Source organism: Hippopotamus amphibius, chromosome 16 (genome assembly GCF_030028045.1).
Source record: "Hippopotamus amphibius kiboko isolate mHipAmp2 chromosome 16, mHipAmp2.hap2, whole genome shotgun sequence".
In the NCBI taxonomy this organism is placed as follows: Eukaryota; Metazoa; Chordata; class Mammalia; order Artiodactyla; family Hippopotamidae; genus Hippopotamus; species Hippopotamus amphibius.
Genome location: NC_080201.1, coordinates 19,497,487 through 19,607,806, shown reverse-complemented (window position 1 = coordinate 19,607,806; position 110,320 = coordinate 19,497,487). Strand labels below are relative to the sequence as shown.

General features: G+C 44.3%; 3 protein-coding genes across 4 annotated transcripts in view; 1 reads left to right on the top strand and 2 right to left on the bottom strand.

The window, feature by feature from the left end:
* Window positions 1-11,776: 11,776 nt before the first annotated feature.
* CMTM3 (CKLF like MARVEL transmembrane domain containing 3) lies at window positions 11,777-20,139 on the top strand. The gene is made up of 5 exons (XM_057713216.1): window positions 11,777-12,100; window positions 15,107-15,262; window positions 16,310-16,405; window positions 16,801-16,921; window positions 18,980-20,139. The coding sequence occupies exons 1-5, from the start codon at window positions 11,831-11,833 to the stop codon at window positions 19,006-19,008; spliced, it is 672 nt and encodes a 223-aa protein (XP_057569199.1). The 5' UTR covers window positions 11,777-11,830; the 3' UTR covers window positions 19,009-20,139.
* A 515-nt stretch (window positions 20,140-20,654) lies between these two features.
* Window positions 20,655-88,871, bottom strand: CMTM4 (CKLF like MARVEL transmembrane domain containing 4). Of its 2 annotated transcripts, XM_057713218.1 has the most exons (5): window positions 88,532-88,871; window positions 38,325-38,501; window positions 29,463-29,561; window positions 28,269-28,429; window positions 20,656-23,326 (listed from the first exon to the last, which is right to left on the bottom strand). In XM_057713218.1, exons 1-5 carry the CDS (start codon window positions 88,715-88,717, stop codon window positions 23,242-23,244), a joined length of 708 nt encoding a protein of 235 aa, XP_057569201.1. In that variant the 5' UTR covers window positions 88,718-88,871; the 3' UTR covers window positions 20,656-23,241. The 2 variants fall into 2 exon arrangements, with proteins under 2 accessions (XP_057569200.1, XP_057569201.1); XM_057713217.1 differs by having other exon boundaries at window positions 20,655-28,429.
* A 15,896-nt stretch (window positions 88,872-104,767) lies between these two features.
* DYNC1LI2 (dynein cytoplasmic 1 light intermediate chain 2) overlaps window positions 104,768-110,320 on the bottom strand; it is a 24,560-nt gene continuing 19,007 nt past the window's right edge. Inside the window, exons 12-13 of the mRNA XM_057713213.1 lie at window positions 109,580-109,696; window positions 104,768-107,948 (exon numbers count right to left, since the gene is read on the bottom strand). Of these exons, the coding sequence (XP_057569196.1) occupies window positions 107,848-107,948; window positions 109,580-109,696 (218 nt within the window). The 3' untranslated portion in view covers window positions 104,768-107,847. The remainder of the gene's footprint in view (window positions 107,949-109,579; window positions 109,697-110,320) is intronic.

Sequence of the window (110,320 nt, the reverse complement as noted above, 5' to 3'; positions counted from 1 at the left end):
GTTAAAGAAAGAATTCTAAAGGCAGCAAGAGAAAAACAAAGAATCACACACAAGGGAACCCCCCATAAGGCTATCAGCTGATTTTTTTGTAGAAATTTTTCAGGCCAGAAGGGAAGTGGCATGATATATTTAAAGGTGCTGAAAGGGAAAAACTACAATCTAGGATACTCTACCCAGCAAGATCATCATTCAGAACTGAAATTAGAACATTTTCTCACACTATATATAAAAATAAACTCAAAATAGATTAAAGACCTAAACATAAGACTGGAAACCATAAAACTAGAAAAAAACATATGCAGAACACTCTGACATAATTGTAGCAATATTTTTTTTTTGATCTGTCTCCTAAGGCAAAGGAAACAAAAGCAAAAACAAATAACTAATTAAACTCAAAAGCTTTTGCACAGCAAAGAAACCATCAACAAAATGAAAAGACAACCTACTGAATGGGAGAAAATATTGGCAAATGATATGACCAATAAGGGGTTAATATCTAAAATATATAAACAGCTCATATAACTCAATATCAAAAAAACCATTAAAAGATGGGCAAAAGACCTAAATAAGACATTTATGTATACACACATACACACACATGCAATGGACTACTATTTAGCCATTAAAAAAAGAATGAAATTCTGCCATTTGCAACAACATGGTGGACCTGGAGGATATTGTGCTTAGTAAAATAAGTCAGAGAAAGACAAATACTGTATGTTATCACTTATCTGTGGAATCTAAAAAATAAAACGAATATTACAAAACAGAAACAGACTCACAATATAGAAAACAAACTAGTGGTTACCAGTGGGGTGTGGGAAGGGGCAAGGGTCAAGTTAGAGGTAGGGGATTTAAGCTTACAAAATAAGCTACAAGGATATATTTTACAGCACAGAGAATATAGCCAATATTTTACAATAACTTTAAGTGGAGTATAATCTATAAAAATATTGTCACTATATCATACACCTGAAATGAACATAATATTGTACGTCAACTATACTTCAAGAAAGAGAAAGAACAAGGAAAAATATATTAAAAGAAATGGAAACAGCAGTTGCCTCAGGAGGTGGAGAATGGGAATTGATTACAAAGAGGCAGGAAGGAGCTTTTGGGAGTATGAGAACATTTTATGTCTTAATTGGGGAAACTGGTTACACAAGTGTATACATCTGTCAAAACATCCAACTGTATACTTAAGATCTGTATGTTTCATCATAGGTAAATTTTATCGAAAAGCATAAGCTAAATATGACTGTGCTCAGAATCCAATGGTAAAGGTTGAATCTTGCTAAACTCCTTTGTGTAGCCACTCCTCTCAACCCCTGGGGCTGGCTCTCTGAAGCAGGAAGTTCCTCCACATCCAATCAGAGAAGGTGTGAGGTGCTGGTAGCCACTTGTCATGTTGAGAAAGGGACTCCAGGTCTGGGATGTGGTCACCAGAAACTGCAGGAAGATGCCCCTTCAGAGCAAAACTACACCAGGTGAGTATCTGCCAGGAACAGCCTTGGAGTGGGCATGTCACCTATGGATCTAGTAGAAATGTAGATTCTGAAAAAGCCTAACTAGTACATTCAGAATAAAGATGGATGCTGTGTCCTTAAAACAAAAGAGACTGTAAAAAGGGCAATAAACTAACAATAGGTTTTTTTGGGAGGTGGGGAGAACATGACAAAGATTTTAAAATTTAACAAGGGTTGAATACAATGGAAACTCAGTGCTCTGGAAAATAAAGTCCAGAAGATCTCCCAGAAAGTAAAGCAAAAAAGGCAAGGACATTATTTTAGAAGAACTTAAGAGAGACAGGGAGGATAAATCCAAGAAGTTCAACAACGATCTCAAAGGGATCCCAGAAAGCAAGAACAGAAAAAACAAAAACAAAAACAAAACAACAGAGGGTAAAAAACAACCAAAAAAACAATAGGAATACAGTCAGCTATAGAGAAGCTAAAGGCTTCTGATGTAAAGGGGCCACCTAGTGGTGAGCAAGTTTACTGGAAAAGGATCCTCACATCCACATTTCTTGGTGAAATATGGGAACTCTAAAGATAAAGAGAAAATCCTAAAAGTTTTCAGAGTGAAAGAAACAGTAAAATGATGTTACTGACAAGAGGACAATACCAAACATCAAAGGCCACCCTAGATATTAGAAAACAATGAAGCAGTAGGTTCAAAGTTCAGCGGGAACTAGCAATAAAGTGGAAAGGCAAATAAAAGACTTCCCCCCACCCCCCACCCCCAACACACAGGTAATGACTCCAAGATTACCACTGACAAACACTTGCTTAAAAAAAAAAAAAGAAAGAAAAACATAATACAACAGAAAAGTCTTTTTTTAATCCTAAGAGGAACTCCATTTGTCGAATCCTTTATTTGTCCATAAAAAACCCAAAAGAAGAAAATCAAAAAAGAACTGCACCTCAGCCTTAGACATATCAACTTGAAATTCAGGATAAAATACACGTAACATTTACCATTAGTGACATCTAGTACATTCATAATGCTCTGCAACCATCACCACCTAATTCCAGAACATGTTAATCACTCCAAGTCCTGTACCCATTAAGGAATCACTCCCCATTCCTTCCTCTCCCCAGCCCCTGGCAACCAGTAACTTCCTTTCTGTGTCTATGGATTTGACTATTTGGGGTATTTCATATAAATGGAGTCATACAATATGTGGCCTTTTGTGTCTGGCTTCTTTCACTTAGCATGTTTTCAACTTTTGTCAATGTTTAGTATGTATCAGTACTTTGTCACTTTTTAAAAAGGGGTATTTAAAATTTTTATTGAGGTAAAACTTACATAATATATAAATTAACCATTCTAAAGTGAACAATTCAGTGGCATTTGTTACATTCACATATTGATGTATGAAGAACCAGACAATGTCTCATGAAGGGAAAGACAATCAACAAACAATAATCCCAAGAATAACAAGAATAACACAAATGTTAGGAAGATTAGACAAAGATTTGAAGGAGAACATTATGACCATGCTCTAAGAATACATGAAATAAATGGAAAGATAGAAAGTCTTAGAGGAGAAATAGCAGTTTTTTTTAAAGAATCAAGTGGGAATTTTAAAATTGATAACAATAGCCAAAATACAAAACTCACTGGATGGGCTTAATAAGCAGAATGGAGATGACAGAAGAAAGAGTTAGTGAACTTGAAGAAAGATCAATAGAAATTATCCAGTCTCAACAAAAGGGAGTAAAAAGATAAAAAGAAATGAACAGAGTCTCTGGGACTTTAAAGATAATTCCAATAGGTCTAACATTTGTCTAAATAAATACTTGGAGAGAAGAAAGAGTGTGGGGGAAAAAATTGAAACAGTGATGGCTGACAACTTCCCCAAATTGGCAAAAGACATAAATTTACAGTTTCAAGTTCAGTAAATTTCAAATAGAATAAATTCAAAAAATCCATGCCCAGATACATCATAATCAAATTTCTAAAAACCAAAAATAAAGAAAAAACTCTTGAAAGCAGCCAGAGGAAAATGATGCATTACTTATAGGGAAACAACAATTTGAATGACTATTTCCCATCAGAGACCATGGAACCCAGAAGGAAGTGGCATCTTTTTCAAGTGCTGAAAGAAATTAACTGTCGATCCAGAATTCTATATCCAGTGAAACTGCCTTTCATCAAGGAAGGCAAAATAAAGACATTCTCAAAAACAGTAAAACTAAGAGAAAGCAATTCCAGCAGATCTACTCTGAAAGAAATGCCAAAGGAAGTTCTTCAGACAGAGGGGAAATGATACCAGGGGAAAATACAGAATTTCAAAGATGAAGGATGAGCACCAGAAATAGTAAATATCTGGGTAAACAGAATATCCTTCTCCTTGAGTTCTGTAAAATATGTTTGATATTTGAAAGCAAAAATCATCACATTATGTGATGGGATTTCCAATGTTTATAGATGTAATATGTATGACAAATATAGCATAAAGAGGGGAGGACAAAAGAACAGATATGGTGGAATATGGTGGTCAGGTTTCTACATTGTATTTGAAGTGGTAAAAAATTCTATGTGGACTGTGAAAAGTTAAACATGTATTTGCAATCCCAATAGAAAACACTAAAGAAATTGTACAAAGAGATAGATTTAAAAAAAAAAAACCTTAGTAGTAAGTTATAATGGAATACTAACAAATATTCAAATAATCCAAAATGAGGCAGAAGATGAGAAATGAGAACAAAAAGAAGGAACAAACAGACAAAAAATGGTAGATCTAAGTCCAAATATACAATGATTACATTAAATATAAATGATCTAAATACACCAGTCAAAATATATAAATTGCCAGATGGATTGAAAAAGAAAAAGACCCAACTATATGCCATCTGCAGGAACCCACCTTAAATTTAGTGCTATAGTTAGGTTAAAAATAAAATGTCAGAATGGCCATCATCAAAAAATCTAGAAACAATAAATGCTGGAGAAAGTGTGGAGAAAAGGGAACCCTCCTGCACTGCTGGTGGGAATGTAAATTGGTACAGCCACTATGGAAAACAGTATGGAGGTTCCTGAAAAAACTAAAATTGGAACTACCACATGACCCAGCAGTCCCACTACTGCATACCCAGAAAAAACCATAATCCAAAAAGAAACATGTACCACAATGTTCATTGTAGCACTATTTACAATAGCCAGGACTTGGAAGCAACATAAATGCCCATCAACAGATGAATGGATAAAGAAGATGTGGCACATATATACAATGGAATATTACTCAGCCATAAAAAGGAATGAAATTGAGTTATTTGTAGTGAGGTGGATAGACCTAGAGACTGTCATACAGAGCTAAGTAAGCCAGAAAGAGAAAAACAAATACTGTATGCTAACTCATATATATGGAATCTAAAAAAAAAATGGTCCTGATGAACCCAGTGACAGGGTAAGAATAAAGATGGAGATGTAGAGAATGGACTTGAAGACATGGGGTGGGCAGGGGCACAAAGGGGAAGCTGGGACGAAGTGAGAGAGTAGCATTGACATATATAGACTACCAAATGTAAAAGAGATAGCTAGTGGGAAGTTGCCTCATAACATAGGGAGATCAACTCGATGATGGATTAGGACTTAGAAGGCTGGGATGGGGAGGGGAGGAGGGAATCGTGGGAGGGAGGGCATATGGGGATATATGTATAAATACAGCTGATTCACTTTGGTATACAGAAAAAAACTGGCACAACAGTGTAAAGCAATTATATTCCAATAAAGAGCTTAAAAATAAAATAAAATAAAATGATGGGAAAAGGTATTCCATGCAAACACCAATCAAAAGAAAACTGGAATTGCAATATTAATATTGGACAAAGTATAAAGCAAAGAAAATCACCAAGGATAAAAGGGACACTACAGAATAATGAGGGTCAATTTGTGTTATGAAGAAGACATAACAATACTAAATGTTCCTAACAACAGAGCCTCAAAAGGTATAAAGTAAAAACTGATTGAACTGAAAAGAAGAATGGACAAATCCACAATTATTGTTGAAGATGTCAACTCTTCTCTCAATAATTGATAGAACAGGTATAGAGAAAATCATCAAGGATATAGAAGAACTAAACACCACCACCAATCAACTGGATCTAATTGACATTTATAGAACACTTCATTCACCAAATACACTTTCTTTTCCAGTGTACATAGAGAATTCACCAAGATGGACTATATCCTGAATCACAAAACAAATCTCAATACATTTAAAAGAAGTGAAATCATACAAAGCATGTTCTCTGACCATAATATAAACTGGAAATTAATAACATAAAGATAAGTAGAAAACCTCCAAATGTTTAGAAATTAAACAACAAACTGCCAAATAATCTGTGGGTCAAAGATAAAGCCTCAAGAGAAATTAGAAAATATTTTGAAGCAAAAATGAAAACACAACATATTAAAATTTGTGAGATGAAACTAAAGTAGTACTTCGAGATTTATTGCATCAAATACTTATATGAGAAAAGCATAAACAAGAATGCCAGGGACTTCCCTGGTGGTCCAGTGGCTAAGACTCCATGCTCCCAATGCAGGGGGCCCAAGTTCGATCTCTGGTCAGGGAACTAGATCCCACATACTGCAGCTAAGGGTTTGCATGCCACAACTAAAGATTCTACATTCTTCAACTAAAGATTCTGCATGCCGCAATGAAGATCCACCACACGGCAATGAAGATCCTTCGTGCTGCAACTAAGACCCAGTGCAGCCAAAAAAATAAATAAATATTAAAAACAAAACAAAACAAGGATGCCAGATAAATGCTAACAAAAAGCAAGTAGGGGTGGTGAACTTAATATTAAATAAAACAGAATTCACAGCTAAAGGCCTTCACTAGGAAAAAGAAAGATGTTTTATTAAGATAATATCTAATAAAAAATGACTATGCCAGACACTGTTCTAAGATACTTTTATACATTAACATATTTCATCCCTACAATAGGCATATGACTTAGGTAATATTATTATCCTCATTTTGCAGATGGAGAAACTGAGAACAGAGAAGTTAAGAAAGTTAAACCCAGGACTTACACTTTTAACTGCTACACTCCACTGATCGAATTATGTTAACATTTGTTCATCTAATATCATATCTTCAAAAAAAAAGCTCAAAAACTATCAGAAATGCAAGGACAGAGTAATAAATTTAACACCTTAGTGAGTAGCTTTAATATACCTGTTTTAATAAGTCAAATATATCAATTAAAAAAGGATAAGTACACAGAGGATTTAAATTACATACTTAATAAGATATATAACAGATACACAGATAAATTTTGTACCCAACAAATAAGAAAAAATATTCAGTCTTTTTAAACACACATGGAATGTTTAGAAAAACTGACTAGTTATCAGGACACAAATCTTAACAAATTCCAAAAAGCAGAACATACAGAACTATTCTCTGAATAAATAAAATTAGAAACTAACCACAGCTGTACAGTCCAAAATTTATCTAATTAAAAATGTGGTGGCGCAGTGGTTAAAAATCCACCTGCCAATGCAGGGGACCCAGGTTCAAGCCCTGGCCCAGGAAGATCCCACATAATGCAGAGCAACTAAGCCCGTGCAACTCAACTACTGAGGCCACGCACCACAACTACTGAAGCCCAAGCGCCTAGAGCCCATGCTCCACTACAAGAGAAGCCACCGCAATGAGAAGACCGTGCACTGCAATGAAGAGCAGCCCCCACTCTCCACAACTACGGAAAGCCCCCACACAACAACAAAGACCAAATGCAGCCAATTTAAAAAAAAAAGTAAAAATGCCTTTTTATAATTATTCTTGGATTAAAGAGGAATTTAAAATGGAAGCAACCAGCTAATTAGAAATGGATACAAACTAGAGCAATATTTTGGGGATGTGTCTGAAATGATCCTCAAAGAAAAATTTATACCTTTAAATGCCTTCATTAGGAAACAATAGAGGATAACACAAAAAATGAAATGAAATAAAAACTAGAGGTCAATTCTATTTATGAAAATCAAGGCCAAAATCCCAAATAAAATACTAAGAAAATGAATCCACAGGTTTATCAAAACACCAAAAATACCATGACCAAGAAAGGCACATCCTACAGATGTAAGGATGGTGAGCATCAGGGACCCTGCTACTGTCATTCACTACATTTATATTTTCAAGGAGAAAAACAGCAGGTTCTAAAAGAAAAAAATCTATATGGTGAAAAGCAAAGTAAAAGACAAATGACAAAGCAGAAACAAATATTCATAACTCACATTTCAAGATTAATTTCCTGAATATATGTATTCTTAGATAACAATTTTTAAAAACCAACAATTAATGGAAAATATGTGAAGGATGTGAAAAGTCAGTTCTCAAAAAAGGAAATGCAAATGGATCTCACACATGCAAAAAATCCAAGTTTGATCTACTCATAACTAGAGAAATGCAAAGTACAACTTCCCCAAGAGATCTTGGTTGCTAAACACCATTCTCCAGTAAAAAGCACTGGAGCTTCTTGGAAGAAGAGCTGATCCTCAGACTGGGATGGGGAGAATATAAAATGAAACTGAAGCATCTTACAGTGTCAGGAAATAAGGAACTGGATGGGAATTCCCTGGCAGTCCAGTGGTTAGGACTTCACACTTCCACTGCAGAGGGCAAGGGTTAGATCCCTAGTCAGGAAACTAAGATCCACAGGCTGCACAGCCAAGAAAAAAAGGGGGGGGGGGGGAATAAAAATAAAAAGGGAAAGATGGGGCATGTTAGGTACAGAGGCATCTACCTGAAGGAGGTCCTAATGGCCAAAGATGAAACTACTTCACCAACAAAATTAAGCACGACAGTATTTAATTATAGCCCAAAGAATAAGATAAATAAGTAGAGGAGAACAGAAAATATTCCTTACACAAAGAATGTAAAAGGAAAAGGGCCACCTCCCTTCATTTCACAGCAGACATTTCTTGATGCCATCATGTGTGATGGGTTCTGGGATGGGGCGGGCTATGATAACAGGCCCCCAGGGAGCTCAGAGCCTGCCGGGGGAGGCACAGTGGTCATGGGTATCCAGTCACCTCACGCAAGGGTACCCACCCATCTCTGCTTGCCCTCTCCTGGGCCCTCTCAGCCACTCTAGTCAATCACTGTATTTTCTTTTTTCTCAGAACTCTTTCAGTAGAAGAGATATAAATTACATGAACTACTATGCACCCATTTTAAGTGTACAGTTTAATGTGTTTTGACAAATGTATGTCCCTTTAAAACCATCACCCCAGTCAAAATAAAGAATATTTCCAGCACCCCAGAGAGCTTCCTCCTGCCCCCAGACAACCACTGATCTGACTTCTGTCACCATAGCTTAGTTTCACCTATACTAGAATTCCACAAAAATGGACTCATACAGTATCATCCCTTCGAGTCTTTCTTCATTCAACATTATATTTGCAAAATGCATCCATGTTGCTGCGTTTGTCAATGATTTACTTCTTTTCATTGCTGAGAAGTACTCCACTGTATAAATGTCCCACAGTTAGTTTATCCCTTTACCAGTTGATGGACCATGGGTGGTTTCCAGTGGAGCTATTAAAAATAGGGCTGTTATACCTAAATGTCCATCAACAGATGAATGGATAAAAAAGATGTGGTACATATACACAATGGAATATTACTCAGCTGTAAAAAGCAATGAAACTGGGACATTTGTAGAGACATGGATGGACCTAGAGACTGTCATACAGAGTGAAGTGAGTCAGAAAGAGAAAAACAAATAGCGTATATTAACACATATATGTGGACTATAGAAAAATGGTACAAATCAACCGGTTTGCAAGGCAGAAATAGAGACACAGCTGTAAAGAACAAACATATGGACACCAAGTGGGGAGAGCAGGGAGGGTTGGGGGGGAATGAACTGGGAGACTGGGATACCAAATAGTACACACTAAATATATGCAGTTTATTGTATGTTAACTGTATCTCAATAAAAGTTCTAAAAAAAAAAAAACCTAAAAAATTTAAAAATATATAAATAAATAAAATAAAAAGCCCTGAAACAGTGCAAATCAACTGGTTTGCAAGGCAGAAATAGAGACACAGATGTAGGGAACAAACATATGGACACCAAGCAGGGAAAGGAGGGGAGGGGTTGGGGTGGGATGAATTGGGAGATTGGGATTGCCATATATACATTACTAATAAGAAAAAATCAAATTGTGCACTTTAAATCTATGCAGTTTATTGTATGCCTATTATATCTCAATAAAAATTCTTAAAAAAAAAAATAGGGCTGCTATCAACATCCACCTACGAGCCTTTGTAGAGACATGTGCTTTCATTTCTTTTGGGTAAATATCTAGGAGTAAAATAGCTGGGTCATATGGTAGGTCTCTGTTTAAGTTTTTCAGAAACTACCAAACTATCTTCCAAAGTGGTGGTCACAATTTCCACCCCTATGAGTAGTATCTGAGAGTTCCAGTTGCTCCACATCCTCACCAGCACTTAAACAGCAGCATCCCCTTTTATGAACCCATTTTGATAGGTATATAGTACAATATGATCTCATTGTGGCTTTAATTCACATTCCTAGATGTCTAATGATATTGAACATCTTGTCACACGCTTCTGGGATATTCATATATCTTTGTTGAATTATCTTTTCAAATCTTTGGCTCATTCTTTAAATTGGCTTGTTTTCTTATCATTGAGTTACAGTTTTGAGCCATGTTTTAATTAACACAGATGAGAACAAGTCATCCTCTGGTCTAATCTTTACCTGCCTCCTCCCAGGGAATTTGGAGTAAAATTCAAACACCAGGGCCTGGTCCTCCACAATCTGGCTCTACCCCTTGCCTGATTCATCTTCTCCCCCAGCCCTTAGCTCAGTCCTTTCATCCATACAGGCTTCCTGGCTGCATTCAGAACCAGACACACATCTATTACCAGAAATCATCTTATTCAGGATTTTCTGGACACGTTTAGTGTTTATCCACCCACCCTCCCCCGGAGCAAAGCTGGGGTTTCCCTGAATCTTGGGCTTCTAACACTGCTGTGGAATGAATAAATAAATGAATGAATGAATGCCTCTTACCAAGCTGGAAAGGTTGGGGAAGTCTCCTCTGAGAAAGTGACAATGCAGTATGATCACAGAAGTATAAAGAGGAGTTAATTAGATAACAAGGTGGAAGGGTCAGCATGTACAAAGACCCTGTGGCAGGAGGGCGCATGGAGGAGATAAGAAGCTCTATAGGTGGGAGAGACAGAGGAATGGGTAGCAAGGGGCTGTTTTTACTCTCTGTACCAAGACCCTGAGCAAGACGCGAAGCTCCTAAGATTTTTGCAGGTGAGGAGAATGCAGATGACTGTGATTGATGATTTCAGCATCCCTCTGGCTGCCAAGGGAGGAAGCAGAGAGGCCTCCTAAAGACACCTTCAGAGCACTCCAGGAAGGAGACAGGTGTGGTCTGAGATCTAAAGGAGGCTGTGGTGGTGAGACATAGACAGAGATCCAAGAAAGTTTTAGGAGGCGAAGAAGTGCAGGCCTTAGTGAGGGATGAGGGAGACAGAGGCCGATCCCCAGGTCTCTGGCTCTTGGGGGTGTAAGGGCAGATGGCAGTGCCCTTGGCAGAGGCTTAACCGTACTGAGAATGTCATGGGCTGGGTCTTGGTCACAATGAACTCCAGGCACCCTGGAGACATGTGTGTGCTGTGTAGGGACTGGGGCTCTGAGGTCTATGTCTGGGAGTCCTCCTCTCCGGGATGAAGAAGGGGGTGGGGGATGGGTGCCGAGTCCAGGAGGCTGAGCTGGCCAAGGATGGGAGGGGTGGCCAGGGGAGAAAGAGAGAGGGAGTGGGGCAGGGAGCTGACAGTGGGTTCAAGGCCGCAGCAAGACAAGAGAGAGGTCTCGCTGTTTGAAGGCCTAGGTTTCCTGGGTGCCCGGCGCGCGCATGGGCAGGAAGCTAGACGGGAGACAGCGAATGCAGACAATTTTCTGGGCAAGGAGAGATGGGTGAGAGCTCCGACGGGGGTGTTCGGGGGCGGCAATAAGAAGGGCTCCAGCCACCAGGACAGGGGTGAGGGGAGAAGGAGGGGAACGCAGCCCCAGGCCAGCACCGCTGCCCGTCGGGCCAGCGCGCGCCTAAGCAGCCCCGGCAGCCGAGGTCCGAGGGGGAGGAGGAGAAAAGGGGAGGAGGAGAAAAGGGGAGAAGGAGAAAAGGGGAGGAGGAAGGCGGGCGGAAGAGACGGAGAGGAGAGGAGGGGGCAAGAGGGAGGAGGAGGGGAGGAGGGAAGGAGGCGAAGAGGGGAGGAGAGGGCAGGAAGGGAGGAGGGGCGGAGCGGGGGCGGGGCGGCGGGGGGATGCGCCCCCGCGCCCGACGAGTCTGGCCGCGTCCTCCTTCCGCACAGTCGGGGTTTCCGCTTCCCTCGCGAGCGCCGGGTGAGAGGCAGCCAGGCCGAGCGTTGGCCCCGGCCGCCGCCGCCATGTGGCCCCCAGACCCAGAGCCCGACGCGGACCCCCAGCCCGCCGGCCGCTCCCAGCCCGGCGCGGCCCTCCCCGGGCTCCGCGCTCTCCTGCCGGCGCGCGCCTTCCTCTGCTCGCTCAAAGGCCGCCTCCTGCTGGCCGAGACGGTGAGTGCGGGGCCGCCGGCCGCCGCTCCCGCCTGCAGCCCTCGGGCGTGGGGCTGGGGGCGCCGCCGTCTGCAGGCCCGGGCCCCGGCGCCCCGCCCGGCCGGCTCCCCTTGCAGCCCCGCGAAGTTGGGCTGAGTTGTGCAAACTGCCCCGGATTGGGACGGGCTCGCTGAAGCGCAGCCGCGCGTCGGAGGCGAGGCGGGGGCCGCTGGGAAGCCCCCGGGAGGCTCGGCCCGGTGCGGTGTGACCTCCGGCGCCTCCGCCCTCCCTGGGCCCCTTGAGACGGGCTACGTCCCCGCATCTTCTGGCCTCCGTCGCGGGCACCCGGTTCCGCAAAGCCTTCCGCCACGCCCCGGCCAGGCCCGGGAGGAATCAGCCCTTCGCGACCCCCAGGTCGGGGGCGGGGGTCGTCTGTTCCCTGGCCTGCTTTCTTGGGCGCAGGGAGGACCGGTCGGGCCTCGAGCTGCAGAGCGGAAGCCAGAGTGGAGTCCCGCTAGCTGGGAGGGGGGACCCCCGGGATTGGGCGAGGCCCGGGCCACACGGTGGGGGGCACTCAGGGAGCCTTCCCCCACCCAGACGGCAGAGGGGCGGCCCAGCGGGGTGACTTCATCCCCCTTCTCCCCTCCCTCGCTAGGATCCAGCCGTCCCGCCCGCGCTGAGCTCCTTCCTCCTTTTCACACCCCCCTACCCGGGCCGTCAGGCCTTTGTTTTCGGGACACTTCGAAAACTCCCCCGCACTGTCGGCCTGTGGGGTTGGGGGGTGGTGCTGGGCCTCCGTGGAGGGAAGGGGAGGAAGAGGCCAAGCAGAGGGCAGGAGGCGGGATAAGAGTGGAGCACTTGTTACTTAGATCTCCAGCAATTTGATAATCCCTGTCATTATTACCACTTTGCAGACAAGAAAGCTGAGGCCCGAGCGTCTAGGGTATATTGCACATGGGTCAGGTGAGGTCCAGGTGACAGCATGGGTGGGGACAGCAGGGATCAGAGGGAGGATTCTGCCCCAGCCTCTCCTTTGTACCACCCAGGGCAGATGGCAGGAGGCTGTCCTACCACCTCCTCTGCTTCTGGGGTCAGCCTAGAGGTCACCAGCCCGACTCCCAGATGAGGCATCTTGGTCCAGGACTCACACAGCTCACCCTCCAGGGAGTCAGCTCCTGGTTGGCCACGCAGCCCCACTTTGGAGATTGATGGGAGCCACTTTTTCAGAGAAAGCTTGAATCCACCGTCCACTGAGGGGACCCCCAACCACACTCCACTCAGGCCCACCTCATGGGTGGCCGGGGTGCTGGCCTGAGCATAGAGGAGGCCCTTGGCAAAGCTGGGCACCAAGGATCTAGGTCTAGGAGGCTGAGGAGGGAGGAAAGACGGATGAGGGGTGGGCACTGAAGATGCCAGGAGAGCCACTTTAGGTCACTCCTGCCTCCCTCAGTTCACCTCTGGCTGCCCCCGGGCCCAAGCAGGTGGGGAGGCTGACATGAGCAGGAAGCAGGGGGAAGTTACCACCAGGAAGCAGGGAATGAGGAAACAGAATCAAGAGGGTGATCCCCAGAATCAGGCTTTGGGGTTAGAGGACAGTAAAAGGAGGGACTCAGAACAGCCTTTGGCAGAGGAAGTAGAGGAGAGGGCCGGGCCAGAGTCCCATGGCCTTGCCTTCCTGGGAGGCCCCGGCTGCCTCTCAGCCCATCTCTATGCCTTAGTTTCTCATCCGTTCAAGTTGGGCTCAGCGACCTCCACTGTCATGTTCAGGGCAGATGTGGGTGCTCTGCAGCTCGTTTGTCTGAAGCCACCACAGTCCCTCCTGTGGGGCAGCTGGGTGTCATCCCTATGGAGCCTCCTGGCCCCACTCTGAACTACTCAGCCATGGACATGCTCACACCCAGCCAGAGTGACCAAGACCAGGACAGATAAAGGCCAGCAACCACACAGCAGGATTGCTTAAGAACTCCAGATGTGGAGTCAGCCAGACCTGAGTTCAGATTCTGATGCCCTTTTATTAGCTGTGTGACACTGAGCAAACCACCTCATCTCTCCGAACCTCGCTCTTCTCATCCACAAACTGGGCTGTGAGTGGCACCTGGTGCATGGGTGGTGAGGAGCTGAGGAGGTCCCACAAGCCTCAGGGGGCACTGGCCCAGTGAACAGCCCCATCATCCCCGTCTGTGCTTCAGAGCACACGGTCTGCAGAACTAACCACGGGCCCCGGCATCCTCCAGCATCAGTTGCCACCCACAGTGTGTAGACAGGGCTGCAGAAAACAGTTTTATTCTTAATCACTTCCTCATTACACCTCGCCCCACCTCTCATGAAGGCTGGAGGAATGCTGCAGCGGACATGAAGTGTCAGTGTCCCCACTCCCTCTCCTGGGTGTGTTTTCCTTATGAAAATTTGCAGATATACCCCAAGAAACCCCATATACCCACCACCTAGATTATACAATTGTTAACACATTGCTATATTTGCTGTTTCCTTTATCACACATCTGTCCATCAATCTGTTTTATTATTTGATGCATTCAAAGTAAACTGCAGACATCAGTACATTTCAACTCTGAATACTTCAGCATGCGTATCATTAACTAAAATGCCAGATTTGTGTACTGTTTCTCAAGGTAAATTGTTCATTCAAGCACACATCTTGGGTGTAATCTTCTGAAACTGCCTTTGAGACAGCTTAGGTTTGATTTTCCCGTTGGGCATTGAGTTGGGTGGATGCTGCCACAGAGCCTCTGGAGTGGGGGTGGGGCAGCCCCAGGAAGAGCTTCCTGGGGGGCTGAAAACACGAGAGGCTGGGGCTTCCTGACTGGGTCCTGGCAGGGAGCTGGTCTGAGGTCAAGATGCAGGGCCATGCCCAGAGGCACTGGGGGCAGCACAGGTGTGGGTCTGATGGAGTTCTAATCCTGCAGCTGCAGGACTGGGCAAGTCACTTCACCTGCTGGAGCCGCCTCTGTTCCTGCCTGCAGGGACAGACTGTGCACCAGCTCTGACTTCTCCCTCCCCCACCTCCCAGGGTCTCTCCTTCATCACCTTCGTCTGCTATGTGGCGTCCCTGGCATCTGCCTTCCTCACGGCACCTCTGCTGGAGTTCCTGCTGGCCCTCTGCTTCCTCTTTGCTGATGCCATGCAGCTGAATGACAAGTGGCAGGGCTTGTGCTGGCCCATGATGGTGAGGGCGGGCCCTGGAAGGAAGCGGTTGACTGGCCATCACAGAGAGTCGTGCATTTCAGCCCCCACGCTTTCTTCAGTGCGCTGGAGGGGCCATCTGCAGTTGGCTGGAGCCTGGTGGGTAGGCCTGGCCTGGGATGATCCAGGCCCCACCACGCAGCAGCCACATGACCCAGAGCAGGTTGCCCTGCCTCCAGTGTCCCTCTGGGAGGCTGCGAGCCCCTGACGGGTCCTTCCCCGGTCGCCATCAGGTGGCACTGGTGCTCCCAACTGGGCCTGTGGGAATGCCTCTCAGCCGCAGGAATTCTAGCCATTTCCACGTGGGGCAGAGCAGGTTAACTGAGGACTTGCAGGGCTTACCCAGATCTCAACCATCTGACAACTCATTTTATCACCTGGGAGGGCCCAGAACCCCATCCTGGACTTCACTGCATGACGTGGGTCAGAGAGAAGGGACAGCAAAGGCTGCACTTGAACTCCGGTCTCTTGACTTCATCTCCATCGTTCTTCCTGAATGGGCAGCACCCCGTCCCCACTTTAGGGACCGGTAGGCAGAAACCATGATACATAAATGACCTGCCACAGGTACGTGGCACAGCAAGGCCCGGGGCCAGACCTCCCTGTGGGAGAGCCAGAGAAAGCAGTGACAAGGTTCCCAACTTCTCCCTCCCCACCCAACGGGGAAATCTGCATCCGGGCCAAGCCACAGGGCTAGCTGCAGCCAGGTTCGCGCCCTGTTGTCCACCTGGCAGAGGACAGAAGCCCGCAGGAGGCACCTGGGCAGGGGCAGGGTGGAGGTCAGAGGAGGACCAGGGGGTGCAGGCAGGGCCAGGAAGGGGGGGAGTGCCACGGATGCTGGACCTGGGGGCCCGGTGTGTGTCCAGGCTGCCAGGCCCATCCTCCTGACAGTGGGATTCTGGCCCTGTTCTTGGCACACAGTGCCCTTCTGAGCCCCTCTCCCCTGACTCGGCTCCCAGTGGCCCCCTTCCCACGCTGTGCCCTGCTCCAGGGAGCTCAGGGCTGTGTAACCAGGCCCCTCTCTCCGCAGGACTTCCTACGCTGTGTCACAGCGGCCCTCATCTACTTCGCCATCTCCATCACAGCTGTGGCCAAATACTCAGACGGGGCTTCCAAAGCAGCCGGGGTGAGTAGCCACCGTACCCCTTGGAGGGGGGTGCCCAGTGATGCCTTGCTCAGGTTCCCCCCACTCCTAAGCGGGCGCCCCCTTGGCTTCTTGGGCACATTCTGCCTCTGCTTCGGCACCGTGGACTTTCACGTGGATCTCAGCGACTCCACAGTCCTCTTAACTGGAGATTTACTCTGCCCAGAGTTCAGAAAGGCTGTTTGCCAAACCAGGTTAACATCTCATTTTCCTGTCAATGGGAGGGGTCTGTGCCCACCAATCCGAGCTGCTTATCCAAGTAGATTAAAAACAAGCTATGAGGGTGGGGCGGCAGGTGCTCCTGCTGGCCCTTCCCATTCCCAGGCTCCCAGCTCCTGATGACGTGTCCCATTCACCCTGTCCCCTGTATCCCACAGGTGTTTGGCTTCTTTGCCACCATCGTGTTTGCAATTGACTTCTACCTGATCTTTAACGATGTGGCCAAATTCCTCAAACAAGGGAACTCCGCAGATGAGACCGCAGCTGACAAAGCAGAAGGTGGGTGGCCACCCTGTGGGTCCCACCAGGGAACCCAGCTCATCACCTGGGACGGTTGCTGCAGGGGCCCTGCTCTCCCTTGGGGACATTTGGTTAGCTTGAGGCTGGAGTAAGAGCATTTCCTCCCTCCCCACAGGCAGGAAGTGTTTTTCACAGCCTGGTTCTCATATCCCTTCATGCGGCACTGATCATAAAGCCAGTCCCCTCTGGGGAGCACAGGATTCCCCGGGGCCTCAGCCTTTCCAGGAAGGGCAAGCTGAGGGCACGCCCATCACCTCCTCCTCATGAAACCTTCCCTGACAAGCCCCCAGGGTGGCCAGTCACTTCCCTTCAACTCCCTGAACGCCGTCCACTGGGCCGCAGAGTGGCCACCTGTTCCAGAGCAGTGCCCCCTGCTCCCCAGGTCTCGCCTGCCCCTGGCTTACGGGCCAGTGAACCAAGCTCTCATCCTTATCTGCAGTAGCCAGGCAAGCACGGGCAAGCTCAGGCTTGTTTCACTTTTTATATCCAAGGGAAGTGCCACAGACTTTCTAGCCCCTAAAGCCATCCTTCAGCTCAGAATGGCTGTCGTGCCATTACTTAAAAAATTTAAAAGAAAAACAACACAAAAGAACCCTGCAAGTTGGATGGCTGGTTTTCCCATCTGTGACAGCAGCCATATCAATGTGTCACATCCTTGGGATACATGTGCCCAGCACAGGGCAGGGCCTGTGCTGGCGGCCCTATTGGGGTGCGTCCAGAGGGACCAAAGCTAGTTTGGAGCTTGTGATCTCCCGCAGGCCTTCCTCAGCCACAGCCCAGGGCTCTCCTGCCCAGGAAGGCCACCAGAGGAGGTGGAGTTCCCTGCCCAGAGGGGTAGGAGTTGCAGAGGCGGCAGTGGAGGCTCCAACACAGAAATGCCAGGAAGCCCAGGAGCTGACCTGGGACACAGGGCCCAGGCCTCTATCTGCCCCTCCCTCTCCACGCCCCTAGGCAGGCTTTAAATGGAGAGGCAGATGTCAGCTCCCTGCAGTTGAGTAAATCGCATGCTTGGCTCAGCACCAAACTCCCCCTAGCCTGGTGTCCCCTGATCCCTCCCAGCCCTTCCTTGAGCATCTGTTGCCCCAAACACCTACTCAGGCTGCCACGTGCTGGGTCCTAGGGATGTGCAGACGGGCAAGGCCAACTACCTGCCCTTGGGGACGTCAGCCCAGACAGGAATCAGACCCAGAGACAGAGTGGTGATGTACACACATGGCACGAACGGGGGCAGGTGGAGCCCGGAGTAGATGTCAACTGTAAGAGCACAAGAGCTCACAAAGGTAGGGATGAGGAAGCTGAGGGAGCGCCCACCCTGCGTGCCAGCTAGGAGGCGCTGGAGGCGACCCTGGAGCTGGATTTTGATGGATGTGTAGGAGTGTGCAGGCGAAGAAATGGGGGAGGTGGAGAGAGGACAACAGAGCATAAAGGGCAGGTGCTCCTGTCCAGGCGAGGTATTTTTCTGGAACAGGAGGTCGTGCCCTGTGAGTATTGGCAGTGACGTGTGGCTGGACAGAAAGACAAGGGGAGGGGGGGCTTTCAAGGGGCCTGCAGGCCCTGCCTTGGAGTTGGCATCTCTCCATTGAGTGCCTGCTGTCCCCAGGCAGGTGACATTGAAACTCCTGGGGCAGGGGAGATTGAAACTGTGAAATGGCTAGAAAGAAGCTTCCTGATTTTCCAGTATGTTTTAGTTTATTGGACAATACTTAGCCCCACCTTGGCCTGCTGAACGGCAGGTTGGGGGTACAGATATACAACCCTGACACCTCCAAGTGAGAATGGCCCAGGCAGACTTGGGAGGGCCTGGAACCCCAGAGAAAGGGGCATCTGGGCCCCCCACCTCCATTCGGCCGTACGCTGGAGGCTCCCAGGCACTTGGTGGTCCTCACGCCAAACAGACACCACGACACCAGCAGCAGCGTCAGCTGCAGGAGCGGCCTGAGCCCCGGGGCTCCTGCCGACGGCGCCTCCCCAGAGACGGCTCCCAGGCACCGCTGGGCCTGAAACTCCTGCCAAGCATCCTCTTTGCTTTCCTTTCAGAAGAGAATTCCGACTCTGACTCTGACTGAAGACCTGTCCTGCCCTGGCAGCCTGAGCCACGCTGACCTCTGCTCCTGCACCTCTGACCAGGCCAGCTGGAGCGTGGCCAGGGGACCGTGCGTGTTGGGAGGGAGGCTGTAACTTCTCGAGCAGCAGCAGGAGTTACTGACGGAGCGGGCCTCCTCACAGCCCCAAGGGGACGTTCCTGAGCCCAGCTACGCGACGGCACCCCTTGGCTTAGCACTGTCCAGCCTCTCTGCTCGTGAGGGCATTGTGAATATTCTGCCACTTCTCATTTCCGTCCCACAGACCTTCAGCCCTTTAACCTCTGCCAAAAATAAGCACAAAGGGACAAAGCAGATAGCGCCTTCTTACCCTATCACAGGAGGCACTTCATGCTGCGGTGGGTGTTGGGAGGGATAAGACAGAAACGTCCAAAGGGCCAACTCCCTGGGCCCCAGTGGTTTCTGTCTGCATCTGGTGCCCCTGCTCATGCCAGGCACTTTGTTGCGAATGATCCTTCCAAGGGTCTTTAGTTCAAGGAGCGACAGTTCCCTCTCATTCTTGAAACAGGGAGAAAACTGGCCTTTGCCCTATGACCTAGGAGACAGTGGGTCCCGGTGCCCGTCAGTGACACCTTACACCCTTGGAGACCATGTCTTCTTTGGATGATATGCCTATTCTGGGTCTAAGACTTTCAAAGAAAAGCTCGTAGACTAGCTTACCAGGTCCAAAAGATGGGGGGCTCTAAACCACGAGGTGGCAGTGACAGCGCCTGGGGCAGCTGGGCAGGCCCAGCCAAGCCCTCTCTTTCCCTGGGGCTGCCAGCAGGTGAGAGGCTCTCGGGCCCTCAGGACAACGTGCTTCTGGACACCTGACCCTCACGAGGGTCGAGACATGCCCTCTGTGTTCACCTAAGGACCTTATGCTGTGCATATATCTTCAGTGGGATTTTGTGTAACTTTATATATAACTTTTTTTTTTTTTTTAACACAAAAGCAGCTTCTCATATGGTATTTCCTGTGACCCAAGAGGCCTTGTGAATGAGCCAGAGTTCTGGACCCATGTTTTGGGCATTTGTAATCTTTGTTCTTCTCTCGCATGTAAATCTCCTACCCTGAAAAAAAGCCACGGTGGATTAAATCAGACTGACTTCCTGCTTGGAGCGTGTGGTGTTTGCAAAAAACCTTACACACCCAGAGCCACGCTGTTGGATGTCGTGCATCAGCACAGATTGGTCCCACACGCTGTGTGGGTCCTGGCAGCTCCAGGGTACAGCAGCAACGCATGCTCACTTGCTTCTCGCCAGGCCCCCCGCTGGGCACGTGCATGTGTGCTCTTTGCTCCTCGCACAATCTCGTTCACAGTTCAGGAAACTGATAGAAGGTTCAGTGACGTGCTCAGGTCCTCACAAGAGGCCCAGGGTCTCATCCACGTACCAGGCTAACGTCCCATGGCGGTAAGTCAGCATTTTGGCCCCGGCAATGGGAAGGATCGAGGCATCCTGCCGCAACTTTCACACACAACATGTGAAAACACATATGAAAGCGGGCCGTGCAGAAGCTGACAGGGCCTGTGGGGGTGGCTCCACCTTGCCGACCGTGGCCATGCCACCTGTCAACAGCGACACCGTGGAGGCCTTACCCCTGACTGTAGCCTGTTTCAGGTTCCGGGCCACAGCCTTTGAAGGGGCGGGAGGCAAGGCAGAGCTAAGAAAGAGATGGTACTGTTTTTACACATCCGTTTATTAAGCAAGAACTCCTTCATGACAATTTAATACAATATTTATTAGCGATTAGTGCTGAGAAAATTATTTCCCTCTACATACAAAAATACAGATTTGAACACTATGAAAACAATCAGGACAAGTACTGTGAAACATTGGTCCTTCAAAAGAAATAAAGGGGGAAGACTGAGGGCAGCACGAGGCGTTGTCTGCTGTCAGGGACAGACCAACAGGAGCAAAGTCTCTGGGGCCCCCAAACCACCCCAAACGGAGACAGTCACACCCGAGAGCCGGTAGGAGCCAGGTGGTGCCCACCCCAGGGCATCTGCAAAGGCGTCAGAAGCCAGGATGGGAGCTCTGACCCACCAACAGCATGAACCAAAGTTTGCCTCACAGGCATCACCTCAGATGGCCCCACAGCTGTGTCTACTCTGTTAAAGCAAATAGACTTTTAAGAAGCAAAGTGTAGTAGTTGTTAAATTAACATTGCCCCTCCCCCAAGTACCAGTGGGCCACGCAATGAGTAATCACATGGGAATTAGCCATCTGACTGGACTTCCTTTGTTAGAAAATAATGACACATTTTAACCCTTCAAAAGGAGGGGCCAAGCGGGGGAGTGCTACAGTCTTGTTTCAATAAATCCATTCCTTCATTTTAAATGGGCTCAGCTAATTTACTCAAGACTTTTCTTGACCAGACATAATGCAGTCCTGCAGGGGTGAGAAAGCAGAAGGAGCTGCCAGCATGTCCTCTGTGTCTTAATTTCATCAAGCTCATCACAGCAGGGAATCTATTATGTTTGGGCTGAAAACCAGAAAGGGCCACTGAACCTACCCAGGGAATCCATGAACCACGAACCAATCTGAGATCCCAGTGGAAGGTGAGCCTGGGACCAGCAGAGATCCCACCCCCACCCAAAGCAGGTCTCACGCAGGCGGAGGGAGGCGGAGGACAAACAGCCTGAGCTGACCTGGAAGACAGACACCAGCCAGAGAAAGGGCTTTTCACTGTTTTAGACCCAAAGAAGGGGAAGTCAGAGCACCGAGAATGTTCTGTTCTTTTTTCATGGAACCACTTTCCTCTCACTGTTTCAGGTGAGCAGTGGCTGTTCAAACTGAACAAGTGGTTAAAAAATGCCAAATGCAGTTATACTGATTAATCACTATTTCACAGAAATATACTCTTACTCTCAGACTGTGTAAGCAGAAACGAGATGTTGGGGAGAAAGCAGCAGAGAAGAAACAGGAGAAGCTGGGGGTTTGGGTTTTTTTGTTTTCTTTTTTAAAATATATAATGAAGTTTAAAGGGAAAATGACCAAACCTCAAAGCCAGCATTGCTGAAAGCAATATTAAAAGGACACAATCTAAAATCATGCTACAAAAATAGTGTTATCTTGTTTAACTAAATGTACATCTTTTTTTTTTTTTTTCAATTCCATGATTGACAAGAGTGTTTCTGTGACTGACACACGGAAGGCACCAAAGGTGAAGTGACTATTATTTGTCTTAAAATATACAAAGACATAATTACTTTGGGAAAAGAAAAAATACAGTTATACCTGTAATAAATAGTTAAGTGTTTTTGCCACGGGTTCCTGAACCCCTGCAAATTTCAACATATACAAATAGTTTCAACCCCTAGCATTCTCTTAGAGGGAACCACATCAGAATCAAGTTATGAAAAGCACTGGTTTTATCCACATATTTTCAGTTTCATCATGAGGCAGGATTTGAAAACTTGTTTTTCAACAGGTTACAGAGTGACAGTTGGACGCAGGCGAGGCCTCAGGGGCCTGGGCTCGTCCCAGGGTGGGGCAGCATAGGCACCCCACCCATGCGCTCCCGCAGGAACCCTTGGACCAGCCAGTTCTCCCTCCAAGCCCTGAGTATCTGTCTTCCTCACACTGCAGAGAGAACAGAGTCTTGAAACTTGCAAAATCTGTTCTGGAAAAAGCAGGAAAGCAAAATGGCCCACGGAGGGAAGCAGCTAGAGCCGGCCCTGCCTGCATGGGCACCTGGCCCCCATGCTGTCCTGTTTCCTGGCCGTCCCTTCAGGTGGCTTTCCTGATGAGAGGAGTGCTTCCTACTGGGTTTCAGCAGTGTCCTCCAAAGATGACTCAGATTGGATAGTTTCAGGCTATTGATAGTATCGGATAGTATTCAGGCTACTGAATCCCATAAAAACCACTGTCAGATCAGTTGTGTCCCGCGTTCTCTCCTCTGAGGCACAGTTGTGGAAAGAAACTTTGGGCCTCTCCCTAATCCCACCAACAAAGCTGATTAAGATCTTCTGAAACAAGTTCCTACTCTAAATTAGAACCATGAAAGTTCTGATGTAGCTCACCAGAGTCCAGGCTATTAACCCCTTAATGAAGGCTCTTGGCCTTGTGTAGAATGCATCCCAAAGAAAACACCATGCTCCAGGGTGTCTCGATAGTAAGTCACCCAAATAAAAGTCTTGGCATAAAAACTAGACAACAAACTAACCCTTTTAAAAAGATATGCAATTCAAGGACCCATAAACTAAACTTTATTCTAGGCAAGCTGCCACTGATTTAGACTCAGCACGCTTGTGGGTAATCTTTTTTTCTTTATTTTTATGTTTATAGAATAATAAAAACTAGAAAGGAAATAAATCCCCAAGGTTGAGAAATTATATCCAAATGGAATAAGAATATAATCTAGGCCAAAGAAGGGAAAATATATCAGAACCCACCCCTCTGTTTCAAGCCTAAAAGTATGTAAATGCCATTTACTGGTGTGAAGAAAAGTTAAACAAACATTCAACTTTGAGAAGAAAATTCTTCTAGATCTAACAGATATTGAGGGTATTTTCTTTCAGAGACGGTTTCTAAATAAAAGAAATGTAAAGAGCCAAATATTTCAAATTACCTTCTCAACCAGACAGTTATGACTGTAGTGATATCTGCTGAGAAGAGAAGACACAGGAGATTTTATGAAGAGCCAGGAACATTTACAAAGCTCAAAGCAGACAGTGTTAGGTCTGCGTCCTCTCTGAGGGGGGCACCCAAATTGGAATCCGAGTCACCTGCCCAGACCTGTGAGTTCCCAAACTCACACTAAGAGGTCAGCACCACAGCACGCTGGTCTCCACATTCGGCTCCTGTCTCACGTGGATTCCGGAACACAAGACCTCACTTTCCCAAAGAGGTCAGGAAGGTAGTTAACCGGGTACAGCCTGGGTGAGTAACCATGTCCAGTGCTCTCGACAGGCCCAAGACAGACAGTCTGGGCCTCCTCCTCCCTCCTCTCCCCTCCCAGACCTGCCCCTGCTCCCACCTCACCAGCTGTCACCTAGCTGGTCCTGGGAGTGGGTGCTGATGAAGTAAGAGAGAGCCCCTGGGTGCTGCAAACTTCACTAGGAGCTAGAAAACTGTCTGAGACCTCACACACTAATGGCAGTCGCTGGAGCCAGAAGCAACTTTTTATTTTGCTTGAGACAATCAATCGGCAGCAGCCCTCAGCCTAGAAGGCGTTTTCCCCTTTTGCTACTTGTTCAATGTCATGTTTTCCTGTAAATCAGATGTGGAGAAGACGACAATCAGGCAGTGGCACCAAGACTTCATGGTGGCTTTCTTTTGAACATGGATGGCACAATGGGACCCATTTAAATCGCCACTGCCTCCCAGAATCACTAACGTGGCCACATGTTGTCTCCAGACTTTATTCATCTGTTAGGACAGATTCTAAGAACAGCTCACAGAAAATCTTGCACAGTCTTAGATTAGGAACTTGGTCTGCCTCCTAAACACATGGAGAGGTGAGGGGTTTCTTCCCAAATATCACATGCGGGTCTACAAGAAAAGGTGAGCTCGAGCCACACGCATGACACATGGAGGGGTTATTCAAGGGTCACTCGCTGCAAGCAAGAATTCACATACATGTGCAGACAGAAGGGCTAGTGCTTCATCTCCTCAGAGGCCACATGTGGCTTAACCCAAGACTGAATCACTAAGAAAGCTTCAAAGAAAGGCAGATGAAACTACAAACTTTAAAAGAGTAGGAATGTTTTCAACTGAGTCACAAAGCTCTCTCCGGAAGCATCCAACACAGGGTGGGGTCAGAAACACCCCATGCCTGCCCGTGGGCATGAGCCTTTAGCCAAGGGCAGTGATGGTGCCCAGAGGGCGCAGGGTGACACCCACCTTCCAGAGCTGAGCCCTCAGAACCAGGCTGTGTCCTTGGCTTCCCTGCAGCCAGGCTGGGCTTTGTCCATGCTGGCACTTTGGTTCAAGTTGCCAAGGAAGACATGGCTTTTGGAACTGGGCAGGCTGCTACATTCTTGCCTCTCTGTGGGCAAAGGTAATCTCTCTTGGACGACAACTGCTGCAGAGTGGCAGAGTGAAAATCTGTTTACTTTAAATCGAACTTCTGTTATGAGATTTTAATCTGTAACTGCCTTTGTCCTTCCCCGGCTTTACATGGAATCTCTCTGTATGAAAGGGAAAAGGTACTCCCTCCCCTCCCCCCAGTGCCTTCAGCAGTGTGAAGGGAGGATACAGGAGAATCAGAGAAAAGAAAAAATACCGCATCAACCAAATCGATGCCAGGATAAACTTTCTCTGAAGACGTCAGTGTTTGCATCCATCTAAAACCACCAGAGGTTCCACCAAATGCTTGAGGGTTTCAACCATCCAGTCTCCAGGAACAAATTCAAACGTACACAAGTCTGGCACCAACTATGAAAGCCAATATCATCCCACCAGAAAATTGAGAAACACTAAGATTGCCTCAGCCTTAAAAATGCCCCAAGCCAAACTGACATTGGTCCGTATTGGAACTATTAAATGCAAAAATAAGCTTCCTTCGATTTGCAAAAAAGAAAAAGTCCTTTTAAGCCCCCCAAAACTAGATTGTCTTGTTTGTACACAGAGACAGCATAAGGAAACTGCAGGTGTCTTTCCATTCACACAAACCATATACCTTCCTTACCTCTCACCACATTGCCATACGCGACAGGACTTAGGACTCCGCATCACACCAGTCTGCGTACCTAGCCACTTGTGGTTGTAGTGGGAGCTAATTAAATATAGAGAAATATATTTACAAAAACCATGGGAGAGTCTCATGGCACAAAGGACATTAAATAGTTACCGGGACATAAATAATTCCAAGATTCTAACACTAAGATGCAAATTATTCAATAATCCCTAAGTGGCCTACTGCACGAGGTGTCACCACTTTTTACCATCTATCAGCGTTTACAACTTCGATGGGCTTCAGAACCATTCCTTGCAGCTGACAACACACCCTCAGGGGGCCAACAGGCTCCTTTCAACCAGATGATAAACTGATTTTATTGAAGTGACTTGGGAAAACTTGGGCAACAACCCTGCCTGAATAGACTTTTTTCAATCTCACTTCAAAGGCGGCTTTTTATTGAGGCCAAGTAACATGAGTCCCAGCAGGAGATTTCTGATAAAGTTCAGGGTGGTCCTTCCAAGTGGGCCCCATTTAATGCAAGGCTGAGTCTTTGTGACCCTGTTTTTAAATGGAACTCTCAAAGCGAGATAAGCCCCATTTTGACTAAGCATATACACTCAACAAATGCAAAATAAATATATAAAATGAACAGATAAAATCCAGATGCCATAATCTCCTCAAAAACCACTACACATAATAGGTACAAAGTTCGTGAAGCTTGGTTTGTACAGCTTCACAACATCCATGGGAAGAGGGCTCTGTCAGACCCGCTGTGACCAGGCCTGGCTGCCTTTTGCAGGAACAGAGGGAGGTGAGTCACCGTCAGACGAGCTGGGTCTGCGCCAACACCCCACGGCCCCTGAGCAGACCAGGGGCTTGAGCAGGTGACCTGGGTCACGGCCCCAGACAGGAACGGCAGCAGAACTCGGACTGTATGGGATGTTCAGTCAGGGAGCCCTAAGCCCGACCCTTCAGAGACAGCACAGTGCCATTTCGTATGGATCCCCAGCCAAGCAGTGCTACCTGATCAACCCACCCGCCGCTCTGCTATGCAGAATGCTAAGCCGCCTGCGCACAGCTGGGCATTTCTCACACCGGTTCTGCTCCCCCCACCCCCAGACCCAGACCCTCTCTCTCGTTACACTGCTTGCTGCTGCAGCTGTAAACACTCGCTAGGACAAGATCCTGGTGAGTCTCCCCATAAATGCAAAAGCTTCCCACCAGCAGTGAGTGTTTTTTTCCTTGGTGAGGGCGAAACACAGAACATTAGAGCTAGAGTGAAGTTTGTAAACATTGGAAACAGTTCAAAGAGTGAAAACGGGACACGTTAAAACAATTTTTCCATAAAAGATACAATTAGTCTCCAACAGAAAAAAATAAAACAAAAAACTACAGTATCATAGGGGCTCATTTAACTCAGTCACCATAATAATTGTCACTTTATCGAGAATCAGTTCAAAACCTTATGTAACTGGAATTTTCCCCGACAGATCCCAAGATTGACGTTCATGGTTACGACTCTGAGGCACAGGGACGTCCGTACCTCTGAAACATCAGTGAAAGGGTGTGTCGTGGTACAGCTTCAAGTATTTCCAAACCCTAGACAGATCTACTCAGAATCACTCGAGAACTCTTCTCAGGCATTTGAAAATCAGTGCACACCCCTAAAATAGAGGTGCGTCCCCACCTGTGGTCCATGATGCCAGCAAATGGGCAAGGGTTCTGGCTGGTGGAATGGACTGTATTTCTTTTGTGGCTTTTACCTGAGAAGGTAAAATGTCAGAAAATCTGCAGTCCAGCCTCAAAGTATTCAGGGAAGGTAGGACACTGGAAAACAAGATGGTCCCCACATTCCTGGAGGAGAATCTAAGATTCAGGGAGGTGATTCATTTGACGAAGCATCAAAGGATTTCTCGTCAGGGTAGGAAACAAATGGTGACCCTCTCACAGGTCAGCAGTGCCGTGACGCCATGCTAAGAGGACGCCAGCTCTTCCCACCCCCGTAAACCGCAGACCCAGCAACGCGCTCTGCCAGCACACCCACCACCAAGGCCTTCGGTGTCACACGTGGCTTTCCAGGCTTGTGCTGGTGTCTCAGTGCCCGGGGCATGGAAAACAATGGAGAGAGGGAGGTCCTGGCAGCGAGACTAAAGCTGACCTGGGGCAGCCCAGGAATCACTGCTGACCGATTGTTCCAACCGTGTACCTTCATTCCTTGATTTCTTCCCCCTCCATGCAGCCCCCATTTAATCCAAAGTCCTGACTTGTCACAAGTACATATGACAGGGTGGCTCAGAGTCAGACATGAAGCCTGTGCTCAGGGACAGTGAAGTGGACACGGCAGCCCATGAGGCCAGCAGCTCCCACGGCCACCAAACCGGAGGATCTGGGGGCCTCTCCCACCCACCTCTGCCTGAACAGCTGGGCACGAGGCTCCCTACCTCATGTACCCACCACCAGGGCCACTGTGAAAACCCTTTCCCCAAATGATCTTTTTAACTGAGGAGGACAAAATTCAATTTAGTCACATGAAAATCTGATGTGATGAGGCAAAGAAAAACTTGATTGAAAAGACGGGCACGAGGACCAGAGGGAAGAGGACAGTGGCATGTCCTCACGTGTCCAGGCGCTGGATCTCAGGCCGGCTGTCCACATCTCTGGACTCTGTGCGGGCACGGATGTAGTCGTTGGCGCTCTGCTGGCGGAGGCTGACTCTCCACTTCTGCACGGCCAGGAACGTGTTCACCGCGTAGGCCGCGGTTGCCAAGAAGCCGAATATCTACAAGATACAAACCCGGTTAGTGCGTGGGCACATCAGCGGTCATCGGGGTCTCTGGGCAGCTTACGGTGAGCTGAGCTGCGGCAGCCTCTCCCAGCTGTAACCCCAACACCCAGCCCTGGTGAATGTTCAGCTGTCAGACTGTGGCCAAGTTCACAGTCATGTGACCCACAAAAAGGCAGCCTGAGGTCTCTTTCTAAGTATTTTGGATCTAACAAGGAAAAGGATCACAGAAGTGTCTCTTTTACAGACCTTCATGACACTGGTTCTCGGGAGAAAATACAATGTAGACAAAACACCATGCAGATGAAAAATCAGGGTCTCACTGTGTGAGCCCCAAATCAAACCAGCTGGGCAGCTCTGGGTGGGCAGCTCCAGGGTAAGACGCAATAGAGTTTTAATTATAAGATAATGACTGATGAACCTACTGAGTGATACCTCGGAGAGCTAATAGTTTAGTATTTTTAATAAGCCTTTTAACCATCCTCCCAATTACGAACGTGCTACACATCCTTTGTAAATACAGAACAATAAAGAAATGCAGAGCCCAGAAAGAGAAAGTCTTACATTATCTGGTCCGGTCCTCTGCACGCCCCTACCCCATTCTGCTGACTGCTACATGGTGTCGAGACTGCACCTTCTTCATTAACACCCCATACTGGCAGGGAAGGCCCTTAAAAGCAACACCACTAACAGACATGCAGGGCTCCACTGGAAAGAGACTAAAGCAGAGGTTCTCAAACCTGAGTGTGCAACTCAGAGCCTGTTGAAACACATTTCTGATTCGGCAGCTCTGGGGGAGCCTGAGAATGGCCTTTCTAACAAGCTCCCAGGTGATGCTGAGGCTGCCGTTGCAGGGACCGCACGTTAAGAACCACAGCACTGAAGGCACCAGGACCTCCGCTGGCCCAATAACATCATTAGCAAAGAAAAAGGGTAAAGGAGGAGGAGTAGGACGCATGCCAGGGGACAGAGGAGTGAGTCACAGAAAGTGTACAAATCAGCCCTATTTTAACCTTTTGAGTTCACTTACCACAGCAGCAATTTCTGCCCCGGTTTTGTGGTTTAAAGCAGCCAGTACAATTGAAGCAATAAAGAAAAAGAAAGTGCTGAGTCCAGTGTTGACCAAATCCTGAAGAATAAGATAAAATAAAATCACTTGAAAAGAATCATTTCATACTTTGCTCTAAAAGCAAGTGAAGAACTTTCGAAATAAAAAGCATAATAACCCAGCCTTTCTGAGAGCTCTGTATTTTAGACTTGATGCCCCAGCGGTACTGGTGACACAGGAAGGAAAGAGGATAACAGTTAATGATGCTTTTTGATAAATCACCACAGCAAAATCCATATTTTAACCAACCACGTCATGTGACCATTTCTTAATGATCTATTATGGAAACCAAACTGCTAACCCACAAGGACATGCACACTAATTACCATTTAGAGTTCTATTGTTATCTTTTCAAAACACATTCAAATTCTCTTGGCATGGATGAGGATTGGCTGAAACTGGTGAAATCCCCTCATTCATTTGTGACATGTCAAGCGCACTGTTTTCAGACCTGGAGAACACACTTAGCCAGGCCTCATGCTTCTCTTTCTCATGCATGGTCTTTCAAGGCTCCATGTTGCTAAAGCCTAGAGGATTTTCCCCTAAGCTTCTTGCAAAGCAAATCAGGTTACAAAAACTTGTCCAGAGGAACACAGCACAGCGATTAAGAGTCATAGTCAGACTAGGGTCCTAACTGACCGTGACTGTGGACAAGCCACTTTGCCTCTCTGTGTCTTATATGGGTATAGTCCTGCACCCATCCCCCCCACCAGCGGCTTTAAGTATTGGGTGCAACAGCACATGTGAAGAGCCGAGCATTGTGCCTGGCCCACGGTTAGGGTTCCCTGCACGTTTATTGTTTCTTCTGATATTACTACCTGGGCATTAGGCAGCCTGGGTCATACCAGAGTGCCCCTATGACCTCTTCAGGGAAAGAGAATCTCCAGGCAAAATCCTAAACTGCTTAAGTGCCAGGCTGACTGTACCATCAACATCAGGTGGGTCCTCCTGGCTGGCCTGGCTTCAGGGGCCATCTCTTCTTTAAAGATGGCAAAAAGCAACATTCACATCTTAACAGTTCTGAGCCTGTGCAGCAGGGGACCAGACCCCCAACCCCGCCACTCCTCCACTCCATCCTGGTTAGTGCTTCTGCACCGGCTCACAGAGAACAAACAGCAAGGTACTGACTACAAACTCTATTTAGAAATGTCTGCCAGCCAGGCGGTTTTCAGTGGTGACCAGTGTGAAGCCATGCAAATTTTTCACAAATTCAAACCGGAAAGTGTTTAGTTACACCCAACTCTGGGTGAGGAGCTGTAGGGATAAAGAAAAACATAAAATGTACTTTCCAAACCAAAGACTATGCAGAAACAGGGAAAGTGTTTTATGATAAAATGCTGAGGCCGAACATCAAACAAAACAGTATGTATATTAATGTAAAAATATAAATATAAAAATATAAATGTGGTAAAGGGCAAATAGGTACTAAAGATTTTGAAGAGGTCCATGTTATTTGTCTATGATTTCCACATTTGGAAATTCGTCTTAAATATCTCTTAAATATCATACTAGCACAAAAAGGTCTAAGCACAAGGATGTTCATCATATTATTTAAAATAGCAAAACACTGAAGGCAAACAAAATACTTAAGAATCAGAGATCTGTTAAATAAAATGGTATTTCCATGATGGAACATTATGCAGTCGTGAAGCATAATGATGCAGCTGTATATTTAACATGGAAGACACTCACGACAGCTTAAATGGAAACGCATGACTTTAATGTTCCATTTTTCTGCACTCACATATCACAACATACATGAACATGTGAAAGACAGTCTAGGGAAAATATTCTAGAAGATTACACCCCCATATTACAAGTGGTTACCCCTGGATGGGTGCTATTACATATGAGTTTATAACAGTTTTATTGAGGTATAATTCACCACAATCTAATTTGAGAACATTTTTAGCACTTCCAAAACAAACCTCATATTCATTAGCAGTTAATTCTTAATCCCTTCCCTTAATCCTAGGCAACTACCAGTCTGCTTTCTGTCTCTATGGATTTGCCTATTCTGGACATTTCATATAAATAGAATTATTATATAATATGTGATCTTTGGGGAATGGCTTCTTCCACTTAGTATAACAGTTCTAAGGTTCATTCACGTTGTAGTAGATATCAGCACTTCATTCCTTTTCTTTACTGAATAATATTCCGTTGTATAGATACACCACATCTTATTCTTTCACCAGTTTTTGGACATTTCACTTGTTCCTACTTTTCAGTTATTATGAGTAATGCTACTATGAACTCACTTCTACTACTGTAAACTTACAGGCTTTTATGTAGACATATGTTTTCACTTCTCTTGGGTCATCACATGATTCGATTTTATTTTTCTTTATTATCTGTATCTTCCAGTTTTTCTGTAACAAACACTTATTACTTGCACAGTTTAAAAGGCTTAAAACTGAAATCCTGCAAAAGTTAGCATCAATCTCTTGAGTTCCCTGGCCATGAAACAAAATCAAGGCTTGTAGATTCACCCTTCATGTCAGGGAGCAGACACAGGCATGCCTTCCAATGTGGGTTTGGGGAGGGGTTGGGTTCAGTCAGCACTGGTGCTTTTTTTTTTTTTTTTTAATGCTTTTAATGAGATGTGCACTCATCAGCCACATGCTTCCAGTTTGCCGCAGTCGCTCGCCCTCCCTGCCGTCTCACACCCAACCACATTGCTTCCTATCTGGCCCCTAGAACATCCAAGGTTGCAGCCCCTCCTTAGGCCAGGAGATGAGGAGGAAAGGCACCCTCACATACACATGCTTTCCGGTCTCTCCTTCATTAACACACCAGTAAGCACAGGTGGGAGTAACTCCAATCGCAGATCCACAGGGACTGGCCCGGGGTGGGGCTAACTGGAGACCTAGCGACCATGTCTGGCCCACAGATAGGCTTGACTTGCACAGTGTTCAAAACAAATTTGAACAAGCCAACATTTAAACACCAGAAGACTGCATACAAGAAACTTCTAAAACAACAACAACAAAATCCAACTTTCAGCTGTTCTTGAAAAATTGTTCCTGAAGTCCCACAAAGTAACACAGTTGGCCGGCACTGAGCAGAACAACCTCTCCGCCTCCCGGACCCCTAGCCCATCTCCTCACTTGCCCATTTCTGCCACATGCCCAGCCCCGGGAGGCGGGGGGGCGGGGCTGAGTCTATGACCCTACTCCAGTCCCAGAGAATGGGCCGTCCTACAACATGGCCCACCATTCCATACTCTGTGCCTAGCAAGCACCTGTTCATCCCTTGAGGCTCAACTAGAATCCGGCATTTTCTCTGAATTTCCCCGAATGACCTGCTCCAGGCCCCTTGCCCTGAGGAATCCACTGTGTTCTCCCAGGCCTCATACAAAACTGGATCACACAGAGCATACACACCACAGGAGAGCAGCTGGCATGTACCGACCCTGCACTTTCAGTTCCCAAAACTTGGCTCTAAGCAGGTGTTCAATACCACTGCGCTCTGTGGCTGGCTCGAGTCAGCCCTACACACGAGTGAGAGAGGAAGTTACAACCACTCAGCCCATGCTGTGCACTGCCTTGTGCTCAGGTGGCCCCAGTATCACAGGGATGATCACAGTATTGATGACAGGGGCAGCTGCCATCTACAGAGAGCCTACTGTGCCCAAGCATGTAACTCCCAGTGTCTCACTGAGTCCTAACCGAATTACCATCCAAAATACCTCTAATGGGGGGCTTCCCTGGTGGCGCAGTGGTTAAGAATCCACCTGCCAATGCAGAGGACACGGATTCAAGCCCTGGTCCAAGAAGGTCCCACATCCCCATGCTGTGGAGCAACTAAGCCCATGCGCCACAACTACTGAGCCTGTGCTCTAGAGCCCGTGAGCCACAACGACTGAGCCCACGTGCCACAAACACTGAAGCCTGCGCGCCTAGAGCCCATGCCCCACAATGAAGAGTAGCCACCGCTCTCCGCAGCTACAGAAAGCCCATGTGCAGCAACAAAGACCCAACACAGCCAATAAATAAATTTATTAAAAAAAAAAACAATCTCTCTGGAGAAGGTAGAGCAGATTTCACTTAAAAAACTACAACATAGTAATGCTGCTTTAAGATTACTATGCTCAATTTATGGAAAAGACTAGAGTTGCTTTGTATCATATCCATGTTTGTTGCACCTGAGTGGAGTTTCTGAGTTTTGTACTGCTTAAGATTTTCATAAATAAAATTTTTTCTCATGGTGGTAGATTCAAAAAAAAACCCAAAAAGACTAAACCAAAATACCTCTAATGAAGGGCCTTTATAGATGAGGAAATTGAGTCCCAGAAAGGATGAGTTTGACATAATGAAAAATATATATTTGGTCTTTGTCCCAGATTCCTTGGAATTTCCTGAGTGATGGGAGTGATGTGTCATTCCTAAGGAGCCCCTTTCAACTGTCCTTGAGCTCATGCTCCTGAGGAGACTCTCTGGAGCACCTAGATAGTTTCAGGAGGGGGGCTGGTTATCAGAAAAACCAGCCGGGTGATTAGAGGGTTGGAACTTTCAGCCCCACCGCCAGGGGTGGGAGAGGGGCTGGAGACTGAGTCCAGCCTCCAGATGGCTGATGATTTTAGCCAGCCATGCCTACATAATGAAATCGCCATAAAACCCTGAATGACGGGGGTCAGGGAGCTTAGGAGGTGGTGACTGCACCCGCGTGCGGAGAGGTGTTGTCCCCCAGCTCTACGGGGACAGAGACCCCTCTGGACCCTGCCCTGCCCATCTCTTCCACTTGGCTGCTCCCGAGCTGTATCCTTTAGAAGAAGCCAGAAATCATAAGTAAAGCCCTTTTCCAAGTTCTTTGAGTCGTTCTAGAGAATTATCAAACCTGAGGAAGGGCCTGTGGGAACTCCCGAATCTGCAGCTGGCCAAGCAAAAGTGCAGGTCACCTGGGACCCTGTCTGTGGCTGGTGTCAGGGGCAGTCTCATGGGACTGAGCCCGTTAACCTGTGGGGTCTTGCGCTAATTCTGGGAGTTAGTGTCAGAACAGAATTCAACTGCTGGACACCCAGTTGCTCTTGGAGAATTAGAGAATTAGTGTAGAAAAACTACACAGATTTGGTGTCAGAAAAAATCTCATATTTGGTGTCAAAAGTGGTGTCAGAAAACACCACACAATGAGTCATGGCAAAAGCCTCAAGACTCTGCAAGTGGCCCCTCTGGGTGACTCCAGATTGTTCTCAATTCAGCACAGCACCCAGCCTGGGTTCTCAGGTCAGGAGACATCCGTGGGAGGAGCAGAGGCCACAAAGGTCACTAAGAAGGAACACCAAAGAAGAAGAAGAAAAACTGAGATTGTAGTGTCATCGCAGGCAAGAGGAGAGAGTAGGGCAGGAAGGACTGAGCTGAGTGTATTTCAGGGCTGAAATGGTTGGGGCAGGGTTGGGGGTGGGGGGGTACCAGGGAATAACCATAGGATCCAGGAGAACACAGGCCCCCAGGGATCCTGACCACAGGCCTTTTAAGGATGCAGAGTCAGGGGAGTAGATAGGGGAGGGGAAGAGGCAGTCCTCGTGTTCAGGAAGGACACATGGGAGGCCTTTGGGGTATTGACACTATCCTATCTCTTGACTCAGGTGGTGGCTACACAGTCTTTATCATTCTTCACCAAACTGTACATTTACTTTTACATATTTCTCGGAATATGCTGTATTTGACGATAAAAGCTGAGAAGAGAGATCAAGAAGCAGGGATGTAGAGCAGACATGTGCAGACCTCCCTCTTCTTTATACAGTTTGGCTGCGCTTACAGGGCTTGAGGGCTGTGAGTGCCAGATAAGGAAGAGTGGGAGCCCCCGGGGTCAGTGGTGGGAGGAAGATGGAGGGATGGGGTGGGAGAGGAGGCCAGGGACACCAACTGAGGGGAACACAGGTGGAACACACGGGTGTGTGAGCTCCCAATATACAGAGAAAAACACACATCACAGAATAAGTTCCATAGATTCATTAAAAAAAAAAAAAAAGCTGACATTAACACACTTTCTGATTGCATCAAATTATGCTTGTATAAAATACATACTTTGCACCGTCCTCCTCATTTACCATTTTTCATGCATATGAGTCAACTTAACTCCTGAAAGGACCCAGTTTTCTCAATCTATACCAACCTCACCCTATGTCACTCACCAGCTGGCTCTGTTGGGGTCAAGAATACTCCCACCACCTTGTTAGAGAAACACAACACTGGGCTTCCTAGGTGGCGCAGTGGTTAAGAATCCGCCTGGCAATGCAGGGAACACGGGTTCGATCCCTGCTCCAGGAAGATCCCACATGCCACGGAGCAACTAAGCCTGTGCGCCACAACTACTGAGCCTATCCTCTTAAAAAAAAAAAAAAAAAAAAAAAGAGAAACACAACACGCCCAAGGCCAACCCACTTTGACGACTAGCGCCGAATCAGCTCTAAGAACTCACTTTGCTCCCGTCCCTGAGAACAGATAACCTGGGCTCCCATCAGTAAGTACCATCCCCTCAAGTTCATGTAACTCACACATTCTTTTGTTGGGTAAGCAGACACCTTCGCCTGCTCTAAGAGGGTGGAAATCCTACAAAGGATCCCAAAGGACAGAAAGCGTTGTCAGGTGACCACATCAACACCTGGTCACTGGGCCCAGCCAACACCATCCAAAAGAAAAGGAGGGATGTTAACTTTCCAGTGAAAAAGATGCAGTTCGACATAACCCCAAAAATGCGGTTGTCAACCAGTGGAAAGTCTTTCACGATTAAAACAGAAAAATCAGAATTTAAAAAAGCTCACCAAATAGGTATTCCTGGAGATAACAGCCAGTATGAATTAGTTAGAAATCTGAAGTACGAAGTCTTTCTTGTTGTTGTTATGGTGATCTGTGATCAGTGATCCTTTGTTTAAATTGAAGTGTAGTTGATTTACCATATTATATTAGTTTCAGGTATTCGGCACAGTGATTCAGCATTTTTGCAGATTATACTCCATTATAAATTATTATAAGGTAATGGCTATAATTGCCTATGTTATACAATATAGTGAAGTATGAAGTCTTCTAACAGATTTATGCCTGTCAAGTAAGTAGATAAGACAGAATTAAGAGAGTGAAGTCAAAGCTGGTGGAAGTCTACAGGAAAGTGATGTGGCTAACAGACACCGAGGGCCTCTGACTCACAGTAAGGTTAATATTTCTCATCCTGACAGCAGCACCCACTGGTTTGGAGCCTTTATACACACTGTCTCATTTCATTCTTAAAACAACCCTGTAAGAAAAATATTATCATCTCCACTTGGGGCTCTAAGTGACTTGCCCAGGGTAATTCACGTTTCTTAAGAGCCACCCTGGATTTGAAGGCAGACGGGTCAGCCTGACATAAAGCCCCTGAGTCTTAACCATCCTAGCAGCTGCTTCTTCATCAAACAGGATCTCCCGCATGGTTTCGTTCACAGCCCAGCCCAGCCCCTCCCTCAAAAAGTACTTGTTGTGGCCTTAGAAACTCCGGCAACCTGGGTTTCCAATACCTTGCCCCATGACAATGACCTTGCTTCCACGGAGCCTGAATTTTGATTGGGGGAGATTTGTGAGGTTCTCTTGCGCTACCTGTTCATTACACTATCAATTTAGATCACAACTCTGTAAGCATCTTCTTATGGATAACACAGACTTTATCTTAAAAAGAGCTGAGACGTTAAACCCTGTCACCAAAAACTGTGACGAAATGCCTCCAGTATCTTGAGGTTTTAGAGCTTTTGTCTTAGTTTTCAATGCCGGGACAAAACCAGCTGAGTTTTCAACTGACAACTTTTCTAGTCCAGTTCTCCGTAATTATTTTTCCTCCTAAAAGAGTCTGAACAACACAGAGAGCACTCTGTCAGGAAGACGGTCTCCTCTTGATCCCCTAGAGGAACACCACGGGAGTGGCCCCACCAGGCAAGGTGACTTGCCCAGGCCTCCTCCTTCTCCTGGGCTCCTGCACTCGGGCCGCACTTTCTACAGCACTGCACACACCCAGCACCGGCCAGCAAGAGAGGAGCCTGCATGTGGGCAGGTGGTCTCAAGCCACCCCACCCACCCCCAAGCACAGAAGGAGGGGCAGCTGACAGCGCTTGCCTGTGTCTCCCTAACTGGTTCCCTTTGAGCTCCTGCAAAGAAATATCAAGAAACCCAAGTGCTTTTAAGTTCCCTTTTCCGTTTGGCACAGTAAGGACAAGTAACACACGTCCAGGAAAAGGGGCCCTGAGCTTCCCATGCTGATCAGAAGGTAAGGCTGTCAAACAGAGTTAAGACCCCCAAACCACGGAGAGAAGAGGACACGTTTCCTCAAGACTGATCAAACCAGCAAACCCGCTGGGACCTCCCAGGTGCTTTGAATTTAATAATGCTCCCAGATTTCACAAGTTAATGGCGATTCCATTCATATTTTCAATTCTTCTTGAATCAATACTTTTGCAAATGGCTTTTGGGTTCAGTGTGAAAAATATGCAAATGTATTAATTCCATGTTCTCTTGCCCATATTCTATAAATATTAACATTACCAATCTTCTCAGAGGATCCCAAAATCAAAATGACATCTTTAAAGGGGTCAAAATAATTATGTTATGTTTCTATCATTAGTGAAGATTCTATGAATTTTGTCATCATTTTATTGAACCCAGTAAAGAAATTCAAATTCAAAACTTCACAGTTGCATTACAATTATGTTGTATCAAATGAACTGGAACCAAACATGCCATGGAGTGATTCGCGCTTTCCCTGGGAGCCGTGCAGCACCCGATCCTTTCCTAATCAGAGGGCGTGACTTCTACTCACTGTCAGGTTCCAGTTGATCTGGGGGATCCTCATGTGAAGGTTGAGACTGAACAGAATCAGCAAGACTCCAGTCACCACAAATGCACTGCAGCTCACAAACTCAAAAAAGTAGAGGCCTTCACACGGGGAGCACTCCATGATGGTCTCTATGCAGATGAATGCGATCAGGGCCAAAATCTGGGAAGAAAATTGCAAACACACCTGTATGTGTATGTTTAGCACTCATGTGTGGACACACGTGCCCACCATGTTTAAACAGAACTCCACCACCGCCACCACACGCAGCCACGGAGCTTTCCCCCGGGGACGGCAGTATCACGGTCCGGAATGGACCTGATCCAGTTCTTACTTAAGAACAGGTATAGGAGCCTTAAAGAAAGGAGCAGATTTCTCATGTGAACAACCAAGCCCCATCCCAGGACGCGGACACCAGCCTGGTGCTGCGCAGCTCCTCCTGAAGAAGCAGACAGGAACATGCCCGCAAACGTTTTCGTTCTGCCTCTGCCATGAGAAAGTGGACACCGCCTACACGCGTTTCTCATTCGTAGACTCTACCACGGTGATATCAAACATTAAGAAAGCGAGGTCCTGGTGGTGTCCATTTTATGGCATCTGCAACTACCTTGGTGGTTCAGGTGTCACACAGGCTGACTGAGATCCCGATGGCTTTAGGAAAAGGATTTGTAATAACCCCCCTCCCCCCATTGAGAAGTCCCACCCAAAAATGAGGCCCACCTAATTAATCCATGAGCCATGCTTTTTAAGTTTATCATTGGACTTCATCATAAAGAGACGGCCTGGCAGTTTATAAAATCTACAAACAATAGAATTGCTTTCTTTCTGAAGGACCAAAGTAACACTCCAGCAATATATCCCAAGAGATCAGAGATCATGAAGGCAAACAGGTATCCACGGAAATCACCAGGTCAACTTTTAAAGGGAGATTTCAGGAACAGGAGGAAGCCCAGGTGCTGAGTCAATGGCCCTGTGATCAAGGAAAAGTCAGGAGGTCTTACACCTAAAACCAGACCAGTCTTGGGCTCCTCGCCTGTACCCCACCTTCTGTAACCGAGCACCTCACTGCCCACCACCTGTCAAGCCTGTGCCAGAGCTTCTAGCCCAGCCCCCACCTCAAAGGCTGAGGAAGCACAGGCACGCAGCTCTGTGGTCCCAGATTTGTCCTTAGAACCAGCAACATCAGCATCACCAGGGAGCTTGTTAGAAATGCATCTCTGCCTCCCCTCCTTGACCTCCAGAGTTAGAATCCGCTTTTTGGACAGCATTCCTAGATGACTGAAGTGTGGGGAAGCATAGGGAGCACAGGCTGCTCTGGGGCCCTTCTCCACCTCCAAGAGTCCCACTCGTGCCTTTCAGTGCTGCCCTCAGCTCACCTCCTCCCCACGCCCTCCCCGACTGCACCTCTCCGGGCCAGACGTGACTGATCCCACCCTCTCCCAGGGAAGCTTGCTGGTCTGTGTTGCAGTCCATCTTTTACACGTGTCACTTTGCATCTCTCTGCCTCCTGAGCTCTTCTCCCGAGGGCAGGGGTCAGTCTGTCTCCCTCCACTCCCAAGGCACCAAGCACACTAACCTGCACAAAGCCAGTGAATGGGGACCCAGGGAGCCTATACAAACCCACCCCAACAATTCCTGACAGACTTGTCAGTCTCCCTGTGAAAGGAAGGGAAGCTCTGCTTTTTCCATGCCTTTCTAACAATATGTGGTCTTTCCATATTTCTAAGTCAACATGTAACAATTATGGGCCTTTCAGTACGCACTTTGTGCTTCTCCTAATGGCTCTCCTTATAATTCTCTACAGAAACAGACACTTCAATTCTCAATCTGAATTACATGCCTGACTTGCAATCAATTCACAAAGAAATAGTTCTTAAAAGGGAAACTCCTTAAAAAAAAATTTTTTTTTTACCCCTGTAATTGCATCTAATAATCTTGGGCAAGAAATAACACACTATACTGATGAGTTACAAATGTTTCTGGTAGGCTAACTTCAACCGTATTTGTGTGGGAAGGTAACACCTACATTCTTAAATATTAAAATAAAAATGGTTTCAAGAATATGCAAATCTAACAGGCAATTCCATACAAGAGTGAACAGAACAGACAAAATTCCCTGCTCTCTAGCTCGTATGCTAATGAAGTTTTTAAAAATTAAATTAAAAATATAGCATGTTAGACACTGATAAATACAAAGAAAAATCAAAGCAGGGAAGAAGGAAATGTAACCAGGGCAAGGGTGTTTGAAATTTTAGGCAGGGCCACCATGGAAGGTCTCTCTGAGTAAGTTCTAGATTTATTACAAAGTTCGTTACGGTTTATTACAAACGATATTAAAGGATACAATTGAAGAGCCAGATGAAGAAAGACACAGGACAAGGTCCAGAAGGATTTCAAACACAGGAACTTCTGTCTCCCCTGGAGTCTGGAGTGCACCCACCCCCGCAGCACCTGGGTGCATTTTGGTTCATCAACCTGGAAGATCAACCCTCGAGTTCAAGAGTTTTTATAGACCTTAATCTGGAGCCGCCTCCCCTTTTCAGAGGTCTGTGGGTAAGGTTGAAAGTTCCAATCCTCTCATCACCTGGTTGGTTCCCCTGGCAACCAGCCCCCATCCTGAGGAACTTTCCAAAAGTCATCTCATTAACACAAACTCAGGTGTGGCTGAAAGGGATTTGTTATGGATATCAAATATATATATGTACCAAACACTTCTTATCACTTAGGAAATTCCAAGGGGGTTAAGAGCTCTGTGCCAGAAATGGAATGAAGAACAAATATGTATTTCATTATTATAGACCACAATATCACAAGTATTCCCAGGTATAGAGATATAGATACATAAATACACACATATACACAACTATATACACACAATAACTTAATCAACCCCCCACTGATACATATTTAGGTGGTTTGTAGTACTCTAATAAGCTGTACACTTCTTTAAAAATTTTATTGAAGTATAGTTGACAATGTTTTGTTAATTTCTACTGTACAGCAAAGTTATACATATAGTTTCCTGTGCTATACAGTAGGAACTTGTTGTTTATCCATTCTATATATAATAGTTTGCATCTGCTAATCCCAAACTCCCAGTCCATCCCTCCCCCATCCTCCCTCCCTCTTGGCAACCATAAGTCTATTCTCTGACTGTGAGTCTGTTTCTGTTTCATAGATAAGTTCGTTTGTGTCATATTTTAGATTACATATAAGTATCAAAGAGTGTTCTGCCTATGTTGTCTTCTAGGAGTTTTATGATTTCTAGTCTTACATTTAGGTCTTCAATCCATTTTAAGTTTATTTTTGTAATATGGTATTAGAGAATGTTCTACTTTCATTCTTTTACATGGAGCTGTCCAGTTTTCCCAGAACCACTTATTAAAGAGACTTTTCTTCATTATATATTCTTGCCCCCTTTGTCACAGATGAATTGACCATAAGTTCTAGTAAGCAGTACACTTTTTTTTGCCTGCACTTTGGCACAGCAAATGTCAAATTTCTTCCAGCACAGTGAAACCTAACAATCATTGCTGAAGCAAAACCTACCTCTTGGCCAATAAGAAAATAGGGACTCGGGGGATTCCCTGGCGGTCCAGTGGTTAGGACTCCACACTTTCACTGTTGAGGGCCTGGGTTCAATCCCTGGTTGGGGAACTAAGATCCCATAAGCCATGTGGTATGGCCAAAAAAAATAAAAGAAGAAGAAAAAGAAAAAAGAAAAAGAAAATAGGGACTCAAAGTTATACTGGAAGCCAACAACTTCAAAGCACCTGAAGAACCAAAAGTAATTCAACTTATAACAATTCTGCAGTAGAAAATGCACAAGTAAAATTGTACAGAGATGTTCAAAAAGATGTTAATAAGGAACAGCTATTGCAGATGCTAATCGGGAGATCACGGGTGCACCCTTGAAGACAGCCCTCTCCCTGCAGCACCTACCAGCTGACCAGGAGTAAATATTTGCATATGGGATAAGTAAGCTGATATTAAAAGGTTGTCAGATTTCCACAACTATGGCTAATTATGATTGGCAACATCAAAAAGCGGGGTGGGGGGGCTTCCTAGGTGGCACAGTGGTTAAGAATCCGCCTGCCAATGCGTGGGACACTGGTTCGATCCCTGTTCCAGGAAGATCCCACATGGCGTGGAGCAACTAAGCCCATGAGCCACAACTATTGAGCCTGCACTTAGAGCCCGTGAGCCACAACTATTGAGCCCATATGCTGCAAATACTGAAGCCCACGCGCCTAAAGCCCATGCTCTGCAGCAAGAGAAACCATGGCAGTGAGGAGCCTGTGCACCACAGCAAAGAGTAGCCCCCACTCACTGCAACTAGAGAGAGCCTGCGTGCAGCAACGGAGACCCAACACAGCCAATAAATAAATACATAAATAAATAAATAGCAGGGGGGAGGGAGGGGGATACAGCTGGCTGATTAAGATAACATAAAACCTTTTTAAAAACCTCATAACCCCCCTGTCACTAGTGGTGGGAGTGAAAACCATCAGGACCCTTCTGAAGGGCTGTGGTAATAACAGCATGGTTCACAGTACATCCCGGTCTCCTCCTTCCGGGCACATTGTAAGGTTGGAGGTTTGTGCCGAGTTTCCCAGGGCGGATTTATTCTCAAGATGATGAAGCTTATGCTCCACTCACCACCACCACCCCCGCCCCCCCTGCCAATCACAACTCCTTTTGCCAGGTGGTGATGGAGTAGCTGTGGGCATTTGGGGGATTCGGCTCACTGGAAGTTGAGCGAGAGAGACAGTGAATTTGGGTTTGGTGGTCGCTTCCACGTACAGCTATTGTAGCCTTCCCTCTGTAGGAATGACCTCCAGATATACGCTTATCTCACATCATAAGGAAGAAACAGGCCCTAAAATTCACAAGGTCTATGTGTCCGACAGTGCCATACTAGAAGTGTGGGTGGTGAAGGAGTAACGGGGTTTGAAGCATATGGAGCCAGAAGCTAGAATTCTTTAGAAAGAGAATTCTCAGATCATCAAATGCCTAAAACAGTAAGTGGACAATTCTGTTTTCATTGGTGCCTAAATGGAAGTTGTACCCTATCAGGAATATATCCAATAATGCAGAGTATGCAATTATACCTTCCCTCCCTTTCTGGTGGGAATCACATGAAATAGAATTTATCAGAATTCTGGGGTTCGGGGAATTCCCTAGCAGTCCAGCGGTTAGGACTCCGAGCTCTCAATGCCAAGGGCTCAGGTTTGATCCCTCGTTGGGGAACTAAGATCCTGCAAGCCGTGCAGCGCAGCCAAAACAAAAACACACATAAAAAAAAAAAAAAAATTCCGGGGTTCATAGGCAGAAACCTGTAGAGGTACTATAAAGAGCAAGTACATATGTGTGGGAGAGTATTATAACTTATGCACCCCCATGTATCAGATTACATTGTAAAGTATTTGACAAATCTTGAACTGATCAAGTCTGACAGTCCCAAATAAAATGGCAAAGTTGCCTCCAACGCACGGAAACAGCCTGAAGAAACAAATGTTCCAGTGACAACCTCCCACACATACTCATCAATAAGCTGATGTAGGCAGTATAAGAGCATATTGATTGTGCAATGATGTCGCTTGATACAACGGAGTGGTAAACTAAAACTTGGATTGTTCTGGTGTACCCCTAAATTTCAGATCGATTTTGTGTAACTTTTCAAAATTAACTGATTGTACTAAAATTCAAATACCATCTATCTTAGTGGAGGCCAAAAGGAAAAACTGGAAGAAGATACTTCTAAAATTTGTGATTTTCTCTGCTTCTCATTCTTAAATACTCACTATTGCACCTAGTTTTATATTTTTAATTTTATATCCTTTCCCTTAGAGTGGCCCTCCAAAATCAAATGGGTCTCAAGCCTCTCAAAACCTGGCTCTGAGGACTTCCCTGGTGGCACTGTGGTTAAGAACCCGTCTGCCAAGGCAGGGGACATGGGTTTGATCCCTGGTCTGGGAAGATCCCACATGCCTTGGAGCAACTAAGCCCGTGCACCACAACTACTGAGCCTGCGCTCTAGAGCACGAGAACCACAACTACTGAAGCCTGTATGTACGCCCTGTGTGTCACAACTACCATGCCCACAGGCTGCAACTACTGAAGCCTATGCACCTAGAGCCTGTGTTGCGCAACAAGAGAAGCCACCACAATGAGAAGCCCGCGCCATGGCAACAAAGAGTAGCCCCTGCTCCTGGCAACTAGAGAAAGCCTGCACACAGCAGTGAAGCCCCAACGCAGCCAAAAATAAATTAAAAAACAAAAATAGAAAAAAAAACCTGGCTCTGCTTCTGAATTTGAGCAATGAAAGGTGAGTGGATGAGATATCTGTTACTTCTGGCAGCAGTCTTCAGGAACTGTGAGCAACTTCACCACGCTCCCTCCCCCCGCAGCCAGTGGTGTTCCTGGTGGGGGTGGCCTCTGAGTATGGCTGATGGGCAGCCAGCTTCCCACTGACCCGAGATGAGTGTGTTACACAGGGAAGAAGGAAACCTCCCTTTGTGTTAAGCCACTGAGATTTTAGGTTTGTTTGTTACTATGGCATAAACCAGCTCATGCTGACTAAAAAGGGCACCTTGGCATAATTTGCACAACAGGTGCTAGGTATTCAGTACAATGCAAATTTTCACAGGTTAAATATGTTATCACACTGCTCACTGTTAAAGACACCAGATCCAAAGGTTTTACAGACCAATTCTTTCTCTTCTTTTTTTTTTTTTTTTTTTGGCTGCACGGCTTGTGGGATCTTAGTTCCCCGACCAGGCATCAAACCCAGGCCCCTGGCATTGGAAGCTGAGTCCTTCCCGCTGGACCACCAGGGAAGTCCCTACAGACCAGTTCTTAACCGACTGTCAAGGTACAGATACTGCCTATTATTTACACTCTTTTACAGCAAACAAGAGCATACAATATTTGGAAGTTCAGGGATCTATCTATGTAGTAGGATTGTGAATAGATTTTTTTTTTAAACTTAGGCTTCTATTATTTTCCAAAATTTCTACAATAAGTATGTGTTTTTATTTTAAAAATGAAATAATTTTATGTGTATAAACACTTTGGGGAAACATCCAGATTTATTATGAGTTAAGTGTTAGTGACCTCTAAGAATCATTCTTTATTTGTTCTGAAACCATTCATGAATATTTTAAAATGACATTATATACTTTAATGGAAAATGAAAGTCACTCTCCAAATCCACGTCAGTCCCATTTCTTTATCAGAAGAGTTCATCACCTCCAAGGCGTCCCTGACCTCACACCACCCTGTTTCCTGGCTACCATTGCACTTTAAGCACAGGGAGTGGGCATATAAGAAACAGGGCAGCCTTCTATATATATATATAAAATAGATAAATAGCAAGGATTTACTGCATAGCACAGGGAACTATGGTCAATACTTTACAATAATCTATAATGGAAAAGAATCAGGAAAAGAAAAAATATATATATATCTGATTCACTTTGCTGTACACCTGAAACACAATATTGTTCGTTTAATTTAAAATAAATGCATAAATCTCATTGTATTTATTTCAGTTAAAAAAACAAACTATCAGTGTCACCTTTTCCAACTTCTGAAATACTGTTCATTGTGGGCTTGTTCTCACATAAATAAATCACACTGTATTTCTTTCGGTAAAAAAAACCCAAAATTTAAAAAATTTAAAAGAAAAGAAAAAGGGCAGCCTTCATCTCCCCAATGGGATGGCAAAGATCCTCACCCCCCCCCCCACCCCCAACTGAACAGTACTATCCTGAGTATCTAGGAAGGCATCTTGGAAGATTGACAAAATCCTAATCTTCTATGAATGCCAGTGTATCAAAGTGTTTAATAAAGCTCATTTTACAGCTGCAAGCAAAAATCACAGCATTTAAAAACAATTTTCAGGAGTCTTAAAAACTACCAGGTGCAAAAATGACTCTCCATTTGAAGATGTCTGCGACAACGTGAATCTGTGGTGGCTCCTATGTAGCCAGACAACTTCTTCAGTCACCCTGACAGCTCAACAGCTTGATGGCACCTGGGAGCTTGCTGTGCTCAGAGCCTCTGTTCCAACCCGGCCAACATACCCCATTATACACCCACATACAGGTAACTAACTAGGTTCCAGGAGCTCAGGAAGGGGTTGAGGTTTGGAAGGCAGAGGGTCACTGAGGCTTTGGGGAACAGCAGAAGGCTCTAGAAGGCTTCGTAGAGAACACTGGACTCAGTGATATTAGAGAGAAAGCAAGAGAGGAACGTTTGTGTATGGTAGTGCCTAGCTTTCAAACTGAGTTCCTTTGTTGGGGGTGAGGTGGAGGGTAGGGACAGAACTTAGCCCCTCACCCAAGTACCTCTGTTTTAGTGGTTCCTAAATTCTTCTGACCAAAGAACAGAACACCTGTTAATAGTCTCCTGAACCAGTGCTCCGGGAAGCAGGGTTGCAAATCAGCAATCTGGTTTATACATTGGGAAAATATTTCTGTTGTGCTTTTAAAAAACTTTTTTTTTTTTTTTTTAAAGTTTGAAAACTACTACTGCAGTCTGACCCTTCAGTTACAGAGGAGCAGTCCTGAATTCACACACTGTGCTTGGCTGTGGCCCCCATGGCCACCCAGCTTTGGGTTTTCTCACGCTAAGCCCCATGCTGTTTGCATCATAACAACATCCTTCCTGGTCTTGGGGTCCTCAGAGCACATCAGCATATTAACAGTTCTGAAAAGCCCCACACTAAAAAAGAAAAAAAAAAACCTGTTTACGTTTATTTGATGTGTGGATTATGTCACCTGAACACAGAATGGTTTTATTTCTCAGCACACCTATTAATACTACATAGCTGTGTTCGGACAGAAATGAGTTTGGGAAACACAAAAATGTGCTGGTCAGTATACAAGTTTGTCAAGTCACATACAACTTAAATGCACAGAGTAAAATACAGAAGCTCATTTACTCAACAGGTTAGCAACTACTAAGGACCCTGTTAACTAAGTGATACACACCCCCCCCACACACCAAAGTCCAAAGTACCTTCAGAATCAGATCAAACTCTAATCAGCTCTAGCACATTCAAAATTAAAATGTTCCTCTTCCCATCAGTACTGACAAACTATTTGAAAGATGAGCTATGGCTTGTATTTAGCCACAGAGATCCAACAGGCATGTTGTTAAAATGCTGCTTCTACTGGAAGACCCCACGATGTGCAGAAGAGAGAACCCAGAGAGGGCAGCAGAGGGGCAAAGCTGACTGCACTTCAGGAAGCAGCTCCATTCTTATCACTCACAGTGGATGCTAAGATGGGGTCCCCGGGCCAGAACTGCAGAAGAGGCATGGGACTCCTTTCCCTTCCATCTTTCTGAGTCTGGAGGCCAGGGAATTTAAGCTGCTCTATACAGGGCCAAATAACAGATCACCTTAAAGCATAAGCTCCCAGGCCAGAAGCCATGCAGTCTGGTCTGCAAAGGGTCTCAAAGAGCTAGCTGTGCAGTACCAGGCACCTCGGAATGACAGTGGCTCGCATTTAAGAAGCATCAATAACGTAATAAGTATGCTCTCAGGCCCAGTGCTGGGCACCGTCCATTTGTCATCTCTGATACTCAAGCCCACTCAGGAAGCTGGTGGCATCTCCGTGGCGTGGCCCAGAAGCCCTGTCCCAGGCCCCAAAGCTAGTTTCTCCACATGCCTCGTTCTCCACCAGATGCCTAATGTTTGACTCATCCAGGGTCTAGAACCTCCCCACACCCTTGACCGTGGGAAAAAGCATGAGTGTATAATTTTCCTTCAAGGAACACAGTAGGAGACCCAGGGAGCCAGTGTCATGAGGGTCTCTAATAAAACGCACTTGATTATTCAAAGGGATCTAGCAACAGTAACATGATAATTTTTCTAAGAAAAATAATCCATGAGTTGCTCTGCTCAAGGGAGGTCATCCCATGAGGAAGGTAGATTTAAAATATTACCCTCCTCTCCCCTGAGACAATAGAGCAATGAGCAAATATTTTTTGGTTCTGAAACAAAGGAGCTAATTACAGGTGTAAATGATTTAACCTGCAGTCAATGCTTCTGCGCATGATCTTTGGTTCCATTGTTTTTCTCCAGCTAAATAAACAGTGTCCAGATTTGAGAGATGAAGAGAATTAAAAGAAAACTACCTGCTCTGGAAAGGCAGGTATGCCCCCCGCAGGAGTTAAAGCCACCCAGGCCGGCAGGGAACACTAATCAGGCAGTAGTTAAGCAAAGGGGCCAAGGGGCAGAGGCAAATAACTTCCTGACCGTTGAGAAGAAAGGGAGGGAGGAGGACAAAAGAGGGGAGGCTGCCAAGGGCCCAGGGCAGTCAGAAGAAAAGAGGGGACCAGGGAGGCCAGCGCTGCCAGCCGCACGCCAGGCTGTGGTTGCCTCAAACTTCTGAGGGCTTTGTTTTCAACTGAGGACAGAAGGGCTCAGGCTGTTGCTGCTCCAGGAAGCTGTGTGTTGGTTGGTCTGAGCATGGCCCATGTCACAAGGCCTACTCCAGCCAGTGCTCTGACATGTTTTTCAAGCTGGCTTCTACTGTGCAAATAATTTTGCTATTTTGGAATCCTGAAGCCATATGTAAATTAGGAGCTGAACTCAGCAGATTGCATTTCAGTTTCTTTTTCTGGCAAGACTCTCACCTTTAACGTAAATTATTATACGGTAAGTGAGCTCTAATGTGCACATATTAAACCCACACGTTACTTGTTGGCAATGGATGGCCACAGCCTATAACAGTCTCAGACAAATTAAAATAGGCTTATTTGGGAACATCCAACAACTTAGAGCACGCAAACACTATTATCCAATGAAGTGCAAAAACATTTCCTTGGTTTTTTTTTTTTTAAACAAAAAATAGAAAACCTTATTATGTGGTTTATGATATAATTGCACATGATTTCAGAAAACCACAGGACGGTCAGCATCTTTCTTGCCAAAAGAATGCCCACAACATTTTACTGCAAATGCCACACTGCCCAAAGAGCAACATTTTCAGACCATTTAAATTAGTAATGGAGCAAAAACGATGCACATGTAGAGGACACAGGAAACAAGCGCCTTTAAATCACACACATCTGAAGATGTTTAACTATGCTGCTAGCACTTGAATTTTCTTTTCCCCCGTCCTTTCTCGTGCTCTAGCTTCATGGGTGAAGCTGAAATCCCGGGAAGCAGCGTCACATCCCCAACGTGATTCAAAAGCAAAACCCACTCCGCCCCTTGCTCTCCCTGCTTTAATTTCTGGGCATCTCCCCACCCCAACATCTCTGACAAACCACCTTAACAGATGGGAAGAAGGGGACAGCTTTTCTCAGTGAATGAGAAACCAGCAGGCTGTGAGCAGATTTTTGCTAAAGACTAATTTAGGCCAAAATAGCAACCTGCATATTCTAAAGAGACCAGGAGGAGCTCCACCTAGAAAACCCAGCTCAGCCTTAAGACCCACAGTCCTAACAGCCCCCAGCACCTTAGTATCATCCAGCTGAGGAAGGGTCCCGCAGGAGGGGAGCCTCTTTAAGTGGCCAAACCCAAGGGCCTTGCGCACAGATTCAGGGACTTACGAGATTCAGGTACCTTCCTCCACACCTTAGCACACAAATCCAAGAACGACCATTCAACACAGTCTTTGTAAACTGGTGTCCCTAGCACCAGGACAATAAGGACAGTGCCCCTACAATATGTGACCCTGTGGCCCTCCTAAAAAATCCAACATTTGCTGAGTCCTTCTACCGTGGGTCAAATGCTGTGCTGGGCACTGTCACAAGATTCTTTCCTTTTATTTAACCTCCATCCAAACCTGGAGGAACATGGTTGGTTTGCTTGTTTTTAATCGAGATGTAATTCACCCACACCATAAAAACCATCCATTTAAAGTGAACATACAATTCAGTGGTTTTTCAGCATATTCAAAGTTATGCAACCATCACCATTATGTAACTGCAGGACATTTTCATCACCCCAAGAGGAACATCATTTTTAATCCCCATCCTATTGATGAAGAAAATGAGGGAATGATGTTAAGCAATCCATCCAAGATCACAACGTCTCCAGCAGAGGTGGGGTGAAACCCAGTCCCGGAACCCCTCACGACACTGGCCACCAACGATCACCCCTCCATTCACCCTTGGCTTCCACCACTCCCTTCCATCCTACCGGCCCACAAACGGTAGGCGCTCCCCAGGGCTTTGCCTCTGCTGCTTTCTCTCCCAACAAGTGTACCCAACAGACTTCCCTGATCCCAACTCCCACTCCCAAATCTACTTCTCTAGTCTGAGCCTGCATCTAAGCCCCGGATCCAGGCTGCGACACTGTGCCCCACACTGTGCATCTCCACCTAAATGTCCCCAGGGACCCAAAAATGTGAGAGCAAAAATCCCCTTCCCTGACGCAGTTAATGGCATCACCAGCCACTAGCAACAGTTACTCAGGATAGCAGTTAAAGAGTTGGGACTCTGGAGTCTCACAATCCTGAGTTCTGATTTCAGCTCTGCCACTTATTACCTCTGTGCCCTGGGCACACTGCTTCTCTTCTCTGAGCCTCTGTGGCTGCTGCGAGGATTAAACGTTAAGACACCTTAGCACGATGCCCAGCACATAGTGAGTGTTAAGTAAATGGTAGACATCGTCATTACTATGTGAAAGGTCCAGCAGAACTCGGACACAGCCTCTGTCTTCACCAAGCTGACTCTGGTGGGGAAATGTGTCCATGTTGTGACATATGTCAGAATATCCTTGTGAAGCATAAACCATATTCCATTGTATGTATATACCATAGTTTGTTTATCCATTCATATGTTGATGGACACATGGGTTGCTTTCACCTTTTGGCTACTGTGAATAATGCTGCTATGAGCATGGCTGTAGAAATATCCATTTGAGTCCCTGCTTTTGATTCTTTTGAGTACATACCCAGAAGTAGAATTGCCGGATCATATGGTAATTCTACTTCTAATTTTTAGGAGTCAACAATGTAAGCATCAGAGAAAAAGAGATCAAAGTATAAAAATCAAAGTAATTAAGTAAAAACCCTTAAATCTTAAATTTAAGTAGAAAATATTAATATAAGAATTTTTAAAAATAATTGTATCCATTGAAAAGGGCTAGAAACAATAACTCAATAACAATGAACACCTCAAGTGCCCAGAATGAGATCCTAAATATTATTTCCCACTAATAGGAACAGAAACTTCTTGGAGAAATTACTGATTCCAGGTCTGGGACAGGACATACACAAGATAAGCATATCAGAAAGCAAAGACTACTGAGACTGAGTCAGAAGGACACAAGTCAACTTGAAAGGGCTCCCAATGGCCAACAAGAAGACAATATAAGCATCAAAATGTTTATTTATTCATTCACTCATTTATTTAATTAAAATAACATCCAAATCTTGGTTTCTAAATACCATTCTTTTTTCACTGAAACGAATCAGAGCTCCTTGGAGAATTCCAGGGCTGAGGAAGAACAGTCTGAGGTGAGCTTGGAAACCTTGTGTTACAGAATAAAGGGAACATATCTAAAGGACACTGGAGGGCTTCCCTGATGATGCAGTGGTTAAGAATCTGCCTGCCTATGCAGGGGATACGGGTTCGAGCCCTGGTCCAGGAAGATCCCACATACCGCAGAGCTACTAAGCCCATGCGCCACAACTATTGAGCCCACGTGCCACAACTACTGAAGCCCATGCTCTGCAACAAGAGAAGCCCCTGCAATGAGCAGCACGTGCACCACAACGAACAGCCCCCACTCATTGCAACTAGAGAAAGCCTGTGCACAGCAACGAAGACCCAACACAGCCAATAAATAAATAAATAAATAAATAGATAGATAAATAAAATTAAAGGACATTGGAGCCAATTCAAAGAGGCTCTCATTGGCCAAATCAGGACAATTTAATCATCAAAATAAATAATGATAATTAAGTATTAAAACCCACAAATAAAATATGAACTCATGATTCCACACATTATAAAACAGGGGAGAAGGGAAAACTCGTCCGTAAGATTGAAAATCCTATTAAAAAGTACAGAAGGAACAATGGATTTATAAAATCGCCATTTGGCAACCATCGTGAACAATACTTGATTCAAGCAAGAATCATCAATGGATATTAAAACTACTGAATGAAAAGCTGGAGAAGTTACAGGATATTTACACAGTCTGAAAGTATCTCCCCACAAAAATACTTATTAATTACACAGGAAAAAAAACAGTAACTTCATAGTAGAGAAGCCTGGCAGTCACTACTTTAGTGGAGTTAAGATCACCAGTGATGGAATGAACCTGTATCATTTGCCTTTGAGATGAAGCACTGAAAAGAACGCATCATCATTTCCGTGGTATTCCTGACAATACCACAAACCAATCAGAAACTAAACAGGAGAAAACGTCAGGCAAACCCAAACTGAGGGACATTCTACAAAATAACTGGCCTGTATTCTTCCAAAATGTCAATGTCATGAAACACAAAGGCTGATGCTCCAGACTCAAAGAAATTAAAGAGATGTGACAAGTGAATGCAACACCAACCCAGTGCTTTCTTGTACTATAAGTAACAGTTTTGAGACAACCAGGGAACAGGACTAAGGTGTACAGTTTAGCAATAGTATTGTATCAATGTTAATTTCCTGACTTCCATCATTGCACTATGGTTACTTAAAAAGTGGTCTTGTCTTTAAGGATTCTGAAGAATTCAGGGATAAAGAGGCATCAAGTCTGCAACATACTCTCAAAAGACTTAAAATATTATAAAATATACATATACACATGTGTACATACACACACATAAACAGAGAAAAATAGAAAGGATAAAGCAAATATGGTAAAAAGTTAACATTTGGAGAATCTAGGTGACAGTATGTATCATCCTGTACTCTTGCAACTGAAACAGGAGGAAAGGGGGCAGGGCGCAACCTTTGAAAGAATGACATAGCCCAAGGACACAACATAAACTGATGAGATCCAAATGGGTCCAAGATGGCGGACAAGTCCACTTCCAGGCACCATGGCAGTTCCAAGGCTGACCTTGAGGATCAAAAAGTGGGCGGTGGCCCAATTCTGGAATGCTCCACCCACTCATTAGCCTATGAAATGACCCACCCTTACAAAAACTGACAACCCCCATACCCTGGTGCCTTTTTCACCTTCTGAGATGGCCGACACTCTGTCTATGGAGTGTGTTTCTCTCTAAATAAATCTCTAAATAAACTTCTTACCTATCACTTTGTCTCTCACTGAATTCTTTCTGTGATGAGACATTAAGAACCTGAGCTTCAAGTCCTGAAACCAGGTGTGTGATCTCAGTTGGAAGATCTTGGGTTTTGGCCGGGTTTGAGTCCTGGTCTCCTGGGTTCAAGTCCCAATTTGGGTTTAGGCTGGGTTTGAGTCCTGGCACGTGGGTTCAAGTCCCAATCTGAAGTGCACAGTTTCACAACCTTTATTTAATACTGAAATTATTTCAAAATAAAGTCCTTTTAGATGACCACAAAATACTGAAATATATTAAATACATAAAAATTCACAAGTTTGTATGGACATTACAAGGGCATAAAAACCCATTGTTCACCTTCAGAGGTTGCTAAAGCATCAGCTTGTTATTAGGAAAATGGATAAATAAAGGAAACGAATCAAGCATGCACCTTGCCTTTCCTGTACAAACTGCATTTCAGGGTAATCAAATGGATAATGAGAGAAAATTCCTTACAGAATTCCAGCTAATTAATGCAGAAGGATGGATAGATGTAGAAAATCAACATTTTATAGTGGACGAAGCCCAGAGTTTCTCAATCCAGTTGAAAACTAGAAGATGTTAACTTTGCTGGACTCAACCAAAAATCTTCTTTTTCTGTCTGTTCACTTATCAAAGGCATTCTTCTAACTCCCATTTGAGTCATCCTCCACTAAAGCTGTCTCTGGCTCGCTCTTCCACCCAAACCAGTCTTAATCTTTCTCTCTGATTTCCTGTAGCTCTTGCTCTATACCAGTGGTTCACATCCTTGGTTCATACGGGTATCGTTTCAAAATTCTGATACCCACACTGTATCCACCCTGTACTTTAGTACAAGGCTTTCGCAAACTCAGCGCTACTGACACTGTGGGCCAGATCATTTGCTGTGGGGACAGTGCTGTGCACTGCAGATATTTAGCAGCATCCCCGGCCTCTGCCCTCTAGATGCCAGTACTCACTCCAACCCCAGTGGTGACAACCAAAAACTGTCTCCAGATATTGTCAAATGTCCCCTGGGGGACAGGGGCAAAACCTCCTCTCACCTCCAATGGGGACCAGTGATCTAGGCTGTGATCATTAACGGCTGTGAAGCTACTAGGTAAAAAGATGATGAGGAACTTTAAATACATAGATCAGACGCAAAACACTTGCATCTGAAACGAGTCCCCCTAAAACAGCGTTCCCCTGCAGAGTTTATGATTCACCTCTCTATCCAAAACTTTATACCCTTTCTTGTCTCACCCCTGTTCCTCTCAGGACTGAGGAGTATCAAAGAAAAATGGGGACTGAAATGGAGCAGGACCCTGCAGGACCTTTCTGGGTACAAAAGTCCCTCTGTGCCCCCGGTTCTTGTTTGTAGAAAAAGGCTTTAGTCTCCTGGCCTTCAAAAGAGCAGACTCAACAGTTACTAATTAGAAAAGATACAGAATGCAGAAACATAGGAAAAGCAGTTAAGCAAGAAAACTAATCACGGCTTTTTTTTTTTTTTTTTTGGCCACACCCGCACAGCTTGCAGAATCTTAGTTCCCTGACCAGGGACTGAACCCACGCCCTCAGCAGTGAAGGTGCAGAGTCCTAATCACTGGACCGCCAGGGAATTCTCAATCATGGCTTAAACAATAGTTCAGCAATAAAACAGAGTCCTGGGTCCTCCTCAAGGGACATAGATAACAATCTGACTCATGGCTCTGAGTTAGTCTGCAGACACTAAGACCCCCACCCTGGTGGAGGATGGTGACTACATGCTGTCCATAAGCAGGTAGCCCCCAGAAGGGTTAAAACCAGAAGGCTGATGATTACGATTACCAAACCACCACCCTACTACCGCCAATTAATCAGAAGAAAGTTCATGAGCTGATCATGCACCCTGCAACCCTCACCCCTAATGTAAGCAGACAGGATTGCAGGGGAGGGGTCTCTGGAGAAAGAAAACGAGGCTTGGCTTTCTTGACACAAGAGAAACCATTTTTGACCTAAGCCATTCTGTGATCTAAGCCTGGGCACAACGCTTGTCCTTGAACAGATCTGAGTAATCAATGATCTTAAGGGAACAAAAGAATGCAGAAACACACAACTGTTATCAAGCAAGAGACGTAACAGTAGCAAAGACAATTTATCAGTTGTAAAGATTCCCAGTTCTGTTTCAATGATAAAAATTAGCCTGAAGTGCTCAAGCACCAGATCAACTGGAACCTAAGGGATGATGGTATTGACCTTTTCTGACCCTGTGACTTCAATCAACTAAAGCATGGACTCTGCCTACCACCCAAGCCCCTTCATGAATATGCATGAAACCTTAGTTTAAAACTTCCCCAGTTATGCCGTTGGGGGGGGGGCGGGGATACTGCTTTGGGAAAGATCCCTGGTGTTCTCTCTATTTGCTGCAAATAATAATAAATCCTTCCTTCTCCTCGTCTTTGGCCTCACTGTGTCTTTTGGCTCGACACCCATCAAGGGGGGAACCCAGTTTTTCCAGTAACACTAATGTTGCCTTTTAAAACCCTTCCCTGAAAGCCACTGGGGAGTTTGGGGCTTTTGAGCATCCACTGCCTGTTCTCCTTGCTTGGTGCCCTGCTATAAATGCTGTAGTTTCCTTCACCACAACCTGGTGTCAATAGATTGGCTTTGCTTGGTGTTGGTTGAGACGGGAAGGGGGCAGGGCACAACCTTTAAAAGAATGACATAGCTCGTAAACTTGTCCAAGATGACTTCCACTAGAACTTGAGCATCTGTGCTCACTGTAACACATCAGCAAGCTAAATGACACACCCACAGGCGCCATGACAGTTCCAAGGCTGATCATGAAGGCCAAAAAGTGGGCGGTGGGCCAAGTCCTGAAAATCCCACTCCTTCCCCAAAATAGCTGGAATACTCCTCCCACTCATTAGCCTATGCAATTACCCACCCCTATAAAAACTGACAATCCCATACACTGGGACCTCTTGCCTTCCAAGATGCCCACACTCTGTCTACGGCACGTGAATCTCCCTAAATAAACCTTCTTTTGCTTTACTATGGGTCGCTCTTGAATTCTTTCCTACACGAAGCCAAGAACCCATACTTGGCGGCCGTCCCAGGGACTTGGACGTGACCTGGGATGTCACCATGCTCTCACGCCCCACTCTCTTTCCTGCAACAGTAACACACCCATCAATCAATCTCGTCTCTAGAAAGTGAGGCAATGAGACACTACTGCCTTCTGACGTGGAGGCTGTAGGACATACACAGCAGCACCTATAAAGTTTCCTTGCAGGCTCCCTCCTCCATCAAGCCTCTAGAGTTAACCGGCTTAAATAGAAGAGTCTAGAGGAACACGTTAAAATTACACTGTGAGGAGGCCATCAGCCAAATCCAAAATGTGGGAAATTCTACATAACAAATTACCTAATTTCATCAACAAAGAAATAGCATAAAAGGAGAGGGGAGCTGTTACAGATTAGAGATTTAAAAACATAGCAAACAGAAGCAATGTGTGGATCTTGTTTAGATTCTAATTCACTCAAACCAAGAAGGCATTTTTGAGACCACTGGAGAAAAATGAACACATACTGGATATTAAATGATACTAAGGAATTATTAATTATTTAGATGTGATAACTGTGAATGTATTATTTGGAGAAAAATAACTTTGTTAGGGGTGCATTCTAAGCATTTACAGTTGAAATGCTATGGTATCTGAGACTTGTTTTAAAATACTACAGCCAAAAATAGGCGAGGAGTTGAAGACACAAAAATGCAAAATGCTGATAACTGTTGAAGCCGGGTGAAAGGTATACTAGCGGATAGTTAATTTTCTGTGTCAACTTGAGTGAGTCACAGGGTGCCCAGATTAAACACTGTTTCTAGGTGTGTCTGTGAGGGTGTTTCCAGGTGAGATTAGCATTTGAATCAATTGAGTAAAGTAGACTGCTTTCCCCAAAGTGGTCGAGCATCATCCAATCTGTTGAGGGCCTATAAAGAATAAAAGAGGAAGGGGGATTTGTCTCTTTTTCCTTCCTCACTGTTGAGCTGGGACATCTCATCACATCTTTTCCCGCTCTTGGATTCATCATCAGCTCCCCTGATTCTCAGGCTTTCGGACTCAGATTAAATTACATCTCTGGCTTTCTTGGGTCTTTAGCTTGCAGGTGACAGATCAAGGGATGGCTCGGCCTCCATAATCACGTGAACCAACTCCTCATAAGAAGCCTTTTATATCCTATTGGTTCTGTTTCTCTGGAGAACCCCAATTAATACAACTAATAAATGTTTGAAAGTTTCCATAATAAAAAGCTGAATTTAAAAAGAATACTGAAGGACTTATATTCAGAATATATAGAGGACTCTCAAATCTTTACAATAAGAAAACAATCCACGGGAGTTCCCTGGTGGTCTACTGGTTAGGATTCTGTGCTTTTAGTGTTGTGGCCTGAGTTCAATCCCTGGTCAGGGAACTGAAATCCCACAAACACAGCATTGCCAAAAAACAAACAAACAAACAAATAAATAGTAAATGAATAAATAAAATAGGGAGGGAGGGAGAAAGAGAGAGAGGGAGAGAGAAAGAAACCAAACAAATGAAAGAAAGGAAGAAAGAAAATCCAATTAAAAAGTGGGTTGAAGGGACTTCCCTGGTGGTCAAGCGGGTAAGAATCTGTGCTCCCAAAGCAGGGGGCCCAGGTTCGATCCCTGGTCGGGGAACTAGATCCTGCATGCATGCTGCAACTAAGAAGTCTGCATGCCACAACTAAGACCTGCCACACCCAAAATAAATAAATAAATAAAAAATTTAAAGGTGGGTAGAAGACATGAACAGACACATCATAAAAGAAGATACCAAGATGACAAATAAGCACAAAAAAAGATTCTTAACATCATTAGCCATTAGGGAAATACAAATTAAAATCACAGTGATATGCCACTTCACACACTACTACAATGGCTATAAATTTAAAAAATTTTAAGACAATATCCAGTGATGGCAAGGATGCAAAGTGACTCTTATACACTACTGGTGAGAATGCAAAATGTTACAGCCACCCTGAAAACAGCTGGGCAGTTTCTGATAAAGTTAAACATACCCTTGCCATATGGCCCAGTAATCCCACTCTTAGGTAACTGCCCTAGAGAAATGGAAATTATGATCCTATATCTAAATGTAATTGTTTATAGCAGCTCTATTTATAATCAGCCCCAAACTGGAAACAATCCAAATGTCCTTCAATGGGCAACTGGATAAGCAAACAGTGGTATGTCCATAAAATGGAACACTACTCAGCAACAAAAAGGATCAAACCATTGATACACATAACAACATGGAAGAATATCTCAAATGCATGATGCTAAGTGAAAAAAGCCAGGCTCCAAAGGCTACTCACGGTGTGATTCTATTTATATGACATTCTGGAAAAGGCAAAACTATAAGGATGTAAAAAAGATCACTGGTTGCCAAGGGTTGGATCGAGGTAGAGAGAGGGACTGACAACAACACTGTGGCATGAGACAATTTTGAGAGGTGATGAAAGTATTCTGAACTATGCGGTGATGGACACATGACTACATGTTTGTCAAACTCTTAGAACTGTACACTATAAAAAGTGAATTTATTGTACGTAAATTAAAAATAAAGAAAAACAAACAAAAAAGAAAATGCTGTGAAGCCTGTTGGTAAAGAAAGACGTATTAAATAGTTGTGTTATAAATCAATTTGCAGTTAGTGTGCATGTGTTTGTGCAGTGTGTGTACACACTCGTATTTACACATTAATAAATACACAGACAGACAAAAGTATATGTGCAACATGAATAGTGCTCATCTCTGATTAGTAAGATTCCAGAAAACTCGCTTTCTTCTTTTAACTTACTGGTGTTTTCTGATTTTTTTTTTTTTCTAAAATAAATTAGCATTGCTTTTATGATTTCTTTAAAAAGCACTTTTAAAACAAGCAGCTAGAAAGAAAAATGCAAGCTCCTCTGGGAAGATTTTCCTGATCCCTCGGCAACTAGCCTTTTGCCTTGCAGGCTCCCCCTCCATCTCCTCCAAGCACCTGCCACAGGCTGCCCTGCAGCCTCATTCTCTCCAGCCTCAGCTTCCCTTGCTGCTGAGGTGAGCTGAGCTAAAGGAGGAAGTACCTCCTAACCCTCTTGTTCCTGTGTCCACTCCAGTTTACTCCAGGGGGCGCCGGTCTCAGGAATCATGTCCATCTGGTTCCTTGCTCTATTCCACCAGCCGCCCGCAACAGGCACTCAGTAAAGAGCTGGTCAATGACTGACCAAGCAACTGGGAATGAACAGGCATCTAATAATGATCAGTAAACCTTATCTACAGGTAACTGGACACTATCCAAAGGGTGATCATTAACGTTTCAAATTAGCTTAGAACGTCAGCTCAGGTAAAGAGCCTTTGAGATGACCTTTGCGTACTTAAGTTTCTAGAAATTACTTGGGAGAAAACACAACGCTGGCTTATCACTTACCATGCTTGTGGATAAGAGACTTGGAATTGTTAATACTTAAAGTGAGACGTTTCAAAATCATCCCAACAGGTGATAAGGTGGACTCTAACTGGCACAAATTTAAGGTTCAAAGAGTCAGCTACAGGAACACAGGATAGCAAAGAGCAGACTTGATAAAAGCAGTCCAGTGAAAGCAGACCTGGTGATGTGAGGTGACATTAGTCTCGCTGAAGCTAAATGTTTGTCAGTAAAGGATGAAGTAAAAGAAAATTTTGGTGGCAGGGGTTGACGTGAGTGATCACAAATCTTTCCCCATCTAGGACCCTCCATTTTCACATCTACAGGCTAAAGTCTATTCATTAGTTTGAAAAGATACTAAGTCCAAATCTTATTAAAATGGATATTTTTATGATTCCCTTCACATGCCAGGAATATCCAGAGTGATATTTTAAACATGTCCTTACTTCAAAACCAAAAACAAACAACAACATAAACAAACCAAAATATCACAGCATTCTAACTCCTCTCTAGCCGAAAGTAGACCGAGGTCTTACCAGTCTGCAAGCCAATAACCTATCTGCTAAATAAAATCATATCAGAAAGCTTCCGGGGACTTCCTTGGTGGCGCAGTGGTTAAGAATCCACCTGCCAATGCAGGGGACACGGGTTCGAGCCCTGCTCCAGGAAGATCCCACACATGCCGCAGAGCAACTAAGCCCATGCGCCACAACTACTGAGCCTGCGCTCTAGAGCCCATGAGCCACAACTATTGAGCCCATGTGCCGCAACTACTGAAGCCTGAGCGTCTAGGGCCTGTGCTCCCAAGAAGAGAAGCCACCAAAATGAGGAGCCCATGCACCACAATGAAGAGTAGACCCCACTCACCCGGGGGCAGCAACACAACCCAACACAGCCAAAAAATAAATTAAAAAAAAAAAAAAAAAAAGGCTTCCAAATATCACAACTTTGGAATTCCAGTTCCAGTTAATGGAGTAAGTACACTCTACCCTGAATGCTGCTATAATATCTGGGAACAATGCATGGAGCAGCTATTTCAGGACTCTGAAAAATAAATAGTAGTAGGTAAATGGGGGAAGAAGACCAGAATTCAAAGTTCCACTGAGCCAGCAGTCAGCTTCCTATTTTTCTTCCAAGATTCCCTAGCTTAGCCTGAAAGCTGCCTCAAATCCAGAAAAGGGAACCAGGTCTGGACAGAGAGAGCCCCAGGACAATCCCTCCTATTCCGGCTGGAGATGTAGGCAAGGGGATTCTTAACACTATAAACACTGGGGGAAATCCTGTTTTTTGTTTTGTTTTTGTTTCACATTTTTCCCCTTCATTCTCTCCTATTTCAGACCCCAGGCAATCCTGAAGTGGCATAAGCAGCTGCAGCAACAGAACCCCGCAGATGCCTGAAACTCTGAGGGAGGGGACTCTTCCTATATAATCAGAGGAAGGAGAATTCCAAGAGAATGGGTGAACCCCCACTGCTTTTTTCTATCCTTGTCCTCCCACTGTTTGGCCCCAGACAAACAGTAATAATAGTAATTACAACAGTAACTAAGCTGCCAGCTTTCTGGACACAAACCTGAAAGGGGAGTTACAAAGAACTGGAAAGTACCAAGGAGACAGCAGAAAGGGAAAGCAAATCCATAAACATGCTTATAAACATGGGGCCCACTCCAAGCTGTACATGCATAGATCTGATTCTAAACAGCGCAGTAAAGACTTTGAGAATTGAACTATGGGACAGGTCACCACAGATAGGCCACTGGGTGGCACACACAAACGAAGGATCCAAATAGCATTGCAAAGGCTTTGAAACAATTGACATTGAATCCTCAACCCACAGAAGACTGGCTACAACTTGACCCCTGAACCCAATCAGGTTGACTGCCTTCTAAAACAAAACAAAATAAAAATCAGCATTCTTCACAGGATTTAAACAATACCAGAGTTTCAAAATATAATAATCAAATGTCCATGATATAATCCAAAATTCCTCAAAATACAGAAACTAGGAAAATCCCAGCTCACATGGAAAAAGACAATCAACAGATGCCAATGCTGAGATGACACAGTTGTTGGAATTATCAGATTGTAAAGTAGCTATAACAAGAATAATCCAAGAAAAAAAAAGATGGACTCTTGAAAAGAACAGAAAGAAAGTCTCAGCAAAGAAACTGAGATATAAAGAAGAACCAAATGGAAATTTCAGAACTATAAAATGTGATATCCAAAATAAAAAACTCAATGTATGAGCTTAATAGCAGAACAGAGATGACAGAGGAAAATAATCAGTGAACCTGAAGATAAAGCAATAAAAATGACCAAATCTAAACAACAAAGAGAAAAAAATGAACAAAGCCTCAGGGACCTATGGGATAATACCAAAAGGTCTACTATTTGTGTCACTGGAGTCCCAAAAATAGAGGAGAAAGAATGTGGAACAGAAGAAACATTGAAAAAACATTTGAAGAAACATTGGCAGACAACTTCCCATATTTGGCAAAAAATATAAATTCAAAGATTCAAGAAGCCTGTCAAACCCTAAATGAAAAAACTCAAAGAAATTTATGCCTAGATACAGCATAATCAAACTGCTGAAAACTGAGAAAGACAAAGTCCTAAAAGCAGCCAGAGAAAAATGATGCATTATACATAACAAAACAATGATTCAAATGATACAGATTTACCATCTGAAGCAGAGGCCATAAAGAAGTGGAATAACATTTTTAAAGTGCTGTGAAACAAATTGACAACCCAGAATTCTACATCCAGCAAAACTATCCTTCAAGAATAAAGATGAAATAAAGACATTCTCAGACAAAAGAAAATTAAGAGAATTCATAGCCAGTAGAGGAGCTCTAAATGAAATGATAAAATTTAAAATCTTCAGATAGAATAAAAATTATTCCAGAAAGAAACCTGGAACATCAAAAAAGAAGGAGGACTAAAGAAATGGTAAAAACCTGGGTAAATATAATAGACAATTTTCCTCCTTTTGAGTTCTTTAAAATATGCATGATGGTTGAGAGCAAAATTTATAACACTGTCTAATGGGATCTTCAATGTATATGACAACTAAAGCAAGGGAGGAGGGTAAAGAGGTAAAGGAACCTATGTAGTGGTAATGTTTCTATATTTTATCTTAAGTAGTAAAATAGTAATTATAATTAGACTAAAATCTTAATGTTTGTGTTATGTTAATTGTTTTAAGTAATTTCTAGAGCAAATACTGAAAAACCCTACATAAAGAGATATAGTCAAAACTCAGTAGATTAATTATAATGGAATACTGGCAAATGCTCAAGTAATCCAAAAGAAGAGAGTAAAGGGAAAACAGAGGAACAAAGCACAGAGGGAAAAAATGGGAAATAAATCATAAAATTGTAGGCCTAAATCCAAACATAGTAATAACAACATTAAATGTAAATGGTCTAAACACACACCAACTAAAAGATGGAGATTGTCAGATGAATTAAAAAAACAGGACCTAACTGTATGCTATCTATAAGAAACTTCAAATATAATGATATAAGTAGGTTAGGAGAAAATGATGGAAACAAACCATACAAACACCAATAAGAGACAGCTGGAGTGGCTATATTAATATCAGATAAAAGAAACTTCAGAGCATACAAAATTAACACGGATAAAAAGAAAGACCACATAAAAATAAGTTTCAATTCACTAAGAAGGTATGATAATCCCAAGTGTGTATACACATAACAGAGCCTCAAAATACATTAAGTGAAACTGATCAAATTGAAATAAATGGGCAAATATAGTCAAAGACTTCAATATTCCTCTCTCCACAGAACTAGGAGACAGAAAATCAGCAAGAACACAGAAGTATTGATAGATCAAGGACTGAAACATAAGACCTAAAATAATAAAACTCATAAGAAAACATATGGGAAAAGTCTCACGACATTGGATTTGGCAATAAATTTTTGGATATAATACCAAAGCACAGGGGAAAAGAGTAAAAATAGGTAAATTGAAGTACACTAAAATTTAAAACTTCTGTACACCAGGGGACACAATCAACAGAGTAAAAAGACAACTACAGAATGGGAGAAAATATTTGCAAATCATGTATCTAATAAGAGTTAATATCCAGAATATATGAAGTACTCCTACAACTCAACAACAAAAAAACAACCAACCAGACTTAGACATATTTCTCCAAAGATATACAAGTGGCCAACAAGCACATGAAAAGATTCTCAGCATCACTAATCACCAAGTAAATACAAATCAAAACCACAATGAGATATCACCTCACACCCATTAAGATGGCTATTATCAAAAGAAAAAAAAACCAAAAATAACCAGTGTCAGTAAGGATGTGCAGAAATTGGAACTCTTGTGCACTGTTGTTGGGGATGGAAAATGGTGCAGCCTCTATGGAAAATAGTACAGTGGTTCCTCAAAAATTAAAAAATAGAATTACCACATGATCCAGCAATTCCACTTCTGGGTATATATCCAAAAGAATTGAAAGCAGGATCTGAAGGAAATACCTGTACACTTCTGTTCATAGCAGCACTGTTCACAACAGCCAAAAGATAGAAGCAACCCAAGTATCCACTGAAAGTACACATGGAACATCACCAAGATAGACAGTATCTTTGATGAGAAAACATACTTTTTTTTTTTTTTTCTCCACACTGTGCAGCATGCAGGATCTCAACCAGGAATTGAACCCGTGTCCCCTGCAGTGGAAGCACAGTCTTAACCACTGGAGAGCTCGGGAAGTCCTGAAAACATACTTTAATAAATTGAAAAGAAAATCAAAAAAAAAGCATGTTCTCTGGTCATAATGGAACTAAACTACAATTAATAATAGAAAGAAAATTGGAAAAGTCATTTGGCAATTAAACAACGTATTTTTAAATAATTGATATGTTAAAAAGCAAGTTTCAAGAGAAATTAGAAAATATTTTGAACTGAATGAAAACGAAAGTACAACTTATGAAAAACTTGTGAGATATAGCTAAACCAGTACTCAGAGGGAAGTTTATAACACTGAATGCTTACATTAGAAAAGAGCAAAGATCTCAAATCAATAACATAAATTTTCACCTTAAGAAACTAGAATAAAAAGTAATCCTAAATTAAGTAGAAGAAAGGAAATAATAAAGAGCTAAAATCAATTAAGACAGGAAAGGGACTTCCCTGGTGGCGGAGTGATTAAGAATTCACCTGCCAATGCAGGAGACACGGGTTCGATCCCCGGTCCGGGAAGATCCCACATGCCGCAGAGCAACTAAGCCCAAGCACCACAACTACTGAGCCTGTGCTCAAGAGCCCATGAGCCGCAACTAGTGAAGCCCGCGCCTCGAGCCTGTGCTGCACAACAAGAGAAGACACCACAATGAGAAGCCTGCGCACAGCAGTGAAGAGTAGTCCCTGCTCACTGCAACTAGAGAAAGCCTGTGTGCAGCAGCAAAGACCCAACTCAGCCAATAAATAAATTAATTTTTTAAAAATTGTACTGACCTAAAAAACAAAAAAGACAGGAAAAATAGAGAAAAGTCAATGAAACAAAAAACTGGTTTATTTCCGTAGCCAGATGTTTACAGAAAAAAAAAGAAAAAACTTACCGATTATCAGGAACAAGATATGCCAAAAGACCCCCACAAACATTAAAAGGATACTATAGAAATACTACAAACAGCTCTACACACATAAATTTGACAATGATAGGAACCAACTTCTTGAAAGCCACAAACTACCAAAACTCATCCAAGAAGTAAAAGATAACTAAACCTACACTCCTCATGAACACAGACACAAAAATCCTCAACAAAATACTAGAAAATCTAATCCAGCAATATTACATAAAAAGAATAGTACACCACAATCGTTGTGATTTATCCCAGGAACAAAAGGCTGGTTCAGTTTTCCAAAATCAATAAATGTAATCCACCGTAAAACACTTGCTTATGTCAATGGATGCTGAAGAAACATTTGACAAAATTCAACATTCATTCATGATAAATGCTGCCAGCAAACTAAGGAAGAGAAGGGAACTTCCTCAACCTGAGGAAAGGGCATCTACCAAAAATCTACAGCTAACATCACACTTTGTGAAGAAAATTAATGTTTTCCCCCTAAGATGGGGAACAAAGCAATGACCTCTATTCTCACCACTGGTATTCCACATCCCACTGGAAGTGCTAGCCAGTGCAAGAAAAATAGATAGAAGGCATACAGATTGGAAAGAAAGAACAACTGTCCCTGTTCACTGACAACATGATTGTCTATGTAGATAACCCCATGGGAATCTATAAAAAAGCTCCAAGGACAAATGTGCAGTTTAGCAAGGTTGCAGGACACCAGGTTAACACACAAAAATCTACTGTATTTCTATATCCTCGCAATAAATCATCAAAAACTGACATTTTAAAAATATATATCAATTACAATAGATCTGAAAAGAATAAAATACTTACATATAAATCTGACAAAACATGTACAGGACCTGCACAATGAAAACTACAAAACACTGAAGAAAGAAATAAAAACCTAAATAGGTGGACAGACATACTGTGTTCATGGACTGGAAGACTCAATACAGTTGCCATATCAATTCTACACAAATTGATCTACAAGTTTAACATAATCCGAAAAACCAAGATTTCTTTTTGTAGATAGAAACAAGCTGATTGTAAAATGTATATGGAATGTCAAAGGAATGATCAAAATAACTTTGAAAAAGAACTAAGTTAAAGGATTCATACTACCTGATTTGAGAATTACTATAAAGCTACAGAAATCAAGACAGTATTAACAGTAATAAAAGGATGAACTCATAGATCAATGGAACAGAATAGAGTCCAGAATCAGACATATACAAGTATGGCCAATTGATTTTTGACAAAGGTGGAAAGGCAATTCAATAGAGAAAGGATAGCCTTTTCAACAGTGTATAAAAACTAAATCTAGATGAAATAAATGTAAAACATGAAACTATAATTCTTAGAAGAAAACATGGGAAAATTTTTCATGACCTGAAATTAGTTCTTAGATATGACATGAAAAGCAGAATTCATGGGGGAAAAAAAATTTGATAAACTGATTTTCATCAAAACTAAAAACTCAGTCTGCAAGACATGATTAAGAGAATGCAAAGACAAGCCACAAAATGAGTTTAAAATATTTTCAAGTCATGTATCTGACAAAGCTCTTATATCCAAAGTATATAAAAAATTCTGAAAACTCAACAGTAAAAAAACAAACAAACAAAAAAAAACATTGTCTAATAAAAAAACAGGCAAAAGACTTAAATTCTTCACCAAAGAGAATATACAGATAGCAAACAAGCACAAGATGCTTACATCATTAGCTATTTAGGGAAATGCAAATTAAAACCACTATTGAATGCCACTACACACCTGTTATATTGGCTTTAAAAAAACAAAACAGATAACACCAAGTGCTATAGCCAGGATGCAGAGCAACTGGAACTCTCATATACCGATGGTAAAATGCAAAATGGTACAGACACTCTGGAAAACTATACATTTAAACATACACTCACCAGGGATTTCCCTGGTTGTCCAGTGGTTAAGACTCTGTGCTCCCAACGCAGGGGGCCTGGGTCCGATCCCTGGTCAGGGAACTAGATCCCTCATACCCCAACTAAAAGATCCCGCATGCGGCAAAGAAGATCCTACATGCCACAACTAAGACCTGGAGCAGCCAAATAAATAAGTATTTTAACAAATAAATAAACATACACTTACCATATGATCCAGCAATTTCATTCCTAGGTATTAACCCCAGTGAAATAAAAACCTATGGTCACACAAAATTGTGTATGAATGTTTATAGCAGCTCCATTCACAACCACTAAAAATGGGACACAACCCAAATGTCCTTCAACAGTAAATGATTATAAAGAGTACACAGCTATAGCAGGAAACTACTCAGCAATAAAAACGAGTGAACGACCAATAAAACACAGCATGAATGAATCTCAAATGCATCACACTGAGTGCAAGACAAACCCAAAAGTCTACATACTCTAGGATGCTCTGGAAAAGACACAACTGTAGTGATGGGGAACAGATGAGTGGTTGTCAAGGGGTGGGTGTGACCACAAAGGAGAAGAATGAGGAAGTTTTGTGGGTTGATGAAACTGTTCTGTATCCTGATTGCGGTAGTGGTTACGTGAATGTGTATCTGTGTTAAAATTCACAGACCTGAACGCCAATTTTATTGTATTTCAATTTAAAAAATAGAACATATGGAGGCCACCAGCAACCTTAGCATGTCCCCAAACCTTTAGAGCTCAAACTTCTGCCAGTTTTCTTCTGCTCTCAGAAAAAAATGGTGTGAACTCCCTTATTAAATTTTTTTCTTGTTGGTTTAATTCAAAACCACGATGTGACAAATTTCAAGTTAGTTTTTAAATGCTGTTTGTCCAGCATTCAAATTCAAAACTGAAAAGCCTTCAATTTTGCCACTCAGTCATGAAACAAAACAAAAATAATCTAAAGAAAGAAACAGATCAATTTCCAAAATGGCAACTACAAAAGACTGAGTCTACTGGATGGGGCCAACCAGCTAGAGTCTAAAGTATAATGAGGGACTTCCTAGGTGGCGCAGTGGTTGAGAATCCGCCTGCCAATGCAGGGGACACGGGTTCAATCCCTGCCCCAGGAAGATCCCACATGCCACGGAGCAACTAAGCCCATGAGCCACAACTAATGAGCCTGTGCTCTAGAGCCCGTAAGCCACAACTATTGAGCCCATGTGCCGCAACTACTGAAGCCTGTGTTCCTAGAGCCCGTGCTCCACAACAAGAGAAGCCACCACAATGAGGAGACCATGCACCACAATGAAGAGTAGCCCTCGCTCGCCGCAATTAGAGAAAGACTGTGCAGCAACAAGGACACAATGCAGCCAATAAATATATATATATAAATTTATTTAAAAAAAATAAAATAAAGCATAATGAAGCATAATGTTCAGACATTAGCTGTGTATTTAAGATTTGTGCACTTATCTGAATATATGCTATACTTCCATAAAAAGTTCTTAAAAGCAATAACATAAATCTAGTTATAACTTAAAAAAAAAAACCCCGCCACTCTGTGCCATACCCAAAGGCAAGTTATAGAACAGCATGCACAATAGCTCACTTTTACAAATATGCATACACAGGAACAAAGCGTAAAACAAGAGATACCTGTTAACAGAAGTTCTCCCTAGCTGATGAGGATGCTGGTGATTTTTACTGCTTTCTTCATTTTTCTACTGTAGTTTTTTTTTTTTTTTTAAACCACAGACACAAATACTTTTATAATCAGAAAATACGGTTTTTTTCCATTTTGGAAAATAGCATTCAAGTTAAAAACATGATATTTATACTACAGATCAATTTATGTATGACTCAGTCTGTGGGCTCTTGACATAAAGGTGCTTTGTAAGCCTCATACAGTACCAGATTCCCGAAAGACACTTTACCAGATGTGTGTCTGGAGAAGGAAGAATAGAAATATGGAAGGCTTCTCTCGAGAAGTAGCTTCTCTGGCATCTCCGAATAAAGAGAGGGGAAGATATCAGGGAGTGGCAGAGGTGTTTGGATGGAGGGAGGCCCGTGAGTGATGGCGAAGAGGCAGAATAGACCCTGACATGGAATGAAGGCAGGGGAGTGGACCGAGGAGGAGACCAGGAAATCCAGAAGAGGTGTGAAGGAAAAGATCGGCGTGCTCACTAAAGATTAGAGAGCTAACTGTTCCATCCGCCTCCCCACTCCACTGCCTTCCCACCCCTAAGAGGTGACCCCAGGCTGTTCCCTGAACAGGGACGTCATGCTCAGCACCCCAAGTGCATAAGGGGGGTGGGCCTCTGACCCAAGGGCAGCCAACCCACAGGCGGGCGAGGCATCTCTAATTTGGCCTGGCTGGGAAAGCTCCACCCAAATCATGACAGTGGTAATCAGGCCAATCAGACGCTCTCTGGAATTCAACCACAGTCAGCAAGTTAGCATTAGAGAGAGCAGACAGACCTGGGATGAACATGTTAAATAATCTATGAGAATATATTTATAGCATGTACATCAGAGAAAACAAGGCCTGCAACCTTGCCTAAGCACCCTTTTAGGATTCCTCTGAACTTTTAGGAGCTGCTTTCTGGGTTACACTGTCATTTACAGGAAATACCTAAGTGCACGCACGGCAGAGCCCGAATGCTGTCCTGCACGTTTGCGCTGCTGCTTACCAGTGAAGCATGGTTTGTGCCACAGGGCCTCTTTCTATGGCAGTTCCTCACAGCAGGAGCTTGTGGTTCCCGTTGCTAACAAGCTAGGCCGCAATGTTTTTAACATACTCATCCTTGCAGTCTTTTCCTCAGCCAGTTTTCTCTTCTTGGAAGTATCCAAGCAGAAGGTTCACATTTTATTAAGAAAACTGCCTTCCTCTGCATGGTTTTCAACCTCCATTCAGATCCTTGACCAGCCTTGCTCCTAGGGATTCTTTCCGGTCGATAGCGCCCAGTCCTTGGCTACCGGAGACAGACACCCTGCCACGTGCTGCCCTCTACAGTGGGCCACGGCCCCTGGCCCCGCCCCCAGCCAGTTCTTGCCCCCAAGTTCTCAGACCAAGGCAGTTGGTGCTCACAAGCCCCTGTCAGATAATCCCGAGGGATAGATCCCCGTCCCTAAGCAGGCCCAGCTGGCAGAGGATGAGGCACTTGGCTGGCTTCAGGCTAGAATGGGGCCAGCACGGAGGTGGGCAGAGCCCAACCCTCTTTCAGATGTGATAAGGTCACAGGCCAGGCTATGAAGAGAGGACATGGGCCCTTTCTGGCCCATGAGCCACAGGCTACCCTTAACCCAGCAGCTAGAAAGAAAAACTGAGTCCTGCTGACTCAAGTAAAACCCCCAAGACTCATGAGGCCCAGCTGTTCGGCCCTGCCAGGGTTGCCTGCAAGGCCTGGTTTACCTAGTCCTGCAGTCAACCCAAAGGAACCCACGTGTCTCTCTGTTCCTGGCAACTCAGAGGTGACCAACATTGCAGGAATGGGCTTCGGCCATGGGAGCAGCCCACCCAAGTCAGTCCCGGAGGTCCCTCAGTGCTCACATCCAGACAGAAGTTCCTAGGGTGGAAGGTGTGTCAGGGTACCTGCACCAGCCTCGACTATCCAGCACACATCGTCAGTTATTTGACAGATGTTCTAACAATAATTTAGGTTTGGAGGGGGACTGACAGTTTAATTTCAATAACATGGGAGCTCTTGCTGAAATGAGTCTGAAAGTTAACTTTTTATCTGTATTCATCCATTCAGTCATGCAGTACTTCATCATCATCTACACACCTCACAGAGGACCACACAAAGGGCTAGAAGGCCCTGCACATGCTTACTAATCTAAAATAAATGTTTAAAATACTGTATCCAGAAAACTAAATTTAAAGGTCATATTTTTATTTGGTCTTATTTAAAAATGTACTCCTCTATCTAGCTTAATATTACAGCTAAGCCACACCTCTAAAATAAGTTCCCCAATTAAATAATCAAGATATAAGTTGCTTCACATAGCACCTTTGTGACAGTTAGAAACATTCCAGTCTGGGTGGCAACTTGGCTTGGCAAGAGGATAGCAAATTGAAAATGGCACCTGCTCTGGGCTGATGAATTGGGACGCTGCCTAGTACTAGGGCATGTGCCTTGGCAAGCAGAGCATGCGAGCTGGATCTCAGCCTCCCCCACCCTCTCAGCTAGACCAACTGTGCAGTGCACAACCTGCCCAACTGTACAAAGTAGCCTTGGACAATAGAGATTGAGAGCAGGATCTCAGGAACTTTCTTCTCTGGGACTGTCATAGAAGAATCTTCTATGACAATAGTAATAATACTGCTGAACCAATCTTGTTAAATCCTGTACTTGGCAGGTCCTGATGATCTGTTTGTTAAATATTAAGAAGTTTACAAACAGAATTTTAAAATGTTGTTTTACTTTCTTTTCATTTATATTGATCTGGTCTAAGACTCAATGATAGATTTCATAGTCCATTGGAAAAAAACAAAGGTACTGCCCTAGTGGTCCAGTGGTTAAGACTTCAAGCTCCCAGTGCAGGGGACACGGGTTCAATCCCTGGTCAGGGAACTAAGATCCCACATGCTGCACTCACCTGTGACAAGTGGAGGTCTGTCTCCCTAGTGTCAGCTCTAAAACCATACTTGAAAGGAATATAGATCAACTTTCTATCAAATTACCCTGATCTCAATTTATTACCAGAAAAATTAAGGAACTAAAAGGCAAATTCTTTCTACCAATATCGGGGTTTTGTTACGATCCAAACTTTGGGGTCTCCCAAGTCTGCTGCCTGCCCCAGTACACTCACCTGGGCCATTTGCCTGGGCCAGGTAAATACCTGCACCTTAAACAGAGTATCACAGGGGAACTCCCTGGTGGCCAAGTGGTTAGGACTCCTTACTGCCGAGGGCTGCGATTCAATCCCTGGCCGGGGAACCAAGATCCCACAAGCCACGTGGCGCAGCTGAAAATAAATAAATAGAGTATCACAGGCAAAGACCTGATTTATCATATACAGGCTTTCCTAAAACTACTCTTCAAGAAAATACCTGAGGATGTTAACTGTTCATGTCTTCCCCATAATCACATAAAGGATAAGAAAGATTATCAGAATTCACAGAGCTCTCCCACATCTGGCTTCGCAGAAAGGAATCACACCGTCACCCTAGAGCAGCAGCCAGTCACAGGGGAAAGGATGCCGGCCTGAGGCCCATGTTCCAGGACAACTAACAAACTGGGCAGCCACAGGTAAGTCACACGTTCTCTAGGGTCAGATTCCTCACCCGCAAAACAGGAGGGGCGCACATGTTTGGCTTCCAGATTCCTTCTACTCTAACATTCCAAGTTTGAGTTGTAAGATGTTTTGAGCCATCTGGAACCTCCAGTACTGATTTATACCATGCTCTCACCTTGCTATGGACTGAATTGTATTCCCTGCCCCCAAATTCATATGTTGAAGCCTTAACTTCCAATGTGATCATATTTGGAGGTGGGGCCTTTGACTGGTAATTTGGGTCAGATGAAGTCATGAGGATGGGGCCCTCATGATGGGATTAGTGCTCTTATAAGAGGAGGAAGAGGGCACTCTTTCTCTCTCCACACATGTGAGGTCATGTGAGCACGCAGCAAGGTGGCGAGCACCTACAAGCCAAGAAGACGCCTCAGAATGAAACCTACCTTGCAGGAAACTTGATCTTGAACCAGCCCCCAGAACTATCAGAAACAAATTTGTTGTTGAAGTCACCGGATCCACAGTATTTTATTATGGCAGACTAAGACACACCTTCAACATGAATTGTTTTCCTTTACTTCCTGGATTTGGAGCTTCTTCCAAACTCATCAAACTGAACCTGGATGAGTTGGTTAAGTGTTTACCAAGCAGCCAAGTGTCCACTATTATGAACACTAAACAGGAGAAAACTGGGTCTCTGCCTTGCAAGTGCTTATAAACTTATTACAATATGAGACTTTCCTGGTAGTCCAGTGGTTAGGACGCCACGCTTCCACTGCAGGGGGCCCAGGTTTGATCCCTGGTCGGGGAAGTAAGATCCCACATGCTGCACAGCATGGCCAAAAATAAAAAAAATAAGCTTATTACAATAGACTGTAAGTATTAATATATCTAAATCTGTTCAGAAAGCTAGAGAGTCTAGAGAGTGAAGGGCATCTATAATGTAAGCTGGTTTATGATGAAGCTAGTGCTCCTTATCACAGGACATTACAGCACACAGGACATCAGTCAGAAAGAGAAACCCACTAGGTCGGGCATGGCAGTAGGAAGAGGGCAGAGGAAAGGGATAAAGGACCCTGCCTCACCCTGGGCGACTCACCCCAGTTGCAATCTTCTGGCTGTGCAAAGGGAGGGCTGGAGCAGCCTTGCAGCAGCAACACGTAACCATGGGGAATGAAGAGCTTCCAGCCAGGCTGGGGGGCAGGTTTATGTGCAGAGAACCTGAATGGGAGAATGACTGGACCAGAACCTGGCCAGATGGAGAGGGACTCATGGGCATTAACGGTAACAGCTAGCATTCACCAGGTGCATCTCACGGCCAGGCTCCATGCTAGGCACTTTCCGTTCAACCTCACACCAACTCTACAGGGGCAGGTAATCCTCTTAGTTGTACTCCTTACCATTCTGGCCTGACTCAGGCCCCTAAGGGCCAGGCTGAGGCCTAAAGTACATGGTTCTAAGAGCAGGTGATCAAGATCTATTTTTGTGAAGAAAAGTGACCAGTGAGAAACAAGAAAAACAAAAGGAAAATCTAGAGTGGGGTGCAGGGGGCCACAAAGGATGCTCCTCCAGCAACCTAATGGTGCAGGGGTCACTCGTCACGTTGGAGGAACAGAGGAATGAATAAAATGAATAAAATCAGGAGGTTCTAACATGCACAGCTTGGATAAAAATCCAGCCCACTCGGGCCCCTCCCCCCCTTTTTCCCTTCTCAGGATAAATTGTAGGAAATTTTGAAAATAGACCAAGGTCTTCCCTGGTGGTGCAGTGGTTAAGAATCTGCCTGCCAATACAGAAGACACGAGTTCGAGCCCTGGTCTAGGAAGATCCCACATGCCGCGCAGCAACTAAGCCCGTGCACCACAACTAATGAGCCTGCGCTCTAGAGCCCATGTGCCACAACTATCGAAGCCCTGTGGACCTAGAGCCTGTGCTCCGCAACAAGAGAAGCCACCGCAATGAGAAGCCCACGCACCACAACAAAGAGTAGCCCCCGCTTGCCACAACTAGAGAAAGCCCGCCTGCAGCAATGACGACCCAACACAGCCAAAAATAAACTAATTAATTAACTAAAAAAAAACAGAAAATAAACCAAAAAGGTTATCTTCAATGGCAGAATAGGCCTTGTCAGGGCATAACTTTCCAAGTTATCTGATCCTATGAGTTTTATGCTTTCCATGGTCTTTGATATATTTTGCAACTCTATTAAGTTGTACATAACTGACAGCAATGCAAATAATTCCTGTCTGACGACAGGTACGTGGATTATCTGGTACAACAGATTTATCTGAGAGACAACAGATTCCCCCGCCCCTACAAAGCCAAAGCTGCATCTATTTGAAATTCATTTCATGGTGTGTGTTTATGTGCCTACTCTGTGAATTTTCCCTTGAATGGGTTGTAATATTTTACTGGTTCTCTCGTTAATTAATAAAATCTTTTATATTTGTATGGGAGTGGTGATTTTATCTTTAAAAAATTATCCTCTAATACCCATAAACAAGCTAAAGTCCAGAAGGGTGCCAATATGCTGTACTGGCTACTGTAAGAGGGAAAAAAAGGTTCCAGAGGTCGATAATTCTTCCAACCCCAAATGCTTTGAAGTCAGCTGGCTCAAGCAAATAGAAGGACGGTCAAGCCTCAATTTTTACCTCTCTACCCCTCCTCCACCAGCGATTCTCAAATTTCATTGATAATTCGAGGAGCTAGAAGAGAAGGACTGAGAGACCTCCCTTTGTATTAATATCATCACCCCTCTCAACTCTGCCAGATGTGACCCACGTATTGTGCAAGAACTGGGGAGCCAGAAGGTCTCTTAAAGCTGCCTGACCCACCAGGAGCAATGCTGGCAGAAGAGGGAAAACACAAATGGACTGAGTCCCCACAGGACGGGAAAGATGAATGATGCTGGAACAATTCTCATCATCTGCCTAATGGCTGTAGAATCACACACACACACAGGGGTTCCAGGTGTGGTCTCTGAAGGTAGGCTGCATGGCTCCCCACTTACTAGCTGTGCGAACCCTGAGGGAGGGGTTGACCTCAATAAGCCTGTTTCCTCAGCTGTAAAGTATTTGCCTCCTAGGACTGCTGTGAGCACTACATGAGCTAACACACGTAGAACACTTAGCAGTCTGGTACGCAGTAAAAGTGCAATCAATGTTAGCTTCAATACTTCTTTAAGAAATAGACAATGAAAAATGAAAACAAGGAATATAATAAACGCGATTGCCACCTCTTTACTCCTCCTTGTCACATCCTTTCCACCCCTGATCCTCACCTGCATTGTCTTGGATCATCTCATCCTTCTCAAAGCCATTCCTCACACCCTCTAAGCCAGTGACAGCCAACAGAAACATGTGAGCCACGTAAGTAATTCTAAATTTTCTAACATGGGCTTCCCTGGTGGCGCAGTGGTTAAGAATCCGCCTGCCAATGCAGGGGACAAGGGTTTGATCCCTGGGATGGGAAGATCCCACATGCCTCGGAGCAACTAAGGCCGTGCGCCACAACTACTGAGCCTACCCGCTGCAACTACTGAAGCATCTGTGCCTAGAGCCCATGCTCCGCAACAAGAGAAGCCACCGCAATGAGAAACTGGCACACTGCAACAGAGAGTAACCCCTGGTCACCACAACTAGAGAAAGCCCGTGTGCAGCAACGAAGATCCAACACAGCCAAAATTAAAGCAACCAATCTTTAAAAAAAAATTTTCTAACAGCCATATTTTAAAAAGTAAAAAGAAACAGGTGGAGTTAATTTTAATAGTAAATTTTATTTACCCCAATATGGCCAAAAGATCACCATGTCAACATGTAATTTTATATCCTGGTTTTTTTCTTATTACATCTTTGAACTCCAGCATGTATTTTACACTTACGCACACCTCAAATTCGTACTAGCCACACTGCAAGTGCGCAACAGCCACAGCTCTGACTGCTCCTCATCTCTTTCAGAAAATCCAAGTTCATCAGCCTAACAAGTCAGGCCCAGCCTGGGTCCCTCTCATCCTTTCCCTTCCATATCTTTCCCTGGTGAACCATACCTCGTACCTCCTTCCCACCCCTTTCCTGGGCTTGCCTTCCTGGGCTTGCCTTCCTGGGCTTGCCCTTGACTCCCAGGACCTGGTATACTCCTTCTCCACAGGACACACCACACCTTCTTAGCCAAGCCCACTGTCCCCAGCCCCTATTGGAGCACTTGGCTCTGGTGATCAGGACAAGTTATGTACTTTCTCTGCCTCATACCAAACTCTCCTCCAAGTGGACTGTGAGCCCCTTGGAGGCAGGGATTTTTGTCCTATTTACATATGTCTGACAGTACCTGGCCCAGCCTGGGTGTTCACCCATGTATAAAGTATAGATTTTTTTTTTTTTAAGGGGGAGAATATGTTAGAATTTTTACCAACATCTAGCTACTGACCTTGATCTAACTCTAAAGATATTTAGCCAACTCTTAATCTGAAATTATACACGTGTAGGGTTTGGACCAAAAATGGTTGAGAGGAAGTAGACAAGCTAAAGAAGCCACTACTGCTGGAAGAGCCATTGTTCCTTGGGGTTTGTTTTTTTTCCACTGGCACAAAAAACTTTTAGCCTTAAACTGTTTTTCATAGCTGTGCTGGAATAAATGGGAAACCACAAAAATGAAGGCTTCCCCTGCACCAGTCATCAAACTGTAGTGGCGAGAAAGAAACCATTCAAAACTATCAACGTTTGATTAAACTCTGAACATTTTAAGTGTTTATTAACCCATTTAATTCCTAAATTTAACCAATCATTTGACATGCCCAGAGACAAAATTCTGGATTCCAGTATCTCCTATGGGCCTCTTCAGTCTTCACTGAAGATCAAGGCCTCCCTTCTCAGGCCCCACAGAACCGCTGTTCCTTTATTTTCATCAGAGAGCTCCATAAAAACAAGCATGAGGACCCTCAGCCTCAGTCTCAGTTGTGACTTCGTTACACATGTCAAATGTCTGCTCTAAGGAGTCTCAAAATACTGACTTGACAGATCCTGAGCAACCCTCTCCCCAAACATGTTAATCAGAAAGCAGACGACTTTAATAATAATTATAGAACCCCTGGTTTTCATTTTATACTTTCCTAAGCAAAAACCTTGGCAAAGCCTCTTATGGTTCCCCCCCTTTTACAAAAATCTGTCTCCTAAGCAAAAGCTTCTGTTTCCTAGTAGCACTAGATACACTTTTAAAACTCATAGTTAAAAAAAGTAATTACAATGGCATTTTATTTCCATACTTTCTCCCCAATATTTTCCACTTACAACAGAGTTCAGAAGCTTATTTGCTTATAAATATATAAATGTCCTTGTTCCCTTACAGATTCCATGTTTTCAAATAATTTGATCTTATGAACTGTTACATAACACATACACCATTATTTTTCTTTCTTTCTTCTGTGAAACAGATGTGTATATTCACCTGTTTGTTCAGTGCCTCGCTATGTGCCATGTGGGAAGACATTCTGCAACCTTTTTGAAACATTGAAAATGTTGAAGTATGTGGGCCGAGCGATGGGATTCAGAATGTCCTGCTTGAGCAGTGGAGGAGCTGAGGGTGCGGGGCATGGAGACTAATATCACCCTGTTTGGTCCTGAGGGATGGCTGGTTAGCCAAAGACGGGTAAGATTCCTCAGAGGAGGAACAACCTAAGACAGGCACAGCCGCAGAGGGGCCAACAGGGGTGGTGCATAGAGCCTTCCTTATATCACCGTGTTTGGCCCTGGAGGATGACTGGTTAGCTAGAGACGGGTAAGATTCCTCAAGGGAGGAACAACCTAAGACAGGCACAGTCACAGAGGGGCCAACACGGGTGGGGCACAGACCCTTAATCCTTCTGAGAGAGGTCTCCTTCCCCCAGGGCTGCTTTGCTCTCCACACCCAGCTCAAATCAGGACCCAGGAGGCAAACAAAGATCATTGCCCCCAGTCATGTGAGGCCTTTGATTGTTTATGGGATTAACCTGGGAGTGTTAGACCCATAGGCTATGCCGAGAACTCAATAAAAGCAATGTGGGATCAATCAGCAAGGCTCTTGATCCGAGAGGTCTTGAGCCCCCCGGTCCCACTTTTCTCTTCAGTCTGTGTCTGTGTCTTCTTCAAGCTTGCGGCACCCGTCACTCACCTCGAGTCGCCGAGCTGGTCTCGGCAGTGCCAGGCACTGTTTTAGACACTGAGGATACAGCAGAGAACTCAAAGCACAAAGCCTCTGCTCTCGTGGAGCTGACGTTCTAGTCGGGTGGTAAATGCTGCAGCAGGAGGACCTGCCCCCTCCACCACTGCTGCCCCAGCTAAGGAGAAGAAAGTAGAGGCAAAGAAAGAATCTGAAGAGTCTGATGATGACAAGGGCTCTGGTCTTTTTGACTAAACTGCCTTAGTAACTAAAAAGCTGAGTTCTTTGCTGCTGTTGTTCTTACAAAAAAAAAAATGTAAAGCAGGGTAAGGGGGACAAAGAGTGGGGATGCGGGAGTATCTTACTTTTGACAGGGTAGTCAGGGAAGGTCTCTTGAGCAGACGAGAAGAACAGCAGTTCTCAAAAACAGAGCCAAGTGGGCGTTTTTGGGAAGGGAGGAACGGAAAGGAAAAATAAACCTCAAATGCAAAGACTCTGAGGCAGGAGTATGTTAATTAAAAAGTTAATCAAAGCTTCTGGTCAAGTGAAATAATCAGTACCTTAAAACCCCAGTTAAAAAAGAAATTAACCTTACCCCATTTAATGCAGTTTAGATTAGATTTCTGAAATACAATCGGTATCCAGCCCTTCAGTGTGACTCTCAGTCTCCCATCTCTATATTAATAAACTTAGGGCTCCCAGGGGACCCCCCCTTAAAGCCAGTGACAGACCCCGCCATTTCATGTGAGGACACAAGGCCACACATGAGAGGTGCTGAGATGAGGGCTGGGCCCCTCCTTTAAGTGAAATATTTTCACACAAAACTCCTCCTCATCAAGAAGTTAAACTGCTTCAATATAAGATAGTTTCTAAATGCTAAAAAGGCAAGATCTTCTCCCGAAGATGTCACTTTCTGATTTTCATACCCTTCTACTCAGCTGTCCCCTCTTCAGCCAGCTGCAGGCCTGCTCCCAGCTCTGGACCACTTTGAACTGAGCCTTTGAAAGTTTAAATTGGCTCTTCACCACCACATGAGATGCTGAGACCATCCCCTCGGCCAGAGGTGCCTTGCTCTCTTATTCTCTGCCGTTCCCAGTCTATCCTCCTCCTTCTAGACTCTCTTAAGTCTCCCCCTGCTAATGAATCCAAATCCCAGCTCATCTCACCCTGCTTTATACCTCTCTTGCACACACAGCCTGTCCCCCAGGAATAATCTTATTTTCCAAACAAAAACCTCAGGACACACTGTCAATATACGGGTACCTGCTACTCTAATTTCAATGCTTGGACTATTTCATATTTTAAAGTAATTTTTTTAAAACTTAGGACGTACTTATATATGATCTGAGATGGCACAGGCAATTGGGAATGTCTAGGAAATTTTAGCACCTGTGATCACAGTTACAGGCCTTTGACTGCTGCTTTATTCTCTAACAAACAACTTTATTTTCCAAAGAAATATGACATCATCCTACAAAGGGATGTGGAGCTACTTCCAGGAATAAGGATAAAGAGGCAGTGAGTGATAGCTGTAGGTGGAAGGCCAGAATGCTGGTATTTCCAGGTCATTTCAACAGCTCGGGGAGCTAAACGGACCATGGTGGACAGTAACCAGCTTTGGCAGCCATACAGACCTCAGCCCTTTATGGGGTGGATCACACACGTGCTGCAGCTCAGGTGAATCCAGCACCACCTCTAGGCTGGAACATGCCTCTCCCAGCACGCAGGTGAGCATCCACTCACTCCACCAGGGGGAGACGCACCATGGATCTGGCAGCGCACGTTCACCGCCCCTGCCCTCTCGAAGCATCCTCTGAAGCACCGTGACCTAGGAACCGTTCTCAGCACTTTCTAATTAAGGGAAAAGGTCACCACAGTTATCATTTTGAAATGTTGAGAAATACCAAATCACTACGTTGTGTAACAGGAACTAACACAGTGTTATAGGTCAATTATACTTCAAAATCAAACTACAGAAAAATAGATCAGAATTGTGGTTACCAGAGGCAGGGCGTAGGGGAGAAGGGAATGGATGAAGGCAGTCAAAAGGTACAAACTTCCAGTTACAAGATAAGCACTAGGGATGTTATGTACAATGCGGTAAGTATAATTAACACTGCTGTTGTTATATATGAAAGTTGTTGAGAGAGTAAATCCTTAAGAGTTCTTCTCATCACAAGGAAAACTGATTTTTTTTCTATTTCTTTGATTTTGTATCTATATAAGATGGTGGATGTTCACCAAACTTATAGTGGTAACAATTCATGAGGTATGTAAGTCAAATCATTACGCGGTACACCTTAAACTTATACAGTGTTTATGTCAAGTACATCTCAAATAAAACCGAAAGAAAAAAATTTTAAAAGCAAGAACAAAGGTCTTCCAGGGCTGTCAAGAAAGAATTAATTTGGTCTCGTAACCCAGGAGGAGTCCCCAAGGTCTTACTGAGCTCACCATTTTCCACTGGTAAATTCTTGTGGGTAAGCACACTGGTGACTTGGAATAAACTGAGACCTTTAGGTATGTTGTAAGACCAAGCCCATAATTTTTTTTTTAATGCTCAGAAATGTAATGATATTGCCCTTTGATCTGGTAAGAGCACTCCTTGAAATTTAACAAAAAATTGTAACAATTCAAAAGAAGAATGAAGGACATTTACTGAAGGAGCCTTCCTAATAGCAAAAAATTGGAAACCATGATCACTGGCTCTTAGGCAGCCTTTGGAAGGGAAAAATTCCAAAGTTCTTTTCACTTGACTAAGATTTTTCCCTAATTTCCTTCAATGTTACAATGTTTTTTTTTTGTTGTTGAGATATAACTGGCATGTAACATTAGATTAGTTTCAGGTGTACAATGGTAATGATTCAATATTTCTATACACAAATACCTGTATCAATAAAGATGTATACATTATCACCGTATGATCACAATAAGTCTTATTTAACATGCAACACCATACATAGTTAAAAATTGTTTTCCTTGTGATGAGAACTTAGATCTATTCTCTTAGCAACTTCCAATTGCAATACAATTGCAATATGGTATTATTAACTATAGTTGCCATACTATAGGGTAAATTCCTTTCAAATGGGAGAAATTTTTCCAGTAGCATCAACAAATTTATTAAGCACCTGCTATTGTACAGAATGCTTTTTTTTTTTTTTTGCAGGAAAATAGACTGAAAAACTTTTTAAGCTACAAGTTTCTTCAAGATGTCTGTATTATTGAAATCATTCTCCCCAAGGGCCTCCAAATTACAAAGTAAGGAAAGTAATAAAAGGTTAACTAAAGATTATGATTGGTATAACACTCATAGTAATAGCTGATGCTTTGGGAATTTCTGAATAGAAGATATTTGCATGTGGTATACAATTCAAAAAGGATGAACAGTCACACAGTGAAAAATAAGTCTCCCTTCCACCCTGACCCTTGGTCACCAGTTTCCCAATTTGTACCATTCCAGGGATATTCAATGGTGCCAACAGGTTCGTGTGATTTCTATGTGAGACACTTTGCTAAGGACTTTGTATGGAAGGCTCATGGGTGTCAGTAGCACTCACATCAGCCCTGATTTACAAATAAGGAAACCTGCTTGTGGCCTGAAGTGAACAAGCAACTGGCCAAGTCTCATGATGAGAGACATAAAGTCTGTACTCTCAGAACCCCTCCCCATCCCACCCCCCAACATACACACACATACACACACCCTAAACTCCAAGTTCTGTCTTCACGTTGTACTGTTGCCTCTGCCCTCAAAACCAATCCTTCACCATCCCTCTGCCTGGCTAACTTGACTTTCCATATAAATTTTAGAATCAGCCTGTCTCTAACAAAAAAAAATCTGGCTGGGATTTTGGGATTATGTTAAACCTACAGATCTGTGGAGAAATGATATTTTAATAACTATACTGAGTCTTCCAATCCATGAGTACAATATGCCTGCCCACTTATTTCAGGAGTCTTTGATTTCCTTCTTCAGTGCTTTGTAGTTTTCAGCATTTAGATCCTGCACGTTTTGTTAGATTTAGACCTAAGTATTTCATTCTTTTCAGAACTATCATAACTGATATGGGTTGCTTCTTTTTTTCTTCAGTTTCTGATGATTTCTTGCTAGGATATAATAACATGATTGATTTTTGTGGTTGACCTTGTATGCTGCAACGTTGCTAACTCATACACTAGTCCTAGCGGTTTTTTAAATAGATTCCCATGGAATTGTCTACATAGACAATCATGCCATCTGCAAATAGGGACAGTTGTTCTTTCTTTCCAATCTGAATGCCTTCTATTTATTTTTCTTGCACTGGCTAGCACTTCCAGTGGGATGGGGAATATCAGTGGTGAGAACAGACATCATTGCCTTGCTCTCTATCTTAAGGGGAAAGCATTCTTTCACCACTAAGTACATTAGCTGTAGATTTCTGGCAGATGCCCTTTTCAGGGTTGAGGCAGCTCCCTTGTCTTACCAGTTTGCTTGGCAACATTTATCATGAATGAAGGCTGAATTTTGTTAAAAGCTTCTTCTGCATCCACTGACACAAGCAAGTGTTTTCTGTTCTTTAAACTGTTCGTATGGTGGGTTATATCTCCTGATTTTGGAAAACTGAACCAGCCTTTTCTTCCTGGGATAAGTCACAATGATTGCGGTGTACTATTCTTCCTACATAACATTGCGGGATTAGATTTCCTAGTATTTGGTTGGGGATATTTGTGCCTGTGTTCACGAGGATGATTGGTCTGTAGCGTTCTTTTCTTGAACTGTCTTTGTCTGGTTTTATAAAACAGATATGTACTAGACACTTTTCTGAGGTCTTGGATGATAATTTTACTCTTTTTAATCATCATAAAAACTTAAGAGTGGTTTTAATCTTTGCTTTTCTGCTAGAATTTGACTCCCAGTTTTTGACCAGGAAGACAACTCCCAAACATAAAAATCTTCCCAAGGGAAAATGAGACTGCTTTATAAGGAGCCACCTTAAGGTAGATATGGGAATCCAATGTAGTGAAACTACTTCACCTGCCATTCTCTGCACGTTCCATTCCCCCCGCCACGCTCCCTAAGTGCAGCCCAAGAAAGCAGGAACAGTAAGGAATGTGCTCACCAGCTTAGGATGAAAAACTGACAGTTTCCATCAAATAAAAGATACGTTAGTACCCAACCCTGAAATGCAAATGCTCAGTTTGTCTCTGAGTTACCTAAGAAAGCACCTGTCAAACATTAACTCCTTAGTTCTTACAATTCCTAAAATGCTGAGTCGTTACCACTCACATTCTACTATTGATGAAACCAAGACACAATGGGGTTAAAAGACTTCAAGGAGATCAGCCAAGCTAAAATTTGAATTTAAACATCATCTATTACCCAACTTTAAAAAATAGTCCTAATTAAATGCAATGCAATATCAGAAGGTCAATCAGGCATGGGAGGGGCTCAAGAAAGGGATCCGGGGGACTTCCCTGATGGTCAAGTGGTTGTAGACTCCCAAGCTTCCACTGCAGAGGGCATGGGTTTGATCCCTGGTCAGGGAACTAAGATCCCACACGCCACGCGATTCAGCCAAAAAATAAAGTAAAAGTGATGTACGGGGGGGAAAAAAAGGGTTTCGAAGCAAAAGAGGTCCTTGAGGGGTGTTTTCTGAACTTAAATGCTGATTCTGCTCTTGGCTCTTTTGAGAAGGCCCGTCCCCTCATTGCGGAAAGTGGGTGGGTCTGCCAGGTGAGGAGCACAGACACTACACAGGAACTATACAGCTAGGAAGAGCGCAATGGCCACTGAGAAATCAAAACCCTTGTTGAGTATCACTTCAGCATGTAAAAGTCATCCAAACATCACCAGGCTGACCAAAGACCACGGAAGTGGCCTTGCACTCAAGGTCTCCTCTGCTCTGTGGAACAACTCAAAATGTGGCGGTCAGGAGGCCGTAAAGCACACAGCTCCTGGGTTCAAATCCCAACTCCACCAAGCACTAGCCACATGACCTTAAAAGAGTCACAACCTCTGATGTTCTCATTCATAAAATAAAGGTGACAAGAGTAAGCACTCATTAATGATGCCTGCTGTTGTTATTATTCAGAAAGTTGTCCCACCTAGAGCCTGTCCTCTTCTGACACTGTCCTATCATCATGGTATAAGCGATAGTATGCCCCACCCCCATCCCAAGAGCAAAATTCTGCTTTCAACCAAGTGTTTTGGAAAAAAATCGAAACAAAACAATAAACAAAAGGTCTACATTAACTATTTCATGAAATGATGCCTGGGAGTTAAAAACCAATAAGCGCTCACAGAATCCAAATTCAAAGGTAAGACGGTACTTAAATCAATAGTTTAAACCGACTCTTTTCCTACAAAAAATACATTTATATTGTTTGAGATAACCACAGGGAATATTCTCCCCAACTAAGAAATAGGTTATGAGTTTCATTTTTAAAAGATATAATCTATGAAAATGCACTGATTAATTTCCATATTTCAGATTAGTTTTACTATCAAATAACATTCCATTTAAAACATCAATTTAACTTTTAAATCACTAGGAAGTAAACCATCTTTAATTCAAATATGTAATTATAATTTTGGGGTGGCATTTTCACCAAGCAGGAAGTATTAATTAGCAACAGTGACAGCTAACGTTTTATTACCCACTAAGCGCCTAATAAGCTATGTGCTAATTTCTACATATTACCTCATTCTCTTTATCCTTTGAGAGACGTATAGGCTCATTTTACAGAAAAATCTCAGCCTTGAGGCTGACTATTTATGGTTTTGATGGAGAACTGGTTGCTAGTACCACTTAAAGTTTTAACGCTAAAATGATACGAAAGGTAAGTCTCAAACTTTAATGTGCATGAGAATCTCCTGGTGAATCTTGCTAAACTGCAGATTATGATTCGGAAGGTCTGGGGTGAGGCCTCTGAGTTTGCATTCCTAACAAGCCCTCAGGTGCTGGCGATGCTGCTGACCACACTTGGAGCAAGGACTTGCAGGTGGCAACAGGCCACAGACCACAAAATATATCTCTAAAAACTAAAACAAAAAAAGTCAAATTTTTCTCAAAAACCACAGAATTAGAACTTATATTAGACATATTTCTTTTTTTTAAAATAAATTTATTTATTTATTTTATTGGCTGTGTTGGGTCTTTTTTTGCTGTGCGCGGGCTTTCTTAGTTGCGGTGAGTGGGGGCTGCTCTTCGTTGTGGTGTGTGGGCTCCTCATTGCCGTGGCTTCTCTTGTTGCGGAGCACGGGCTCTAGGCACGTGGGCTTCAGTAGTTGCAGCACATGGGCTCAATAGTTGTGGCTCACGGGCCCTAAAGTGCAGGCTCAATAATTGTGGCGCATGGGCTTAGCTGCTCCGCGGCATGTGGGATCTTCCTGGAGCAGGGATCGAACCCATGTCCCCTGCATTGGCAGGTGGATTCTTAACCACTGCGCCACCTAGGAAGCCCTAGACATATTTCTTGAGGGGATTCTGAGCTTTGTAACATCTTAGAAATATCTTCCAGGACTTCCCTGGTAGTGCAGCGGCTAGGACTTCACGCTTCCAAGGCAGGGGGCACAAGTCCAATCCCTGGTCGTGGAGCTAACAAACCCCAACGCGCAGCCCCCCCCCCCCCAAAAAAAAGAAAGAAATATCTTCATAGTGACACCTGTAACTTTTCCAGTTTAAGTTGAAAGTCCCACATCTTGAAGTTTTGTGGGATTTTTCCCCCCCTAAAAGCACTGATTTTTTAAATCAAGGCTGAAAAGCTAAATGCATGGAAGACTGTTTCATGCTGCCATACCCTTCAAGGAGGTCCCCATCCTTCACTCACCCACACATAACATAACCTCTCGCTGTTTAAATTCTAAAGATTAGACAAAAGGCAAACGTTAGGGGAGATTTTAGGGGCTGGGCCCTAAAGTTCTTCCAGATGAAAAGTAAAGCTCTACCAAAAAAAAAAAAAATAGCACCTTATGAAAAGGCAATGATAAATACCACTGGCTTCCATTTCTGGCCTTAGGTGACAAAATTCCAGTAATGAGGTGATATCTAACATTTTATACAAACTACTGCATTTCATTCTTTTACAGGATCTTTTGAGTGGCAATCTCCAAAAGTCCACAGTAAACAAAGCTAAGTACTTAACAAGGCCCTAAATTCCACCTGGCTCAAGTTCCCTCCCGTCCTGCTCTTTTACTCACTTCTGATTATCTGTGCTGTACTCAAACATCAACTAGCTACCCCCTCTTTTAAAAGGCACCTCCCCCATATCCTCCATTCTCTTTGCTAACAGCAGTGCCTAACTACAGAACCAATATATCTCTGAGAACATTCCAGTTTACCAGATAAGGTCAGTTTAAAATTCTGGAGAGGAATAACCTGCTCCGTTTGTCCTTCCTGACAGCCCTTCAAAAATACCGTACGCATTCAGCAGAACAAGCCTTTCACCTGAGAGAGCGAAAACAGCCTATGATTCTGCAATTTACAAACACTGAGCCCTTTATTTAAAGGATATCCACACATTAAATGATTCCCAAGGAACCTTCATCTACGTACTCAAGTAAGCACAAGAAGACCAAGGCCTGGAAGAAACAAAACGCACATACATTGCAGCTCTGTGCAAATGGCTTCTCCAGCTAAGAAGTCTATGAAGTTTTGCTGCGGGGCCTCAGAGGAAGGCCTACCTGTGTCAGGGAATATCAGGACACGGTTTTTTCCGAACTGGAGCATGTTCTATCCACAACAGAGTGAAGCAACTAACCAAAGAGGCCTGTCAGAAAACCACAAAGAGGGGCAGAGGAGACAGGCCCCTGCCCTGAACACCCTGGAAGCTAAAAATAAGAATTCTGAGAAATGAGCTCTACCATAGACAAGCCCAACAGAAAGTTCTCTGTTTCTGTTACCTCCAAAACTGGCTGCCCTCCCAGAGTGACTTAACTCTGGGTACCAACTGGGCAATGCCAGCCACCGTGCTGGGGCGGAGGATTCGGGGATGCCGTTTCTATCTTCCGGGCTAATTAGAAGGAATCAAAACCTCTGCAGTATAAACTGGAGACTCTGTGGGCAGATCTGGGCTCTCCCAATGCACCCAGACCACATGCCTCCATTCAACAAACATTTATTTGAGCGTCTACCATACGCCCAGCACTCTGATGGGAGCCGGGGAAGAAACCGAGCCACAGTCCCCAGTGGTGGAAGCCGAGACAAACGAGGACCATCCAGAGCAGTGGAGGACGTGCGGGCCCCGAAAACCTAACACAAGTTGCTATAACCAGCAGTACCCAGGGGACAGCATGACCCCCGCCGGGTTCCGCGCACCACCAAGCCCAACAGTGAAAGAGGTTCACGATGGCGAAGGCTTGAGTGGACAGGTAGGCCCAGGGACAGGTGTTCAGGTAGAAGGCGCACACCTGAGGCGCAGGGCTGGAGAAGGCAGGGTCCCCAGGGGAGGCGGGGGGGAGGGGCGGCTCGGGGACCCGGCGAAGGAGAGGGGGCGCAAGGAGAGGGGCTATGGGAAGCGGGTGCGCGGTGGAGGCCGGCCGGGCCTGCGCCCCCTGAAGCGGGAAGGAGCAGGGAGGGAAGGCGCGCGGCTAGGCCGCCCGCCGGCACCTGGGGCCCCGCCCGGCACCTACCACTTGGGCGACCTTGAGGCAGCCGAGCGCGCCGCGCAGGTAGTCGGGGTCGCAGCGCAGGCCGGCCAGCCCGCGGCGCTGGCTCACCGGCTCGGTGGTGGGCTGGTACGGGCTGCTGGCGCCCGAGATCATGGAGGTGCTCGAGGCCTCGCCCTCGAAGCCGTCCAGCTCCTCGCCGCTCCGCATGCTGCCGCCCGGCCCGGGCCGCCTCGCGCGGCTGACCCCCGGCGCCCGGAGCTGGCGGGCTCAGCGGGGCCGCCGCATCGCTGCCGCCGCCGCCGCCGCCTCCTGACTGGCCGCACCGCCGCCGCCTCTGCGCCCGCCGCCCGGCTGCGGCCGCGGCTCGGTCCGCTCGGGCTCGGCTCCCGCCGCCTCGGCAGCGGAAAGGGAGGGAGGCGGGAGCTGGCGGAGAGGGAAGGAGGCGGGAGCCGGCGCGGCCGGCCGGCAGGGGGCGGAGCGAGCGCCCGCCCGCCAGCCGGCCGCTCGGCGGCGCTCCGCGGCCCTGGTGAGTGGAGGCGGCTGCCCGCGCTGCGGGGCCTCGGGAGGGCGGGGCGGGGCCTCGGGAGGGCGGGGCGGGGCCTCGGGAGGGCGGGGCGGGGCCTCGGGAGGGCGGGGCGGGGCCTCGGGAGGGCGGGGCGGGGCGCCGGGGCCTCTGGCCCCGCCCTCACCTGCTGGCGCGCGGGGCCCGCGGCCGCGGCTGCGCGTCAGGAGATCCCTGCGGAGGAAGGCGAGGGTACGGGAAAGGGGGGTCGTGGGGACCCGGGAGGATGGGGGCTGGACCTAGGGGACACGGAGCTGCTTTCCCAGGGCGCTGCTTCAGTTTCTTCCCTGGAGGAAGTGGGGTCCTCTGCAGGTAGGCCGGGGACTTCCCGGTGAAGACCGAGATGTGCTGTGCGACCTGGGCGCTGGGAACACTACGGGGCCCCAGGGTGGGCCTGACTTGAACTGTTTGACAAGAGGGGGCTAAGTGTCTGGGCTCCCACACTGGGCAACAAACTAGTTCCCAGGTCAGGGACTGAGCGGGACAGGGGTGAGGAGAAGTCGGGGTGAGTGGGGTCGCTTACTACCAGGTCTGCAAAGCAGACAGGCAGTAATGTTTGTGAATAACTCCCAATGTACGTTCTGGATCCATCGGCCTGACCGAGGATGGGGAGCTAGTCCACAGGAGACCCTGGGTGACTAACATTCGTTTCCTCTTAGCTGAGAAGGTTTTGCGATCTCTGTCGAATCATCAAGAGAGGTTAAACACAGATTTTTGCACTGATGGGCATTAATTAGGGGCCAATTTGCAATTCAAGTGTGAAGGCTGATTTTAAGCTTAAGTGGTATTGAACCCTTCCACACCACAGATATCTAGAGTGCCATGCTCTAGGCACTGACGAAGGCACTTGAAAGTGTTATTCCCATTTCACCGAAGACCAGACTAAGGTTTCAGCCTGGTAGTCCCAGGCCACACAATTGGTGGGTGGAGCCTGCTCACTTCCCTCATTTTTTCTCTACACAATATTGCCTAGCACGTAATTCAGATGGGCTTGTGAACTTGTGAAGGGAGAAGCAGTCAATGCCATCGCTCAGGAGATCTCAGTTTAAAGGGCTCTCACCTTTTGGTTACAGAAGATGGGAAAGACAAGGACTCTAACACTCTATTCAACCAACAAATATTTATTGGGCACTTATATGCTAAAGGATATGCTAGGGCCTGGAGATTGCCAGGGAAAGATAACCTGAATGGTTGGATGCAGGCTCTTGCCTCTGCTTTCTCCCCAAATCCCAGTGAAATGACAGTTACTGGGATTTATTTTTTAAGGGCGTAAAACCACAGGGACAAAGATTGGGAAAGGAGACAATGGCAACAGATTGTTGTGAGCAGAAAAGCAAATGGGCAAGTGGTAACTGACTTAGTAGATCCAAGAAAGCTAAACCCTAAGCTGGCGCAGGAGAAGGCTGAAATGCAACCTAGGTCATATCACAGGAAAAGAAAGTTCAGGAACAGGCAGCACCAAGCACATCTAGAAGTGGGGCTGAAAGCAGGAATTTAAAAAAAAGACCAACTGAAAGTCTTAAGAAGGAAATGGATTCCTGGATCCCCTCCCACACCCATCCCCCAAGACTGGAATCTTTTTCTCTGGAGAGGGTAAAGCAGAGGGTCCCTTAGCTAGGGATTACTAGGCACAGTTGAGGGCAGGGGTACCATACTAAAAATTATATATATTTCTGTGTGTGTGTCCTTGGATAGTAAATAATATGAAAGCAAAATTTTTTAATTCAATATAAGAGTTAAAGAAAATCTCACAGGAAATAGAACCAAAAGACAAAGAGATGGAAAATTAGAGAAAAAAATAAGAAAATTAGAGGAATTGGCCAGAGAATAATAGAATAATAAGACTTCCATAGAGTTAGAACAGAGAATATGGAGGGAAGAAAACAAAAAATAATAACTCAGTAACATTTTCCTGAACAAAAGGACATGAGTTTTGGATTTAAATGACCCACCTGTGCCCAGCACAATGAATGAACATGGACCAGCACAGGTACATCAGACCACGGAGGCAAAGAGAAGATCTTCATGGTTCCAGAGAAGAACAGAGAGAGGTGATAAGGGTCCTTATGGTGAAGGGGACAGAGGCCCCTGTGCAGCAGGACTGGGGGTTAACCAGCCCAGACTGGAGCAGCCAGAGGCTTCGAGAGACGTCTTCAAGTTGAAATTAAGAATGTGTTTGACTATATATTAGAAAAGAAAGATTCAAAGTTTCAGGAAAGTTTTGAGATAAATTAGTGATAAATGCATAGAAAATTAAACATATTCATAGATGAACTGCAGGAAAATAAAATGATACATAGAAGTATGGTAAATCACGTGTGAATAACATTTGCATAATTATTATAACAATGTAAACAATGAGTGCTGATCTAACCAAAAGTACCTGACTATATTAGAAGGAAAGCATAGAGGGACAGGATGTGTGCATGTGTGATAGAGAGAAGGGGGAGGTGAGCAAGAGACCTAAATACTCATCATCCATTGTGGGAGATTAGTAGATGCTTAAAACTGAAAACTCAAGAGGTAGCAATATGTGCATATTAATTAAAAATATAAAGGCAAAGGGACTTCCCTGGGGTCCAGTGGAAGACTCTGCGCTTCCACTGCAGGGGGCACAGGTTCAATCCCTGGTCAGAGAACTAAGATCCTGCATGCCCCGTGTCAAGGACAAAAATATATATATATATGTATATATATATAAAGGTAAATATAAAAATAATCGGTTAAAAGTTAACAAATGTCAGTGCTGGGGAGCAGGGAATGCAATGGGGGTTATAAGCCTTGTAGAACTATTTGATTCTCTCAACTATGTGCTCATATGATTGTTCAAAATATTTATTTATTTATTTATTTGGCTGCACCCGGTCTTAGTTGCGCATTTAGTTGTGGCATGCAGATCCTTAGTTGTGGCATGCAGATCCTTAGTTATGGCATGCAGATCCTTAGTTGTGGCATCGGGATCTAGTTCCCTGATCAGGAATAGAACCCAGGCCCCCTACATTGGGAGCATGGAGTCTTAGCCATTGGACCACCAGGGGAGTCCCTGTGCTCATATAATTTTAACAAAAGCTAAATTTAAAATGATTTTTTAAAAAGGAACTTGAGAGTAAGATATATTCCCTGCCAGCACAGACGTGGAGAGCAAGCATCGAAACCAGTGAATACAACAGAGCATGTGCTGAGTATCGTTCATGATGGTATGGGAATTTCCAGGAAGGATTTCATTGAGTCTGTGGGTCAGAATTTCAGCTGAGATCTGAAATATGAAGAGCAGATAGCAAGGCAAAGAGATGGTAAGGGCTGGTGGAAGAGCATTCCGGGAAGAGGGAACAACATGTGCAACGGTCAAGAGATAAGCAAGACAGCAAAACGCAGGGAAGAGGCTCAAGTGCAGAATTCAAGGGTGAGAGGTGGCCGTGGGTGTCCCTGCAGGACCTCGGGGGCCACATGAGAGGGTGAATTCTGGATGGAAGCGTGTTAAGCAGGAGCATGGCCCAGTGAGAGCTGCTTCTGGAATGCTCTCTCTGGCTTCATCCAACGAGACAGACTGAGAGGACCCAAGATTGGAGGCTCCTCTCCAGTACTTGTTAACTGGTCACGGTTCCTGGACACTAGCCTACATTTATTTTTAGTTCCAGGGACAGATTCAAATTTTTTACTTCTGGTTTTTACCAGAAGTTCACAGACTTCCAACGGGTGTTGCTGGGAATCTCACATATTAAGAGTAGATAAAACTTGGTATCATGCCTTCCTCAAGTGTTCAGTTGTAATAAGGCATGAGTTTGCGACTACAGCTGTAACTCCAGGTGTCTACAAGTGCAGAAGACAAAATGAGGATGATAAATGACAGAGAAGTGAGCAGCCCTCAGGTCCCTCGGTTCCAGTGTCTGCTCCACATATCCAGGGCTGACTCAAGAAGAGACTGATGAAGAAACCAGATGCTACTTTGTTAATTGCTGCCAACAGATAGGCTCTGCCAGCAACCACCATGCTGATCCTTACCTTGGTCCCTGAACTCATCCTGAAAGAGCTGCTCAGAGTATAGCATCCTTAGGTATACGCTCTAGGACCCAGTATATGCTGCTTCACCTGCATCAGCCCTGGCCTCTTCCCAAGTCCGAAGGGCAACCACCTCTAAGCCTGCTGGACTCTTCACTTTAGCCCTCCTCCCCAAGCACACTGATTCCATAAAGCATTGGTCCTACAAGGACTTTAGATTCTAAATTCCAAGCAGGGCTGGAAGCAAAACACCTTCCCAGACTGGGGTCCCTGTGTGTTCTGTCCCTGGAGGCAGTGCCTGATTATGGTGAGGAGACAAGGGGTTCCAATTTCACTTTGTTTCCTACTGAGGCCCCTCCCCAGGGCATCCTTGTGAGTGTTGGGGGTGGGGTTGCTTTTCCTGTAACTTCAATTAAGCAATAGATCTAATCTACTACTTTTAATAAGATCAGCAATTAGCAGGATCCCTAGAGACTTCCACCTCAAACAGAAAAATACAGACAGTGGTAGTTAAGAGCACTGCAAGCATAAAGCATGTAGTGGGAAGAGTGAGTTTATCGCAAACAACTATTAATGTTAAGCATGAAAAGCATGTTTAATGTTACAAGACTAACAGCTTGGTCTGAAATGATTCTCAACTTTTAAAAGGCCTTTTAAAGAAAGGTACTGGAATAAATCCTATTGTCTGAAAGATTCTACTCAAAGATGTGAAAATAAACAACCTCTTTTTGTGTTGAAAGGAGCAGATGCCCTTCTCCTTCTCCCGCAGTGTTCCCACGAGCCTGGAGGGAGGGGCCAGGCCTGGGAGGATTCCAGGCGGGAGCGGTTCAGGGGTTAGAGTTAACTGCTGCTTCTGAAAGAACTTGTCCCTTCAGCTGGAAAAATGCTCTCCAAGTCGTCTCTAAAAATAGTGCTTGCTGGGGTTTTCCAGTTTGACATTCCTTCAGTTCCTATGACCAAGGACAACCCTGGGCCAAAGTATCTGGGCCCCTTACTAGGGCCTCCAGCAGAATCCCACCCTCCATGGGACCCCAGTTTGTTGTTCCCACTGCCTCCAAACCCTGCTGGCACTTGACTCAGGGGAAGATTCGCCTGCTTGGCAGCTGCCTGGCTTCTCCCTGGCCGCCCTCCTCCCCTTTCTCGTCCCAGGGCAGGGGAAGGGGAATGGTTTTCTGGGGGAGAAGGCAGAAAGTGTGGCTACAAGGGAACGTGGACACTGTACACTAACCTCCGATACCTGTGGCCACGTTGGCTTGGGCTGGCTAAACTAGCCTGTGAGCCTCCAGGTAGCCAGGAGGCAACATACACACACGAAACATTTGCTGATGGGCCACCCCCTGTGCCAGGCACCGAGCCACACGCTGGGGCCTCAGGGCTCTCTGAAAAGAACTGTAGAACCACAGCAGACATGCTTGCTTCTATCTGCCTAGCACCATCCCCTGCTTTTAATAAGAGCAGCCCTCTTTATTCTGGAGCTGCTCCTCTTCTACTCCAACACCCACCTTCCACCTCCCAAGTGATGCCCACCTAGGAAGAGTCAGCCCCTGACCCAAGAATGACCAATCATGGTTCTCTACCACCATAGATTGGCTCAGGGTGGGCAAGGGACCTAAGTTCAGCCAATGAGAATCCTACCTTGGGATTTTTCTCTCTAGAATGCAGGCGTCTGCAAACTTTACTGTGCATAGGAATCACTCAAAGGGTAGATTTTCAGGACCTCCCCCAAGAGTCTGATGCTTAGGCCTAAGGTGGGGAACGGGAATCTGCTGCTACAATATTTACAGGACTATAAGGCCAGTACAATAGCCCAGGGTGAGAGGACAGGGAAACCTCTGAAGAGCTAAACTGCATCTTGAAGCTAAGTAGGAGTTTACCCAACAGCATGCGATCCTTCTGCCTTCTTGTGACAGTCTCCTTGCATAGCAAAGATGGCCCCAGTCTCTCCTGATTTTCCTTCCACCTCTCTGCTCTTTTCAGTCTTTATGGGCTTAGCCCCTAGAGTTCAGTGTTCCTCAGGGTGCTAGCTTTGTCCCCCTTTCTATGACCTTTCTCCCCCTAGACATCACCCTTGGGTGTCCTGAATTTCCATCTGGCGAGAACATAATCTCACCTGCTGTTTCCCCTCCCACAATAAAAACATCCATCCCTTTATGAGGCCCAGGAGGAGGAGGAAGGAAGAGGAGGAGGAAGGAAGAGGAGGAAGGAAGAGGAGGAGGAAGGAAGAGGAGGAGGAAGGAAGAGGAGGAGGAAGGAAGAAGAGGAGGAAGGAAGAGGAGGAGGAAGGAAGAGGAGGAAGGAAGAGGAGGCAAAGGTGGAGGCAGCGCTTTCATCATGCTTTCTACATGCCAGACACTGATCTACTTGTTTTTCACATATTAACATATTTAATCCTCAAAACAGCCCAGTGCGGAGGGCTAACTCCTGCATATCCGGAACACCTTCCTGAGTTCCCAGGCTGGGTCAGGTGCTCCTGCCCTGGCTTCCACGGCCCCTTGCATCAAAGTGTTTATTACACTGTTATGACTCACTGTTTACTCATCGGTCTCAGACCATGAGCTCTGAGAGGGCAAAGGCCTCATTTATCTCTGTTGTATCCTCCAGGCCTGGCTCAGGGCCAGACACGGGGTAGACACGCAAGGAAGCATTTGTGGAACACAGGATGGTATTCACTGGCTGTATGACCTCAGACAAGTCGTGAACATCTGTGGGCCTCAGTTTCCTCATCTGTAAATTGTAAAGGGTTTAGGATTGTGTCTGAGACAAAGCAGACACTCAGCAAATGTTTACTGATTATTGTTGTCATTATTCTGAACAAGCAAGGCTGGGCAAGGCATTCTGGAAAGAGGACCCAGCCTAAGCAAAGGCCCTGATGGAAAGGCTTGAGAGGTGCAGAAAGGGGTGAGCAGTCTGGGTTCTTGTTCAGACAGAAAGCAGTTCAAAGGTATGTGAAGGGCAGGGGCAGGGACAGATTCTGAAGGCCCCTGCAGTCAGGGGAGCCATCAAAGCTGCACGATGCTCTTTAGGAGGGTGCTGACATGATTGGGTTTGGGTGAAAATAATGTACAGGTGAATGAGTCAGTCTTACCTGTACTGTTATCAAATGGGTAATAGAGATTCTTATCTTGAAAAATGTACAGGGCCCTTTAAAAGAAGAAAGGTCTCAGAGCCCCCAAGAGTACATTTATGGGTGCCTAGGGGGTCTCCAGACCTATTCAGGGAAAGCCTGGGGGCAGCTGGAAATGCCCCAGAAGTTCAGCGACCTGGTACTTGGAGGGGGCATGAAGGCCCCCCAGATCAATGGACACCTGAGCTAAGCCCCCAAAAACGGACAGGACTTAGGTAAGTGGTCAGAGTGGGCAGGAAAGCATGATGGCAAGACACGCCAAGGGCAAAGTCTGGGAAGCCAGGAGACTATAGGGGAGGAAGAACGAAAAATGAGCTGAAAAGTAGAAAGGCTTTAAGAGTTACTGTGAATGGCCTGAATGCCACTCCACCTGGCTTTCGGTCCACACACATGGGCAGACCCGAAAGTGGTTTGTTGGTTTTAATTAAAAGTATTTATTTGGTAACAGTCTCAAAAAAAATCTGTTAGTACAGAATAAAGAAGTTTTTTCCCCTGAACTATTTGAGAGTAAGTTGGCAACCTAATACCGCAACACCTCAAATACTTTAGTATTTATGCTTCTGTCCTACAAACAGGGATGTTCTCCTCCTTTAGCAGAACATGACCATCAAAACCCAGAAGTTATTCAGGATACATTACTACCATCTAACCATCGGATCCCATTCAAGTTTTGCCAAATGTCCCTAAATCTTTGTAAGAAAATGATCCCACTGCGAATCATGTGTTGCCTTTAGTTGTCATGCTTCTTTAGTTTCCTTCAGACTGGAAGAGGTCCTCGGACTTGCCTTGACTTTTACGACCTTCACACTTTGGAAGATTACAGCCAATTATCTTGCAGAATGTCCCTCAGTTTGGTTTGTCTGATGTTTCCTCACCGTTAGATTCTGGTTATACCCTTTTGGCAGAAACACCCTATATGGGATGTTGTATTCTTCTCGGTACAGCCTATCAGGAGGCACAAGATTTCTATTGTCTTATTACTAATGGCATTCACTTTTTGGGATTAGGCTTGTGTCTCCCAGGCTTCTTCACTGTTACTCTTTTTTTTCCCCTCGTAATGAACAAACCTGGGACAATGGGAGCAAAATAAGTATTGATTGTAATGGATTATAATCCATCACAGAAATCACATCCATTGAAATTCTGATGAGGCAGGGAATGCTGTTTCTCAAACTTTCTGTTTATTCATACCAATATAGACCCACGACTTCCTTTCTCTTTAATGAGTTGTAATCCATTACAATCTTTTTTTTTCTTCTTTTTTTCTTTTAATGCTCAAATTGTCCCTCAGATCTGGCCACTGGGCTGCTGTGTTTTCTTGACATGTCTCCATTGTTCTCTGAGCCCTTTCTTGCTTTCTGGCACAGATGTTCCAAGCTCACTTATACTTTCCCTGGCCCAGCCCTGGAATCAGCCATTGCTCCAAGGAGCCCTGATTTATTTTATTGGAGAATGGTACCTAGAAACTGAGTCTTGGCATGAGTTGTGTTCACTCAGCTGTTACTGCTCCCAGGCCTGAGCTCTCAGTGAAAACACCTAAGGAATATGTGTATAAATACACAATTATACATACACGTATTTACATATTTTTTCTCTCTCTGTATGTACTGAAAACTACAAGTTTACACTGATCCCTCCAACTCCAATCCGACATCCTCGTTTTCTCTTTCCATTCTTTGTAACTCTCTTCTCTGGCAGTGAGAAACCTGGCTATTGTCTTTCAGACAGTAATTTGCTTGACTGATGACTCTGTATTAATCCCTTTTCCATCTCCACCCTCACCCCCATCTCTGCACAGATGTCCTCCTACCACATGACCCCAAACTGGGCCACCTCTCTTGTGGAGGCTCTCTCCACCCCACTCAGGTTCTGACACCCCCTGTGGATGCCTTCTTCACCCCACCCATGCTGATAGCCTGAGTCAGGTCAGCTTTTACTCTTCACACCCAATTTGAGCTCTGACACTGTGTCCCCCCCAACCCCTTCCTTGCGCAGGAAGCTGCCCTCTTCCCCCTGCTTGGGTTAACACTCCATGCCAGGCCATTCCCTCATCCCCACCCACAGGGATACTCCCTTCACCCTGCTCAGGTTCCAAAAACCAGCTCTCGGTCACCACAGCTCCCCACCCCACCCCATCCTATCATGTTCTGCCCACCTAAAGGCTTTAGGGCAAAACTGGTGGGGAAGAGGAAGAGCACCACAGAGAAGCTATGGTGTTAGAGGCAGCAGTTGGCTTGTCAGTTGCTCCCAGAAGACAAGCCCTGCTGAGGAGGGCCCACCTTGTTCACCTCCCTATCACCAGCAACTTGAGTGTCACCCACTGCTGCCCACGGTTCCGTGGAAGAGGGCAGTGGTTGCTGAGGAGAGGCAGGGAGGAGGCCCCAGGAGGCCACATACCTCAACCACATATTCAGATGCCCACGCATGCAGATGGTGGAGAGCTGCCTTGCCGAAGAAATCAGGCAGTTGCCCAGGTGATGGAATGTATGGTGTGCTGAAAGCTTGTCTGCCCTAAAATAGCTCTCTTGCTCACAGTCTAAACTAGCAGTTTATTTCTTCAGACTTAAGACCTGGTGTTTAGCACTGCCTGGGCTGGGGAAGAGTATGCAGAAGGCAGGCAGGGAGCAGCAATGACACTTGGGACTCTCTGTCCCAACTCTGCTCCCTTCTGTGTGACCTTGACAAGTAATTTCCCTCCATGGCCTTATTTCCCCACCTTGAAAGTGGCGATTTCTAAGACCCTTTCAAAAACTTAGCTCTCTCTCTCACACAATTGGTTCAGGGCTAGTTTGGTTTCAGGACCGTCGGCACACCAGGCACTGTGCTGCACACCTTTCTCCACGCACCCAGCCCCTCTATGAGGCAGGTGAGATTCTCCTCACCACTTTCCAGATGAAGACGCTAAGATCCAGAGAGGTTAAGTGACTTCTCTGTCACCCAAGTCCACCTGACTCAGGGTTCGCAGCTGAGACAGCCCAGGCGTCAGGGCTAGAACTGTGGGCAATGGTTTTCCTTTTATATCAGAACAGTTCCAGTTCAGCTCAGAAACACTTCCGGTTCCAAGTGTGGGGACACTGGCTGGTTTGAGGCTGTTTCGTGATGCTTCCCTTAGGGACCCAGACCCACAGCCCAGAGCAGCAGGGCAGTGTTTGCTGGATTCTTTTGTGCCTAGGACCATGTGGCCCGTGGGAGTCACTGGAGAAACCTATTGCCAGGGGCAAAACCTCCTAGGAGTTGTCCTAGTTATGACAAACCCACCAATTTACAGAAGCTGATTTCCCCTGGGGCAGTAGGAGGGAAGAGAAAGTGGGGGCAGGGGAGAGGATACCAAGAAGCCACACGCAAAGATCACCGGGGTCCAAATTCCAAGAGTCATGAAAACACAGACCTTGACCAAGCCTTAGGAACCCTGCATGTGGATGTTCTCAAAGGGCTTTCTGTGGAACCTGGGGAAGCCCACACTTGAGCCTTTCTGAAGAGTCACCCTACCCAGACACCCATACAATTCAAAGCAGAAACCTGTTTCATTTAGTTAAACTTTGAGTCTTCTAATCCTCCTTGACCACCTATAATATGGTATGCCCAGAACACACTTTGGGAAACCTAGATTTAAGCTTTCACAAATGCGAAGAGGAACGTCAAGAGCAAGGCTGCTGGAGAGGGGAAGAGCCTGCACCGGAACCAGGCTGTGTGCTGGCGCAGTTGTTTTACTACAAACAAAGCCTTGCAGTTTGCTCGCCTCCTGTAGCTCTGCTGTAAAAGAGAACAGATCCTCTCAGATGGTCTTCAGGGCGCGAAGCCACCTAACATTAACTCGAACCTCTGAAATACTTTCTCAACATGCACATATCATCTGTATACATAGTTTAAACAATTACAGTGTTTAGTTTCCCATGTACTCCAAAGTTTAACTCCAGACTAGCCTTTGTTAGATGATTCTGACTAGGTCAAAAATGGATTCACAATAAAACGGTGCCAAATATTTTAAATATCAAGGACAGATGTAACATGCCACAGGCTGCTGACAGATGTACCAAAGCACCCCACTCTTTAAAATAAGTAACTGCCTTAAAAAGGGACATAGTTAAAATCATTAAATTTTTCCCAGAATGAAATTTAAGATGCTTATAATCTGAAGTGCATATACTGTTTGTCTTTTCTAGAACTTTAGAAAAGTTCCATAAAGAAGCTGATTGGGTGAGGTGGGTTTGCAGGGACTCAGGGTAAGGAAAATGGTGGAGGCTGATGATCATTTGGGAATGCTCACTCAGTTCTACACAAAAAATAAGTAAACGTTCTAGGAAAACATCATACACAAAAACACCTCATATCACTCTTGTGATTTGAGTTGCTTGACAAAAACAATCAAGATGGAGCACAAAGTTAAATGTTCACAGTACTGGAAAAAATTTTAACTTTACCCACACAGGAATTTCTTAACAAGATCAGAAACACTTGAAAGTTTAGACTCCTCCTGTCTGACATGCTGCCCAAGCCTGGGGAAAGGACTTCCTGACCTCTCAACCCTCCCACACAGAACCCTGGTGCCCAGTGATCTGGTGACCATCCTGCCCCCGGCCTCTCAAACCCCTGCTATCTCAGCACAGTGTCTCCTCTCCTACTACAAAGCAACAGTAATCAAAACAGTATGGTACTGGCACAAAAACAGAAATACAGATCAATGGAACAGGACAGAAAGTCCATAGATAAACCCAAGCACCTATGGTCACCTAATCTACGACAAAGGAGGCAAGAATATACAATGGAGAAAAGACCACTTCAATAAGTGGTGCTGGGAAAACTGGACAGCTACATGTAAATGAATGAAATTAGAACACTCCCTAATACCATACACAAAAACTCGAAATGGATTAAAGACCTACATGTAAGGCCAGATACTATGAAACTCTTAGAGGCAAACATAGGCAAAACACTCTGTGACATAAATCATAGCAAGATCTTTTTGGATTCACCTCCTAGAGTAATGAAAATAAAAATAAAAATAAACAAATTGGACCTAATTAAACTTAAAAGCTTTTGCACAGAAAAGGAAACCATAAACAAAATGAAAAGACAACCCTCAGAATGGGAGAAAATATCTGCAAATGAAGCAACTGACAAGGGATTAATCTCCAAAATATACAAACAGCTCATGCAGCTCAGTATCAAACCACCCAATCAAAAAATGGGTGGAAGACCTAAACTGACACTTCTCCAAAGAAGACATACAGATGGCTAAAAAGCACGTGAAAAGATGCTCAACATCACTAACTGAGAAATGTAAATCAAAACTACGAGACATTACCTCACACCAGTCCGAATAGCCATCATTAGAAAATCCAAACAATAAATGCTTCAAAGGGTGTGGAGAAAAGGGAACCCTCTTACACTATTGGTGGGAATGTAAATTGGTATAGCCACTATGGACAACAGTATGGAGGTTCTTTAAAAAAATAAAAATAGAGCTACCATATGATCTGGCAATCCCACTCCTGGGCATATATCTGGAGAAAACCATAATTTGAAAAGATACATGAACCCCAATGTTCATTGCAACACTATTTACGATAGCCAGGACATGGGAGAAACCTAAATGTCCATCAACAGAGAAATGGATAAAGAAGATGTGGTACATATATACAACGGAATATTACTCAGCCATAGAAAAGAACGAAAAAATGCCATTTGCAGCCACATGGATGGACCTAGAAATTGTCATACTGAGTGAAGTAATTCGGAGAAAGACAAATATCATGTGATATCGCTTATATGTGGAATCTAAAAAGAGGGTACAAATGAACTTATCTATAAAACAGAAATAGAGTTACAGATGTAGAAAACAAACTTGTGGTCACCAGGTGGTAAGAGGGGTAGGGAGAGATAAATTGGGAGATTGGGATTGACATACATACACTACTATATATAAAACAGGTAACAAATAAGGACCTACTGTATAGCACAGGGAACTCTACTCGATACTCTGTAATGGCCTATATGAGAAAATAATCTAAAGAGTGGATATATGTATGTATAACTGATTCACTTTGCTAAACAGCAGAAAGTAGCACAACACTGTAAATCAACTATACTCTAAGTTAAAAAACAAAAAACAGTATTGCAATAAAAAAGTCACATGAAATTAAAAACTAAAACAAAACTACACTTACCTTTTGACAAGGAAGACCCATGGCTAGGAATTTACCCTGAAGATGCCTCACCATAAATAAAAGCAACACATGCACAGGGTTATCTATTGCAGCATTATGTAAAAACAAAAGACAGGAAAGGTCCTAAATGTCTTATCTATAAGAGACTGGTTGAATAAACTATGGTACATCCACATAATCAAGTACTATGCAGCCATAAACAATAATAAACTGAATTGATATATAAAATAACTTTCAGGGCAATGTTAAGTGAGAAAGTACATATTGTAAGTCCACTGAAAGGGCCTAGATACAACAGCATGCAGTAACATTATGCATGCCTATAGTCCAGATCTTGGTGTCTAAACACCAATTCCCACTAGAAGAAACCAGGACTCCTTGGGAAAAAGGCTGATTTCAGGTCACAGGCAGGGGAAATGCAAGGTGAGTTTGGAACATCTTTTTGTGCCAGAAAGCAGGGAAACGCTCAAAGAACAATGGGAGTGAGTCAAAAGAACACAGCTTTATCTGTAAGAGTCTAGTACTCAGAATATATAAAGAACTCTTACAATTAAACAAGACAATTTTAAAGTGGGCAAAAAGGATTTGAATAGACACCTCTCCTATGGCCAATAAGCACATAAAAAGATGGTCAACGTCAGTAGTCACTGAGATACCATTTCACTCATTATGATAGCTATAGTTAAAGCAAACAAAAAACTACCGGAAAACAAGTGTTGGCCAAGATACGGAGAGAGAACATTATACACTGCTAGCGGGAACATAAAATGGTTTGGTTGCTATGGAAACGTTTGCTGATTCTCTGCTAAAATAGAATTATCATATGACCCAGCACTTCCACTTCTAGGTATCTGCCAAAAGAACATATGTTTACACAAAAACTTATATATGAATGTTCACTGCAGCCTCATTCATAATAACCAACAGTTGAAAATAACCCAAATGTGCATCAACTGATGAATGCATAAACTAAATATGGTTTTCCATGCAATGGGACAGTATTCAGCTACAAAAAGGAATGAAGTACTGATACAATGCTACAACATGGATGAACCTGGAAAACATGCTAAATGAAAGAAACCAGATACAAAAAGGCCACAGATTGTATGATTCCACTTATGTAAAATATCCAAAATAGGCAAATCCATAGATAGAAAGATTTGTGGTTGCTAGGAATGGGGAGAGGGAAGAACTGGGACTAATAGGTATGGAGTTTCTTTCTGGGGTGATGGATGTGTTCTGGAATTTGACTGTGGTGATGGGTGCACAACATAGTGAATATACATACTAAAAACCCCTGAAAGGAACATTTTAAAATGATGAAATGCATATTGTGAATTGTATCTCAATAAAAGGGGAAAAAAGGACACAGCTGGTTGAAGAGGCTTCCCCTCACTGAACCTGGAGCAATCTGAGCATCAAAAAGAGTGGGTTATTAGATTATAACACTTTGAATTAAAAAAACAAAACTGTAAATTCATAGTGAAAACAACTACCCAAAAAGGGTAGAGGAAAGAAAACTCTTCTTTATAGATGAATGCCAGCTAATACATGTAGGGGGATGATGGGATAAGAAAATTACCATTTAAGAACTCCTAATGTGGTAACTGATTTAAGTTAAGATCATCAGTGGATGCTATAAATGATGTGTAAAAGGTGGCAAATAAAATCCAGTATCTTCAATGGTTTCACCCCAGTTTGACAGATATGGAGGACACCAGCTTAACCTAAGGCATAGAACCTAGTACCACCAGTACAGGGACAACCTGATGTGCTATACTGGCACATGTACAATCTCACTTATGTAGCACTCTTACAAAAAATGTTCATCCTAACTGAGATCATGAGGAAACAATAAGACAAATCCAGATTGTGGGATATTCTATAAGACAACTGGCCTGGACTCAGCTAATATATTTAGGGTTGAAATACCCTGGTGATTCAAACTTACTTTAAATGACTCGGGGAAAAAAGTATATGTGTGTGTACTGAGACAGATATAGGGAAGCAGGGAGGGAGGCAGAGAGGGAAAGAGAAAGCAAACATGGCAAAAAGTTAATAACTGGTGAATCTATGTAAAAGAACATGGGTATTTGATATATTTCTCTTTCAACTTTTCTGTAGCTTTACAATTTTTCAAAACAAAAACTTGGGGAGAAAATTTATGTAATAAATCAGCTTTCAACATGCTTAAAGTAAGTGTAATAATCAGAAACACCATTCATTTCTAATATAAAGTACCCGATTTTCTTAAACATACCTTCCTGTTGCCCATTTCAGTAGGTGAGAAGCATTATGACACAGTTGCTCTGAAACTCCTCTATGAATCCTCAAGGCTTCTAAAAATTTCTTAGCCCAATTCAGACAGTCAAAAACTTATCTAAGAGGCAAGAAAATATGTTGGACAACTCACACCCCTTGCACTTACCTGTAGCCTGGAACTCCACACACCTCAAAATATAGCTTTAAAACGTTCTTTAACAGAATTTCTGATAATTTCAAGTGAGAGAGGTATATACATTTTTAGCTACATGGTAGATACCCAATATGACTAGCCGATAATTCAACGTATCTCCAGTGGAATAATTTATCATAAAAGAAAGTCACCAAAAATTATAAGCAGTCGGGATTCGTGTTTATTGAAGCCAGTAATTAGAGACATCTTCTTTACCAGCACTAGAAAGCAAGGTTCCACATGACTGCATACTGCATCCAGATAGAGTCACACCCCTGGACTAAGGCTGGTGGGGGAATAATCTGCAGTCCTAATTTTAAGTTAAAAACACCAATAAACTTAGTATAGCGACAACAGTGAACTTTCACTTACAGCATCAACATTGTTAAGGTCATGATGTACAGAGCAGTCACTTTCAACTTCGTTAAACTAATAAAACACATCTTCAGTTTAAATAGTGGTTTAAAAATGCCAATCCAAAAAAAAAAAAAAGTGCAAACAAAATTAAATAATTCTAGCAGCATACCCGTTGCATTTTTAGGAAAGACCAATTCATGGCCTTTATCGTGGCCATATCTTCAAGGTTGGGCTTCTTTGATTTTTTTCCATTTTAAAGACAAACAGCAGATGTAACCACTACAATGTATATAAATAGTCATAAAATTATCTTTAACAGTCTACCATACAAGTGTATTCTGCAAATAAAATGAATTTTACTTTAAAAAGTAAAGGCTGTTTATTGTTTGGCCTTTGGTTCCAATGCATGAAAACCCCAAAATAACAAAAAATATGCCCCCTCCTCCCACTCCACCCCTAAAAAGAACCCTGCAGCTCCCCAAAGTTGGTAGACTTTGGCAACCACTGAGCACAGGACAATATACATCAGCTCCTTCTGATCCTTGGAGTATTCACTTGTCATGAGAAACTAAAGTGATCTCCAAGAAACCTTCCTTCACAAGACAGGTATCAGCATTTCTTCGGTTTTAGTACATTTTACACTGACACAAAAAGTGCTTATCAGTTTAAATGATAAAAAATAAACAAAAAGTAAAGTTTTGCATTAAAATTTAAAATCACACTATCCCTCTCAGGCACGTGCCTTTCAAAGAATTCTTTATTTTTGAGGTCACTCATTTTGTGCCCCCTGCCCCTGCCAGCTGCTATAGAGGGATTAAGTGACCCCATCATTCGTGAGGCCACAAGCTGTTTGGCATCTATTGGTCATTATACCACAACTATCATTCCAAGTCAGTTTACTGTCATTACCTGGACAATCTGGTAAGTGGAAGCCACAATACGTTAAAAAAAAAAAAAAGAATTAAAAAATGGGGAAAAAAGTGTATTTTCGACAATAAAACTGGCACAAGAAACACACTTTTATGTTTGTCAGAAAGGCAAGTAAATACTCAGCTTTCTTCTTAACAGTGTTCAGACCTTTACAAAAAACAATTCAAGACAGTCTTAGAGTCTTGTTATATAACATATGATATTAAGTTATGCCCGGTATGGTCAGTGGTCAGTCAAATCTGGTATGTAAAAGTAACATTAGGGAAGTTATGCTCAGACACAATAAAACAAACATTCATATAAAAAAGTAAACTCCACATAAGTGAACTGTGGTTTTTCCCTTGGTTTGACAACAAATGTTTTATATATTAAATTAATGGTAGTGTTTGCGTTTCAATGTTCTGTGTCACGTATAAAATTAAAAGTGCCATTTTAAATCCACAGAATTCACTTGCAGGATGATGGTGTGACATGACAATGCACATGGATCTGCGCTAAGTGGAGACACCTGAAACACTCATTTCCGTAAGAAAAAAAAGCTAGTTTATGAAAAACACAAAACAAGAGAAATGTATCATTTCCATTTTCAATATAAAACATTTACACTTATTTGTCCATCTGATAGCACTGATCAGACCAGGGAGCTAGGACAAAACCCTTTTGCATCAATGGAACTCCATGAAGGTTTCCAATGACCATAAGGCAGGGACTGGTATAAGCCAATTAATCGGAGTGCAATTACATTAGAAACCTCCCTCAAACTTTCTGTAGCACACTGCATTGTGGTAAAATGAGAGGCTGGTCACCCATTCTCTACCAGTAGGCCAGCCTGTGGTAGTTAAAAAAAAAAAAAAAATTAAAAAAACAAAGCAGAAGCTATTTAGAAAACACAATTCAAAGTAAACTAATTTTGTAACTGCTGACTTTGAACATACCCCACAGTGACGGACTGACTGCCACACGACGCACATGCAGGGAGCCCAACACCTCCCACGAGGACATGGCCTGGGCCAAGCATGTGAGTCCTGGGCAGCTGCCATCTTCCCCACCCCCATATCAGCTCCACCTGACTCAGGCATCCCCACACTTACATCTTTCATAAGTTAAAGATGCATTCAGAACAAGTCCAATTTCCACTTCACTTAGTGTTTAGTTTGGAAATGCTTCTGATTTTCAGTCTTAAAAAGGATTACTCGACTTCTACTGAACACACAGTATTTACTAACACTGCTCACCTCCTCCTCCTCCGCTTCCTGCAACATTCAGCCTCCCCATACCAACACTTCTCTCATTCCTCCTTTCAGTCTTCCCCTTTCCTGGACTTTCTGCTTACTTCATCTGCTTCCCAAGAACAAGTCAATCTGTCAGCATGCAACTGGTCAGACTAGCCACCATCTGATCAATGACTTCCTGGTCTCACTGGCTCCACCCTGAAAGAAAGTGGGCCCTCCTTCTCTCCATCTACCCTCCCCTCCACAAGAAGCCCAGCTGCACTTGCTGCCCATGAGAGCGCCACATGCCTGAGAGTCCAAGGGTCATCCTTCACAAAGGGGTCTGACACATAACCTTCCTAAAGGTGCATTTCACACTCGGACAAGCCAATGAAGTATTTTTTTTTTTTAAGTTCATCTCCCCTGCCCCAAAAAACTGATAGCATGTGCCATATCAGAAAAATCCTGGTCTTAGAGCAGATCAATACACATAGTTATTTGGTCATTTTACATATGCACTTTTTAAGGAGGATCAGGCTTCATTTTCTGTTGAAGAGTTTGTTACCATGGAGTCTGGTTTTCGAGTCATTCTATCCAGTTCTTCCTGAACATTTGTCAACACAGTCTTTTGTCCTTAAAAAAAAAAAAAAGGAGCAGTGTTGAGAGACCAGAAAAAAAAGTTTTTAGAAAGGAACATTTAAAATTATACAGATTTCTAAAATCATTTTTGGTGATGATAACTCCAGTAAGAATGAGGAAGGTCTTTTTTCTTTTTCTTTTAATTTTTTTTTATTTATTATTTTTTTTGGGGGGGTACACCAAGTTCAATCATCTGTTTTTATACACATATCCCCGTATTCCCTCCCTCCCTCGACTCCCCCCACACCCTCCCTCGAGTCCCCCCCATCGTCCCCCTCCCAGTCCTCTAAGGCATCTTCCATCCTCGAGTTGAACACCCTTTGTTATTCAACAACTTCCCCCTGGCTATCTATTTTACAGTTGGTAGTATATACATGTCTATGCTACTCTCTCGCTTCGTCTCAGCTTCCCCTTCACCCCCCGCCCCCCCAAACCTCGCAGCCCTTCTTAATTCCAAATGCCACAGGTCTGGGCTCCACGACTACATTACTGCCCCCTGCCTGGGGATGCCTTTGTGCCAAACACAAAGGCCTTTCTGAACACCCTCTCACCCCATGCACTCTCATCACCATCTTCCTAGAGGTGGTATTTGAGTTTCTGGCATGCAGCAAACTACTTTCCGTGCCTCAGACAGAACAGGTGTTTATGTTTTGTTTCTAATTACAACTGACTCATGGATATCCTGGAAACACCTTATTTCAATAAGAATATAAGACTAAGGTTGGCCATTTCAATATTGCACAAAGTTGGTGCACATATTTTTTTGTTGTTGAACACTAGCCAGGGCCTAGAAAAGATCCCTATTTCCTCCCAGGGAATACCAGCTTATAGCCTGGGACACTAGATCAGACAAACTCTTGAGTCTCTCAGAACTCAAGAGCACCTGAAGGCACAGGCTAACCTGAGGTTGGAGTAATTTTCTCAGGGCTTCCTTTGAATGGAAAACACCAATTAAAGAAAACACTGTATTAATATTCCTTATAGTCAATGGAAAATTAAAACCCTTAGGAAATGGCCTCAAGCTTCTTGGGAAAATGTAATTCCCGAGGAATCTGGTTCTTTTGCTTCAGAGACCTCCAAGACATAGACTCGCCCTACATGCCCACATGGAAGAATAGATGGGTGGGCTGTCACAGAGATGTGTATGTGTGACAAGGGTGGGGAGTTCCATGGAGGAGAAAATGACGACCCTCCAGTGAGACAGTGAGGGTTCAAAGGCAGCTGATGGCAAGACTGGGGGCAGTAGCGTGAACAAAATCCTTATAAAGCAACACAGAAAATTAAACAGAGTAAATAAAATGTCAATGGTACACTCTAGACCATGACTTCCAATGGACAAAGCTTCTATACGAGGGCCATGTATTAATATTTAGGAGCTACCTCAACTCACCCAACAGTCAGTTCTTGAGAACCTGAATATACATAAATCCCACCTTAAATGTACCAAGAAACATGAATAGTAATAAGGTAATCCTTCTGTAAAGTACACTACTCAGTATAAAGTAGAAATTTGTTCAGAACATCAAGGGTCTGCAGGTCAGTGAAAGCAGACACTCCTGTCTACCACCCCACCTTCCAGCGCCCCTCGAGCACAAGGGTCTAAGTCTTCGGGGGCCCTTCAGTACCTGATTTCTTGGCTGTGCTCTGCACCCCACCAGCACCAGGACTTCCAGGAGAGCCTGTTTTTTTACTCAACAGACTATTGAAGAAGCTGGCCAACACTCCTTCACTTGCTGCATTATCTAAGGAAATATTAAGAAAAAAGCATCACACAAACTGGATGACTCAAATAACAACAAAAAACTGTTTTTCAGCTTGGAATTATCCATTTGTGGTTATCATCTTCCTAGGATGCTGAGCACATTCATTCACCATGGTGCCTTCTATGTTACCACTGCTAAGGCTGATTACGTGTTAGCTTAATTAACAAGTGGAAACCTGTTCAGAGTCATAATAGATAACCTGCGCTCCACATCATCTCCCTGTCCATGAGGCAGTGTTTTTCAAAGTTTTATAAGTGCATAACATTACAAAGTTGCTGTGAAAAGCTCTCATTCAGAATGGAAGATAGTCACTGAACGTGCAAGAATTAAATACAATTTGAGGGTTTTACTGCAGCCAACATCTTGGGGACTATTAAGTCACTGGGATAAGGGCTACTTAACTAGTAAGTAATTGAGCTTGAGAAAAGAAGTGACAATTTGTAAATGGTAATATAAAGCTAATGAGAAACAAAACCAAGGACTCAAAATATACACTTTAAAGTAACTTCTTATGCTGTATTCTTCTCTGAATATAGAGAGGTCTAACCAAGGTCTTATACAAAGCCAGGTGCAAGAGCCACCAATTCCAACAAAGGAACAGGC

Bases quoted from the DNA above. Each gene is read 5' to 3' on its own strand.
- CMTM3 (XM_057713216.1), top strand. From the start codon at position 11,831: ATGCGCCCCCGCGCCCGACGAGTCTGGCCGCGTCCTCCTTCCGCACAG. The intron at 16,406-16,800 runs GTGAGTAGCCAC...TGTATCCCACAG, and splicing joins GGGCTTCCAAAGCAGCCGGG to GTGTTTGGCTTCTTTGCCAC. The intron at 16,922-18,979 runs GTGGGTGGCCAC...CTTTCCTTTCAG, and splicing joins CGCAGCTGACAAAGCAGAAG to AAGAGAATTCCGACTCTGAC.
- CMTM4 (XM_057713218.1), bottom strand. From the start codon at position 88,717: ATGCGGAGCGGCGAGGAGCTGGACGGCTTCGAGGGCGAGGCCTCGAGC. The intron at 29,562-38,324 runs GTGAGTAGAAGT...CTTATTCTTCAG, and splicing joins AGATCAACTGGAACCTGACA to GATTTGGTCAACACTGGACT. The intron at 28,430-29,462 runs GTAAGTGAACTC...TGTATCTTGTAG, and splicing joins GGGCAGAAATTGCTGCTGTG to ATATTCGGCTTCTTGGCAAC.